Source organism: Ciconia boyciana, chromosome 13 (genome assembly GCF_034638445.1).
Source record: "Ciconia boyciana chromosome 13, ASM3463844v1, whole genome shotgun sequence".
NCBI classification, from domain to species: domain Eukaryota; kingdom Metazoa; phylum Chordata; class Aves; order Ciconiiformes; family Ciconiidae; genus Ciconia; species Ciconia boyciana.
The window spans coordinates 4,235,518-4,357,413 of record NC_132946.1 but is presented as its reverse complement, the minus strand read 5'-3'; the positions used below and the strand labels follow the sequence as shown (position 1 = coordinate 4,357,413).

Sequence of the window (121,896 nt, the reverse complement as noted above, 5' to 3'; positions counted from 1 at the left end):
TTGGATCCAAGAAATAAAACCCAAGAAGCACTTTGCAAGTCATCAGCTCCAGCATTTTAATATTTAATAGGTGATATCCAGCTCTGGCACACGCAATCAGGGCTGCACACCTCCTTGCAGGGCACGGAGCACAACCAGACTAACTACCTAAGACCCTTGTTCCTAGCTTGCCCAGGGAAATGCATAAATCCTCTGGTGAACAGATCCAGGGTGGAGGAAGAGGTTCTGCTTCCTGGAGAGAAGATTTTTCCCTTCAGATTAAGTTTATCTGTCACATCACCTCCCACTGCATCCGAGGAAGCAAAGCCCTGAACCCACCCAGGGTTATTTTGAAGTCAAACACACCAGAGGAAGGAGGAGGAAGCTGCCACCCCCACCTTGCATGGAGCAAAGCCCTAGAGATGCTCCAACGCCTGGGGACTGAAGGGTCCTAGCAGAACCTTCCCCAACCTATCACCACTACAACGATAGAGCCATGTCCGGCAGCTTGTTAGGAACCCACAGCACATAACATTTGAACAATACATCTGCTAGCAGAGCGGTACATGTAGCCACAGGGATGGACACAGGGGCCCAGAGCTCACTGCAAGCTGGACTTAAGAGCCCCATCAATTCTGTCCTCACCTTACTAGAGACCAAAGTTTGAGGGCTTGGAGAGAGGGAGGACTCCTCTCAGCAAGGGGCAGTGACACGCAATGGAAACCTGAAATACAGGTCCTCTCTGTTGAAGGGCAGCTCTAGGCAGAGCCAGATCAATGGGCTCCAGGCTAGTGGATAGCATCTGGGAAGCTGCAGTGGGAGGTGAATTAACTCCCATGGCAATAGCTGCCTCTGACACAGCCTAGCAGCCAAAGGACCAGCATTTGCTCCCATGTCCAGACCACCATACTTCCATGTGGCCTAGCACACACAGGGATGAGTGACCCACCTTCCCCAGCTGATTTCCTTCTCTCCTAGAAGCATCTCCTCTCACAGAGGTGGTTTCACCTGCAGAAGGATGAAACACCTCTTGAATAGATTTTCAGAGCTGCTTCAGCCACTCCAAGTCAAGCCTAGAAGTTTCAGCACAAGCACTGAGACCCAGTTGGATTTGATGGTAACACATTGCTCTCCAGCAGCTTAATGCAGTTAGCAAAGAGTTTCTGACTGTGCTTTCCTCCCAGAAAACACATCCAGGAGCTCCAATACATTTCTGCAGGGCCTTAAAACACTATGGAAGAGAGTCTATACTGTTTGCAGCTTATGAGAAAAAAAAAATCAAAGGCAAGAAGTACAAAGCCAGAAGTGCAATTTATTGACAAGTGTCAGAAGTAAAAAGACTCAGCATCTTTGCTCCTCTTGGTTTGGATGTCTGAGCTCTACCAAGACACCTCCACCCACCAGCTCAGAGCTGTGTAGTGCTTCATCTTCAGAAGTTGAAGTCTTGTTTTTCCACTGAGAAATCATATAGTCCATCTTGGCCAGTCCCAGGCTGCAGATCTGGATTTTCCTAGGAGGAAGTTGATAGTCACCAGTTAAAAGGTTCTGCATCTTAATAAGTCTTTGCATCAGAGTTTGCCTGAAGCTTTTTACAGCAGCTTACTGTTTTATTCTTGTTTTAAAAAAAATTCTGCTGCTGTAACAAGCTGTTAGGATTAGCTTGACTCTAACAGGACCCTTGGAGACCAGACCAGGTCCTCCTGTTCTTTACAGCACACGGAAGCTGCAGAGTCCCTGCATCTTACACACAAAGAGCAGCCAAGTCTACAGGCTCAGACACCAGAAGTAGAAGAAGAGTGGCTGGGGTGGCAGAACTCACTCAAATTAAATAGCCTGCTTGGAATAGCAACAAGCCAGGACTGCTTTGGAGAGATGTTCCCCTTGGCATCCAGCCCCTTGGGCAGGTGCCGCTGTGTAGGAGAGCTTCCTCCACACCCTCTCGCAGGGACATCCCACAGACCTTGTTCTGGGCAGAGGACTGGCACAGACATTTGCTCCCTGCTGCTGCAGTTCACATCCAGACTGAGCCTCAGCTCTGAGATCTGCTAAACTGCTAAGCCTCTTCCCTGACGTTTCCCCATCTGCAAGACTAAGGCTAGGACCAAGCATGGCATCTGTGACAGTCATGGGACTCTTGCAACTGCTAGCTGGTGTCCTATCCTCTTTTTCCATAAGTTCATTAGCATGAGAAGGGTCAAGTAATCCAAATGCAACCTGAGCACGGTTATCAGCTGAGTAGGAGGCTTCCATTCATAGTGACAAGCTAGCTCAGCTCCAAAGGAGGAAAATTCTCCACATTTGGTATTCATATCAGCAACTGCAGTAACTCCAGCTGATGCCAGTTTAAATTCCAGCAGCAAGATGCTATCAAGGCATCCATATCTGTTGTGCAACTCGGCTGACAACTCAGAGCTTTTACAGACCTTTAAAAGCAACTGGAAAAAGCTGCAAGGACTACTCTACTCATGTGGAGGCCTCTTCCAAAAAACCTATTTCAGCATCCTTAGAGTCTGTGCTTCATTCCAGTGTGCAATAGCTTCATATTTTCAGATGAGAAACAGCAAGAGCTCACATACCTCACCAGAAAAGTATTTCTCTATGATATTCAGTGCAGCTCGGTAGACCATGTTGTTGTCATGGGTTTGCAATGCTTCAATTTTCTCCAGACCATCAAGCTCTTCCACCAGCAGACACAACCTTTCTGTCTCTCCCAGCTTCTCAGCTGCCTGTGACATCAGATAACCGAGCAGGCAAACATGACCTTACTTCAGTAACAAGTCTGAGATGGTCTGTACTGCAAGACCCTGATGTACAAGTCAAATGACCACAGTCCTGCATTCACAGTCCCTACCCGATTTGTGTTTAGCAGAGATCCCAGGGACACAACTACCATGCATACAAAACATCAGTCCCTGCTGGGATTACTGCACAGTGGCTTGACCGCCAACCAAACAAGCTAGCCAAACTCAGTTACGTCTGACACTGAGAAGCGGGTGTGACCTGCCACACGCTATTTTGTTTGCAAAAGCCATTTCACTGGTTCAAAGGTGCTACAAGAAACAGGCTTTTGAGTCAGAGGTACATAGATATCAGCTGAAAAGCCCCCAGGACCACTTGATTTCTCTGCAGTTGCATTTCTGCAAGACTTCCAACCTCTGTCCAGCTTGGGGGTTAACATGTAGCCTCTTTTCCTTTCCAGAAGGAGACTAAAGTCACAGGACGTGAAGAGGACAACTTTGGGATCTTAATCTTGTCAAGCCCTTTGGACAACCCAAGAGTGTCCAAAAACAAGTTAGACAACGTGAAGTCTAACTCTTACTCCTGCAAGATCAGTAGCTGCTGGAGGAGGAGCTGTTCTAGCCACACAATGGCTCACACCTTGCTGCTCTCTTAGGAAAGGAATGCAAGAGATGGTAGATCTTACCAGGAAGAGATTTGAAATGGTATCCAGGATGACCAGGATAGTTTTGCTGTCTTTGGCCAAGAGCAGGTTGAGCAGAGGTTTGAGGACCCCAGAGTGGACGAGCTCCACCACTTGTTCCACAGTGCCTCCTGTCATGAAGTTGGCCACTACCCACACAGCCTCCTTCTGAGCTTTGAAGTCCCCCTGGAAGAGCAGCACAGTGAAGGCACTCCTAAGCTTTAGCATTCCTCCAAGATCAGCGTGAGGTGAGGCTAGCCATTCCCCTTGTATTCAGTTTGGACTGACCCACCTTCCCTAGCACTTTGAATGATGGGTGGACACCAAGCCATGCTTTCACACAGGTGTACTGACAAGTCTGAGTGCCCAGGCTGTTCCAAGGATCCCAAGGGCTTTGAAGGAGATTGCTCAGGTGGCTCTTGGGCACATGCCGAGTGCTTCACAAATGAGGCATCATGGACCTCACAAACCTCAGCACTGCTTCTGCAGAGCTGTACGTGCAACACTGCACCCATCCCTTACCTTATCGAGCAGCTCCACCAGAGGTGGCAATAAGCCACAGGTGATGAGTTGTTGGATCTGCTGGCAAGGCCCTGCTGCGATGTTACTGAGCATCCATGCAGCTTCCTTCTGTATAGTGGGCTTTGCATGTCGCAGGAGACAGGGCAGGACAGCCAAGACACCAGCATCGATAGCTGCCTGGGTCTGCTCATCGGTCCCCGTGACTATATTCCCAATGGCACGGAGAGCTGGAGTCTAGACAGAGATTAAGGAGACAAGGAGAATCCTTACCTCAAGGGATACATGCTAGAAAGTCCAGCAAGATCCCTCACTAAGTGCTTGATCCTTCAAATAAGGAAAGCATCATGGGTGATTACTGTTATATTTACAGACCTATCATCCTCGTATTTTGCTCTAAGCAGCTTTACAGTTTCTATCCAGTCTGCCAGCCACAGCAAGCTGGAACAGAGCAGTAGCTTGACAAACAAGCAATCAATACCGCAGTCTGAGGAGACAGCAGACAACACTAGCCACATATAGTAAGGAGACATGCCTTCCCTCTCCTCAGATGTTCCTATATGAAGGGACCAGAAGCTGGAGATTGCTGACTGTTTCCTACCATAATGATCAACTCCGGGCTGGCCATGAGTTCCGCTAGCCTTGGGAGAATCCCTGTGTCCACCACAATTTGGATGCGATCGTTGGAGCCATCAGTCAGATAGGAAATGGCCCAGCAGGAGTCAGAAATTACATCCCTGTCCTCATGTTTCACGAGGCAGATGAGGACTGGCAGCATCTTTTTCACTGCATCCAGGGGAGGGTAGGGGTTCTTGTTCCTACAGAGGTTTGATAGTGTCCATGTGATGTTCCTCAGGAACCCAACCTGAAACACAAGGGAGGTTTAAGATCCTCACTGCAGTAACAAATGAGGAAGAGGTAGCACCCTGTTTCTGGTCCTTACAGCTCAGAGATGTTATCCAGTAGCCAGAAGCAGCCTTCTTAAGGGCTGAGGCTTATTTGAAGAAGGGAGATGAAACAGGTAAGTGACTAAGACAGTAGATTCATACTCTCCCTCCCCAATATTAATTTCCAATAACTTCAGCTCTGATGGTGTGACAAGCTATGATGACTAACAAAGGTGCCAAACAGCTTATTTGCTGGGTCCTTGGACAGATTACAGACCATTCTTTGGACAAGATCAGGAATTTGTTTTGTTTTTTTTAAGTGTTAGCAGCTCATTGTTCTACAGTAGGGCACCTCAAGATTTGATTAAGTTCCATCATCCAGACAGTTCATCCCAGTAAGGATGCTTCCAGGGGAGCACTGGAGCTACATTCAAAGCATTGCAGCTACCAAGATGTGCGTATATATGAACTGGTGTTTTGTCATATTTGTTCCACAGGGCTCCCTAAGAGGCAAAAGTGAGCTGGGCTAGGAACAGAGCAGCCAGAAGAGTTTGTTTTTTTAAAAAACATCTTGCAATATAAACTCACAGAAGGCCTAGAGGGTATTTAAGAAAACACCAGCCTGAAAGGCCATAGTTATGCCTACAGAAAGCATACAGCTTCCACTACACCCAGGGGTGGGACACCTGGAGGCATCGGTACCACTGTTACAGCCCCTGAGAGCTCCTCAGTCCCCCTTATGCTTCTCCAAGAAGGTCATTCTCCCCCCAAGACTGAGAAAGCAGCAGGGCAGGCACCATTGCAGAAAGGCAGAGATAAGCCACAAATCCAACAGCTTAAAGCTACCCAAAAAGCAGCAGGAGGAAGCTTGAAGGGCAAGTTCAGCCCTTTCACATGCATGTGCAAATTTACCTTGCACCAGTTTCATCTTATTCCTAGCTTGTGATGGCCAAAGCTGGATAGGAAAGCTAAGACTAGAAGACATCACATTGACTTGAGGACTGTCTGCTTGGCACCCCCAGCTTTGTATACAGCTGACAGGCAGGGTCATTAAAAGCAGTTTAGGACGGTCTCAAACAAAAAGCTGTTTGTATAATTTAATAAGGCAGATGATAGACCACCATTCACCCATTACCCAAGTCATTAAGAGCTGTTAAGTCAAGAAAATGAAGGCTATTTACTGGAGTTACAGGTGACACCAGAGCCAGCAAGGGAGGAATCACATTGCAATTGATAAGGGCATCTCTGTATAGAGGACCATCACCTGTACAGATGAAAAAGGGTTGTTTATTGCATCTGCCCAAGTCACTAGACAGTCAACATCAAATAGCAATCAGACCTTCAGGCGTACACCAGGGCTGGGTGACTGGGCTCACTCATCAGCCACACACCATTAAGTATTTTCAGGTAGGGAGGATTTACAGAATCGTATAGGTTGGAAGAGACCTTTAAGATCGAGTCCAACTGTAAAGGACCAGTAGACTGGAGTGCCATCACAGCTAGTTTGCAGCAGGCTAACCAGACATGACCCATTCTGTTCTCCCTGCTGACAACACTAGTGGGTCAGACCATCCCAACAGGATGGAGTCTTGCACTTGGCTTTGGCCAAAATCCTCTTGCAGAACCAGCACAGGGTCTCAAAGCTGCCAGGCCACGTGAAGGGACTGAAGGGTTAAAGGTTTCAACAGGGGCAGCAGCCTGGAGACAAAGCTATCTTGAGGAACATCAATATTTTTAGCTCCCCAGCACTGGCTTGGGCAGTGACCATCTGCATGCCCCAGGCCTGGAGACCTCTGCTTACCTGCAATGTTGCCCAGTGCCCACACGGACTGCTCGCTGATGTGCATGTGCGGGGAGGACAGGAGGGAGACGAAGGCTGGGATGGCACCTCCCTCCACCACCGCCTTGGTGTGGTTAGAGGTGCCAGAGGCAATGTTAGTCAGTGCCCAGGCTGCTTCGAACTGCAGAGGAGCATTGTCAGCACGGGTCAGGAACTCAACCAGTCTGGGGATGATCCCCAGCTCGATGATCTGATTGATAGGGGGGTCCTTCTGCCTGGACAGCATTCTCCTGCAAGACAGGACACTGCACAGCCTGCCACGAGAAGCCCTATGTGGTGCCATGATAGATCATAACCCTGTGGCCATGTACAAGGTTGTGGCTTGCAAGGGAAGCAGCACCTGCAAGAGATGCTAGTTCAGCATCCCATGTCAGCAAATGCCCTAGGAGAGGAGTTGCCATAGAGAGGCTGCTGCAGAAGACCCATCTAAGATGATGCTGAATCAACAACAGGGTGTCTGTTAGAGTGCAATACTTCACACATCCTTTTGGGACCATGACAACATTATTCCGTGCTCCCCACCTTGTGGGAGTTTGAGACAGTGAAAAAAATAAATCAATATCTGCAATTTGTTCTCTTACAGCCAGCAAGCCTGCCTCTGCCACTCCCCAGCTCAGGGGCACTGGCCAGCCCCACACAGACCAGAGCTCACATTTTAAATGAGGTTCCACAGACTGCTTTTCCAGCTAAAAAAGCAGAATCACCAACTCCCCGCTGCCGTTTCCTGCCTCACACCAGCACAGAAGCACACGGAGCTGCCCAGGAGATGGGATCAGGGCATTGATCAAGTCAAAGAAATCCAGAAAGAGAAACACTTTCAGCCAGATCTGCTTCCCAGCCTGGTTCGTGAGTGCTGGCAGAGGGTAGCATGGAGGTGTGAACCCACAGCTCAGAGCTGCATTAGAGCTGCCACTGGTACCCCACCACAGCTCGGTGTCCTGTCAGGGCACCCTGGGCATGGGCAGGCAGAAAGCCAGCTCCATGCTGCACAGCAGATGAGGGAGCTAGTCGTGACTTGCCCCTTTAGGAAGGGTCTGCTCTGGCCAGCCTCCAGTTAACACCTGGGGAACAAAGCTTTTGATCTGCTCACCGCAAGCAGACATCCCCACAGCCATTGGGAATAGCACCGGTCCCCTGGCACATGGGCAGATCACTGATGTGGCAGCTTGAGCCAGCCAAGGAAGCATCAGCAGCAATGCAGCCTCTCCTGGACCCTCAGAAGACATCCCTGCTGCCAGCTGGGTGATGACAGCACCCTGTGATCCCTCCTACCCTGACCCTGGTGGGGACAGCCCTGCTCAGCAGCAACCCTTAGAGACAGGCTCTCCAGCCCTTGTCCTGCCCAAGCCTTTGGCACTTGGTTTCTTCCCATCCACTTCCTCAGCTGGTGGGATCCAATGTGGTCCCTGCCCCAGCACAGGCACAGTGGGGGGGGGGGCAGCTCCAGGAGCCTCAGCCAACCCCTGGGCTGGGTCCAGCCACACAGGTCCCTGCCACAGGACTGTGATGGAGCCAAGCAAGGCACACAGGGCACAAAACAGGCACCAGCTGAGGTTCTTCAGGGCAGTTTGGTTACCAGGCTCCTTCCCCCTTTGTCATGTCTTCAGAGAGCTCTTCAAACAGGAAGAAATGCCTTCTGCTGACATGACCCATCGCAGCTCCATCAGCCACCTCCCTCCCAGTGCAGAGCAGCCGGGCAGCATACCTGGTGGCCTGTGTAGCCTGCAGCTGCAGCTTAGTGTTGCTCCCATTCACAGCTTCAACGATTTCCTCCAAGGACAGCCGAATAATCTGTGTCACAGGGAATGATTCAGAGTCAAATGGCAAGCCAGGACTCCCTCCAGTTTAATCTCTGCAGTCAATCAGCTGTCTAGACCTGAGTCAGTCACCACTTCATATCTAAGCAATGTCTATGCTTTATGCAACGCAGTTTCGAGATGAGGCAGAGGAAGAGAATCCACAAAAGCCTTTGAGGCAACTAATCCTTATAATCAAGCATGGAAAGAATCACTGACACACCGTAATGGGCCTACAAGCTCAGTAATTACCTCTCGCTGTGCAAGGAGCCAGACAGGAGCTTTGCCAGCTCCCAGCAAGCTGGAGCACCAGCCAGTTCTACCTGCCATCGAGGGACACCACACAGGACATCATCTCCAGCCAAAATAACACAGAAAAAGGGCTAGGCAGTCTAAAACACTCCCCAACACAGGGCATGGTGATCAGGAGTGGCACTGGCTATTTAACCCAGGTCACCTGAACTGGACTTGGTAGCGGTCCAAGTCATAGATGATACCTACTGCACAAGCCATGTGCTGCAGCACTGATCCTGCCTGGGTGCAGAGCACCCAGCACTCACCTCATTTCTCTCTTCTCCCAGAGAGAGACTCTCATCCCTCAAACCAAATGAAATACTCCTGCGCTTCAGGATCTGCTCATCCTTCTTGGCCTTTCGCAGCTCGATGCTCACCTCCACTCTCTGCCTCCGCAGGGCCTGGAGGGGAGGAGAAGAACAGCACCCAATTCCCCAAGGAGCTCATCTCAGCTCTGTAACCCCCTGCCCCAAGTTTCCTAAGTGAGGAAGGCAGAGAGCCAGCATCTGTTCTCAGGCAGATCCTTGCTATGGCTTGCAGACTTATGTAGGAGATAGGACAGAATAAAGCCTCTCCCTTGGTGCCTCCCAAGGACACAGGCTGCTGGATGAACCAGCAACCAGTGCCTATTTTTAAAAGTTGATTTGCTAAACCTGAAAGGCAAACTCTCATCTCCTCTACTGGCTTAAAGCAAGCTGACAGATCCCATGGCCTGACATCCATGCCAGCCCCCTCTCTGCAGGGAGCTCAGCACGAGGGGCTGGACCATCTCCCTTCCCCAGCACCTTCACCAGTGCAGCTCAGTCACCCACCCAAAACTCATGTCCCCCCCAACTTGCCTGTGCCACCACACTCCTCACAGCCCAGCCAGCTCCACACTACATCTCAAAAGTAACTGAGCATCCCTGCTGGCAGAGCCATCCCACACCCCACCACTTTGCTACCCCATACAGGTAGATTTGGGGGCAATTGCCCTTCAGAAGCCTTTCCATCAGCTCCTGCCAACAGGCAAAGCCCCAGTGAGCTCTGCCATTGCCCGCAGGGGATGGCACAGGCGGGTACTTACAGCTGCGTCCTTGCCCTTGTTCTTGAACTTCCTCATCCGCTCACTGTGCTCGTTCACGACTGGCATCTTGGCAGGTTTGAGAGAGGTGCCAGCTGAAAGACTTCACGTGCTTTTGGGGTTCAGGACAGAGCAGGGTCAGGTCACAACTGCACAGCAACATCCACCTCCATCCACAGAGGTGTCTGGGACACCCCCCATACACACACTCCCACCAACAGCCCATTCCACACATTTTCTCCCCCATCTCCCCAGCAAGGGAGATGCTGGAGGTCCCCTGCCCTAAGCAGAGCTCAGTAGGCTCCTCACACACTGCAGCTGAGCCACCAAACTAAATGCAAGCACAAACCACCACTTAACACCAAGCTACAAAAATTACAGCTGCTGCTGCAATCCCTGAGGAAGCTGGACACACCACTTCTCATGGTTACAGTAATACCACCTTCCTCCGGTTCTGATCCCAGGGCTTTTAGGTTTAGTAGACACACAGCCCAAGCCTGGCACAGCCTCTTGCCTCCAAAAGCATCAGCTTAAGGTCTGATCTGAGGACAAGTAGCCACATCCAAGCCCACTTCCTTACCCCACCACACAGCCCAGCTTGGCTTCCTATGCTGAGGCCCCCCAGTAGGAAAGACACAAGGTCACATGCAGTAGCACGAAACAATGAAGTTCAACTAAGCAAAAAGTTCTCCTGGAAACCCAGCTACTAGCAAGGATTGCCAGGTGAAAAACATTAAATAGGGACAGGTAAAAATAATTTCTAAGCCTCTCCTAGTAAGAGCCACAGACATATACACAAATAAGACCAAGAGCAGGCCTTCAGACAGTTTTTGTCAGAAAAAGCAAGGCTTCCACCCAGCAGAAGCAGAGGTGTTTTCAGAGCAGCCAGACACCACCAAGGGCCTCCTAAAGCCAGGTTGTGCATAAACACACTCGGGTGCTGATCACACCCAGGCCATGCATCTTCACCTTCCTTCCGGGCTCACAGCCAACACCTGTGGCTCAGATCAGCCCCCAGGAGCTCCCCTTACTCCATCTTTCTAAGCTGAAGGGTTTGGGTGGGTTTTTTCCTCCTATCTCTCCCTATTTCCTGCCCCAGCAGGATGGTAACCCAGGCTGGATACCAGCAGCATCAGCTCTTTACCCCAGCACAGCAGCCAGCCACCAAGCTGCAGAGCTCCCCCAGCTCACAGAGGAGCCAGTCAGAGCCCACAGCCTTAAGCCCTACACTCAAACCTCAAGAACCACTTCAGCCTCCTTTCCTCTGTTTCCCCTCCAACAGGGGACCACAGTAACACCCCAAAAGGCCTCTTCTTTTTGGGGAGCTTCCTCCACCCCCATCTCAGCAGAGGTGCACCACAACCCACGTGCTGACACCAGCCAAGCAGGAGACCCAGCGCAGCCCCATGCTCATCATAGGGTGGAAGGGAACAACCAAACACCCAGCACTCCAAAGAAAGCCACTCACCTCAACTCTCTCTCATGCCCCATCACCCTCAGACTGCCTCTTTTATTGCCCCCACAGAGCCACGTACCCCCCCGGTTCCCCCCCATGATTGGCTTTTCCCAGGACAGCCTCCCATTATCTCCAGCTGCTCCCTCGCCATCGCTACCTGGATGCACCTGGATGAGGATGGGTGGTGATGCCTTCCCTCCTCAGCTGCCCTCCTGCCTGGCCCACCCCACCTACCCCTCCACGCCTCCTCCATAGATTTACGCTTTGCCCACTTTGGCTTTGTTTGCGGCCAAACCCTTCATGGGAGATGCCAGCCTGCACCTGTACAATGTCCCATAACGTGGGGGACACCCTGGGTGCTGCCTCCCCATGGCTGCACAGTGCAGGGGACGGGCAGGCGGGGGATGCCCCTTTTTTGTCCGGGTAGCTGGAAGGTCCTTGTGGGTGGTGATGCAGGCCAGGGGAGCAGCTGTCTTTGGATGGCGGGGACCAGGACCATGGAGCCAGGCGGTCGCTGAGGGGGATCGGCCAAGCGGAGGCTGCAAGGGGGATGAGACAGGATTAAGAAACCTGGAGCAGCAGCAGATGCTGAGCTGCTGGCTGGCGCAGGTGGGAGCCCAGCGGGGCTGTGGCAGGAGGTAACACGGAGAGAAACCCAGCAGGAAACTATTATTTCCATGAGTCCTTTAGATTTTGGCCAGGAGCTGCTGGGCAGCTCTTATCACGCTACATTATGTGCCTATCACAGCCTCCATCAGCTTTAGTCAAGAGATCATTTGCATTTACCGTGCCCTAACACCAGTTAAATGCCGATGCTCTGGCTGCTTGCACAGCTTGTCCTCCTGCCCATGCCACTGCTCTGGCCAACAGCATCCCTGCCCCCAAAATAACCACTCGCAGCAAGGCTTGGCTACAGTTTTGGGGACTCTGCAGTGCTGAAGGCATCCTGGTTTTGTCAAGCCCTCCAAGCCATTGCCCTTTTTAGCAGAGCCCCGTAAAACCCACTCCGTGCACCCCGTGTGTGCAGAGGTGCCAGCCTGGTCCAGCCGATGGGGAGAAGAGGAGCAGTGTTTGCTAAATAGGTAGGGAAAGCACCTATTAAAATATTTAATTAAAACCTGATTTTAAATCACTTGACATCTTTTTCTGTGAGGGAGATGGGGAGCACAGTAATTCAGAGCGGGTGCCTGGGCTCGCTGCAGGAAGGTGGGAGCAGCACCCACCGCCGGGGTCTGCACCCTCCGCACTCCAGGAGCACAGCCTGGGCCTTCGTACCCTGCCGGCCGTGTACACGGGAGCCATTACGAAATAAATTTTATGAGTTACAGGGAACAACTAGTTCCCTGTGTGGCTATTTCCAGCATGGAAATACCTATGGAAATACAGTATGCAATACCCAAGCTGCTTTAAGTCATGGATTCAAATCCCAGGGTCATACCAATTCTCCCTTTCAAGGCAAATGAAAGAAGCTGGACAAAGCTTTGTGCAGAAGGTGATGTGGGGGGTGTTGAGAGAAGACCTTCAGATAAATCTGGTTTTTGTGGGCATTAAAAAGCCAGTTGTGCTAATCCTCGATGCTGTATTTTTAAGCTTCAAGTGCCACTGGTTGCATTATCTTGTTTCTTGGCTGCTTGAGACGGGAAAATTACATTTCAATTGCTTTTTAATTCAACTTAATCTGGTGCAAAAGTTAGTGTGCACCCTCTAATTTTGTTTTCTGAGCGGTTTGTTTCAGCTAATTCCTAATCAGTCAACGCTAAATCAAAACAGGCCTGGCTCAAGCTGAAATAGATGAGTCCTCGCAACCTTTCCAAGCAATTTAATTAAATTGGCTTAAAATCACACCCCAAGATAAGTGGGGGCAGCCTCCTGCATAGGCCAGCCCCCAGCATTTGCTCCTCTGGCTGGAGAGCTCTCTCGCCCAAGGTGCTGCAGGATACGAACGTGCAACAAGGCTGCGATAAGTTTATCATTATCCTGGGCTGCTTTTTCCCTCTCTGCCCTTTCCATTCCCTCTCCACCTGCCAAGCGCAATCAGACCCATCCTGTTCACTCCTCTGTCACTGCCAGCGCAGGGAGGGAGAGGATGCAAAGAGAAAAACACATGCAAATCGATGAGCAGCCCCCCTCCCCGGCCTTCGCTTCAGTCACTGATGGCATAAGAGGTGGCACCGCCAAGCACTCGGCCCCACGAGCAGGCAGAGGATGAGCGGGGCTGATTTCAACCCGTGCTGAGGACACGGGCAGATCAATGTTTGCCCAATGGGAAAGGGAACAACCGCTGGAGGAACAAAAAGTTTCGGTTTTCAGCATAATAAGAAGGTATCACAGCTAATGGAGAGGAAAGGAGATAAAACCCTAAATCTACATGACAGTGTCCCCTGAGCTCAGCCTTGTGTGCTCAAGCTGAAAATCCACATCGTGACAGGTATGGAAAGCTGCGGTTCCAGTTTAGAGGTTTTCTTTGTGGCTACTCTCTCCCACCCTGCCGCCCTTCGCCCTGCGCTCCCACCGGAGCACTGCAGGTTGGTTGGACTGTGACTGGTGGCCAGTTTTAAGCCCTGAGATAAAAGCACTGATTTTTCCTCCCCTGTTTTTTTATGTTTCTTTGACAGGTTTACCCTCACTGCATGTGAAGAAAGGTACTGGTCAGGAAAGATGTCAGCGTGTGGCATCTCTGCAGCGGGGTTAGAGGAGGCAGGAACAGCCCGGGCTCCATCGCGGGAGGTTGCATGGCCACAGCAGCTGGTCTGAGCAATCCTTCTGTGAAAGGAGAAGCTCACCTGGCAGAGAGCGAGCAAAGGTAGGGATTCCTGCCAACCCCCTGAACGCCTGCTCCCAGACAGCATATTTTCTCCGTCAGCTCTAATGTAGTCCATTAAGTTAACATCAACAAATTAATTTTACTTATTAGTTACAGTTACACCAAGGAAATCTCTATGTGGGTTCCTGAACCAGCTGCCGAGGTAACTGCTGGTGGATGCGGGGCAATTCCCAAGTATGGCAGGGATGGAGCCTGGAAATTCCTCCTTTTTCGGTTGGGATGCATCCTCCTGGCGCACGGCCCCGGAGGGAGGCAGCGCGAACTCTGCAGCCCGCACCGGTTCCTCCTGGGGAGGCAGAGGCCAGGCAGCCAGTGACCTCCCCACCGCCAGCCACGAGATTCACTTCAGTCCTATTGTTTGTGCAGCAGCCGCGGGTTTGAGTCGAGATCAGAGCTGCATTGTGCCAGGCACTAAACAAGCACATAATAAGTGACAGCCCCCCTCCGTTACGGTCTATCTAATCAGGACATGCAGAAGGTGGGAGAAGGGATTTATTGTTATCCCTCTCTTACTGCTGAGGCCAGAGGCAAAGCCAAGCACTGCAGCTGGATTTTCCAAGGCTCAAGGTGCAGCTTGTTGTTTCCCCTAATTTAGTGTAGCGGCTTCAAAAAAGTGCTCCTGCTTTTTTCCCCCCTCCCCTGCTTTTCTCCCCCGGCTCCTCTGCAGCCAGGGAGCTGTGGGGATGCATCAGTTCAGACAGCTCATTCGAAGGGAAAGCAACCCACGAAAATAAAGAAATAAGTATGGTTTTCCATCAATTCAGTTGAAAGAGCTCCTGCTGTGGCCATGGGATCACTAGAGCTGGCAGACAAGGAGGAGAGGTGTCCCCGAGGGCGTGTGGCAGCACAACATCGCATCTTGCGTTGCCAGCAGCTACGGCAGGTCAGGGCAAACTGGTGCCCAGTCCAGTGCCAACTGGTCCCCAGTCCAGTGCCTTGTCCCTGCAGGCGGTACAGGAACGTACCAGGGCTCTGCAATGGGGTGGCACCAGGAGGAGGGAAACCTGTCTTAAAGGCAGTTTAATTTTCTCCCAAATACCTGGGAATTTGGCCCGTTAAAGTGGGTTTGATAAATAACAACTCTGCCACGGTCGCCTGCTGCACTGTGGGACATCCCCATTCCTGCGATCCTAGTTCAAGTTTGCTAGGAGTTTTTATTTGGTTGAGCAAATAGACGATTCATGCCTAACACTTGTATGAGGTTACATGGACCAGAAACCTTGTCCCTCCGTGTAGTGCTTTTCAAGGCAAAGTGTTCTTCAGTGCTTTTTTCCAGCCAAGAAACAGGATCACTCACTCAGAAATGTAGGTGCTGAAAAAAAAAAGAAAAACAAGTCATATTGATATTATACAGAAGAGCTCTCTCTTTATTGGTAAAGAGGCCTGGCAGAGCTGGTAATTCCCTGGGAATTAAGGAGAAGGGAATTGCTGTGCGGGAAGAGAGCTTGTAAAGTGGATAACACCGTGAAGTGTAACACCAACCGATTATCCCATCAGCTGGGCTGGAGTCGGTGGGAGCTCCCGCCGAGCTCGGTGGGCCCCGGGAAGGAGAAGAGGTAACGGCGGGAGCTGCGGGAGCCCTCTCCCCCTCGCCAAACGCAGCTGCTAACGTCCATTCGCAGACGGTGTAAGCGGATGCCCCAGAAAACCAGCACAGCCCTGGAGGGCCTGTAACTCCACACCAGGCTGAACATTAAGGAACTAATTTTAACTTCTAAGCAGCATCCTTTCTGCCAGCCGTGGAGGGATTAGAGTAACAGTTTTTGAAATTATTTAAAAATAACATCAGACTTAATCATAGCTATTTATTAAATCCATTATCCTCTGTCAGTTATGGGACACTGATTTATTCAGCTGCAGAAACTATAATCACCTATGGCCAAAAATCTTAACTTCTTCTTTTTTCCTAATGGGGCCCAATAATAATTACTCCTTTAGCTTCTGAATCTGTAACTCAAGGAACTGAAACAGACAAATCTACAGTGAATTTGGGAATGAGACACAACGGAGTGATGGAGAAACCTTGGAATTACTGAAAAAACACATTAATTTTGTATAAATCATGCATGACCTTGCTCCATGGCACCTAGCAGGAGAGAGGCTAAGGTGCTCTCTAAAGGAGTGGAGTAGCTTGTAAATCACGTAGGGAAGAGAAACCCCATGAAAACACCAGAAAATCCATATAAATCATGGGGTCTTGAGCCTCGGGATGCCACTTTGCTGTCAGGGAGTCCATGTGCAGCTTAATTAGACAAGGAGATGAGCTTTCCCGTTCTCCTGTGCCCACAGTGCTGCTCCTGTGGTTTCCTCGGTGGGGAGGGCTGCCAGATGTCTGCTCACCTTGCGCTGGCACCTCCGATTATCACAGCTGAGAACAGCATTTCAACAGAAATTAGCGTCTTTGTTTAAAATGTGTATTTAGGGGCCTTTGTTTGAAAGCCATGCTTAGGAAATGCTAAAAAGAGGATTCAACATGCGTATTCCACCAGATCCTAGGAGCTGAAGATAATTTTTGCTAAGCCCGGGGGTGATATTCGCCTCTGTTTCAACTGCTTCACATCTCATACACACACTGATTTGGTGATGAGCTTTCGGGGGCCCACCCCGTAATTACGTATCATTGTGCCATCTCCTTTCTGCCACGCCGCTGCTCTGAGGTCTGTCCTGGACGAGGCGGTGGGAGCAGCTCCCTCCGCACCAGCGCAGCCCCTGGGCAGCACCATCCAGCTGGTGTGATCCTCCAAGCAGATTAGTTTTACTGGGGCGGCTTGTATTTGGGGATTAGAGACGTCAAAATATGGACTCAAATTCTGCATGTCACTCTGAGCGGGCAGGTCATCGGTGTGGTCCATTTTTCCGAGGCTGAGGTACACAACTCCCTGGAAAAAAAGGCAACAATGGGAGGAGGAATGGCAGAGCCCCCTCCTGCCTGCTCTGTCTTGTCTTTTCTGCTCCTGAACGTTACAGGCAGAGTAGAGCGAACAGGAGGTGCCCACGGCAGGAACGGAGCGTTCCAGCAGGTGATCTCCCAAACACACTCGGTGAAGGCCCTGCAGAGCTGCTAATGAAGCTGCTGATTGCCCACGTTGAGACCATGGCAATCATAGCCCACGGTGAGGGGTAGGGCTGTGGTTTTACCGGTGTCCTCGCCCAGCACTGTGGATGGTGGGCCAGAGATGGGGTGGAAAACAGCCCCAGGACTGTGCTGGAAGGGATTGACCCAGGGACAGTCCCAGGACGGGGCTGGGATTCGGGGCCCTTTTGTGGGTTGGGGCTGGCCCAGTCCCACTGCTGGGGGCTGGAAGACATCCCTGTCCAGGATGAGGTTGTGGGTCCCGGTGATCTCTGGCTAAGCGTAAGGTGATCTCTGGCTAAACGTGGTGGTCCTTGGCAAGAACTAGACATAGAGCCTCGAGGCTGAAGGTTGGGGCTAGGGGAAGACTAAGTGATAGACCTGCTTCAGGTTTAGGGTGGGGTCTGAGGGTTTTGGCTATTCCCGACTTCTGTGTCAGATACGTTTGGAGAACGAAGGTAGGACAGACAGGAAGGGATGGGCAGGTGTGCTAGCTGTTAGTCCCCACTCCCTTCCAGATCTGGGCAGAGACCTGTTTTCTGACTGTTAACACTCCTGTGCTGTTGGCAGACGCAGCTAAACCCTGGTGGAACAGTTGGCTTAGCCCTCTGTACAGCTGGTCCACCTGGGGCAGAGACACTCAGCAGAGCTCTGAGTCGCTCCATCAGCTCAACTGGCCAAAGTCTATGCTATGGATTAAAAATTCCCAACCTTGCCAACAGTCTGTGTGGGGTCAATTTGACACCACATGCCAGAAGTTTCAGGGGATTTTTCCCCCTCTTTTTCCTTTACAAAAAAACCTTCAGAAGTTTTGGGGCTGTTTGTTTTGCCTCCACAATTCCTTGCATTAAAAGACTGCTATAGTTGGAAAGCTGCGCACTGAAAAGTTAGACACCAGAAAGACTTTAACTTTGCTTTCACGTGCATACACTTCCCCGTAGAGTTTTTGATCATATAACCGCACAGACTGTCTTCTGCAGGACCCATGACTCACTGAACACCTAGTGGGATTTGAAAGTACTTGGCATCTTCCCCATCAGACCCTCTGTGCCTCACAAGCAGCGATCTGCCCTTGTTTGGTTAGGGACTGGTTGTGTCTCTGTACAGCCAACACCCCTCCAGCCCTCACAGGAATACACTGATCCTCCCCAAGCAAGCAACAGACAACAGCTGAGAATGAGGATACAGCTTTCATTACAGAACCAGCATTATTTTTTAAATGACTAATAAATGCAAAACCATCTTGGGCCAGTCTCCTGGGCCAGATCTTTATATAACCCTGTGATCCTTCAGCAAGGCTTTCTGATCCGGATACCATTCCTTCCCTAACCACCAGAGATCAGTTTGCTGCTGCTGCTACTGAAATGCAACACTGAAAGGCAGCATCTGAACCGAGTTCCTCGTTATTCCAAGGCTTGTCACTGCAGCGCAAAGGCTGAGGCTCTACAGCGAGCCGTCGAAAGTGGTTTTGTATGCCCTGTTCCTCTCCCTGCCCTCCGTACATTTACAACCTCCTTCTTCAGAACTGGGAATGTCATTATGGACACCTGGGCTACTGTGTGTAGCCTGGGATCCCTGGCAGTGCTAAGACGGAGAGACCAGAGCCTTTCTTCCACATGGTCTGTATTATATGGGCTGATTTGCCCCTTCTCTGAAGACCATTTTCCAATCCGAAACAGTTATGCTCCCCATGCCTTCAGGCAGGAAAGCTGGACTCTTAGTGTCACTTTAAGATGATGAAGAAATCTGTGTCAGAGCAAGAAACTGAGCCCACACCAAGGCAAACATCCTGCTTAGCAGACAACTCCCTCCCCGTGATCCATTGCCTGCAGAGCTTGCTGTGCAGTGCTGTCAGTTCACGTCACTGCAGAACATGTCTCCTTCACTTTCTAAGAGAACGCTGAAAAACCTCCTTTACCAGATAATATAATCGTTGTAACGGGATGTGGCTGGATGAACTAGCTGCAGCCTAACCCAGGCTGTCACAGCAGGATTTACAGAGTGCGGTGATGTGCTGGAGAACAGCGTGGCCAGGGGTGGTACAGGACGGGGTCTATGCTATGGAAACTGCAATGACATTTCATTAAACTCGGCAAGAGGCATCCTAGCTACCCAGGAAGCAATTTGGCTGAGTTCTAGCCGTTGCTGATCTGTCCATAGGCTGAGTGAGCTTGTAGCTATTTAAGGTTTGCCATTTTGACCTGTATCACTTCATGGAGAGATCCGATTGCTCCCTTTGCAGCTCATTCCTCCTATGCGGTCAGAACAGACATTTATGCACGTTACTCATGAGTGAACAGGTTAGAACCCATTATTTATTTGACGCATTTCACGTCTTTCTCGAAGATGTTTGTCTGAGAACTGTTTACAATCTTCCTTCACAGATTCCAAGTTTGAAATAATTACCTAAAAAAGCCCAGAAAATATGACTTTCTCCGGATACATTCCTGAGAAGTTAATCACAATTCTCAATATTCAAGACTCAGGCTGGCCATGGTTTCTGTGGTATTATTCTGCTCCTGACGGGACATGCTGCGTTCTGAGAATCAGATTTTCAGGGTGAATAGTCAGTTACAAATTCAAGAGGTGGGTGTAACATGAACTCTCTAATTTTCAGCTCAAAGTGGCTGTTTATCTGAATCTCTCTGCTTGGAAACTCTATCCCAAGCGTCTTCACCCAAAACACCCACCATGGCAATACTTGCAGAGTAACCACATCCCAGACACTCCAGCTGAGTCAAATATAGCAGAGAAATACTTAAAGCTGATAATGAAGCAGTTGTCTTCTGGGGCAGTTCACATCCACTGAGCAACTGAAACAAGCAAGACAATGTAATGCAACAATAGTCTTTATCCTCTCTGCTTGTAGCAAACACACAGCATTTATTCATCATAAACATGGGGCCTAGAAATGATTTTAAAATGAAACTTTAATTCCATCACCAATGTGGCTGGCTCCTGCCAAGGATTCAGTCTGAGGTTTGTCTGCCAAAGATCAGCTCCCCTCACCGACAAAATCCGCCAGTCCACCTCGGCAAGAAGGGCACAGCCAAAGACGTGACTTTGAACAAAGGCTTCACTGGACGGTCTTTCTATTTCAGCCTCTTGTCCCTATACTCCAGCAGCTGAGTTCATAAAACACCCTATAAGGAAAGGAAAGACAAAGAGAAATTCCCAAGAAACAAAGCATTATCTGATCTCTCCTGAGGGACCAAAGCTTTCCCAATCAGGCTCCCAGCTCTACAGCCTGCTGAACTTACGGATAAGGAATGTGTTGTCTCTTCTAAAACGTAAGTGCTGGCTCAGGCCCTTTGGACAGCTATGAAAGAGCCTGGCCAGCCCTTGTAAACACACATCTTCCAGGATCATGGGTTTAGCCTGGTAGGTATTTGCTGGGAAGACGCGTGGGGTGGAGATCAGCAAGGACCTTATACCTCCATGGGGCAGAAACTGCAAGCAGAGGCAGAAAGAGAAAGGCACAGTGCCTGCAGGTGTACATGAAGACTGTCTGGATTTATATTCGCTGTGTTTTATAACTAGTAGACTTGAACTCACAAGTATTTTAACCATAAGTTTATTAAATTCCATGTGATTTTTGGGAAATGAAATTTCAGAATTTTAACTCACCCCCAATTGTTGGGATGGCCTTACCACTTCCTTGACCTATGGCTTTTGGGACTACATTTATGCCTACGCTTTTAAAAACATATATTGTCTCTGGGTACCTAGACAAGACACGTGAGGGCTGCCTTTAGAGAAGCTATGCACCAGTCACTCCTAATGACTTCAGACTGAAAGGCCAGAAGAAAATAGACTTTTTGTAGGTACTTTGTCTGCCAAAGACCAGACTGACAATGGGTGGACAACTCTGAAGATTTCAGTTGTCGTCATGCCGTGCCTCAGTTTCCCCAGCTGTAAAAGGATGGTGAGGCATAAAGAATTTAAAGTTCCTTAAAGGTCTGAGACCTGCACCCAAGGAACTGTTTGATGCACGTATGAACTATTTTCAGTCACATGCATTTATCTCCTGTAGGTGTTTTGTTTAACATTTCACTGATCTGTTTCAGAGACCATGCTAGTCCATGTATTTCAGGGAGGTGACAGATACAGTGTGGTCCTGAGCCTTCCGTGGAACGGGGCAACAGAATCAAGTCCCAAAAATACATTGCAAATATGGGCATCTAAAACCAGCAAGTCTACAGCTTTAACTATATAGATTGAGGGGGGAAATGATTGCTGAGCTGTTATAGTTCCTTATCTCTGCCTGATCAGAAGTGGAAATAGACAGGGGAAAGTTTCTCCTTCCTTCTTTATGGGTGAAATTCATTCCAGAGCAACAGACTGCAACTGATAACGTTACGCCAGGACCCTCCTGAGCCCTGAAACTGGTTTCCAAAGGTGCAGCACTGCTGCCTTGGAGTCCTTGCACACATATATTTTTAGACACCAAGGTTTTCAGGAGGATGGTGGGAAAAATGAGATCACCAGAAGGGCCGGCGCCGCCATCATCTCTAACCAGTGCCAAGCTATTCCGACTTCAGCCCAAGCAGTAGCCTCTAAAACCAGACCCTGCTGGCAAAGAGTCCCCCGCCCACCCCAGGGGCTTCTCCTGCTTACCCCAGACTCCTCTAACTCCTGTGCAGATGGCGTGACTCACAAGGCTGGTGTGAAGCATTGCTTGTGGCTGTCATCACAGGGGCTGCAGAGGTGGAAAGGAGAACAGCCCTTGGCCTGGGCAGTGTGTCCACACAGCAAAACAAAGCCGCAGCATAGCCCGTGTTCCCTTTAATCTAAGTAATGCATAGTAGTGATGAAATCAGCTTCGCCTCTGCAGGGAGCAACAAGTTGGGCAGGTATCGTAGGTCCCCAGGAGGCACGTCTTTAGGTAGCTGGCCACTGATGAAGACTACTCACCATCAGCAGTTTGACTGTTGCCTTGACAACTTTAAAGCTAGTTCAGATGTGTGGGTGGGGGAAGGAAGACTGCCTGGAGTGTGGCACATAGTCTGCTCCCAGCATGGAATAGGTCCCAAAAAATGCAAAGCCTTGGGACATGAGTCATGTCCTTGAAGTTCCCTGCTCCCTCCTGTGGAATGCCTTTGCCACAGGTATGGTCTCAGGTTGTGACAAGAGTGAAAAGCCCCAAGGGGCATGTGAAGTGGATGTGCCATGGACTCTCCTGGATGACCCTGGTGGTTTCTGATGGCTGAGAACAGGAGCTGATGAACCAGGTCCTCCCTTTCAGGTTCCTCTGAACCCCTTTTACAGCTGTGCCTGCATTTGTGCTATTTTGTGCACTGCTGTAGCCTTTCACGCTAAGAGAGTTTATGCCCATACTGCACAGGAGGCATCTGCACGGGAGCTGCCTTACCCCAGGGCGGGAGTGAGAAGCTCTGTGGTTGCTCTGACTTACAGCTACTTCATGGGTTTCTCTGGGAACCACAGAAAACCACCAGCACCCTCAGTACTCCCAAAATCCCACTGGCACCCCCCATCCAAGAACTGCCCTCACCAGAATTGTGCCTTGGGGTCTTACAGTGTTCAGGAACAAAAGATGGGAGAAAGGCCCTCCTTCTCAGCCATAGGCAGGGTTCCAGTGGCCCAGCACTGGACAAGGAGGAAGGCTGAAGAGAAAGTGGGAATATTCTCCCTATTTCTCCTCAGTTCATCTCTCACTTTCTTGCCCCTCTTAGGAACTACCACCCAGGTCTGGGATATTGACTTGCCTGTTCCTTCTGCTGCAGGTTCCTGTTGAACTGGAAGGTATTGTTGGTGTGAACAGGACAGCACCACAGGAAATTCCAGGCTTCTTCAATCTCTGCTTTCTCAGCAATGTGGGAAGCAATGTTCTCCTTCTCCTCTCCTTCTAGTTTCACCTTCTGCCTAGAAGAGAAGCCAAGATGTTTGCTGGTTGTAAGGAAGAGTGTGTGGATGATGCTGACCCCATGCAGTTCCTGGCTCCTCCTGAGGAAAAGAAAACTGAGGTCATGAACAAGCCCTGTGACATCAAGACATCCTGCTGGGTAAAGGATGAGAAAGGAGGTTTCCTTGCTGGGGAGATCCATTCTGAAAAGTCATGGTGAAGATTGTAATCAACCGGCTAAGCTCTGCTTTATGGGTACAACAGGAGAGCAGTAGCCTACTGCCCCCAGAGAGAGTGCAACTACGTCCGAGTCCAGACCTATTTTGCTCTGTGGGTCAGCCAATTTGTGGGACTCCTTTCCTGAGGCCACCAGCCAGGGGCAGTGGCAGCTAGAACAAGACTTGAAGTGGAAGCATGTCCAAGAGAGTGTCTTCCCACGTGATCCATGGAGACCTTTCTGGGATAACATCACCTTCTTCCTGTTCCCCAACACTGCAGACCATCATGGTGAAGAATGTCCAGCAGATGGATGGAATGGTGGATGATGAACCCGCCCAAGTTCAACCAGATCTATGATATGGCAAACATGACCTTCCTGAACAAGGCCAGCATCCTGGACAACCTATGTCAGCACTACACCCACATGAGGACCTATGATTTGAAAGGGCAGAGGGGAATAGCAAAGCAGCATGGGGTAATGGCAGGACAGGAACCGGTCCTGACTCAGAGGGCCAGCCTGTGCTGCTGTAAATTGGAGGTGTGTGTGTGACTTAAATCTTCCAATGTCAGCTCATGTCCAAGCCCCTTTTCCCTGCCTGTCTGTCACTTATTAAAAGCAAATGGCAAAGCACCAGGACATTTGAGTTCTCTGCTTTGCTCTGCCCTGTCTTCAAATGAATTCCCTGCATTTCTTTTTTCCCATTCATAAAACAGAGGGTGATATTGATCTGTGGCTGCAATGAATCTAGCCTCACACAGAGCTCTGGGGGCTTGCAGGTGGTCTGGAAACCGAAATAAGTAGCAGTGGGAGGAATAATCACAGTGTTTGCAGAGAGCATGGAGATTCTTGAGAGAACAGTACTGTAGAGCAGCCTCAGGGATCCTCGGCCAGGTGGGATTTCCCAGCACTTTATTTCCTGCCACCTGCAAAAACAAAACATAGTAAAACGTGTTTTATCTGGGTAAAACATTGTGAAGAGCAAGTTGTCCAAATAATAAAAGAGACATAAGCATCATTAATCAGGGAGGGAGACCTGGTCTTTTTTCTCATGATAGCAAAGAAGTATGTTGTTTGGCAGCAAATAGAAAGAAGCTCTCCATGCTAATGGCTGCTTCAGCATGCAGAGGCATTGCAGCTTCTAAGGCTGAGCGTAGTAGTTTTCTCTTCTCTTCTCTTTTCTCTTCTCTTCTCTTCTCTTCTCTTCTCTTCTCTTCTCTTCTCTTCTCTTCTCTTCTCTTCTCTTCTTCTCTTCTCTTCTCTTCTCTTCTCTTCTCTTCCCTTCCCTTCCCTTCCCTTCCCTTCCCTTCCCTTCCCTTCCCTTCCCTTCCCTTCCCTTCCCTTCCCTTCGCTTCTCTCTTCTCTTCTCTTCTCTTCTCTTCTCTTCTCTTCTCTTCTCTTCTCTTCTCTTCTCTTCTTCTCTTCTCTTCTTCTCTTCTCTCTTCTCTTCTCTTCTCTTCTCTTCTCTTCTCTTCTCTTCTCTTCTCTTCTCTTCTCTTCTCTTCTCTTCTCTTCTCTTCTCTTCTCTTCTCTTCTCTTCTCTTCTCTTCTCTTTTCTCTTCTCTTCTCTTCTCTTCTCTTCTCTTCTCTTCTCTTCTCTTCTCTCTTCTCTTCTCTTCTCTTCTCTTCTCTTCTCTTCTCTTCCTCTTCCTCTTCCTCTTCCTCTTCCTCTTCCTCTTCCTCTTCCTTTTTTTCCTCTCCCCTCTGACTCTACTATGGGGGTCAGTGAAACAATTCAGAATTTAAAGACATAAATAGCAGCTACATTTGGCCTTGCAGCAAAAATCCTGTTATTCTAGCCTTGTGGGATTCCTTCGGTGGCTTCCTATTTCTCCTTCCAGCTTCCTCACCACCAGAGCTCTGGATTGTCGTGTCCCAGCTTGTACCTCTGCGCCTGTTTCCTCCCCCACAACCTCTCCCCCCGAGGCTGTCCCTACCCTACACGCATTCCTAGCCTGTCTTATGCTGCCCTCTATCCTTGGAATAACCTTCCTCCTCCTACAAGCAATAAACCTCACTCCTCTTTCCTAGCTTTCTGCCTGCAGATCCCAGCGCTGCCCTACCATTCCCCTGTGGGTCTCTCGATCCTGACACATCCCAAAACTCTCTTCCGGAAGACTGAAGTACTAAGCACTGAAAACTGCATTACACTTCGCATTTGGTGTCACTTCTTGGAACTGGGGAGGTTAGCCAGACTCCTGCCTGCCCCAAATCCACAAGGCTGGACCTCTGTGGAGAGCCTTCGGTAGGGCTGAACCTGAAAAGGAATTACTGCTCACAGCAGTAATTCAGCTTTCTGTGGGAGCTGACTGACAGAAAATGTATTTAACAGGTTGCTTTGGACGGTGAGGAGTAGTTGTGCTCAAAGCCTAAGTCTTCAGTGTGGAGCATCCTGCTGATGCTGACTTTTATCTTCTTTTTGTAGGAATCCCTGGAAGATCAAATCACCCAGGTGAATCCTGTTCTGGAGACCCTTGATAATGCTGAAACTACGAGGAAGAACAATTCCTCCCGTTTTGTAAGTACCAGCCCTTCTTTGGATTTCACTGATAAGTCACTGGTAGGCCATACAAAGATGTTCCCTCAGATGAAAGAAAAACAAAAATTACTTTAAAATGCTTCCTCAAGCGCTACAGTTAGTTTATATTTACTAACATTTCACATGAAGCATTATTGGTTCCCATTTTCTTGAACTAAGTTCATCAGTCGATTTTGTTTTGACTTCATATTTTTATATGTCAAAAGAAAAAAAGAGTTTTGATCAACCCCAAATCAATGCCCTTTCAACTGTTTACTTCTGCAAAGATTCAAAATGACTTCATTTTTTGCAGATTACTTTTAATTTTGAAATTGTCAGTGAAAATGTAAAACATCGGGGTTTTCGACTGAAATCTCATTCCTGTGTTTCTGTGTGCTACATACTTCTGCCATATGCTGCAGAGAAAGGAGGATTTCTTTAAGCTCTAATACAGAATCCAAGAAGAAAGAGGTTTTTTATAGATCTGATCTTTGAAAAGATTAAATTTCCTCTCACTGACTTGCAAATTTGCTCCTACAGGCAATGCTGTCTGTCCCTGATGAACGCTCAGAACCTCTCAGCTACTTTGTTTTCCTACAGATATTGCAATCTTGATTAACAGACTCATCTTTTATTTTCTCATCTAGGGCAAATTTATCTGAATTCACTTTGGTAGCACAGGCAAGCTGGCTGGGGCTAACACTGAGAGCTGTAAGCACATAATTCTTTAAATTAATTTTGCTTTGGATTTTTTCCTGTGTTGAATGGACCCTGTTCTGATTACATCAGACACATGCAAATCTGAAATGAATTGTTAACTTGAGGGACCTGCACTGCTGTAAATGAAGCCAAAATCTGCCCCTATTTCCACAGTGAAGTTACATGCTTTAGGTGATGACAAATTTATTTCTTCTTTCTTTAGTTGCCTATGAGACTCTGTGTGAACACATAAAAGACACAATGCCTCCCCCAAAAGCTGTACCCTTTTCATTCTACAATTATATTGCAACCATTACTCACATTCATCAGCACAACACTATATTGTCTTGCAACCAAGACCCTAAAAATAGCTATCCAGGGAAGGTGCATTGTTCTTTGTTTGCACACGTGCATCCAAGACTAAATGAGAACCACAAATCCCAGCTCAAGGCAAAAAGACCCCACCATGTTTCCTGACTAAAGCCCTTTAGCATACAGAAAAAGGAGAGAGGAAACATATGGACCGGTTATTTTTTAATGTGGGATTGTCTCCATCCCTCCTACTTTCAACTCATCCCAGATTTGCATCACACCCAGAGACCATATGTTGGATTTGCCTCTCTGGACAGTGGGCCAAGGCAAGTTTCAGGTTGTTTACTGGCAGGTTGCAGCTTCTTCCAGCCTGGCCTGGAGAGCAAGGGCATGGACAGACCTTCACTGTGCAAGCAGCAGCACTGGCTCAAGGTCCTTCTGCACGCCCACTGGAGCTCTGCTGGCAGCAGGGATTGTATAAGGGTTCCCTGAAGTCACCTGGACTAACTAAAATTGACAATAAAGGTGGTTTGAGTCAACCCAAATTTGTCTGAAGAACTCACATGATGCCATTCACCAGCAGACCTATATGGACTGAAGACTTCAGCTGAGAGGCAAGGATAAAAAATGCCCAGCTAAGATTGCCAGCAAGGTCTGGTGATTTTGTACAGCTGAATGAATTGATACAGTGAGGTCTAGAGGAGGATTTTTTTGTGGAGACCAGAAGCCAAACTAAGCATGTTAGTGTCTGAGAGAAGGTATGGACAGAGTGATTACAAGGTACGAAACATCTTTTCCAGAGCTCTTCTCAGAAAGAAAGGGCAGTATAAGAACGCGTTTCACAGGTCAATCTTACAAACCATGCACTGGAAATTCAGAGACTGCTTAGAAGTAGGATGAGTTAGTCTGGAGATCTGTTCCTGAACACAGAACTGACATAACTGGACAAGTGGTGGCATCTTTTGCCTCCATTTCACTAGCTGCCAAAATAGGTGTACTAAAACTTGTGCCAGTGGGAATGCTGTGAAGCTTAAATGCATGCTCTGAGACCATCACTGAAGGATACTATGGTTCTTGCTGCACTTACAGGACTTCCAAAGGACACTGGTGAAATGCTGGTTTCACTGATATCAAAAGCAAAATTCTCACTGACATGACGTAGAGCCATGATTTTTCAGTCTCTGGCTGCTGCCTACACCTGGATGTGTTTCCCTCTGTGTTCCAGGTCTGGAGAAGTCACGTGTCATTTCCCAGGGAGTAGCTAAGAGATATTATAATATTTTCCATCAGATTCTCTCCAAGAAGAAACTTGAACTTACTGGTATGGCACTTTGTGTGTGTATTCACTCCCTTTAATGCACACATCCCTGCTCGATCCTCTGTTTCTAGAATAAGAAACCTATTCACCAGAACTGTACTTGGCTAGAGATTGAAATAGGTTCTCTGCAGTGAGGGTTTGTTACTAATTATCCAGGAAGAAGAGGATTGCAAGTGACTTTTCCTTAGGCAGGCCAGAGTGAGAAAAGAAAGCTGTCTTCCCTTATCTTGATCAATGCATGGTGAGGTCCCGCTTGATCTGGCAGGGCTGCCACTAAGGTAAAAATGATCATTTTCAAACTAACTGAAGTGTTGAGCTGCTGCATGTCAATTGCTTACGTCTCCTCAGGACAGGAAAGACAGCCAGGACAAGTTTTTCAATACTGTTGAAAAGGTCTGTGTGTTCAATCCCACTTACTTTGACGTGACTGCTATGTCAAAATCTCCTAGGTAGCCTAAGCAACTCATCCCACAAAAGGCTTTTTTCTGAAGTGATACACTCAAAACATGCTCAGGAATTGAAGCCTAGAAGAACCCTCAGTCTCCAGTCAAAAAGCTCACGTTATGCCTTGATTGTACTGATGGCGATTGGTGTAATCAGCTCTTGGTCTGTCTCTTGCTGCAGAAGCTGCTTCTTGTGCCCAATCCTAATCATTACCACTGGGTGCATCAAGGTGCGATCACAGCAGACAACACGGATGATGGGGAAGAGCCACTTCTCACTAATGTAATTCTGGAGAAACATCAGTGAAATTGAAAATACAGCAAACAGGATGCCTAGAGGAGGATTTTTTTGTGGAGACCAGAAGCCAAACTAAGCATGTTAGTGTCTGAGAGAAGGTATGGACAGAGTGATTACAAGGTACGAAACATCTTTTCCAGAGCTCTTCTCAGAAAGAAAGGGCAGTATAAGAACGCTTTTCACAGGTCAATCTTACAAACCATGCACTGGAAATTCAGAGACTGCTTAGAAGTAGGATGAGTTAGTCCCCCCAGCCTAAGTTTCCGCTAGGCATAAAATTCAGCTTCTTCAACCTGAGGATAAATAAGCTACTGGAAGAGCAGCTAGGAATAGCCTAAAGATTTGTTCAATTGTCTGTGAGCTGAAGCCTGAATGTAAAAGATCTGCTCCAGAGCAAATGAGCTTGATGTAGGAGTTTCTGGTTAACATTCAATGGCCTGAGGTTTGCAGGACTTCAAACAAGCTGGTTATAGGGTTTGTTTGAAGCCTGAAAACTGACAGATCTGAAAGCTGTGGCAGAGACCATGGGTTAAAACCTGCTCATCTCGCATACATATGTAATCTCAAGGAGCAGCTTTTGTAAGAGGAACACTTGACCCTTTGTCTGTTTTTGACACACATTTTCCTTTTTAATATAATTTTGAAGAGTATCTGTTACTGAAAAGAGCTTATTGGGAATGTCTGCTGGCTCCTGAGACTATTATTATAAGCAGGACTTGAGCTACAGAGAGATCAAACAGTCTCCAGCTGCTGAACTTACAGTGCCCCTTCTAGCAGCTGTTGGTATTCTACAGCTTCCAGGATTTGTACATTGCAAACAAACCTTTTGTACACAGCAGATATGATTTTCACAGCCACTAAGACAGGCAGTCCCAAATCATGGCTCACAAGTAACACATTGCAAGATTCTCTGGCATTCTCAGTCGTGCGCTCTCCCTTCTCCAGGCATGCTGTGAGAGCAAAGCACCACGTTCCCAGCAGAGCTACACTTCCTCCATACCTGTGCTAGCTGAGATATGGGATAATTGCTATAAAGGGATGTTGCTGCTCATGTCCTGCTGATTTTAAAAAGCATGGTGAAGAGTGGAATGAGCTGATACCCCAGATGATACGTTGCATTTTGCTCATGGTATCAGACACTTAGAACAACTGCTAGGTAGCACAAACCAGTATACGAAAGAAAAGCAGAGTGCTGGTTTAGAGCAACATGAAGCTACTCTGTCCCATGCTAGTCTGAGGGGACCTGGCTGGCCAAATTTCAATGGGCTGGAAAATTATTTTAGATGTTTAGCACTATGGGCGGTCTTCCAGCTTATGGTGCAGATTAAGAATTCCCTTGTGTGGGTCTGTGTCCCTTCTGCCAGGTGGCCTTTGATGTCCTGGGCTCCAGGCCAGAAGAGAGGATCTGTGTTTACAAGCTGACTAGGGGTATCATGCACTTGGGCACTATGAAGTTCAAGCAGAAGCCAAGAAAGGAGCAGGCAGAGGTGGACAACACAGAGGTAGGCTGAGATCTTAAGCTTGGTGACAGCAAACCAGGACAAAGCCAGCATGCTAAGAGCTCAGCCAATTCGTTAAGATCGAAAAAGCTGCTAAAACCAGTCTCTTGTTTCCAGGGCACATAAAGTGACCTTAAACAACACACCAATTTTTTTTTTTAAATTAACAGATGTGCTATTGAGAGTCAGAGCTGGCATTCACAGCTGCCACAGGGCAGCAGGCCTAGCCAGATGGCTGAGCTGTCAGCTAAGGACTTGATCCTTCTTTGTTGAACAGCCCTGCTTTGCAGGTGTTTTTGGAGCCATGGTGGAGCAAACAGGCACATACCTCCCAGAGCATATGGGAGCCCAGACACCTTGTTTGAGGTGTGTATTATTGCCTCTGCTCCATCCAGCAAGCTCTGCTGAATGGTGTGTGTGTGAATGGACAGAGCTGAGACCTGCTTCCCTTCTGTCCTTCCCAGTGGGTTCCCAGCAGGGCTGGAGAGCTTCCCTGCCCCTGAAAGCAGAGCCTGTAACCATTTTTCTGAGTATGCAGCAAGGGGATGGGGACAATGAGCGATTTTCTTCCTGTTACTCAGATTAACATGTTAATCTTCCCTCCAATAGTGGCTGACAAAGTTACTCAGCTCATGGGTCTGAAGTCTGGAGAGCTCCAGAGGGGGCATTGCCAGGCCCAGGGTGAAAGCAGGGAACAAGCTGGAGCAGAAAGGTGCCCTCTTAGCACTATAGTGCCAGAGCTAGGGATTTGGCCAGCGTGCGCATGTTCCCCAAGGCCACTGATAGCCATCAAAGGCTGCTGTTATAACAGCCATCTAGGCAAATCACCCAACTTCCTCAAGCCCAAGGGAGGCAAAGGCAAAGGGGAAGAAGCTCACTCTGAGCACCGCGGTGCATTACGTTGGCACAGTTAAGTGCAGACCAGTGCTGTTTCTGCCACACCCCTGTCTCTAACCCTGAGTAAGCCGAAACATGCACTTGGCGAGGTCAGACACGAGGCCAAGACATAGAGGCCAAGCTCTCTGCATGAATAGGTCACATCAAACTTCCATAGGTTTTAATATACAGCAACACTGGGGAAAGTACTTTGCTGGTGCAAATTAATGTGTCTCTGTTGCCTTGAAGTACTGCGACCAGAGATTGGCTCTGCTGCACAGAAATGTGCATCTCAGAAATCCTTTCCAGTAACAATTAATTGAAAACACTGATTGTGCAAATGTCTGACCAGTGACGCAACAGTTGAACATTTTAACGTACAAAGAACAGCAAGGCTGTTTCATGACTCTTCAACGTGTTGCCACTAGCCTTGATTAAAAATATAATCCTTATAGATATTCTGAAACAGAACAAAACCCCGGAAACTCAAGTGAAGGCTTGTTTCTAGTAACACAAAGCTGTAGGAAAGCTACCCAAAGGGCACATCAGCCAAAGGACTAAATTCATTTTTGCTTCTGTTGCTTACGTGTTGCTGGAAGAGCCAGAGTCCTGCAGTTCGCTGCAGCTTGTCTAGCCTTTCCTGGTGTATGTGACTTGCCTCTCTGCTGTGTTGTCAAGCAGCCATGCTAATGCTTAGCAGCGGGAACAGTATTTAAGCATATTATCAAACTCCACCAGTTATTCATATACTCCACTGCACAGACATACTGACAGAACATGATCAGAGCATGAATCACAGGCCCTTTGCTCTATCTTTTTTACAGCAACTATTTCCTTTCTTTGGTACCAAGCAGGTTTTTGAAAGTGACATTTCACTGTGCCAAAATACGTTCTGATTGTGCTTGGTTATACCCAGCTATAAGCCACATTGTCCCCTCCGACGGCGTATCAAAGTATGAGCCTAAAAGGTAAAAATATAATCTCTCTGCAGCATCCTTTCCTTCAGCAGTCCTGCAGAACCATTTATTCAGGGCTTTCCATGGTAAGGCCCCCCCACGAGTCCCGAGGCTCTAGGGAGTGCATTAATACTATTCCCAAACCAGCATTAACTCACTTCCTTTCCCTATACCCACAGATTATTTCTCCCTCTCTCTATGCAGGTTAACAATCAGAAATCTGCTTTCTCATGCACTGCTACTGGGCTATTCTCTCGCTGTATCTGAACTCGTCATGCCTTTTCTCCCTTGCTCCTTTCCAGGCGTGACACAGTATCACAGGGTGGCTACAGAAGAACGAGGATCCCCTGAATGAAGCAGTGGTGGGCTTGCTCCAGAAATCCAGCACGTCTCTGCTCTGGGTCCTCTTTAAAGAGGAGGAGGCTGCAGGTAGACTGAACATTATGCGGTATAATCAATACTGTCTGCTCAATGTGTCGGCAAGCAAATGTCCCCGGTTCTGGTGCCCAGTGCTTCCCCATCATTCTTTTGTAGAAAGGATTAAGCCTGTCATTGTAATACTCCCTTCATCCAGGTAACAGCCTGTGTCTGCCTCTGCATACTTCTCTTCCGTGCTGAAACACAATCTAGCTCTGTCCTTGAAAATTCTGCCCCTCCAGCACTAAGAGAGGCAGACGGTACACACCGTGTTCACTTTGCTCAGTGAAGGCACTACCAAGCACTGCTGCAGAAACATGCTTGCACAGATGGAAGCGTGAGTGCAATCCCAGCTTAATGACAGGCTACATAATCCCCTCCTGGCAGTCAGCGGCCTTCTGCTGCCCAGACAAATGTCAGGTTTCTATCAACCAGAAAAACTTGCTGCCTACTAGGATTGTCATCAGCCCAGCCCAGGACTCTGCAGTTGAAAGGTGAATGGGAAACAGTTTAGGAAGCTGCCTTTCGGATTTTGAGCTATCAAATAGACAGGGTTGGACCTTATTTCTACTTCCTGCATGTGCAACTCCATCTCAGCCTATGCTAGCCTGGTAAAGCAGCACTAGCGTAAGAGAGAGGAGACTGACTTACAGTGCAAAAAATTGTGTATGCCAACATATTGTGAATGCAGCTTCTCCTCTCTTCTTTTCCAGGGACGATGTTCACTTCTGGTTTTGAGGATTTCTCAGTAAACAGTAAACAATGAAAGAACAACCTCTAAACCAAAGCAGAATGCAAGTAAAATGATGCATATTTTTATTTGGTTAGTAGTTTATCCAGACAGCACTGAACTGCTAACTTAAGTCAGTTAAGACAGATTTATGTTGGAGGCTACCATATACTACTTCAGTGTGACTCCTTTTCAAGAGCATCTCTCGCATATTCTGTGCAATAATATTGATTTTAGCTGGTGGCAGCAAGAGGCAGGAAAGCGGGTCCTCTTTTGTGACTGCCTCCAACTCCTACAGGGTAAGCAATCATCCATGCCTTTGTATTTAAACTGCCATCAATGCCTTTGTATTCCAGCAGCAGCTCAGTCTCCCTAGTTTATCTTCAACCCTGCCCAAGGCTGGCTAATGCCATTACCCTGATTTTACCAATGCAGAACTAAAAGAGAGAAGGGTGGCATTCAGTTACAGAAACTTTGGCATCTAGTGTCATTGGTGTCATTTAAAATGCCCTTGGCTATCTGGGACATTCACAAGGGGCAAAAAGATACAACATGGTGCTTAGAAGAGACCTGTGCCCTGCTGGAGCAGTGGCTGGCGATACATGAATGCATCTAAAATGTCACTATGTTTAGGCAACTGAAACGCCTCTAAGAGACTTGTGGGGTCACACAGGAAGGATATGGCAGAGCAGAGAATTACGTCGCAGTCTCTTGAGATGCAGGCCAGCACCCCGAGGATGTGGTATACCTTTCTGAGGCTGGTGTCATAGTACTTACATTAGTTGTAATGAGTGCTAGAAACAGGACAAGAAAGGTCTAAAGAAGCCTGTTAGTATTTTGGCTTGAAAGTCACAAATGAAGAGGGGAAATACATTATGGGGAAAGTTTTGTGTTACTAATTCTGTGGTATCCAAAGCTGAATGCCAGCTGATACAGTTATGGACAAGTTCAAGCCAGTCCTTTCAGACATCCTTGTTTGCTTTTATTATGCACCGTGCTGCCATTTCACCCACTCTTGATCGCTGACAGCCATGCAAGAGTTTTCACGTAAGCCTAAATGAGGTTACTGTGTGCTGCCTGTCCTCTGTAGCATGCTTCTGTCTCTAGGGGCTGGTCCACCCAGCAAATAAAAGCCAATAGCTGTTATCAGTTCATGGAGCTACTCCTCTAGGCTTGGAGAGCCTGGAGAGCAGGATGGAGAGCAGGACTTTCATTGTTAACTCTTTGTATGACAGTAATCCCCGAAGGAGTAGTTACATAACACTATAAGCCAGAATCACGAAACAACATTTACCTGAAATTGGTTCAGGTTCACAACATGCCCAAGGCTGCTTCCACACATGTAAGCTTGTTCCCCTGGGCCACATAGGACCAGGCTCACTTCCTACCTTCTTGTCTGGGGTTTTGTTTGTTTGTTTGTTTCCAGCTGTGAAATGCAAATGACTTCATAAAACAGAAGGTTTTCTCTCTCCAGCCTTGGTAACTCCTGTTAGCTTTTTCACTCCATTCCTCTTTGTCTCGTTCCAGGAGCAGCTAAACTAGCTGATGACCGCTTTGCACAGCACATCCTCGCATTTCATCCACTGCATTGTTCCAAATGAATTCAAGCAGTCTGGTAGGTGTCTGCAGCACTGCAGAGCAACCCTCAGGCAAAGCCACACAGTGCCTTCAGCACAAGCTGTGGCTGGCTGAACAGCAGATCTTTATTCAGGAATGAAAGAAGTTGGGTCATCACTTCACAGACTACCTTGTACCCCTTCGAGGGAATGTTAGTCTGAGAGACGCTTCCAAGCGCCAGGGCTAGAGACAGGATGTTTAATAAACCTCTCATTTCGTGAGAGAAGCACAAAGAATTAGGAAATACACAACCTGGAACTAGACAAATTGGCACCATCATTTATTAGGCTGCATTGCCTCCTGCAACCCTTTTTTGCAGGATCAACCACGAAAACAGTGAGTTGCAGAGGGGAAGAGCAACATAATTTTTCACCTGTGATCTATAACAAAGTGGAAGGACAAGTAATGGAAAGCAGTGAACAGCAAACCAATCTGCTACGAACAGGCAGTTACTCATGTTGTTTGAATTCCAACACTATTACTGAATGCACATCTTCCACTTTCAGATGAGGGAGGTATGCATCCTGTGCAGTGATCTTGTCCGTGAGAAATCAGAGGGAGTAGGTATGAATGCCTACTTCTAACGCTTCTGCATCCCCCTCCAAGAACTCCCACTTTGCACAGACGGGTAGAAATGTCCACAAGCTTCCTTACCACTAGTATTTCAGCGCCATGCCTGTGGGGCTAGGAAGCTAAACCAGAGAAGATCTTAAGCAGTGATTAGCCTTTCTGCACTACCGCTAACTGTAGCTCTTATATCATTGTACCTGTCTTTCTCATTTTAGATACCAAAGCCTGAATCCCAGCATAATCCCTCCAGGGTTTGTGGACAATAAGAAGGCATCAGAGTTGCTGCTTGGCTCTACTGACCTGGGGGAGAAAGAGTACAGAATTGAATATAACAAGGTACTGTTTACTCCTACCAAATTGAGCTAAATAAATTGATGGCAGTTATGACTCAGCATGCCTTTGGTGTAGATATAGCTGCAGAGTTAAGAGTTTCTACAGCAACCCACTTCCTCACGCATATAATCTTCTCTCTTACACATGCTCCCCAAACTGACTTTTAATCAGACAGTACAGTTAATATAATGCAAATGAAGTGCACCTTAAGCTATGCGATAAATCTCACTTGCTCTTTACTATTCCTTAGTCAGGCAAAAATCCTACTAACTGATCATTTATCCAATTTAAGACTGGAAAGGAAAATGGAGAGAGACTGTTGTAGCTGTCTAATATTAGCAGCATGTATCATTAATTTTGCACATATGTTTTTGTCATAACATAATGAAAGTAGGTATTGTAACAGCCACACAAAAGGGAGCATTCTGTTCTTTGCGTGAACCTAAAATCTGCATTTCCCAACTTTTAGAATAATTACACAATATTCATCACTCCTCCAGCCTATTCTATCCTTAAATTTCAACTTATGGATGGAGGTTAAGGTGGGCCAGACACTGCCCCTGATCTTACTTTTAAAGACAACAGCCACAAGATTACTACTATCACTTTTTCATTGTCACTGAAACTACTTAGTGCGTTTCCTGGCACAGGAGAGCACAAGGTATAGTTAGGGTTCATCAAGGAAAAGACTTCCACTCCTGCTTTACCATATGCCACTTAGCTAGATCTTATGATGATCCTGATGTTATTTTTTATAGCTAGACACCTTGGGCACAGAAAAGGCTGAAGAACTCCAGGCAAATCCATGCTAAAGGTGAATGGAATCCAATTCCTAAATATTAGTCTTCCATTCCCATAACCTCCCCAAACTTTATCCTTTTTGTAAATGTAAGCAGAGAAGAGAGATCACAACGAGATAAATCGACATGTAAAGACCAAAGAAGTAAAATATCCTTATTTCTGAGTGCTAATACACAGCAAGTCCAGAGTTTCATAGTCCCAAAGGCTACCTAGAACTCCAGGTTCTAACAGTCTCCTGTCTTCCAACATATTTTTCTGTACTGGGATCCTGGCCACACTGGAAGACATGAGAGACGAACCTCTGGCAAAGATCATGACCATGCCGCAATGTCATGCTCATGGCTTCCTGATGAGGGTTGAGTACAAAAAGATGCTGTAAAGACACTATCCTTGGGGAAAAAACTAGTGAATCCAAGGCAGCGTTAGAAACCAAGCACTAATGTAATTCATTTACTAGGAAGAACCATGAAATGAAACTAGGACTTCCAAGTTCTACATCCCAGTACACAGCACAGCAATAAAGCTTTCTTGCTTTTTCCACATGGCTCCATGTAGCAGAACAACGTTGCAGCTAGACAGCTGGGTAGCTCCGTTACCTCCTGTGCGTCCACTCCAAAGATCAACAGCTGGAGGATCTCTGTAATGTGGAAGTGAGCCTTATCCCTGTCCAGAAACCCTAATGCACATGGTGATGCAGTGAGTCTCCTGGAACTCAACCACAATACATAGGTTTATGAGTCACAAGATTTTGGTTTCGATCTGTGCAGTTTTTCTGACACTGCCTATGGTATCTATGGCTGCAGGATACAGGAGAGGAAAGATGAGAGGCAAAACCCACCCTTTCAATTAGCTTCCAGTTCACTTGTATATTTTCAGCTGTATTTGTCTCTTCTAGTGCATAAAAACTTCAATTTCTACATCCACAGTAGCATTTTTTAAACAAATTCAATTCTGTTGTCCTTTTTCCTATGTCAGCAAAGTGCTATGACTCTTCTTGCATGCCAAAAAATTGTGGGGCATCGAGGCCTACTCCATTTGACTGAAACTGCATACTGACTCCAGCATTCTGTTGCATACAATTGAGCGTGAACACTTTGAGTCCCCCTACATACATTGCCTAGAAACAGAATTGTTTCTAAGCCACACATATTCTGTTTCTACAGGCTAGGCGTGATGGCAATTCAGAGGAATGTCCAGAAGTTTCTGCAGCTGCTTTTCTGGGGAGGGTGGAAATTGTACAGTAGGATGGGGAAAATACTCTGAGGTTGTCCTGTTCTGCAGAATTAAACGGTGGCAATTACAGGCACTGAGAACCTTGGGATGTCTGGGCAGGGAAGATAAGGGCTGGGAGAAAAAATAACAGCCATGTTCACTTAAGTAAAGACACTGAGAAAGCTAGTGACTTTCTTGTTCGTTGTTACTAGGGCAAGGGGCCTGAATGATTTATTTCCAGATCAATGCCAGAAAAGTTAGTAAATGGAGAAAGCCCTGAAACCTGAGTCTAAGCCTGCTACCTCCAGGGAGTGGAAAGAGAGTGTCTTAGAAATTCAAGACCTGGACTTCCCACTTCTAAAAACAGCATAGAGAGAAGTGGTGAGGTTATGAGCACGGGCATACAAGATTTCACTATTCATTAACATTTAAAAGCTGAAACAAAGCTGCTTGGTTCAATTCTCTTAAGCAGAACCACAGTGTCAGCATGAAGGAGCAGTTCCAGCTCAGACTCCCTTCACTTAGTCCCAGGATGGATAATTCAGTTGGTTTTCCTGTAAGAGAGGAAAGAAAGTGTTGACCAAGATACTCAAGCTCAAGTGAAACTGTGGTGGGTTGACCCAGCTGGACGCCAGGTGCACACCAAAGCCGCTCTGTCACTCCCCTCCTCAGCTGCACAGGGGAGAGAGAATATAACGAAAGGCTCGTGGGTCGAGATAAGGACAGGGAGAGATCATTCACCAGTTACCATCACAGGCAAAACAGACTCAACTTGGGGAAAAAATTAATTTATTACCAGTAGGTAATAAATCAGAGTAGGATAATGAGAAATAAAACCAAATCTTGAAAACACCTTCTCCCCACCCCTCCCTTCTTCTCAGGCTTAACTTTACTCCCGGTTTTCCCAGCCTCCTCCCCCACAGCGGCACAGGGGGACAGGGAATGGGGGTTGTGGTCAGTTCATCAGTTCATCACACATTGTCTCTGCTGCTCCTTCCTCCTCAGGGGTACTCCTCCTCACACTCTTCCCCCGCTCCAGTGTGGGGTCCCTCCCATGGGAGACAGTCCTCCATGAACTGCTCCAATGTGGGTCCCTTCCATGGGGCGCAGTCTTTCAGGAACAGACTGCGCCAGCGTGGGTCCCCTGCGGGGTCACAAGTCCTGCCAGCAAACCTGCTCCAGCGTGGGCTCCTCTCTCCATGGGTCCACAGGTCCTGCCAGGAGCCTGCTCCAGCATGGGCTTCCCACAGGGTCACAGCCTCCTTCAGGTGCATCCACCTGCTCCAGCGTGGGGTCCTCTATGGGCTGCAGGTGGATATATGCTCCACCGTGGATCTCCATGGGCTGCAGGGGGATAGCCTGCCTCACCATGGTCTTCACCACAGACTGCAGGGGAATCTCTGCTCCGCTGCCTGGAGCACCTCCTCCCCCTCCTTCTTCACTGACCTTGGTGTCTGCAGAGTTGTTTCTCTCACATATTCTCACTCCTCTCTCCGGCTGCAATTGCTGTTGCGCAGCAACTTTTTTCCCCTTCTTAAGCACATTATCACAGAGACGCTACCACCGTCGTTGATGGGCTCGGCCTTGGCCAGTGGCGGGTCAGTCTTGCAGCCAGCTGTCATTGGCTCTATCGGACATGGGGAAGCTTCTAACAGCTTCTCACAGAAGCCACCCCCATAGCCCCTCCACTACCATAACCTTGCTATGCAAACCCAATACAGAAACAAAACTATGTTAAAGCCAATTTTCCACATATAGGTGAAACAAGATCTGCCTTTTTGCCTGGGGACACACTTACCAACTCCAGTGCAAACCAAATGAACTTCCATAGCCTTAGAAAGAAAGAGCTTTCAAAGGGTTCTGGTCCCATTTGGACTGGTATGAATCTAGATCATTATAAGAATCATTCTGCATTTATATCAGTTCAGAATCTGGAATACAGTCCTGATTTCTATGCTGGCACACAGATCTGCTACTGTGCACCATAACAACCTTTTCAAGGAGTTATATTACTCACACTATAGATATGAAACCCTCTGCACTAAACAGGCATTTCAGGAAACACCAGGCCTCCCACCGGTATGCAAAAAATACTAGGATCTGATAAAAAGGACCACCTCAGGGCTTTCAGGAACCATTATAATAGAAAAGGCTTGTTTTGGGAACGTCATTGCTTGAACTCCTTACTTCCAGGTGAAGCCTTTGCTGAATGTGGCCCAACAGGAGAAGAAAATGTAACTGAAGGAATTGGAGCTGCAAAGCATCATGTCAAAGACTCAGGAGCTCACAAAACACGCAAAAGAGCAGAGCAGCAGACAGCCACCCTCAGCCCGGAGAAGAATGACCTCCAGATCCAACTGCAGGCTGAGCGTTATCAATGGTTAAAGGCTTAGTATTCTTTTAGGCAGGGCATCAGCTTTCTCAAATGACTCATAAGAGGCTCCTTTTCAGAATACAGAATGAATAAAGAGCATATGGGAATGATGCATGAGATTCACAGGCAGCCTGACTGTATCTTAAATAAAGTTAAGTCCTTTGAAAACAGAAGAGACTGAGAGGCCTCATGGCTAAAGCAAAGGAGCTGTGGTCACAAGTCCTGAGTTCTCTTCCTGGTCAACCACTGATGCTCAGCATGATCTACTGCAAGTCAGGGTGTCATCTTTTTAAAATGTAAACTCTTCTTTAAGGACCTCTCTGTGTATAAACAAACAGAGTTTTTGATGCCTCACTTTAAGAAGCTATGGCCTGAATCATGGAGATTCAGATCAACTATAACAACAGGTATGTTAAAGGAATCTCAACAGACTCTGCAGAAGAGGCAAAATCTCGCATTTCTTGCTAATGGCAGTTTGCTGCTATAAGAGGCAGGAGCTGTAGCAGCCTTTCATAGGATGAACATTGGATTCCCACCCCTTCATTAGGAACAAGAGAACTTGTTGGATGCTGATGAGTGCCTGGCCCAAATGATGAAATCAAAGATAGACCTACTGAGACAGATCCTGTATATGAAGGAGCTGACATGAGCGCCAGCAAGCAGATGCTGGAGGATTATCTCAGCAATTTGAAGTGTGACTTGGAAAGGCTGGAGACTACCTTGGCTAAAACTGAGAAGGAAAAGCAGGTATGAAGCATGACAGAGAGTTTTCTTTCTGCCTCATTCTTCAGGGAAATGAACCCTGGCAACCGTTACAGCTCCTCCAGGCAGAGCACCCTTTGGGATGCTCAGATTCACTCAGCTGATCCCCCCTCAGTTTCTTATATTGTCTTCCAGCATCTCATATAACCTGGGATGGATTTAATTCATTTCACCCTTCTACCTCTTAGTAATAGTCATTTCACAGCAATTTCTAGGGATCCCTCTATATAAAGACATCTGCATCTCCTCTACATTCTTTATTAATTATACCCACTCTTACATGGCAATGCTAGGAGGCCTCTACTTATAAAATGCCCCCCTCCACAGCCATGTAACTACTTTCTTCCTAGCCTTGGGGAATACTTCTCCCTCTCCCGCACCTGAACTGTTTTTTATTTAATGTAATTGGAGAAATTTTAAATCTGTACTGTAGCAGCCATGTGGCTGTCTGCTGCTTCTTCTGAAGTCAGTGTTAACATCCACAGGATGTTAAACTCACAGATGCCTCTTATGTCTCAGAATTTATTAACTGAATCTCAGATTCCTTCTAAAGAAATACAAGTTTCCAGTGACATTTTGTCCTGGTGCTGGTAACTGCTTGTGTGATCCACAAAACCTGCGTGATGTTCCCTTTCCTGTCTGCAGGCATTAGACCACAGAGTTCGAACTCTGACTTCAGATCTCTCTGCTCAGAATGACTCAGCCACTAAATTCCAAAAGGAGGAGAGGGCTTTGGAGGAAGTCCATCAGGCAGAAATAACCGTTCCATTTTTCTTTACTCTCTCCCATTCTCATTCTCCCAGTCTGGGAAAAGGAAAAAAAAACAAAAACGCACTGTCTGCTTGCTTAAATACTTCGAGACTACAGTTTGCTGCACAAACAGGAAGGGGGCCGTGTTTTTCTAGCTATTAACTCATGGCAGCACAGTGAAGTGTTGCCAATTTGTGCCACTGCCCAAAGGAGCTACGTGAATTGCTGAGGGCAAGTAGGATTCTTCTGTAAGAGTCAATGCTGGACTGAATTCCTGCGGGCCTATTGAAAATGCACCCACGAAGCACATACTGCTTTCAGGAAGCACCTCAGATGAAACTGTTCTTTGGGTTTTCAGTCTCTTGCCAGGGCAGTGTAGTTAGTTTCGCACACAACTCAGTTCACTAGTAGAAATTGGTAACTTGGTAGAAATTTTCCCTTCCTAGAAAATTGCAAGGTGAGGAGAACAAGGTGAACCACCTGACCAAGAACAGCTGCAAACCTACCACTCAGATGCATGAGGTGAGGTGCAGTTGCTATGGTCTGTATTTTAGATGGCCCTCTTTGGTCTATTTTTGACATCTTGGGCCCTTCTCATAAACACGTGTGTTACAAAGTTCTTTTTCACACTGATTCCACTTTTTTTCAGCTAGCTGGAGGACAAGTGGGAACAAGAAAAGAAGACCCATGGCAAGGTGGAAAAGGCTCATCATAAAGCAGAGAGTGACCTCAAAATGACAATTGCTAACCTCAATGAGATGAAATGAGCCAAACTTGGAAGAGGTTGTACAGAAGTAAGTGTCAATTGTAACAATTTCCCAGGGTACAGGATGCTACTGGCTGCGGTTGTGCTACATCATAGCTCTGACAGCACTACCTACACCTGAAAAGTCACTTGATCATAAAGTCACTGGGAAAATCCAGTCATACCCTGATCTCTTCAGTATTAACCTAATGACAAACAGAAGTACAGTTCAGTAGTTCAGGCAAGCAGAATCAGAAATACAGGATTTTGTTTCCTAAGTCTTTCTCCGACTCATTGTCTGATATTTGTAATTCATCTTCCACACTCACCCACATATAAAATGTGTGTAACCACCGGGAAGTTATGTGGCTTAAATGATTCATGTTTATGTAAGGCCTTATGATCCTCAGATAAAAACTGTTTTAAAAGTGCAAAATATTATCACAAATTAGAACTTTATTTTAGTGTCACTATTGACTACTTTAGTGATGGGTCTGCCAGCACTTCTCTGACAAACCTCCCCTTAGAAATTAACTTCCCAGAATACAAATTTCCAACTCTATATTATCCAAACCACTAATTTACCTAGTTAAAGAGCTAAGTAGCTAAGGCAATGTGTACAATCATCAATAAATACTGGCAAGCTTTGCTAATTCAAATTCTAGCACAGTCCTCCACAGGGAGTACAAGATATTTGTGCTTCTGAGCAAGGCCACTGGGACACTTAAGTGACAGAAGAAAAATCAGGTACTGGTGTTAGTCCTTCAGAGCTGCAAACCGATGACTCAGCTTCCTGGGGTTCTTGTTTCTTTACTTGCAGACTAGTTAATGATGGGGTAAGGAGGAGCTTCAACAAAGGAACAAGGAACTTAAGTGCCCTGCCAGTCCCACTAAGGAGACAGGACACTAGATCTCAACCCACTTTCAACAAAGATTAACCTGTTCACTACAGACCAGAAACACTTATTTGGCTTAACTCATTTGCTGTAATATCCTACCTTTTCTTACCCCACAGTAGCCTGCTTGCGCAGCTTTATCTTTTTGATAAGACTGATTTGGCATAAAAGATTAATACAGACCTTTTAAGCCTACCCTGTTAAAATGGATTTTGTAGCCCACCACCCTTTAAACCCTTAAATAACAGAACCAGCTGAGACTAGTATTTATTTGTCCCCAGGCAGATCTTCACTTTTCTTCTACAGCAGATTCTGACTACTTCTCTACAAGCTTGTGAAACCCCTCAGCTTGGAAACATTTGCCTTTTTAGCTTCCAGTGAATCAATAGTTCTGAGATCCAGCTTGTCTTGTATATTATCCACTCACTCTAAACTGCACTTTCTTTGAAGTCTGGGGAACCGTATGCTCACTGCAGATCTCCTGCCGTGCTGCTATGGCCAGAAGAAAGGTGATCTGCTGCAGGGACCTCCTCTTCTGCTTGCAGGCAGCCAGCAAAGACAGCTGATAGACCTTTTCATCCACATTAATGCCAAAGGCTCCTACAAGGCACTCACCCTCTCACTATGGAAGGAAAGGTGGTAAATAAAACCAGAAATGAGGCTCACAGGATGCACAGTGTTACCATTCTGAATTCAAATATTTCTTTCATCCAACATATCCAAGTGCCCAAATATTTAACTAAAAACTCAGCATTTCAACAAAAACATGACCCACATTACCTAGATTGTAGCTATTTCTACGAACAAGCCTCTGTTTCCCTCAAGTAACCAAATCAGCTTGATTATATTCTTGAAGGCCAAATTCCAACATGATACAGGAAGCTAACCACGCTGCAGGTAACATCAGTTGTCTACTGAGACACCTGGCCAGGTCTTTCCTGCTCTGTTGGCTCAGTATTCCCAGCTGTAGATCTCTCCCAGGAAAGAAAATCCAGTAGAGCTGACAAGCATATAGAGAAGGGAGTGAAGAAATTAAGATTCTTGTTTGTATTTCCACAAATTTCTCTCACATCTCTTGCTCATAGATACTGCTGTGCTTGTGTGCGCCCTCCAGGCCCGTATATTGAACAGTTGGAAGAAGACCTGGAAGCTGAGCATGCTATAAAAACACAGGTAACAGTATCTACGGAGGAAAAAACTCCTCAGAGGAGCGATTACACCTCTGAAAAGACCTGACGACATTAAACTACTAATTAAAAAAACAAAATTCCTCATGAAAGAGTAATAAGATGGACAACAATCCTGAACTCTAGTTTTAGCCTATGCAAACTCACTGTTATAAATTGCACATGCTACTCTTTTCATAGAAATCTCTGAAGCAGCCAGTTACTGATGAGGCAGTCCTCCATAGAGCAAGAGAGTAGCAGGTCGGGGAAAGTGGGCATTTCTCTGTCCTGTGCTTCAGCTATCAAATCACCCCATCCACTTTTTACAGTTCTGTGATGGATGGATCTACTTTAATAAATCTTACGTAAATTGCCAGGATGTGGTTGTTAAATATATAATCAGATTCATTAACAATGGAAAAGCCTGAAGATAATTTAGTTCCAAAAAGGATATATTTTAATAGAATGCTCTGAACACATTCTAATGACTAATACAAATTGATAGCATCAATAATAAGTAACATTTCCATTTCAATTCACTTTAGAAATGCTACCTAATTAATTCTCAACCATATCAGGAGATAGGTCAGTGTTGTTAGACACCTTGCACAGGTGGGAAAACAGAGGTAAAAGAACGTGTCCAGTGACACAAGAAGCAGCAATGTCTGTTAAAACAGAGCATGGCATTTGGGAATTCCTGTTCCCTCTCTGATTATGCCTCACACTTGCTACCATTGTTTCCAAAATGGTTGTGCTTCTAAGTACACACAGGCTCTTTGGCATGAAATAAGAATTTCTTTCCCTCTTTCCCACAAGGTGGAGAAACAAGGAAGATTGCCTGGAAGAAGCTTGTGTTGTAACAATTGCTCAGGTCAGACACCTTCCCTGCATCTGAGCATCTTGTCTCTTTCCTCAGAGAATGAGAAACGTCACTGGGACTCTCCAAAGGAGAAGCTTCTTCAGCAGCTTCTCTGAGCTCTTAAGCGGGCCATATCCTGCAGACCTTGCCCAACCTTCCCCTCACAGTGCAGACCTTGGAAGGGGTAAAGCACCAAGGCTCCATGAAATTCACTGTCCGCTTTGTTATTCCCACAGAGTTGGAGTGGAAGGTGATCAGAGATTCATTAGAAAGTTGCTAATTTCAGCACACAGTAAAAAAAGGAGGCAGGACCATTAGGTGTATTTTCTATTGTTTTGCAAGGAAAATACATGGCCTGCAGCCCGGAGAATTACTCTGAGCTTTAGCAAGGAGGCCTAGAGATGGTTAATCTTTCTGGAAGATACCAGCCACTGACCTTCTAATGGATAAATACCAAAGATGGGATCTGTCCCAAATAAAGAGACTATTAAAGCTAAATAAAAGGCTTCCAGAAGCCTTTCTTACAAAGCATCCCCGAGGGCCTTACTCAGACTCCAAGGCTGCCAGATCCCAGCTGACAACAGGTACTTGGCCCCTTCTCAGATCTAACAGAACTGCAAGTGGGAAGCTGGGCTGCTGAAGCTGCTCCTTGAGCTGGAGGAGGCAGCCCTGCAGAGCAAGGCCATGGGCTCTACCCTGTGCAGGAAGCACATGGTTGCCATGGCTGAGATGGCAGAGCTCATGGAGAATCCCCAGAGTGAAAGCAAAGCTGGAGACGGACAAACAGGTCATGAAAGCAGAGAGAGATGACCTCAGTGCAAGCATGGATTCTCTGCAGAAATCCAAGGTGAGAGGCCAGCAGGGAATTCCTCAACAAAGCACCAATGCAGTCACAGGTGCAGCCAGCAGCGCAAGGCAGAATTCAGCCCTACGCAGCGCAAGCTAACTGATACCAGAAAGCAGCTGTTTGCAGGTGGTGCTGAACACTGCCCGCCCCGGCTGATGGAGTGTGCATCCCCCTCGCTAAAGATCAGGACACTCTGCACTCCCCCTGGCTATTACAGTCATCCCATTATAATTACAACCAACTGGAATAAATTAAGTTTGCAAAAGAGGGAGGATATTTTGGCCCTTCAGGCCTTACTCAGCATCATATGACTGACTTCTCTCTTACAGCTGAACTCAGATGCTCATGTTCACAAGCTGGAAGATAACCTGTCTGAAGCCAATGCCCAGCTGGCTGAGGTGGAGAAGAGCCAAGCTGAAATTAATGCCATCAGGCTCCAAGGTAAATTCCTTGACAGCTTTGTGCAATGTTACCTCCCTCTGATCCTCCTCTTCCCCTACATTTCATCTAACTCTGGCAGCCCTGCCCTGTCTCCTCTAGCAAATCTGCCCAATCCTTCTAGCCTTCGCTTCTCTTTCTCTCCAGTCAGATGGAATTAGTTCCTCTCCTGCTTCTTTATGCACTTTTCCCATAGCCAAAAACAGCCAGCTGAGTCGGGAGCATGAGGAAGCTCAGAGCAGGCATAACCAGATTGTCCACATAAAGATTCTCTCACCTTGCAAGCAGATGACTTCAAGAGGCAGCTGGATGAAGAGTCAAAGGTACTGGGGACCACCAAGTGCCTACAGAAGTTGCTGCCGTCATGGGACATGCAGTGCCTGCTCTTTTGCATGCTGTCCACTTCAGATTAGCAAGTCTTTTGTGTTAGCTCTCACAAAGGAAAACTTTCTCATCCAAATTAATCTCTGGGCTTGTTACCAGCTGATCTTGGAGGCAGTGTGGGGGACATGAGCCTTGTATGGATATGAAAATAAGATACAGGCTCCCCCATGAGTCAGCAGCAAAGAGCAGAACACACACCTCTTGATTCTCAGTCCAGTGCTCATTCAGTGGATCGTACAGCAGTTTATTTGCATAGATCACACAAGTTTGGCTCAAAATATACCAATATTTCAGGTCTCTGACACGTGTCTTGGAAATTTCTGCTTATCTCCAAAGAGTAATTCTAGTGCTGCACCTGTATATCAAAAGCCTGGCAAGAATTCTCTCTGCGTTCAGAACAATCGCCAAATGGGTTTACTGTCATAATTCTTTTGAAACACTGTTTGAGAGAAAACAGTGATGATGACAAGCCAAATTCTGTTTTCAGTTGTATGAGCTCAATTCAATTCACTGCAGTACAGTAAAAAACAGGTATGGAGAACAGCAACTTGGCTCCTGACCAGCAATATATTTTGAAGCCTGAGATGTTTCTAGCTGGTCCAGAACTGAGTTGTTCAAGTGGAGCACTCCATCTCCAGGGAGTGAGGTCAGGGTATTCGTACTTCCAATAGGACAGACACATAGTAATGGCTGTGCACTACTGCTGTAGCGAGCCTGGCCAACACCAAGCATGATTTGGACCCAGTGAAAGAGTAGCTGGAGGAAGAGGAGGAGAGCAAAGCTGAACTGCAGTGCCTGGTCTCTAAACTCAATACTGAAGTCATAATCTGGAGGACTAATTAGAAGACTGACACCATTGAAAGAACCAAAGAGCTGGAAGAAACCAAGTGAGCACTCAGCTTTCAGGGAGTCTGGGATGGGACTTACGGCAGCCTCATTATTTAGTTTGGCTGCTGAGTCACAGCTTATAGATGTGATCTGTTAGTACTCAATTTGGTAAGACAGAGAGAAAGCAAAGGGCTCCAGCCAAGAGAAAGAAAATAATACTTGCAATAATAAACAGGGACTATTGAGACCTAACACTTGTACACTGACAACAGAAAACCAACACTGATCCTTTCTGATAAAGGCTTGAATTTGGATAGCCTTTCTTTATTCCAACAAGGACTTTACTCTTCCAGCAGCCCTACAAAAGCCACTAGCATTTCCTAAGAATAAAGCAAGCATCAAAACAGATTAAACCCCTTAGAATATGGTCCTTGAGAGCTGGTATTACAGGCTAGAAGTTGAGCCAATCTTTGTAGCAGTCTCTCTAAGAGAGCTAACAAAGGTGCTTTACATAAGAGCAACAAAAGTTAAGGCATCTGGAGGGTTTCACCGTGTGCCTGAACACGTTGAGACAAATGGAATAAGCTACTACGTCTCTGCATGACTTTGTACTGAGTCCCAGGGATATTCACAAGGGAGGGAGGCTACTTTGCTCTTAGACACTATCCCAGTCCTTGAGATACCTGAATGGAAGGTGGAAGTGTCTATCACCAGGTTACAATCCAGCAATAAGAGCTGAGCTGCAGCCCAATATGCCATATCCACCAGCGGAGGGGAAGAACCAGCCACTGGTTTTACAGTCCTTTTTCTGAGACTGCTGCCAGTATTTCACCTTTTCACTGGTGAAAATAGTGATGGTGCTCAAGATGAGGGCTGCTGACTCCTACTATTCATCGCTCCATGAACTACTTACTCATCAGGATATTCCTGCCCTCCCTCACTCAGGACAAAGTTGGCTGTGAGGCTGCAAGAAGCAGAGGAGGCAGCTGAATCAGTCCAAGCCTGGGTTGCCAACACAGAGAAAACTAAGCAGAGGCTTCAGAAAGAAGTGGAGGACCTCACTGTTGACCTTGAGAAGGCAAGAAATCCAGCCATTCAAGAGTGCATTCAGCACAATCCTGACCAGCAAGATCTAAGACCTGGTACTAGAAGCCCTGGGAGTCTTTCTGTTAACTCAGGTCAGCTTTGGACTGGTCCCTTATTTCTTACTATTTTAAGATCTCTTTATTAAACGTCAAGCAATCTGTATGGCCATGAGAAGCAAGGCTAAGATTTATCACATCAAGAGAAAACCCACATGAGAGCTGCAGCTAATTCCTAGGAGCACACAGCATGCTTCTGGCAAGCTCATTAGCTGACTTCCAGAAACAAGAGTACAGCTAAAGCAAAAGCCCTCCTTTACTGCAAGGCAAGGTATTCATCTTCTTTTTAAGGATAATGATATCCTGCTTTGAACTTTTCAGTGTTGCAGTACCAGTGGGTTGGCCACTGGTTATTAACTACCATACTCAAAGCAGTTCTAAACAACATGTAGTTTAAACACTAGCAACAAACGCTCCTTCATTAAATTAGTATTTCTACTCTTGCTAGTGTTAGTGTCTAAAAGCATGAATAGTAGTGCAACTGTGGGACATTTGAATAAACATGTTACTTAAAATAGGCACAAAGGCTGCTCCAAATCCACTGAAGTCCTTGGGTATCTGCCAATGACTGCAGTCGGCTTTAGAAGAGGTCTCGAGCCGAAAATCCCACATACAGCATTACATTACCGGGCTGAAAAAAATCTGTTTCACTATCACTTTAATGAAGCAGTTCTTTATTCTATGGTTCCTGTGGTGTGCTTGTCACCATGGTATCTGAACGCATGTGCGGATCATAAGGATATGTAGAATATTTGTGATTAAAAGCTCCTAGGAAAGAAAAATGTACCTTTATTCTTTCCCTTCATGACAAGCAGTTAAACACAGTCTAAAATAGTCTTGAATAACATCTTGTTTGTAACCGAATCGCCTTTGAAATAGAAAGAGGCGCAGTAATCAACCCAGGCAATTACTAACAGCACATCTGCACAAAGAATATCTGAAGTGGAAAACATTTGCTCCACAGCAGCATCATTATAACCGCAGGAGCAAGGAAGACTATCACACTGATGGGAACTGGGTGATCTTGTTAAATTCCTAATGGTGAGGAAAGAAAGCCTCGTAAACATTTTAATCATCCATTCAGAGTGACCAAGAGAAACTCTGCCAGTCATTAGAGTGGCTGCCAATTTAACTGTGACTAGCTGGCAGGACACGCAGAGAAGTGAAGTGTAAAGAAAACTTGTGTCCGGTGAATGCTTGGCTTTATCTTTCCAGGCCAATGCTGCTTGTGCTGCCCTGAACAAGAAGCAGAGAGCCTTTGATAAGATCCTGGCAGAATGGCAACAAAAAATGCAGAGAGCTGCAGGTGGAAGTGGATAGCTCCCAGAAGGAATGTACACAATTGAAAATTTTGAGCTTAAGACTGCCTATGAAGAATCCTTGGAGCACCTGGAATCTGTGGAAAAGGAGAACAAGGGCCCTTCAGGGTAAGTACTGGTTTGCTGTTAAAAAACTCTGCAAATCATAAGTCCCTTGATTCCTACTGAATGATCTCTTGTGGTGTCTTCCAGCACCAATTCGACTTTTCTTATTTCTAGCAGTGCTTTCACTCTCTGGGAACATACATCTGATGCATTTAAAGTCACAGGTTAGATTCTGCTCTTGGGATAGAGTCTGCACTCACACACATGCCACCTCTATCGGATCACCCAAGATTGTAACCAGCACCAGTGTACTGCTTCCTGGAAACTGACTCTGGGCATAACATTCAGGATCAAGGTCCTTTCTGAACCCTCAAAACGTGATCACAATAGCAGTTTGGTTGTACTCACTGTTATACTAGGAGGTCATCGCTCCAGGCTGGGCCACGTATCATCACTAGAGCTCCCCATAAAGGAATAATGGACTGGTTACAGCATTAGGCTTAAATAAGACACAGGCTGCAGTCCCAGTTCTAGCTACCAGCATTCTCTCCAATTCTGAGCAATTCACTTAGGGGACTATTAACAATGGCCAGCTTTACCCTGGGGAGATGTTCCCTTTAACCTCAGCAGGGAGGACTGGGTATCTCCAGGAATCAGTCCAGAGCAAGTCAGTAAAACTCCTGCTCAGTCTCTCTCTTGGCATCACTTCTCCCCCACTGGCTGTACAGGGAGACCAGCTGCCTTGGATTTTTTTATTTTTATTTTTTTTAAAACACTTCTGTAAATTGCAAAAATTGATCTCTTACAGGAGGCTGGAAGATGACACTGTAAATATTTAGAAGATGCTACAATCTGCTGCCCTTGCAGCCAACAGAAAACAGTGATGGACTCCCTGGCACAGACCCAGCGTTTTCTGGGCTATCTCCCCCAACCCTTTGCTCTGGCCTACTTCGGCTGGCAGAGAGCCCCATTCGGTTGTACAGAGACGATGTAGCATCCTTTTTTCATTTTGTAAGAGCAACCATCTGAAAGGGGGAGAGGGGAAGGCTGGATAAAAAATGGAAAAAATTTCTCTTGATTTAATAGGCTTCATTCTTCCACCTCCATGAACACATGCAGCGAACAGGGCTCATTCAGAAATCCAGGATAATATTTAGCAATGAAAGAAAAGGGCAGCTGATATAAAGTGACTGGAATCATTTCATGCCATTTCCATTCAAAGAATCTGTCTGGTGCACTTGGTAAAGTTCACAGTCCTGAAATAAACCTATCATATGAAATATCAGTTTTCTTCCCTAAAGGAAATTAAGGATCTAATCAATCAGCTGGGGAGTGGAGGGAAGAGCATTCATGAGCTGCAAAAGATAGAGACTGGAGATTGAGGAGGATGAACTGCAGGTGGCACTGGAGGAAGCAGAGTCTTCCCTGGAGGTACCAATGCTCCAGATGTGAGAGCCGCATGCCAGCCCAGTGGCTGCTGTCCACATTCTATCAGATGGATTTTGTATGTATAACCCCACAAAGGGCATTTGTTCATCCATCTGTTGCACCCTTGCAGGCTGAAGAAAGTAAACTGATTTGCATTCAGCTCAAAAGGGCTCAGGTTAAAGCTGACATTGACAGGAGAACATGAGAAGGAGGAATTTGAAACAACCAGGCACAGCAATGACATGACATTAAGCCACAGGGAAAGGCTGCACCATGGAGGTTTTAAGTTAGACACTAGGAAAGTTTTATAATAATTAAGGGGAATTACTCCTTGGACCAGATTGTCTGGAGCTTGTAGAGTCTCCATTATTGGAAGTTAAGTGCAGTCTGGTCACACGTTGTCTAGTGGGACTGGTTTAGCAGGAGGTGATCCAGATTTTAGGCAGTAGATTTTTAAGATGACCTCTTGAAAGCTCTCACAGCCCTATGTTTTAAAAGAAGGTATTCAAGAATGGCTTGGTGCAAAATCTTGGTATCTCAGTTTTAAACAGGTTTGAAAAGTTACTGTATTTTTATTCCTTGGTGGGCAATCATTTGATACAAAGGCTGGATCAGACTCAACATAACAGAATGCTGTACCATATGCTTCACTGGACTCCACAGAAGTAATCACCAGTGTGCAATTGAGTCTCTGCAGGCGAGTCTGGAGACTGAAGTAAAGGGCAGTGCTGAAGCTCTAAGGCTCAAGAAGATGGACACTGACCTGACCAGCATGGAAATGCAACTGGATCGTGCCAACAGGAACAACACTGAGCTTGTCAGGACACTGAATGAACTGCAACAGCACGTCAAGGTAAACTGGAGAGGGTGGAAGCAGCTCCCTGGGTGGAAAAGCATACCAGTTCTATTTTATAGCTTAAGCAACAAAGCAGTAAATTATGTACTCTTGTTTAGACAGACATCTTGAACAAATTGAGAATTTATATTCAAAAGCCCTAGTTCTCCCACTCATACCAATTTCAATCTGCAGTAGTTCCAACAAACCTTATACAAGAGAAGCATTACTATCAGCTTTTGTCAAACTAGAAACCCAAAGAACTATTCATATGTAATTAAAACAAAAAAGTCCTGCTTTTAAGAGAAGTTGTAATTGCTGTTTGAACAGGATAGCCAAGAAATGGACTAGAAACTAACAGAGATGTAAAACTAAGGAGCTTCCTTTGGCTCTTCATTTCTAAAATAAAACTAAGTAAGTAAATTAGTAAACGGCTAGTCTCTTTGTTGGAATAAAGTGATACAACTGCTGCCAAAAATCCAATTTTAGTAACTTAGAGAGTAACAACAAAGATTCTTTCTCTATATACACATGTATATATATACACACACTCAAACCTAACTTGTCCTCAGTTACATCAGTCTCAGTCAGAAGTCATTCTCTTAAAGTCAGCGTGGCTACAGTGATATAAGACAGGCATACATGACACTGGGATCCAGTGCTGGGGGGTTTTTTGTGGGGTTTGGTTTTGGTTTTTGCCTTTTTTTTTTTTTTAAATCTGGCATCACCTTAAAGAGCAGCTTTGCTGAGAGACCTCCTACATCTTTCAGCTTCCTCTCCCTTCATTATTTACATTAATCTTTCATCTGCTTTCAGGACCTTCGGATCCAAATGGATGAGGAAGCTCGCCAGCACGAGGAGGAGCTGCAGGAGCAGTACATGCTGCCTCAGCCCACTACAGACAGAGCTGGAAGAAGTGCAGACCGGCTTGGAGGGCAGCAAGCACTCTCACAAACTCCTGGAGCAGGCAGAGGTCACGGAGATGACATAATGGACTCAATGTCCACGTAGAGAAAGTAGAACTATTTATGCAACAGCTATCTTGTCAGAGAGTTTATGTGCATGTGGTTTAACATTAAATCTTAACTCTGGGTAAGAAGTGCAGGATTAGGCCAATGATGGATAAATATAACAGTGGTCTATAAGATTGGTCTGATAACTACAGAATATGAAGGGCTCAGTCTTTAGAGATATTATACTGATAGCAGGATTTAAAAAAACAACATCTTGGCCCAGCTTTGCTCCTAGCGAGGCCTATGAAAAGACGTTTAGCAAATTCAGTGGAAGAGTTAAGACAGTGCTGAGCACTTCTGAAAAACCCACCTTTAAAGGGACAGTGTAAAATTCTGCCTCCATTGAAACTATAGTTTTACTAGTTGTTTCCATGGTGCTGGGATTTCTTCCATAGACTGTAACCCACAGTGAGATCCATTTTAGTGAAATTTTAAGCATCCTTGAGTTACAGATTGTAGTATGAAATAACATACCTGCCATTTCATTTTGTGCACAGATTTAAGAAGCTACTTTAACATTCACCATTACAGTCTGCAGTTCTTTTCCATAAAGACCACACACACGCTAACGTTTCCAAGGAGAAGAGTATAACTTCTGGAAAGGACTGATAATACAAGAAGCATTTCTCAGCTGCAACTATGGGATATCAGTTATAAAAACTGCATCATAAATGTGGTTTTTACTCAAATAGGTTAAAAAATGCAACCAATACATTCATTTCCAATTGACTGATGATAAAAGGACACATTTTTAGCATATGAACTATCTCCATAGCAAATTTGAGTTTTAAAACTTATTTGTTATACAAAACCTACATAGCACAGAACTTGTGCAGCATTCTGGAACACAATGGCACATTTACTTGATGTTGTTTTGCTGAAGGGCAGCTTGTGTTGCTAGAATGCAGTTTTTCTATTAAAGCCTTTGTAGTTCTTCTTCCTTAGAGTGGGTTTTTTTTATTATTATTTTTACAGCAGCAGCAACAACAGTCCCTCAATGATTCATATCAGTAAACAGTAAGCACTGAATGAGCTGTGGGGCTCATTTTCCATGAGATAAAGACACATACATATAGTAAACTGTGGAGCAGAGACTATGTTTGTTGAGAATGCAATCAAATACAGTTTCAGTTGACTCTAAAGCCAGCTGCTGCTACTGCAGCGTAACTTTGAAATAAATAATATTGACATATAAACTCAAATCCATACACACAGAAATTCAGGAAAACAGACTCAGACTCAAGACCTTCATAAACAACAGGGTCTATTTCTGCCTCAGAGGTGTATCATCATTTTAGTTCTCATTTAGCGTGCAAGTAAATACATAGGTCCTAATGTTCTATAATGCAGATCCAGTGGGCATGAATCCCACTTGGCTTAACAGTGCACAATTTTATAGAGAAAAATGAAACTCTACAGAAAACTGTGATGCACAAATCATCTCTTTGAGAGCCAAATGGAAGAGCTGAGGAGATAAGACATTCTGGGTCTCTAAGATTTCTTTCTGCCCTCTAGAATCAATCTGCTTACTATTAAATGAAAGCTGGAGCCTGACCTTCAACACACTACTAATGAGCATGAGGAAATCATCAGCAAGTACTGAGCAGCTGATGAGAGCGGAAAGAAAGCTGCGGCTGATCTAAGTCATATCACCTCCCCACCTTTCTGCCCTTTACATTGGCAGCTGGAAACTTTAAGGTATATATTCCATTATTTCTCTCCAGTGCTGATTTGAAAGCACACTGTTAATAATACATGTCAGCACTTGCATTGCTTTTTATGATCCTGAAAAGCAGAATGCATGTTAGCTCACTGATTGCAGCCTGGCAAAATTAATCCACAAAAGAAGAAATCCACTTCCTCTCTGCCTCCCTGGCAATCTACATCACAGATGGCACCCTGAGGAATTCCTCCATTTCCTCTTGATTTATCCTTTCTTTCACTTATTACACAACTCCACTCATCACACCTATCAGGCCTCCAACAAAGAGTAGGCCGGCTTCCCTCTCTAGCTAGTCAATGGCATTCGTAATTGGCACAGAGGGGAGAAAAGTTGCCAGCACTGAACAGATTGCTCCTTTGGCACTGTGCTGACAACTGGCACTTCAGAAATATCACAGCTAGCTGTGGATTTAATGCACAGCATTTCCTCCCAGAGTGAGGCTGAGCCTTCTGCCACCTTTGTGCTTTCAGCTACTGCATGTTCAGACAGTATCTTCACCTTCCATCTACAGCACACTCTCGGCCACCGTCTTTCCATTGAAAGGTAGAAATCAAAGCCTGAAGTATCATTAGAACTAAAGCTATTGACTTAATAATAGGTGGGGATAATACCTTTGACTACTCCCATGGTATTGAGTGAGCATACCACCACCACCTGGTTTATGGTCCGATCTAGCGTTGCCCAAGTCAACTGGGATTACTTCCCTTGATTTCAGTGAACTGTGGATCCAGTCTTTACAAAGGCAGCCTATGATACACAGAAAAATTAAAGATATGGCAAAATTTCTCAGAAGATAACATACAGATATCGGGTCTACATATCCTGGCTTTCAATGTTCTGCATAAATAGCTGCGCTGTCAATCTGTTTCATACCTTCCTCACAGGCTTCCTGTGTGGCAAAAAGATCTGTGTCAGGAGCAGGATCATTGCAGGCACCTGGAAAAGATTAAGAAGGACTATTAAATTGCAATAAAAGACCTGTAAGTCAAGATGGAATAGGCTGAGCAGTTAGCCCTGAAAGGAGAAAAAGACCACCATCATGAAACTCCAGGGTAAGAAAAACATGTACAAATATATTAGAAACATAATTCCAACAGAGCAGCTATGAAACTCTTTACTGCACCTGAGCTTCCATATTCAGCACAAATACCTGAAAAGGAACGTTTTCATTTAACAGCCAACATGTCCCAAAGGGAATGCACTAATTTAAGGAAATCCAGACTAGGCAGAAAAGATGCATGTAGGGCACTCTCAGCTCACTGGAGCGCAAGAGAACGTCAGCGCTTTGCACCCTGTGCAGAACTCATCCATCAGAATCTTTATGGTGCTGGACTACAGCAGTAACAAGCCACTGGTATCAGCAGCTGATCTATACCCACGAAGGAGAATTTGCAAGGTGTACTGTCATCAGTGGCACAACTTGCCATTTATTTTTCAACTGCAACAAAACTCTAGAGCATGAGTAGCTTCAAATTCCTGGGGTAGATACCATCTTGACGACTAGAGGCTTGCCAATGTGACGCCCATCTACAAGAAGGGCCGGAAGGAGGATCCGGGGAACTACAGGCCTGTCAGCCTGACCTTGATACCGGGGAAGATTATGGAGCAGATCATCTTGAGTGTGCTCAACAGGCATGTGCAGGCCAACCAGGGGATCAGGCCCAGCCAGCATGGGTTCATGAAAGGCAGGTCCTGCTTAACCAACCTGATCTCCTTCTACAACCAGGTGACCTGCCTAGTGGATGAGGGAAAGGCTGTGAAGATTGTCTACCTGGACTTTAGTAAAGCCTTTGACACTGTCTCCCACAGCATTCTCCTAGAGAAGCTGGCGGCTCATGGCTTAGGCAGGTGTACTCTTTGCTGGGTTAAAAACTGGCTGGATAGCCAAGCCCAGAGAGTTGTGGTGAACAGAATTAAATCCACTTGGTGGCCAGTCACAAGTGGTGTTCCCCAGGGCTCAGTTTTGGGGCCAGTCTTGTTTAATATCTTTATCAATTATCTGGATGAGGGGACTGAGTACGCCCTCAGTAAGTTTGCAGACGACACCAAGTTGTGCGGGAGTGTTGATCTGCTTGAGGGTAGGAAGGCTCTGCAGAGGGACCTGGACAAGCTGGATCAATAGGCCAAGGCCAATTGTATAAGATTCAACAAGGCCAAGTGCTGGGTCCTGCACTTGGATCACAACAACCCCATGCAACGCTACAGGCTTGGGGAAGAGTGGCTGGAAAGCTGCCTGGCAGAAAAGGACCTGGGGGTGCTGGCTGACAGTTGACTGAACATGAGACAGCAGTGTGCCCAGGTGGCCAAGAAAGCCAACAGCATCCTGGCTTGTATCAGGAACAGTGTGGCCAGCAGGAGTAGGGAAGTGATTATGCCCTTGTACTCTTGCACTGGTGAGGCTGCACCTCAAATGCTGTGTTCAGTGTTGGGCCCCTCACTACAAGAGAGACATTGAGGTGCTGGAGCATGTCCAAAGAAGAGCAACAAAGCTGGGGAAGGGTCTGGAGCACAAGGCTGATGGGGAGCGGCTGAGGGAACTGGGATTGTTTAGTCTGGAGAAGTGGAGGCTGAGGGGAGGAGACCTTATCACTCTCTACAACCAGCTGAAAGGAGGTTGTAGTGAGGTAGGTGTTGGTCTCTTCTCCCAAGTAACTAGCAATAGGACGAGAGGAAATGGCCTCAAGTTGCATCAGGAGAGGTTTAGATTGGCTATTAGGAAAAATTTCTTTACCGAAAGGGTGGTCAAGCATTGGAACTGGCTGTCCAGAGAGGTGGTGGAGTCACCATCCCTGGAGGAGTTAAAAAAACATGTAGATGTGGCACTTCAGGACATGGCTTAGTAGGCATGGAGGTGTTGGGTTGACAGTTGGATCTTAGAGGTCTTTTCCAACCTTAATGATTCTATGATCTTCCTATTTCTTTTTCTGATCCTCATAATTCCACATCAGCACTTCAAATCCCTTCCATAATAATTTATCCTTCTGCTCCTTTCCAGATGAAGGAACTGGAAATAGAGTTAGACTCCAAACAGAAACACATGTGGAGACTGAAAATTCTGCACAAGAACAAAAGGCCTCTAAAGGAGCCAGTCTTCCACAAAACATGGCCACAAAACCCATCAGCACATGCAGGAGCAGCTGGAAAAGATACAGAACAAACTCTAAACCTACAAGAAGCAAATTGAGGAGGCTGTAGGTATTCCCTGCTCCAGCTCACTGTTTCATCACACAATTGTACCAGGGGCATTTTGGCTCTCCAAAACACATACTGCAGGAAGCACACATCCAGTTTCTACTGATAGCATCCCCAGACACGTGGCCCACTGTAGACTTGCATGCACCTATTGAGACAGTCACCCAAAAACATGCATCATTCTCTACAAAGGATTACTCTCCTCTCCCTTCTTTGCAGCCACTTCCTGTCCTCAAATACAGTCTCTAATAGGTGCATAAATATGAACACACAATTTAAAAAATACCTATTAACTACCATTCTTTAGGGTCATGACTGTACCCTTCACCTTGATGTCATTATGCAGAGATATCGGACATGTTCCAGGTCAGTTTTTTTCTAGTGCAAAGATTTCTCTTGTTAAATCAAACCCTTTCTGGTACAGGAACAGGAGGCTAGCCAGAGCCTGGCCAACTACAGGAAGACCATACATGAACTGGATGATGCAGAGGAGAGGGAGATGGGATGGCTGAATTGGCTCAAAACAAACTGCACACCAGGCATTGTGTCTCAGCAAGCAAAGGGCTCACTTTCTGGGGAGGTTATCCAAGTGCCTCAATCCTCTTCCTCTGTGTCAGCAGCTCAGGAATAGGCACCGAAGCTGGAGCTCACATGTTTGAACCCACCTGCCATGAATTTATTAGAGCAGAAAAGGGTGTGGGATGGAGATGAGGAAAACATAGGTGTGTTCTCAACACCAGCTGACTCATGCAGTTCCCTATGAAAGGGAACAGAGATATTCCACAAGTCTCTTTATGCACAGAGATAAATTCTGAAATGGCTAATGGTTAGTACCGATGTGTTTTCACTAATGGTAAAACAGAAAGGGGAAAAGAGCAGCATCTTTCTGCTTCTGAAAGGGATGCACATTAAGGGCTGAATCTTTTCTCAAGGGCACCAAAACTGTACAGCAAGGACCCATCTTCAGAAAAAGCCCACCTCATCCTGGCATGGTACTCCAGGACATTTCTGTACACTCCAGCAGTCTAGCAGGGAAGACAGGGACCAAAACTATTCACTTCCTACTCCCTCTCCTGCCTCCCTGGGGTAAAAACAAGGGGTTGCACATCATTGCTTATCAAATGTGCCTACACATTATAGCATTTCTACCTTCTTTCTTAGCAAGGTTTTGAAAGGTAAATAATATGCTACTGCAACACTGCTTCAATCTCCTCTTTTCTTCCAGAGTACTGTGTATTGTGCCAAGAGCTGCCCATTGAAAATTGCTATATAGTTGATTAAAACAACAGGTCTGAGATATCAAGAAGTGGCCTACATGGGGAAAAGACTAGGAGAGAGAAAAAGTGTGCAGCAATCTGCAGATAGCAGAATTATCTCTGTGTCAGACCCCAAAATCTGTAAATAATGCTTCACAAGTATACCTGGAATGATAGAAGACATCAAACACTACTTGAAAAGGAAATGTGCTAACAGAGGTTTGGGATTTTTCAAGTCAAGGATAGGAGGCATGTTTTGGGCCATCTCTTGCTAATAATTCCTCTCATCAATAGCCTTCATGTGTAGTCTTAATAAATCTGATTGTATGTGGAAAAACTTGAATTTGTTCACAGGAAGACAGCAGAACATAGCGTTTGGGGTTGCTGCTCAAACCTAAGATGCTAGACATAGCAGGGTGCTGCAACAGGAGGGTAGAGTAGCACAGACAGAGCAAATTCAGACAAGCTGGGAGGCAGAAACAGCTCCTGTGGCAGCACAGTGGGGTACAGTCTGCAGGACATGAGACTTTGTTGGCTGTGAGAGAATTACTCCAGAACTAGGAGGGCTTGATCCCTAGTGAATGCCTTGGACTAGCCAATGTTAGCAATGCCGACATACGATTTTCCTGCCATAATCTAAAAAAATGGTGATAAACACTGCTGCTGTTTCTTTTCTAGTGATCATTTGCTGTAGGAGTTAGGGTAAAACACTGCTGTCCTCCAAACACCCTGCTGCTGTTCACCAAGCCCTGCTTGGACAACTGGAACAAATGTATTTAGGTATACAACCTTTGAAAAGCAGGCTAACAGAGCACAGATGCTACCAGATGTCACACACTTTACACTCTGCTCTCAAGGTGGTCATTTAGAGCCTGAGCACGCAGGCTCCCACCTGCATCACCACAGATCTTCTCTGGCAGCAGGGGAAAAGCAGTCTGTATTACCTAGAAAGGCAGTATGCAAAAAGACTGCACAGTAAAAGTTTGGTCAAGCTGCACGCAGTGGGAGCAGTCTTCCTTCTTCCTCATTCTATATTATGACCATTGCACACATTACACAAAGTTAAAACAGGAGTCAGCAAGGCAGGCACAATATTAAGGAGCAAAAAAAGAGGACATTTGAATACATGGACTTTCCCTGCTTAAAAATCCCAGATTTGCAGTTATTTAGATCATCAGTGACTTTATCTGATCTTAAGGCAATGTTCTTGATAATTCAAGAATATTACTGATGAAACCCAATTGACAAATTACTGTGATAGGCAGTTCTAGAGAAGAAAGGAATACAACTAGGGGAAAAAATTACATTTGTTGCACCTTCCTTTTAAACATCAGGCACGATATGACACTGTGCTGGAAATTGCTACATTTTCAAATACTGGGGTGAACACCACATCTAGAATGCCTCTCAAGGCAAGTATTTTCATCTGCAATTACCTGTTTGTACATAGGTTTGCTTCCAAAAGACCTCTTTTTGACTAGCTACTACCCATATGAATGCATTGCTGTTTAAAACATAAAAACAACCTCAAAGAATGTCCCAGCTCAATTTTTTTTAATACATATCTTAAGGTCTGACTGCATCTAAACTATTTTCACTAAGATCAGTTCAGCCTTGCTTCTGAGGCCTTCATCTCAAAAACACTGGCATCCTTGCTGGATTAGCACAGCATAATTGTATCAGCAATACAGCAGGAACAAAAGTGGAAAATTCTCCGGAAAGCTTTGCTGGAGACAGGGCCTTAGCTTTTAATGCTTAAAAGCTCTGCAGAGTTCCTCATTTAGAAACTTTCACCCTATTTGGTGAAAATCATTTGTAAACATAAAACCATACTTAAACATAATTTCATTCCTGTTACACAATTTCACTCAGCCTAGTTGCATATCTTTAATCTGTGCAGCTGATCTAGTTTTATCATTAAGCCAATAAGGGCTGCAATGATTACATATCTCACAGTTACAGAACCATAGTAACACTGGTTTAGGAGACCATCAACTCTAGCCTCCTTCCCGAATGCAAGATCTTATATCGCGCTTTCACCATTCTGACAAATATTTGTCTGATCCATTCTTAAAAACCTCTCAGAGCAGTCCTACATCCTGCCAAGTCAGTCCAACACAGGGCTTGACTACTTCAAAGGAATCACTGAGAATTTTTTCACTGTAACCTAGATCTGCCTTGCTGTTATCTCAGCTTACGACTTCTCACCCTACCCAATGGGCATTAGAGAACAAATTGTTCCTTTCCTCACAGCAGCAGCCTTTTATCTGTTTGAAGACTTACCACATCTTTCCTCAGTTTTCTGTCCTCTCAACAGGCTAAGCAAAAGTCATGTGTTCAAAGACTTGGATCATTATTGCTACCTTTTTCTCCAAATACCTGTATTTCTCTTGTGTGGAGCCCACAACAGGACATACTCTTCTAGCACAGCTCAGCAGAGCAGGATTTCTGTGTCTGTCTTACTAGCATTTTCTTACTTATATGGACCTGCATGGTGTTTGCCTCTTCTGCAACAGCAAGATGTTATGGACTCCTATTCAGCTTATGACCCACGGCAGCCTCTCCATCCTTTCCTGCAGCACAGCCAGCTGCCCAATTCTTCTTAATCTTTTAATTCTGAAGTTGATTACATTGAAGTCTACAGCAGTGCACCTGCTACTGAACCACATCCTATTTTTTCCATAGAGCTCCCAGTTTGAATCCTAGTTCTATGACTGTGTTTATTCTGCCTTCAAACTTGATCTCATCTTCAGATGCAGTAATTACATTCTTTATTTCATCATGGATGAGTAATGGACCCAGGGTAATTCCTTGTACAAGCACTGATATTAAGTACATTTTTCCTCAACCAGTTTTGCAACTCCCTTAGAGCGGTATCATCTAGATTGGTTTCCCAGTTTATTATTAGAATATCCTGCAAGCCAGTGTCAGAAGCTCTACTAAAAATCAAGATATATGACATATACTGCTTCTCCCTTATCTGCAAGCCCTGTTATGCTGCCAGAAAAGGAAATTAGATTGGCTCAATTCATTCACAGCAAAGCCATACTGGCTACGATTCACCTTCTTGTTTCCTTCTAGATGCTTATAAATTGTTTATTTTCTCTCAGACTAGAAATGAAACTCACTACTCTATTGCTCCTCAGTATACCTGGGAGTCACTAATTCACCCCAGAATTGCTTTTTTTTTGCACTTAAGCTCACACAACTTCACAGGCAATGGAGTTTGAAGTTTTACAGGAGCCAACCCATGAGACTCCAAACAGCAACTCCTCAAGGGGATTAAGAGTGTGGCAAAGTACTGCAAATGCACTTCTTTCTATATTCCAGCCACCTAGGAGGGAAGGTCCTACAGCACCTGAATGACCTAAGATAGGATTGTTATCCCCTGCAGTGGAGAGTGCCTTCCTTCCATCCTTCAGCCTCCAAAAGGGAGGAAGGCCACAAACATTCCTTGCATGATAGCTCTCCAACTCTAAGTCAGCCTACACCAAAGAAGCCCAAATGATCTCCCTTCAACTCCTCACAACCTCCTTCCCAAGTCTGTGGCTGTCCTCTGGCACTGCCACCTGCAGCCATGCCAACCTCCACCTCAGGAGGCCTCACACAAACCAGCCCCTCCAGCAGCACCTTGGGCCTCCCCAAACCCAGAGGAGCTGCACTTAGCTCATGCCCCTTCCAAGAGAGGGGCAGCCATAGCCTCTTTCACCTCACAAGGCACCAGGGGTGACAAGAACCCCCTTCCCTGGCAGAACATAGAGCCTTCCCCTACCAGCCGCTGGCACATTTATCGTCTCCCACCCCTCTGTGAGGGGGGACGAACACCCCACTGCGCATGCGCACTCCCTACAGCGCGCACGCTCCCTCCGCCCCCGCCCGCCCGCCGCCTTTGTGTGAGGCGCGGGCACGGCGCGCGGCCCCCCAGCCCTCCCGCCGCGCAGGCGCAGAGCGGCTCCCCGGCGCGCCCCGGCTTCCTCCGCCCCTGCAGCGCGGCGGCGGCGCAGGCGCAGCCCGGGGGGGCGGCCGGCGGGCGGCGCGCAGGCGCAGAGCGCGTTTCCTGGCTCCCTTGTCAGTGCCGGCCCCCCCCCTCGGCCTCCGCCGCCGGCCGCTCCCTCTCTCGCCGCCCGGAGCGGAGTCGCGTTGACTGACCAGAGTCCGCGAGTCCCGCTCCGCTCCCGCCGCCTCAGGTGAGTCCCCGCGCCGGGGGCGTCTGTCCGCGGCGCCGCTGGGCCGGCCTGCCCCCGCCCCGAGAGGGATGGGGGGAGCCTGCAGGCCCGCCGGTGCTGAGGGGATGGCGGGGGGGAGTCACCTCAGCCCCGGCCTGCCCGGGGGTGGGGGGCCGTGCCCGGCCCTGTCGCTGCATGGGGGGGCTGGAGGCATCTTTCTGAGGGTGAGGTGATGGGGAGCCCTCAGCCCCTTCGCCCTGAAGGGACGGGGCTGCACGGGGGGATGGATGAGGCGGGGGAGGGAGCAGCCGGGCGGGCCTCGGCGGGGCAGCCCCTGCCTTGCCTCCTGTCCCTGCCTCACCGTGGCCTCCGCAGCAGCTCTGTGCACCTGTGTTATCAGCGTGGGGTAGGGCCGCAGCCCGCAATCCATCCCAAACCGGTCGGCTTTATAATGCTAATGGTGTCCTGTGTCAGTAGGCTTGCCTGCGAGGAGTCACCCTGTTGGGAAAGCTGCGCTGAGCGACTTGGAAGGGAATGACAGTAGTAGGAGGCAGTCCTTAATTATAGGCACTTCTCTTCCAGATGTTTGAGAGTGATGTAGGTGCTCTGAAAATAGGCAAGGATTAAAAAGAGAGTAAAGAAAAGAAAAAGAAAGTTCTTTTTCTCTCTCACACACACACGCTGTCTCCACTTCTGAATCTGCATCCTTGCTAGTTGCTTGTCCAGGGATGGCCTTACACCACATATTGAGAGATGACACCCCATTGAGAGATGACAACAGCTGAGTCCTGTACTTCCCAACCTTGATCTTTTCAGTCTATGTACTGAAAGAACTCCTTCTGTATAAAGGTGCAAGATTTCCTTTTTTTTCCTCCCTTTTTTAAAATTTTATTGAAACTTAAGGATAGTTACTTTGCATTTGAAAAAAAGGTTGGGATAGCTGCCTTGAGGACTTGGCTAACAAAGTTATCATAACAGTATCTTCCCTGCGTGAGATTCTGAGGCTGGCTGACAGGAAGGCAGTGAAGGGTTTACTACATATGAATTATATCAAGAATCATAGAGCCAGTTGCATTTTCTCTAGTGAAATGTGAGTTTGATTTCTGTCTGTGTATTAGTAAGGAATAAATATAACTGGAAGATGTCATTAAGATTTATCTTCACGAAGAAAATAGCACTGCAACTATCAGATGACAGAAATAGTAGTGCTTTTTGAGATTATCATCACTGTTGTTTTTTATGAGTTTGTTACCAAAGCAAAATGGAAAATAGTCGCTTGCTACAAGTTACGGTGCTCAAGAAACTCAGTCAATGGGAAGGAGTGGATCATATTGCTTATCTAGGTGTTATTTGGGAACAGCGTGTAGGTTAGTAAAAACCTCTAAACCAGAAGTTAGGATGGGACCGTATCATTTATACGTAGTGCCAATCTGTGGAGAAAATACCAGGGTTGTATTAGAAAGTGTTTCAAAATAGCTCCGTTCCTTGGGGAGGGGAGATTGAATATTTTTACATTTTATTTCGGAAAGAGTAGAAAAGGCTGAGCATTCCTTGTTGGTAGAACAGCTCTTCAACTTTTCCTGTATATGGAAATGTACTGCTACTGAATGTTGGCATGTACAAAAGCAAGATCGTGGAAAAAGCAATTTGCAGTCATGTTTTGCTTATATTAACACATGGAATCTCAAATCATGGCTGTCCAAGGTCAAAGGTAACGTGGATTATGTCAATGTTTTCACATTAATAAAAAAGTAATTAATTATTTTGCTTAGGACTGCATATATTTAATAGCTTCATTTGATTGGTACAATAAGATTATTAGAAGAACCATGAAAATAATGCTGGTTAAAATTATGAACTGGACTTAAAGCTCATATAGTTAAAAGTTATATGTGAAGTACATTTGAAATGTCACTGTAAGTCCTATTTCTTTAAAGTAGCAGTGCTTGATTTCTTAAAAAAAGAAAAAAGGAGAAAAGAAAAGAAAAAGGCTCTCCAGTTATTTGCATTGGTGAAGTACTGTATCGTCTCTGCTCCAAGATTCAGCACTTTCAGCATATTTCTTAAACTAGTGGTGCGATAGTAATTGCTAAGCTCCGTAAGAACATACTCATCTTTCATTCACCCCTGAGTTTCTGCTGGGCTGCCATTCATTTCCTGTTTGCTTCCAAATTCCTACCTTGTCTTGAAGTCTCCACCCTCTGCTAACATGGCCATACTTGGGTATGTTGTAATTTCAGGCTATAATGGGTGTGGATGTCTTGGAATGACATCACAGAGATATTTCTTTTTAGATGTATATGTAGGGGCCAAAAGACTTTGATCCATCAGCCAAGGATAAATTGCTATGAAAATTAGTGGAATATATGGAAGGAATTGACAAATCCAAGCTGTATGTATTGGACTATGCATGTTTTAATTATTACAGGTGACCTTGAGTTTTTACCATGTTATCTTCCATCCATTTATGCTGCCCTTGGTTAATACAGGACATAGAATACGATATGATATTTTAAACAACTTCGTATTTGCGGGTTGGTGCGCCTCCAATTGCAGATGTTCAGCACCGTCTCTTGTAGCAGTCATAAGTTAAAGAAAAAGCTAGGTATCTAGCTTTTTTTTAAACAAATTAAAATACTTACAAACTAGAATGATTCAGCTTGTTCTTTTAGTGTTTGAATCTCATGGGGGCAAAAGCCTAACTATAGAACAGTTTAGTGCTAGAATTAATTTTAAGAAATTAGTAATTAGTTAATTACTAATCCTAATAATTTTTCCCTAGGATACATATAAATGGTTTTATCAAATAATACATCAGCAGATTACAGTTACTTATCAATGTTCTGGACACACCAATTTAAGCTCCTGAAAAAGAAGAAGAAAAAGTTTTTATTGTAGTGCTGCATGTGAGCCTTGATACATGTCAGGATTTTGAATCGATTCACTCAGCTGTGTCCCTAGATTCTTTTTTTTTTTTCCCAAGTATTCCACTTCCATAGTAAAATTATTAGGTTTGTTAGATTTCCTAAGAACCTGCTCTCTCGCCTGTGAGGATACGCTAAGAAGCAAGCGTATATGGCTTTTGGGTCAATTGCAATCAGGTTCAGTAAGCAAGACACTTAAAATTCATCAGCCTACTGAAGATATCAGAGCGTATGGCAAAGGCAACTCTTAAGCAGCCTTAACATATTTACTGAGTAAGTTGTCATCTTCTGTAAGTAAATTGTAATACTGGACTGAAACAACCTTGGTAAATGTTGAAGGCTGATCTTGTTTTAGTAATTATCTAATTTTGAAGTGTTTTGTTTTCAATTTTACACCTTTCAGCTTTTTCAATTTTTACAACATAGGAATATCTTTAACTCGGAATGTCTCTACATCAGTTTTTACTAGAGCCAATCACCTGCCATGCATGGAACAGAGACCGTACTCGTAAGTAATATGTTAGTTTTAATTTTTAATTTTTTTTTCAATTGCTATTTTTTCTTTACTGTCAGTTTGTGACCTTGTAATGTTCTGGATCACGTTTAGGGAAGGTATGGTCAAATACATAGTGTTGCATGTTAAATATCCCACTTACGATCCAAAAAGCAAGCATCTTCTAAACCTGAACTTTTCTAAACCTATTACTGGAACTCTGGCATAGGAGCAAATCTAGTCTTATTAGTGTTCCAGAAACCTTCGCTTCTTGGTCTGCACCTTGTGAGAACGACCTGGCCCTTACCCTCTTTGACCCTCTATTTCCATACTGCAAACCAGCCCTTTCTTTTAATAGCCTATTTTTCTACTAGAATGTGGGTTGTCATGTTCAAACTGTATTGTCTTTCTGTGCAGTATACTCATGACCATGTTATGACCATAATTACTTGAGATTATCCAGGGATGTTGGCCCATTGTTTACAAAACCCATGTAATGCTCTGAAAATTGAGAATACAGGCTTTAGATTGGAAAGTCTTTCCAAGTAAAACATTTGTTATTAAAAAGCCTTCTGTACTATTGGATTGTTTTATTTCTTCTTCAAGAGATTGCCATTAGCCCTAATAATCATGAAGTCCACATCTACAAGAAGAGCGGAAACCAGTGGGTAAAGGCTCATGAGCTAAAGGAACACAATGGACACATTACAGGTAAGAGAATATTGTGCTGTGCCAGACATTAAGTTTGTCCGCCCCCTGTTTTCCCCAGTTGAGAATCTGAACAGGAAATCTGCAAGTGTTGAATAAATAGATCTTTTTATAGGTTGGCATTCCCACTTACCGAGAGCTTTGCAGCATTTTTCTGGACTGCATGCAATGAATGTTAGCAGGAAAAGCCCTATTTCATTTCCAGACATTTTGGTAGTGTAACTGAGCCTTTCTTTCTTATCTATTGCTTATTTTTCATCCATAATGACATAATGAGAATAAACTTCTAGTCTTCTGAAGTAATCTGGTTGTGTGTCAAACTCTCCTGGTGATACATGCCGCTCCCTTTCAAGCGCTAGTATTAAAACTTCATCAAGTATACAACTGTTACGTTGGTTTGTGGTTTCCAACAGCAATAAATATCCTTTTTTAGGGACTGTATAAACACTTGAAGTGGTCAGTCCTGGATTTATGACAGACCATCAGTGAGTGCATTTTACTGCAGGCCCAGAGTATCTGTAGCTCCACAATGAAAATGTAAGAAGAGCTGCCATGATGAGTCACAAAGTGTTATTTTTAAAATGTGATTGTCCTGTGGTAGTGTCTTATTACTATTTTTTTTCATGGTGATATTTTTATAAGGGCTTTATTCTCTAAGGAAATGAAAGTAATTAATACAAGCACTCGTTCAAAACAGCAATATCCTTTATTCTGTTCTCAGCTCACTGATGGGCAGAAGTATCTGCCCAACAGCGTTTTGCAGGGACTTTATTCAATTTATCTGATTCTTGCTGTCAAAGAGCACAACTGTACGTGTTCTTTTGTGAAGAGTCACTTGGGCTGAATTTACAAACGACATGCTGTTCCCCAAAGACATTTCTCTGCATTTTACTTGTACCTGTTAGTGTTAGAAGCCAAATATTCATGACTTGGGAAAAGAGCTCTCTCCACTTCCCTGCATAGCTTATACCTTTGGAATACTAAATGCTGTGGTTGTCGTAAAGAGTAGACTTAAACTGTGGTTAGACACAGGAGATAGACTGATCAAACCGCTTGTTGCCTCTAACAGGAGTGATTCAACTACTGCCACTCCAGCTTCTGATCACCAGGGACAAGGTCCCTTGTCTTGCCTTCTGTGTCTTGATTCAGAGGTTTGTGGTGAGCTGCTCCTGTTCACTTACAGGAAGAGCATTACTCACTCTTTTTGCTGGCTTTGTTTTTTGCTAAGCTAAAAAGCTGAACTTGCCATGGGTCAGAAGAACACTGGTGCTGGGGCAAGGGAGGTGGTGGGAAAGAGATGTAAAGAGAGGCAGGATGGTCCACCTTTCAAAGGCAGTGCTAGATTGACTCGCGTAACTATGGTTTCAGGCTACCAACCTCTTGAAAATTGAACTTTTCAAGCATAAGCCTATTTTGAAGTAGACCATGTATGAATAATATGGTAAAATTAGTACAAATTCTTTCCATAACTTTTATCCTTTTTTCAGTTTGTGTTCTCAAGGCATGTTTTGAATACAGAACACAGTTATGAAAAACCACTGAAATATAATTTTGTGGCGGGAGAGTTAAGGATTGCGCTCTGCATCTCAAAGAAGGATGCTGGAGAAAAGATTAAAAATAATGTTGCTGTAAGACTTTCCAGTTGAGAACATCCTTCATTGCACAGGAGGGGAAAGAAGCAATGGCAGGCTTATCAAAAGCTTCATTTTATTCTTTGAATTTGTTATTTTTGCTTGGTAAACGTTTCTTTCTCATGGCACAGCTTAAATAGGCATGGAGAAAATGTAAGGATTGTATCAGTACATAAAGATTGATAACTTCTAACCAAAAAACCCTGCTATCTAAACTTTTAGATCATGACTGTGGTCTGGCAGGAAGCAGACAACTATGTTAGAGATTTGTGCGTAGTTTTAGAATTGCTGGATTTCAGCTGTTGAAACGGGTCTCCTGCAGAAGTCAGTGGTTTGAAGGGTGCCAGCGGACAGGCTTTAGCCGGTCTGCAGAGCTCCGCCTGTTGGCCAGCCGTCAGAGCAGGCTTCCTTAGCGGGCAAATTCCCTGTGGAATCTGGAAATTCGGGATCTGCGATTTTGATGAAAGCTAGTGGGAGAAACTGATATCCCCAACAGTTTAAAATGATGCCTGGAGAATAAGTGAAGAAGGGGAATACTACTAATACGTAACAGTAATAACTATCTCTGTAGTAGAAGGCTGTGAGATTGTCTCTGTTTTGGCTTACTGTAAAGCAAACAGTAAAGGGAAAAGTTTATTAATGTGAACTCTGAATTGCAGGTATTGACTGGGCTCCCAAAAGTGATCGCATTGTAACTTGCGGTGCAGACCGTAATGCCTATGTCTGGAGTCAGAAAGACGGCGTGTGGAAACCAACCCTTGTGATCCTGAGAATTAATCGTGCAGCCACCTTTGTGAAATGGTCTCCCTTGGAGAATAAATTTGCTGTGGGAAGTGGAGCTCGGCTTATATCTGTGTGCTACTTCGAATCTGAAAATGACTGGTGAGCTGTTTGAGTTTAATTTCTATTTATACCCCTAAGGTCTGCCCAGGAAAGCTAAAGCCTGGAGTTTAATGGTGGTAACTAGGTTACTGTTTTCCCAATTCCTAAAATCTTCAGGAAATGTAGAGGGATAGGCCTCAAGTTCTTTCATGGACTTTTTACATCTTAGGGAAAAGGTTCCTTCTTTTACTTCTTTACTCTGGTGTAGCACCTAAAGGTCTTGGACTTAGCCTGTTTTCAGGTTGTACATGTTGGTGTGGATGTGTTCTGGCTGACTGCCATAAACATATGTTGCTTTTCTAAAAGTGCAAGAATTTCAGAGTAAAAATTTCTTTACCACAACTGTATGATTGAAAAAAGAGAAATGTTTCCCCCCTACACCTCCTTCCAGAATGAATGAAGAAACCTCGACTGGAGTCTTTCTTCCATATAGGGTATTTTGGGCCATTTCTTGTCATTAAAGAATTCACGTCTGTCACTTACCTTCAGGGTGGTCTATTAGAAGATGTTCAAGCTTGTCATCTACCTGTTCTATATTCTGTCATATATTCTTGTCACAGTTCTAGATTTCAGACAGGACTATCACAACTATTTCCACCATTAACATTTTTTTCTCTTTGGCATCTGAACTTAGTGCTTCTGATCTTTAATGGATCTACATTTGTAGCTGTACGTGTTGGAGCTACGTTTACCATACCTTCTGTGGGTGGAATCAGTATGTTGAGTATCTATTACTTTGGGTTACATAAACATGCATAAAAACACAGGTGTCTGTGCCTGCCGTTCTGTGTGCAGTCTTCCAGGTGGAGATGGTAAACAATGACACCATCTGCAAAATACATTTTAAAGACTGTTTTGGACTTTTATGCTTTCCAACATACTCAGTTCTTAACATTTTCTCTGCCTCACTTGTCTGCAGAAGAATCAAAACCCCATATGTTGAAGACAAATAATTTAGTGTGATCCTTAAAACTGCTTGTGCCTGTTGGAAGTAAATTCAAAGAAAAAGCACCATCATCCTGAAGGCCATCAAGTGAATAACAGATTTCATTACTATTTTGTAAATAGTTCACACAGACCAAATCTGCTGAGACGTATTTAGGCTGATATTGATGCATTCAACATCAGGACCACTTTTCACTGTACTTCAAATAATTGAGATGTATACACTAGTCATATCATTGTCAGTTCACCCATTTACTTGTTGCGGTTTATAGTTACTGTATTATTAAACAGTAGAGAAGTTGACGGGTAAGAGAGATGACTGTAAAACTCATTGGAAGGAGCTGGAGAGGAAGCATACTTAGTGATCTAAGAAAATAGTGCTGCTTAGCTCAATATCACTGTCAAAGCTGAGCTCTTGTTCATAGGATGGAAGGGACCAGGCAACTACTGTGCAAAATTCACATTAAGGAGTTCAGTCCAATGCATTATAAAAATGAGTTAGGGGAATAGGATTCTGGTGAAGAGATAATATATTTAACATGAATTTGTTTATAATCTTTAAAATTTTAATTAAGATAACCGTATAAAGTTCACAGACTGTACAAGGCAATATGAAAGATTTGGGCAGAATGTGAGTTTTATTGCAAAACTGATGTGTTTAGTCGTTGGCAAGGGGTGATCTTTTTGAGGAGTATTTCATGGGTTTGGGGGAGTCCGGTAAAATATTTTCATGTAAATTTTATCTCTCTCCATTTAGGTGGGTGAGCAAACACATTAAAAAGCCCATTCGTTCCACTGTTCTTAGCCTGGACTGGCACCCCAACAATGTTTTGCTGGCTGCTGGATCCTGTGACTTCAAGTGCAGGTGAGAGAAAATAAAGCATCTGTAAATCAATTTGGATTACTGGTTCAAGTTAGTAGCACGAGCATGTTGATCATGCATTTGCTATCAGAATAGAAGACAGCTCATTGCATGCTGTTGTAACCAAAATAAAATATCTAGCTTAAGAGACTTTGGCTTTGGTGCTACTGCATGCAGGCTTTGGACTACCAACATTTATCTGTTGAGGAATGTGCCTGAATTTAATGAACTGGTGGGTTTCTTTACTAGCAGTACACAGAGGTAGTACTACTATGCGTGCACTGAGTGCTGAGATCTAGTTGTTAGGCTGAAATTGGACTAGCAGGTGCTATCTATCTTGTAGAACACCAACACTGCTAATTAGAGTTTAAAACGCAGTATCCTAATGGTGCAGTTCCAAAATTCAGGGTAACTTGGCACTTCCAAAGGCTATATCTCCTCTTTTTCTTCCCTGAATCACTTGTTCTCTCCCCTTTGTGCTAGCCTTAATGTCCTTGCAGCTCTGTAGTGAGCAGGGTCAAGGCATTGATCCACCTGAAACTCAACGCAACAAAACACATTTTTGAAGAGCATTAAAAAAAAAAAAGGCTGGTAAAAACAGATTGGCCTGTGAGATGGATGACGTAGTCTTTCAAACCGATTGTGAAATTACACCATGAGGGATAGGTCCTGCAAGTTGCTCTGTGCTGAGTGATTGGGGTCACTGCAATGAAGTCTGCATGGGAACTGCAGAGTGGTTGGCTTTAATTCATATTTTACTTAATCACTTGTACCTTGAATAATAAGGAAAGCTTCTTTTCTTAAATTATTTATGTAATAGGGCAATTTTTAAGCTTCAAAGTGTGTACTAAAAATGACTAAGAAGGAGTGGGAGGGGGAAGTGGGACCGACTATTACCTTCCTTATTTCAGAATGAAACCCATGCATCTACATTCGATCCTTTGATACCTTTTTATGTAAGGAGAGATGTTAAATGGAAGCTGGGAAGAAGAGGAGAGTTGTCTCCCTTCCCTGCCTTATCTCCAGTTTTAATTAGATAAACTATACATGTTCACTTTCTTTCACAAAAAATGTGATGTAAAATGTACTCATTCATCTTCCAGAAGCAGCTGCTTTTCACATGTGGAAATTTTTTCCTGTGTGTTCATAAAGCATCTCGGGACTCTGACATTAGGTCAGCTGATCTCTCTCTCTCTCTCTCTCTCGATATATAGATATATATATCTCTCTCTGTCTGTTACTTTGGACTTCATCTACAGGCTTTGTTTGGTGCTTGTTATGTACATTGCATCCCTGATTACCTCCTCTTTCCTGTTCTGGTTGAGAAGTTAGACTTGAATTACTTTCTGTTCAGTATAGGTTTTGGGTTTTTTGGGGGTTGGTTTTTTTTTTTGGAAGAAAGTCAAGATGTGGTTCAGCTAATTTCCTAGGAGCGTTCTCTAGAAGACTTGCTTAGTCTTTTGTTTCCCATCAGAAAACTCATTGTGTCCTGCATCTTATTTCTCTGAAAAATGGTGTATATTTTGAAAAAAACAGACCTTGGTTTAAAACATTTGGGAAACTTTCTGCTCTTGCTTAACATTTTACTTTAGGATGAATAATTTAATAATTTTGCTCCTTTTATTATAGAAATCTCCATATAGGAACATTAAAGAAAGGAAAAGTAGTGGAGATTGGTACTGCATTTATGTTTCTATTTCTTCCCCAAAACCATGGAAGAATATTCTCTTTGGTAAATGAGGAATACAGATCTCTAGGATTCCAGTTCTAGGGAATGTTCAGTTACATATTAAAGATAATAAACATATCTGGGCCTGAAGTATGCATCTGTTCTGATAGGTGGTTCTGAAGAAAATTATGAAATGGATCTGCCAGAGCCACTGCCAACTAATAAGCAGCTAAGTGGGAGACATTTTGGAAAAAGAATGGAGGGCAGAAGAGGCTCCGAGTTGATAGGTATTCAGCAGAGTTTTTTTGGTGGCTGGCCTAGATGAGCTCCTCTTACATTTGTCTTTAGAAATATATATAGAGCGAACAGCACTGCATAGGTGTGAATTTTATATTCTTGCTGGAACAATGTTGCTGTCGGAATGAAGGTCATTTCCCAATGCTCTTTGAAGGCTGGGGCCTTCAAGCTGACATGATTTTGGTTTTAAAAGAGAGGGAGACTTTAGTAAGGGAAAATACTTTTTTTTTTAACTAACAGTTATCTTCAAGGTCTTTCATTACTTAGGAATGATTTTTCTTGTGTCAAAGGCTGTTGCTTTAAACATCTTGTCCTATTTCCATACATTAAGAGAACCATCCTTTTAGAAGTCTCTATAAAATTAAGTTTGTTGAAGGATTATCATTAGATTATATTTAAACTGATAGAGCCGAATATAAATTCATACTTAATTCTCTGAAAATCTGTGCCTAATATAGCTGCAGTTAAACCCTTCTTGTTCCAAATGATCAGCTTCATTTGAATAAGCTGAATATAGGTACCTTTTGAAGTGCATACCCCACACATGTAAAAGATTTAAAAAACAGGGAGGGGAGAGCAACATTTCCTTAAACTCACTATAAAATAATTCCTTTTTGTGTTTGACTGCAACCATGAATATTTGATCACGGTTTTTCATTTATACTGAAATGTTTCTCTGGTAGTAGTATGGCGTAGCTCGCTTGCTCCTCTTGTTCAATGGACTCTAATCCTATGTTTGTGACGTCCCAGTAACTTCCATGGTAACAGTCAAGAACACCATATTGTGGCATGTATGAATCATGCAGAAGGAATTTGATGAAAGGGGGAGGCTTTCTATTTAAACATATCTTGAAAATTGTAGTGCTGGGAAAAAAAAACTATAAAAACATTGTGGTGTTTCAGGTTTTCAAGGCATTCTTTCAGTAATGAGCCAGAATAAGGTGGCTCAGAGCCCCTTTGCTGGCATTTGAACATCAGTTTTCTTTCTTTGAAATCCTGCTAAAAAGTGAATGTTCTTAAAAAGTGGGTAATTTTGTAGGTGTTTGTATTAGCTTCTAATTATACAGTGCAATTCGTGGTTTTTCTCTAGCCAAAGAATTTACTCTGAGAGTTATTAGCACCGCAAAAGGATGAAAGGGAAATCTTAGCACAGTGGAAAATGCAATGACAATGTATGTTTTTGTGCCATCTTCTAGAAAAAAAGGAGAGAGATACAAGAACAGCATTTATGAGAAATCTGTATGCATTACACCCTTTGTACTATTGCTTTCTCCCTGGGTACTGAAGCTTCCCAGCCACCAGCGGCTTGTTGTTTAAAGATACCCTAGTATTTTATTTTGGTAGAATTAGAATGCATCTGTTTGCTTCCAATGTGAAATGTATATCAAGCTCCCAAGGTTTTTTTCTGTCTTTGTTCATGCTGAAATCTTTTATTTGCAGGGTGTTTTCTGCTTACATTAAGGAAGTGGATGAAAAACCAGCCAGTACACCATGGGGCTCCAAAATGCCTTTTGGGCAGCTGATGTCAGAATTTGGGGGTGCTGGAAGTGGCGGATGGGTGCATAGTGTCAGTTTTTCTGCCAGCGGTAACCGCCTAGCCTGGGTCAGTCATGATAGTACTGTGTCGGTTGCTGATGCCTCAAAAAATATGATGTAAGTATGCTCTTTCTGTTAGTTATTGGCTGTTTGACATAGAAGGAAGCAGTATGTGGAATGTTGTGCTTGCAACGAGAGCTGTGACTGCTGCTTCCACTTTTGACAATTTTACTGTAGATTCCAGAAGTCTCTTTGAGGCCTGTATAAATAAGGTAGATTATTAAAATTTTAGATTATATAATTTAAATTTCTTATAAGAATTCTTCAATGAGGGTATAGTCTATTTACTTGGGGGGGGGGGGGAACAGTGTTTGGGGGGAAAAAAAAAACCAACCAAAACCGTTCCACTCTAGTGATTGGGGAAACAATATTTCCTTGTAAATGGATTCAAGAGAATCCAGAAACATGCTCACTCCATAACTACTAAGACCCTATCCCCAACTAGGATCTAGAAAAAATAAGTTGTTCATTTCATGAAATGTTAATTCCAACCACTGTCCTTAAGACACTGCTGCTGCAAGATTTCAGCTTACACCTTCCAATCCAACAAAATATTTTATTAACAATTCCTCCTTCTGCTCCTCATCTTGATCTGAATAACTGTTCAGTGTCCATGGCTTTCTAACCAAGAAGGAAGAGATTCCCCATACATTTTGATAGCAGAGATCTCTGGTGGATCATCCAGGCATTGCTGTGCTTCATTTTGAATTATAGTTCTGATGGCTACAGCTGCACAAGTACCTGGCTGGGGATATTGTTAAGTATAAAGTGTTCTAGAATTCTTTTCTCATTTGTTATAAAATCACAAAAGTTGACGTAATTTAACCTACAGGCTTTTTCCTCCTGAAAAGATGGTGTCAAGCACTAAAATGTCAAGTGTTTTTTATATGCAAATGAAATTAACAGCTTCATCAATTTGAACCTTTTTGGGGAGTATTATTTTTAAACTCTTGCCACTGTTGACACACAGTACTAGATAACTTCAGCCTTTCCCCTGGAATACTTCATGTTTGTTATAGATCTTCCAGGACACTTTCATTAGGTTAAAACTTTTTATTACAAATTACAACTTTTTGGTGTCACCTCAGGACAACTGAGCTACACTGACTTCTTTTCCAATAATCCTCGTGTGGGAAGGGTCTCTATTTTTTTGTTGGAGCCAAAGATGAGAGGTTTCAATGAAGTCCTCTAACAAATGTTCTTGTGTTCAGGGTTTCGCAGCTGAAAACAGAGTTCCTCCCACTCCTGAGTGTGTCGTTTGTCTCTGAGAACAGTGTGGTGGCAGCTGTAAGTGTCTATTATTTTCTCCTTGTAGAGTGTTGTAGTGTTTTGGAGAGGGAGAAACACCATACATTACGAAGTTAGTAATAAGCAAGCTCTTCCATAGTGTCAGTCTTTGCATTTCTGCAATTAGCAGCAGCAGAAAAATGAAATGGTGATTATGTTGGTTATGTTTCCTGACATGCTTTCATGATGCTTTGTTGCAGGGCCATGACTGCTGCCCAATGCTCTTTAACTGTGATGACCGTGGCTTGCTGACCTTCGTTTCCAAACTAGACATTCCAAAACAGAGCATCCAGCGCAATATTTCCGCTATGGAACGCTTCCGAAACATGGATAAAAGAGCCACTACAGAAGATCGTAACACTACCCTGGAGACACTGCACCAAAACAGTATAACGTGAGTGTCTTGCTGCCAATGCCAGGGGAAGGAATGCTCTCCACATCACTTTGGTTTCCCAGGATGTACTGCAAACCTATGAGAGGTCACATTTGCCGTACCAGATGGGTTTAGCTGGTATCCTGTTTTCATTTTAGTCTTTCACTAACAGCAGTCTATTTCTGGGACTTATATGGAAGCTGGTGAAGTTAATCATTAACATGGCATGCATGCTACTGCTGTTTGCTTATGTTTAATGTGTTCTGTAACTTGAACACAGTTTATCTTATCAAATACGTAGATAGTTTACAAGAGGTTGGTAGCACTGTGCAAAATCTAGTCAGCAAAATTCAACTGAAACAGGAATTAACATACCAGCTTCCTATTTCGGATGTTATTTCCATGGGTATTTATTCATCAAAAGGATTGATTCAGGTTAATCGAGTAAAATATCCTTGCATTTAAAAAAGTATGAGAGCCCAGAGAATGCTGACATTTCTGAAGCAATTTGTCCTTATTCAAGGAAAATGTTTAGGCTACAGTCACCAAGCGATAAAAGAGCTTTCAGCATCCTTTTTCTTTTCTTATTTTTCTGAAGCATTATACCAAAAATCTAGCATAAGCTCTGCTATACTCATGTCTCCCTTTGAGAGAGTGGGAGTTGAATTCAGCCCAAATTTCACAGCTTTTTGGCTCTCTGGAATGGGTGTCTGTGTTACAGCTATCACTCTCTGTTTTCAGCCAAGTGTCTATTTATGAGATAGACAAACGAGATTGTCGTAAATTCTGCACCACCGGCATTGATGGAGCAATGACCATCTGGGATTTCAAGGTATGCTTTTACTACCATGTTTATGTGAACTGAGTGCGATGGTGGGGTTTTTTGATCTATAGCATCAACTTCTGGGGCTCCGCCCTAACGCGGGTTTTATTAGCAGTAGGAAATCCAGACTGGACTATTCAAGCCATTAGTGAACTCCGTGAGGAAGACAGATCCAAGACTCAGCATAAATGCTGATATACTTTGCTTACCAGATGGTGCTAATCCAGACTTAATTTTTTGATGGAATCACTTAATGTCCCTGTAGGAATCCCACTAATTCTTTCCTTCTCCAACCTCTACCTCAGCCACAATCAGCCTGGAAAGATCATTGGTACAACAAGGCCTGCTGCCCCTTCTTGCTCCCATCCCTTTGGAATCTGCTCACTGTCTTTCTGCAGAACATGGCCCTGCCCTCTCATAATTAACTTATCAAAGTAGTAAGAAGTTACCTCAAACAGTTAGAAAATACAGTAAGCACTGTACTGAAAACCCTAAAAGGATTTAATAACGCAAGTGCTTGCTTTGCTGAGGACCGGCCAACAGAGGTCTCTGCTGGCCTCCCCAGGCTGCTGAGAGCTGTGCGCTGCCTTTAAGAAAAGAATAGGTTGTCTGTATTCTATAGTGCCGGAAAGCTCTGGTGGGGACAGGAGCCAAATAAGAAATTGAGGCGATATATAAGCTGCTTTAACGCAGTTTCAGGGGAAGGGGGTGGAATCATTGGTCTATATATGCATGAGTTTGAAATGAATGACTGTAGTGGTCTCTGGTTCTTGAATATGAGTCTAATCTCAAGTATTCAGGGTTTTTACTCATTTTTCTTAGCATTTACACTGACTTATTTAACACAGGATACTGTAGCAGCTTGTGATTAAGATTTTTCTCTCTTTCAAGACCTTAGAGTCCTCTATTCAAGGTCTACGAATCATGTAAAAATGGATTTCCGTGATCTAGCAGGACAAACTGCTTGACAGAATGCAGCTCCCACATCTGCACAAACCCGAAAAGGGAGGAGGAAGGTGGAATATTTGGAAACACTGAGAAAATACAGCTTGGCAGATTTTCTTTTGAATCTAAATTTGGTGAATTGTGTTGGTTTCAAAATCAGCTGTGATTGTTCTTTTTTATTTGTTTTTGGTTGGTTGTTTCATTCCATTCTTTACCAAAGCTGCTCCTTAAGTAGTTTATTGCAGGAAGTTATGAATCACTAACTTAAAAGGGGAATTTTATGTAAATTGTCTGCTAGAAATAATAATAATAATAAAAAAAAAAGAAAAACTGATTTTTTGTTTTGATGCTCATTAGCAGTGATTAAAAAAGGGATATTAAGGGAATTAACTCTGAGAGAGAGAGTGGGAAAACCCTGCGCTGATATTTTATGGCCTTAAAACAGGAAAAGTTCATCTTAACTGAAAGTTTCTTAAAGTTGCCAGATGAAGACCTGGAGTTCTGATGATCTGGATGTGAAGATTCAGCTGGGCTTCTTTCAGGGAAATTGTTCCCTTGAGGTGATGTTTTTGGAGGATGAACGATTTTGTCCTACTACTCTTCATTCTGTCTGCCTAGCATTTAATCCAGTAATAACAGCAAATTAACCTGAATGTCTTTTTTTATCGTCCATTTAGTGGGTCATAGTTTTCCAAAGGCGAATGACCAGAATTATTTGTAGTTCCCTTTTAGGATTTGTATGAAGACCTCTCACAGTGCAGTGCCTCGGATATGGGGTGGAAGGCTGCATGTGGAAAGTGAGGCAAAAATCTGCTGAGCCAGATCTTAGGAGGACAAATTAAAAGCAAATCACTTTTTAAGTCCATGAAGCTACACAGGCCGGCATGTCGTGTTAGAGCCGAGTGCTCAGCCTATAAAATTGTGTGTTTATAATGACTGGTGGAGAAGCGAAGCACACTTACCAGAGGTATCAGCGTGGTCTGGCTTCTGTGCAGATCCTTTGTCTCCAGATGACTGTATCTTCTGAAGTTCAGTTCTGAGCCTCGGTAGCTCACGGAAGCATTTGTACGTAACTTATTTTATTCACGTGATCTAGTAACTCTTAACTGTATTGCTGCCTTGAGGCTTGAGATAGGCTGTGCTCTGGAGGGGATTATCTGGCTCACAACATCGCTTTACAAGGTTTAAGACTTTGTCATTTCTGTTGAAAATGCAGAAGTGGCTTAAAAAAACCCCAGAGACTAAATTTACCACTTCCTCTGGAACCAGAGTTGCTTCATACACTGCTCATTTCTCAGCTCTGAGCGACTGAAAAGGGAGGGTGGAAGATAAGCTCACAAAGCTGACAACGGCTGTTGTTCTGCTGCAAGTGAACTGTGTCCATCACAGAGCTGGATCATTTTCAGGTGCAATGTTGGTTACGTGCAGAGAATTGACTGTTTTTCCAGTTCCTTCTGGTTTTCTTGTGTTTCCCACCTTCCTCCCCTGGCAGTCATGCATGGCTTTGCAATTTCCTCTCCCTCCTAGGCATAAAATAATGACTGTTTAACCTCTACTGATCTTGCGGTCTAGCCACCTGATGTGTACGATGACTTGTGGTGGGGTCGGGGGCTTATCAGCAAGGATACAATGCTAATGGAGTTAAGTGTCTTCTGCATCAAAGTGACCCTGCCAGCCTTGGTGGATGAACTGAGGAGCACGGGTTTGGCTTTGTCCGTCTCCGTACGTACTATTAGATGCTTGTATCTCACAGACAGGAATGATTTTGTTTCTGAAGTCAGTTATTGAAAGTGTCTCAAAAGTATTAAAAAAAAAAAAAGGATTCTAAAATATGTGGTCCAAATAATATAAAAGGATGGAACAAATCTAATGAGAGAGTGGAGAAAATGGATCTCTAAATTTTTATGTCTTGTTCTTTTTCTGCGTGAAAGAGCTGGAGAAGGTAAAGTGAGCCCGTTTGCTCCAAAAAGCTGACAAACTGAGGTTTGATGAAACTGCTGTAGGTTACTGTCTTGAGAGAAATATGTATGCTAGAAGTCTGAGATTAAAAACAGATTGGAGATATTTATAATAGAAAAAGACTGAGCAAGGGCAATATAAACAACCATCACTCAAGGCGTAATTCAACTTAAAACTGCCCCACGTGCAGGGGCTGGGGAGAGCTCTGTGCCCTGTGCACCATCCGACGGTGGGGGACGGTGGCTCTCTGGATTTCCAGGCCATCGCTCGGCCGTGGGAGGACGTTCTGCTGCCATCCCACCTCCAGTGTCTGTGAGCCACGGTGAAGGTAGGTGGCTGTTTTGCCTCTACCGTTTCCTTGGTCGCCTCCCCCGCCTGTAACACTGTCCTTTGTGTGCAGCGTGGGTGAGAATTCACTGGCATATTTAGCTAACCGCAGCACCAGGCTTCTTAGCACGTGCTTGTATGTGCTCGGGTTAACGGTGCCTTTGAAAGCGATGTTCACAATAAAGGTCATGGTTCCAGTCTTAATTACAGGATAGCTGCTTGGCCGCATATGCTCGATGTTACATGCCAGTTAACAGATTGTCGGGGGCAAGAAATGGGGCTCTGCGCAAGAGCCTGTTCACTGGAGCCGGCCTGAAAAACTCCCTAGCCTCTAAATGAAAGGAAGCTGCAGAATCGCTGCCGCTTTTCACCCCCTCTGCCCCACCTCCAAAGAAAACCCCAGCACAAAACCCTTCTGGCGTCCCCAGCATCTGTGCAGTGGGGTAGTTCCTCTGCAGCCTTTCTGCGGAGGACCCCGGCATTACAAGACATGCCGCCGTGGATGCAGGAGGATCTTTCCACTTAAGAAAATGGAGGCAAAAGCAGGTAAAGGATTTAGCCAAACCTTGAGTCGGATCTGGCAAGAGACCCAGCAGGGCTGAGCCTTCGTCCCTGGCCTCCGGAGCACTGGCTTGTTCCCCCGTGGGCTCTGGAGTCAGGGAGAAACCCAAGCAGCGTTCAAAACCAGTGCATCCCCGGCGGAGGCAGCTCGCTGTGCTTGTTAGCGCAGGCTCGGAGAGGAGCCGCAGCAGGAGCAGCCTCAAGACCAGAAGCGATGAGGAAATGCGATGGCAGGCAAGGAACCGCTCTGCAGGCAGCGCGGGAGGTGATGCTTTCCTCTCCCTTCTCTTAATAACATACCCCGATTCCTACTGCAGAAGTTAAACTGACCCACTGTTCGTTCACATCCCAGCCTGGAAGGGATCTGATGTGAAGGGATGAGCAGAGAGATGGTCTCCTGCCCTGTGTCCTCCCATCCCACACGGGTGAGAGCTGCTTGTCTTGGAGCAGGGCTGGCCCAGGAGGCAGTGGTCGGACACCTGGAAAGCCTGAACTCTCCTGGTGAAGAGCAGAGGCAGAGCAGCTTGTAGCCAAAGGACGACTAGAGAAAATGTGCAGGCAGCAGGAAAAACTTTAAAAAGCCGCAGCTTTCAGCCATGTGGGAGCTGTTGTGGGAGCTGCGTCCCTCTTGGTGCGTTTAGGGCAGCAGCGATGCTGGGGGCGAGGCTGGGTGCTGCAATGGGCAAACTGCTGCTGGAGGATGGGGCAGCTCGCCGCTTCCCAGAGGGACTTTTCCCACTGTGGAGATTCGCTCCTGACCAGAGCCGCAGAGACCCACCAGCCTTCAGGGACATCTCGGGATCTCCACGCGTGTCTGCTGGGATCACGGCAACACGCGTGAAGGGAAACATGGCTAATGGACTTGAGGACCAAGGGAGAGATGAGCTGCCCGCTCAGTGCCACCCCGCAGAGCCTTTATCTACAGCTGACCCCTCACATGGGGATTAATTCTGCAGCTCAACAAATACGAGGTTATCGTGTCCGCATCCTGCAGCTGAGAAGCCCCGTCGGGGCCCTGCCTTCCCTGTATGAGACCCTGATGTGCTGCTGTCCCGCTTCTGCGACGTTACTCGGGGAGAGAAGGGGTGAGCGCATCCCTCCACGCGTGACTGCAGCCGGCTTGCAGCAGGGGAGCGCAAAGCTGAAGCCCATCTCTCCTTCCCAGCACTTCCAGCAGGAGCTGAGCTCCTGGGCGTTACTCTGCCCAGCTAGGAAAGGGATAAAAATCAGTTTCTCTGAAGCAGGAGGGAAGAAAATAGAGGGGTGCGTGGCTGGTAGGTGGGGGTTCATGCACACAGCCGTGACTGCAGCAAGCCCGGGCTCGGGTCCCACGGGGCTCAGTGGGACGCAGGAACCAGCAGCAGCTGCTGCTCAGGGCGGCTGGGTCCAGGCACCGCGGGGTCCTGCCGAGCTGCGAATCTCCCTGGCCGTGGGAGGCGATGCCGACACACGTCTCGCTCCGGGTGGGCTTCGACCGCAGATATTGCCTGCTGCGGGCCAGCACCGGCAGGCAGGGCCTCCCTGCTGCATCCGTCCCCCTGAAACGCATTGGGGACTGGGGGGTGAGCGCTGGGGACTGGGACGGGGCTCCTTCCCCTCCGCTCTCCTGGCCACGTCCTTCCCCGGTGCACTGGGGGCGAGTTGCCTGCATCCCGCCGAGCAGAGGGGGCTGCCGGGAGCATCCCGGGGCTGGTGGCTCATCCACGTGCGGTGATGGCGGAGAGGCCTGGCTCGCAGGCAGGCAGGCAGGCAGGGGCAGGGCGGCCGCCGAGCTGCTTTGCGCTCCCCCAACGCCCACGTAAGGAAGTGGTTGCATTTCTCGGAGAGGAAAAGGGAAGTCGGGCTGCCTCCACGGGGCAGTCAGCAGCTCCCGCCGCTCGCTCCGGGCTGCTGTTCGTGTCGACTGCCCAGAGTCCATGAACTAGCCCTGCCTGCCCTGCCTGCGCTGCCCAGCAAGGTAAGGAGCGAGGAGGCAGCTCTGCCGCCCCGGCGAGGAGCTGAGTCTGTCCCATGGGGGCTGTGGCCGTCACCTCTCCCGGTGCTCGCACCCTGCTCGAGGGGAGGTGGGGACCCCCTGGCCGGGGCTGCTTTGGGGTGCAAGGGGGGTGCAGGCAGCGCCTCGCCGCTCATGGGTTTTGCTGTCGCTGTGTTTCAGGCTTTTTTTTTTTCTTTCTCTCAGCTTTGGCAGCAAGTTTGAGTTTTATTCTCTTGCCGGGGGCCTGGCAGCTGCAGGGTGTTGGAAAGGGTCCCCTGTGGGGGTCCCACAGGGGTTGGTGCCAGCAGAGCCAGAGCTGCCTGCAATCTGTCCTCTCTGCCTTGGGCGTCAGCTGCCTCCAGCTTTACCCAGTGTGAGGAAGAGGAGGGTCAGAGCTGCCCTTCATCTGCCCTGGGGCAGTGATGTTCCCCCCGGGCCAGGCTGGCTCCTGGGGTACCCCACACCAACGTACGGGACTGAAGACGGGTGGCCCCGGCCTGGCTGGCGGGAGCATGGGGGGGGTGACACCCTGCGGCTGCCGCGGGGAGCAGAGGGGCTCCCTGGGGCCGGTGCCGGGGTCTCGGCAGTGCAGGAGGACCAGGCCACCACGGTGGCCGGGGAAAGCTTCATGGGGTCCTGCAGCTCCTAGGGGGACCATCACCGTATCCCTGTGCCGGTGGGTGCAAACCCACCTCCCGCTGCCCCGCCAGGCTCTGCAAAACCAAAAATACAGCTCCTCCGGTGCACGGCTTCCTCCCCGGGACCAGGAGGAGCCCCCAGTGCTCGGCTCCTGCCAAGGTTTGGTTATCTCCTCCAAGGATGTTTCCGAACTGCTCGGCGCCTAAGGCTGGCTGGGGAGATAACAGAGCTGCATCGGGTCCTAATCCCGCCCTGTCTGGCCATCTGAAAATGCCCCTTTTCCTCCCTCGAGAGCCTCCATGTCGAGCAGGGGGATAGCCACGGCCCCTCCGATGCTCTTCCCTGCTGAGAAAGGGGCTGCCGAGCTCCCCGCGGGTCACCCCAGGGCTCCCACCATGGGCAGGAGCACGGCTCAGCCCACGGGGCGTCAGCAGGGGCCTGGCCGTAAACCAGCTGCTGGGGAAATGAGACATAAACCGCTGCAAGGAGCGATCAGAGCTCGAACGGCCGAGCAGCCCTTGCTTCTCACCCAGCGCTCCTGCAGCAGCCGGAGGACGGCTTCCGCTCCCCAGCGCAGCGGCCGAGCCCGTCCCTTCGGGGGCTGGCATTAAACGGGTGAAGAGCAAACCCCTGGGGAGGAGGGTCCAGGCCTCTGAGCATCCAAACCACCTGGAAAAAAAAAAGCATCGCTGTTTTCTCAGCAAACATTGAAGGTGGAAAGCGCCACGGCATGCCCTGCCTCCCATCCCTCCTCCCCAGGAGCCATTTCAGCCGGGTCCCCGTTTCAGCCGGGTCCCCATTTCACACGCTTTCCTGCTCCTCATCTTTTGCAATGCCAACAGCAGCGTGCCTGCTTGCTGACGATTTTATTCGGCACTCATGGTGCAGCTCCGGCTGCAGGGCTCGGGGCAGAGGCACAGGGCGCCAGCGGCTTTGTACCCTCCCATGGGTCACCCCGTGCTGAAGCCCAGCAGGATCGGTGGGGCTGGGGTTGGGCAGCTGCCTGCTCAGCCATGCCCGCGTCCTTGGCCGGCGGGGACGGGGGCTTGGCCGTGGGGTGCGTGACAGCAGGGGTTGTGCCACGCATCGGCACTGGGATTTCTCCACGTGCGACAGGCAGGTGATGGAGCTCCATGGATTTTCTTTTCATCAGCCCGGGGACAGAGTTTTGCTAGGAGGGATTTTTTTTCCTTCCCGTGTACCGTTTTTAGCTGCCAAAGAAAACGGGCAGCGTTCAGGGAGTTCCCAAAATAGCCGAGAGGCAAGCTGTGAGTAATCCCCATCCGTCACGCCCTGGCGAGGTGTTTTCCTACATCCGTGCGTTACCTCGGCCGGATGGCCAAGGGGCTGCACCGCTGCTCCAAACCCTTCCCAGTCCCGTGGCACCCAGAGCGGGCTTGCAGGAAGCTGCTCGGTCCTGCGGCACCGGAGCGGTCGGTGGGCGCTGCCGGGAGCGGTGGGAGCTCAGCCAAGGGAAGGGATTAGTCACCGGCTCGCCGGGGCTGAGCGTACGTGGGATGGGATGGGATGGGATGGGATGGGATGGGATGGGATGGGATGGGATGGGATGGGATGGGGGTGCCTCCATGGGGCTTTGGCTCTTCCTAAATAAGAGGCGGGGAAGGAGCAAGCGGAGCTGGCCCTGTGGAGCTGGTGGGAGCAGGTGGAGGGAGGAGGTGCTGCCCATGGTGGGACCCCCGGGATGCGCATGGGGCTGGAGGGGCTGGCACCGGGGTCCCCGTGTGCCCACCAGGCTCCAGCCAGCTGGGGCAGGATGGCGGTGCCGTTTGGAAGTCCCTGGAAGTGGTCCCCGCTTCCCGTCTGGCTATGGGACACCCACGTGGCACCCAGCTATGGGGTGCCTGGCCATGCGGCACCCATCTGGTACCCAGCCATGGGACGCTCAGTGTAGGGTGCCCGGCCGTGGGGCAGCAGCGTGGGGAACATCTCCTCCAGCTCCACCTGGATCCTCCCTCACCCCCCCGAGCTGGACCTGCCAGGGCACCCTTCCCCCTTGCTTGGGCACGCTGTGAGCTTGGAAATCCTCGGGGAAACCCCTTCCCTGGCAGAGGGGGGATGTGGCTGATCCTGGCAGGAGGGAGCGCGCGGTGGGGCTGGGAGCGGGGGGGTCCTGCTGGGGGCTTGTCCCTGTGGCCAGAGCAGCATCTCCTGACGGCCACGGGGGACTTGCCCTGTCCCCAGCCCGCAAGCCATGGCCTACCACAGCTTCCTGCTGGAGCCCATCAGCTGCCACGCCTGGAACAAGGACCGGACCCGTAAGTACGGCCAGGGCACCCCATCCCAAAATCCCCAGGGACGGCCCCAAGCACCGACTGTCCCTGCGGAACATCCCCGTGGTGTGCGATGCGTCCCCAGATGGGGCAGAGCTGGGTCGGGCTGGGTTTGGGGAAGCAGATACTGCCACAGATTTTGGGGCTGGGGACAGATTTTGGGGCTGGGGACAGCACGTGTTCCCCCTGCATCCCCCTGGTCCCGCTGCCAGGACAGAGCCCAGTGTCCGGCCCTGAGGCACCACGGCAGCCGGTGCAGAGAGGGACGGACGAAGCACTGAGAGGAGAGCAGAGCAGAGCAGAGCCGGGTGATTCACGGCCGATGGCATTTCCCGGCCACGGCGCGGGGGATGTGGGAGAGAACAAAAAGGGCTTTCTCCGTTGCAGCCGGCATGCTGGGCAGGCAGGGCAGGATGGGGCTGGATGGGAGCTGAGAACCCGCAGCCATCCCATCCCATCCGGTCCCATCCCGTCCCATCCCATCCCATCCCATCCCATCCCATCCCATCCCACCCCATCCCATCCCATCCCATCCCACCAGCCCCACAGGACCACAAGCTGGGGAAGGGAGGACACTGGGCTGTCGGGTCTGGGGGAACTTCTCCCTTCCCCATAGGGACAGTTTGCAGGAGCAGGGCCAGCTTCTGGGCAGCATGGGGCGGAGGCTGGGGGGCTTGGTGGGACCCCGGCCATGCAGATGGGGCTCAGTGGGGTCCCACCGTGCCCCACCGAGCCTGGAGCACAGGAAGGCGCAGGTCGATGCTGGCTGGCCCCGCTCCCCCTGGCAGAGCCCACCACCCAGGGGAGGGCTTTGCCCCGGCTGCTCTCGCCCCGCAGAGATCGCCCTCTGCCCCAACAACCACGAGGTCCACATCTACCGCAAGGACGGGGCCAAGTGGAGCAAAGTCCATGAGCTGAAGGAGCACAACGGGCAGGTGACAGGTGAGTCCCAGCCGACGGAGGGGACGGGGACACAGCTCACAGGTGACCCTGCCCCAGAGCTGGTCCCAGAGCCACTCGGTGGCACCGGCAGCTTCTGGATGCGGGTTGTGCGGTGGGTAGAGGAGAGGGAGCAAGCTGTGTCTACGTCTCCTGGCTCTGATCCAGCATGTCGGAAGGCACCCAGGGATGTGAGGGATGTGAGGGATGGGATGGGATGGGATGGGATGGGATGGGATGGGAGGGAAGGGGAGGGGAGGGGAAGGGAAGGGAGGGGAGGGGATGGAAGGGAGGGAGGGAGGGAGGGAGGGATGGATGGATGGATGGATGGGAGAGATGGGTTGGGAGGGGAGGGAGGGAGGGGAGGGAGGGGAGGGGAGGGAGGGAAGGGAAGGGAGGGAGGGGATGGAAGGGAGGGATGGAGGGAGGGAGGGATGGATGGGAGAGATGGGATGGGATGGGAGGGGAGGGGAGGGGAGGGGAGGGAAAGGGAGGGGAGGGGAGGGGATGGAAGGGAGGGAGGGAGGGAGGGAGGGATGGATGGATGGATGGATGGGAGAGATGGGTTGGGATGGGATGGGATGGGATGGGATGGGATGGGATGGGATGGGATGGGTTGGGTTGGGATGGAATGGTTTGGGGTGGGAGGGATGGGAATGGATGGTGTGGGATGATTTGGGATGGATGTGGGAGTAGGGCAAAGAGGGGCTCCAGGGCAGAGACCAGCCAGAATGGCTCTGCCTTCAACTGATCTCCAGTCCCAAGTGACCCGTCCCCACGGCTCCCTGGGCCACCATCACCCCCCTCTGCCTTCCAGGCATCGACTGGGCCCCTGAGAGCAACCGGCTGGTGACGTGTGGGACTGACCGCAATGCCTACGTCTGGACCCTGAAGGGCAACGTCTGGAAACCCACCCTGGTCATCCTGCGGATCAACCGGGCCGCCCGCTGCGTCAAGTGGTCCCCCAAGGAGAACAAGTTTGCCGTGGGCAGCGGCTCCCGGCTCATCTCCATCTGCTACTTTGAGCAGGAGAATGACTGGTGAGGCTCAGCCATGGCCTCACTGGGCTTGTCCTGGGGGAGATGGAGGGGAGCTGGATGGGGAGCTGGATGGAGGAGAGGTAGGTGGGGAGACAGATGGATGGGGAGATGGACTGGGAGACAGGAGACCAGGAGAGTTGGAGGTGAGACAGGAGGAAATGGGGGAGACAGAGAGGAGCTGGAGGAGGAGGTGGAGGAGGACACATGGGGAGATGGAGGGAAGTTCTCCAAAACCCTGCTGCTGGGGATGGGACATGCTGTCCCCATGCCCTGGCTGCTGCTGCAGGCTGGTCACCCAGGGCAGTTCCTGGGGTGCTTGGAGCCCCGACCCCTGTCAGCCAGCCCTCCGAAAGCCCAGGGGGTTCCCGGGGGTGGTGGTGCTTCCCCACTGACGCCAACTGCTCTCCCCGCAGGTGGGTTTGCAAGCACATCAAGAAGCCCATCCGCTCGACGGTGCTCAGCCTCGACTGGCACCCCAACAACGTCCTCCTGGCCGCCGGCTCCTGCGACTTCAAGTGCCGGTGAGGAGCAGGGGAGGGTGGGCGACGGGAGGGGGGGGGCTGAGGTGGGGGACCCCCCAAGGATGGGTTGGGGTCCCACCCTGGTGCAGCACAGAGGTGTGTGGGGCAGCCCAGCGCCCGGGCTTGCCTGTGGGACAGGCTTCGCCCCTCCGGGAGCTGCTGCGAGCCGGGGACGGGGCGCAGGGGAGACTGGGGGGGCTGAGGGGTGCCCCGGGGACAACTCCAGCGTTACAGCTCCCGGCGGGGCACGGGAGGCAGCAGGGCACCCCACGGGCTCTGGCAGGGAAACTGAGGCACACAAGGGGGCAGGGATGGAGGCAGCTCCGGTGCTGTGTCCGGGGACACATGGCAGGGCTCTCTCCCCACCCCAGGATCTTCTCAGCCTACATCAAGGAGGTGGAGGAGCGGCCCAGCCCCACACCATGGGGCTCCAAGATGCCCTTTGGGGAGCTGATGTTCGAGTCGAGCAGCAGCTGCGGGTGGGTGCACAGCATCTGCTTCTCAGCCAGCGGCGCCCGCGTGGCCTGGGTGAGCCACGACAGCACCCTCTGCCTCGCCGATGCCAACAAGAAGATGGCGTAAGCAGGGCTGGGGAATGGAGGGGGCTCAGGGGGCTGGGGGCAGCCGTGCCGTGGGTGGCAGGGGGTTTTACTCCCAAAAATGACCCGGAGATGGAGGCATCTCGGTTGGGGTGGGGGTGAAGGGCCAAGCAGACCTGGCCGGAGGAGGCGATGTGTCCTCTCCTTGCGGTCTTGTGGCTTCCACCTGCGTCACGAGCTGTGCCAGTCTCAGTGCAGAGGGGCTGAAGCTCGGCTCCCTGCTAACACCCTGCCCTCCCTTGTAGCGTCGCCTCCCTGTGCACCGAGACCCTGCCCCTCCTGGCCGTCACCTTCATCACCGAAAACAGCCTGGTGGCCGCCGTGAGTCCGGGCTGGGGACACGGGGTGGGCGCCGTGCCGGCAGCCGGCCGGAGGGTGTTGAGCAGGGCTGCCTGGTTCCTCAGGGCCACGACTGCTACCCGATGCTGTTCACCTACGAGGAGAGCCAGGGCGCGCTGACCTTCGGGGGGAAGCTGGACCTCCCCAAGCAGAGCTCCCAGCGCGGCCTCACCGCCCGTGAGCGCTTCCAGAACCTGGACAAGAAGGCGAGCTCGGACACTGCCAACGCCACGCTGGACACCCTGCACAAGAACAGCATCAGGCACATACTGGGGGGACAAGTGGGTGGAGGGACAGGCTTGGCTGGGTCACCCCAGGGGCAGCTTGGGGGTTGCTGGCCCCCCGAGCATCCCTTCGCTGTGTTGCTGTCCGGTCCAGGAGCTGGGACAGCCCTGGAGTATTCCTGGGCATCCCTGGGCATCCCTGGGTATCCCTGGAGCATCCCTGGGTATCCCTGAGCATCCCTGGGTATCCCTGAGCATCCCTGCATGTGGGTGGGTGAGATGGAGGGGTCCAGTCCCGGGAACTGGGACAGACCTGGGCATCCCTGGAGCATCCCTGGGTATCCCTGGGCATCCCTGGGTATCCCTGAGCATCCCTGGGTATCCCTGGGCATCCCTGGAGCATCCCTGGGTATCCCTGAGCATCCCTGCATGTGGGTGGGGGAGATGGAGGTGTCCATCCCTGGGAGCTGGGACAGACCTGGGCATCCCTGGAGCATCCCTGGGCATCCCTGGGCATCCTTGGGCATCCCTGGAGCATCCCTGGGCATCCCTGGAGCATCCCTGCATATTCCTGAGCACCCCTGGGTATCCCTGGAGCATCCCTGGGTATCCCTGGGCATCCCTGGAGCATCCCTGGGTATCCCTGAGCATCCCTGCATGTGGGTGGGTGAGATGGAGGGGTCCAGTCCCGGGAACTGGGACAGACCTGGGCATCCCTGGAGCATCCCTGGGTATCCCTGAGCATCCCTGGGTATCCCTGGGCATCCCTGGGTATCCCTGAGCATCCCTGGGTATCCCTGGGCATCCCTGGAGCATCCCTGGGTATCCCTGAGCATCCCTGCATGTGGGTGGGGGAGATGGAGGGGTCCATCCCTGGGAGCTGGGACAGACCTGGGCATCCCTGGAGCATCCCTGGGCATCCCTGGGCATCCTTGGGCATCCCTGGAGCATCCCTGGGCATCCCTGGAGCATCCCTGCATATTCCTGAGCACCCCTGGGTATCCCTGGAGCATCCCTGGGTATCCCTGAGCATCCCTGCATGTGGATGGGGGAGATGGAGGGGTCCATCCCCGGGAGCTGGGACAGACCTGGGCATCCCTGGAGCATCCCTGGGCATCCCTGGGCATCCTTGGGCATCCCTGGGCATCCCTGGGCATCCCTGGGTATCCCTGAGCATCCCTGCATGTGGGTGGGGGAGATGGAGGGGACCAGCCCCGGGAGCTGGGACAGACCTGGGCATCCCTGGAGCATCCCTGGGTATCCCTGAGCATCCCTGGAGCATCCCTGCGTATTCCTGAGCATCCCTGGGTATCCCTGGGCATCCCTGGAGCATCCCTGGGTATCCCTGAGCATCCCTGCATGTGGGTGGGGGAGATGGAGGGGACCAGCCCCGGGAGCTGGGACAGACCTGGGCATCCCTGGAGCATCCCTGGGCATCCCTGGGCATCCCTGGAGCATCCCTGCACATGGGTGGGGGAGATGGAGGGGTCTGGCCCCACTCCCACCCACCAACTCCCGGGCAGCCCCAAGGGCTCGGCGGGGGCGTGGGGCTGACTCCCTGCCACCCCTTTGTGCCCTGCAGCCAGATCTCGGTGCTGGCGGGTGGGAAGGCCAACTGCTCGCAGTTCTGCACCACGGGGATGGACGGCGGCATGAGCATCTGGGACGTCAAGGTGAGGCGTCTCCACAGTGCCTCGGTCTCCCCAGGCTGGGAACACCCAGCGCTGAACCCTCATTAGCCACAGTTCTAATTGCAACCCCCCCCCCCCGCCCCGCTGCTGTGCACCTCTTTGCTGTGGTGGTGGGGCCCATACTGCCCACGGGGGTCCCACAGTCCTGGGTGGGACCTCCTTTAACCCAGGGCTGGGTGGGGGACACTCCTGGGTGGCACTTTCACAGCTCACCATCAGAGGGAGGGGGTTGACGCCAGCCTTGCGCAGGGATCCAGCACCCTCTCCTGGCTTCAGCTTTGCCCACACGGCTTGAAAAATGAGCCAAAAGCAGCCGAAGTTGGGATCTCCTCCTCGTGGGGACAGGTTGGCACCCCAGGGGACAGCTTCCCCCCCGCCTGTGCCCCCCTGTTAGCTCCCCAACCACCTCCAGTTGCCTTGGAAAGCAAAAAGCTGATGATGAACGACCTCCCGTTTTGTTTTAGAGCCTGGAGTCGGCACTGAAGGATCTCAAGATCAAATGAAGGAACCAGCCGGGAAGGACATCCCGGCTGCCAGCCTGCCCCTGCTCCGCTGCGCCTGCCTGCTTTCCCCCGCGAGCCCCCGTGCCACACGAGCCGGCCACGATGCCACCAGCACGCTTCCCCGGCTGCCAGCCAGCCCCGGCGGCTGCTCTCAGACAAAGAAAACAATTTTTTTTTTTTTACTATTTTTGTTACCATCCTACCCGATGCTGGTCATACATCGCTTAAAGAAATAAAAAAACAAAGTCAGGATTTTCCTGTATAAATCCAATGATTTTTTTTTTTGCCTTTTTTTTTTTTAAACAAGTCCAATGCGAACACGTGCGTGATTAGAGCACAGCATGGCCGCTGTGCTGCATCTCATCACGGGCGGTCACGTCCTTTCTGCCGCCAGCTCCAAGGATGAATTGGGACCGTGGGATAAGGGGAACATCACTCCCCCATTCCCGGCTTCAGCATGGTCTCAAACCAGGATTGGTATTAGAGGAAATGTAGGGGAGAGGATGGAGGTGGCAAGGGAGCACAGGTTTCCCATATTGCTCCCGGCACCGAGCTCCTCCTGGACACCGGTCAAGTCCCGTCAGCTGTGCAATCCCACGCCCGGGGAGCTGGCTTGGAAATCTTGGGCTGCCGAACCAATCCTGCCCCTTTCCAGCCCGTTATCGCAGGCTGTCACGCAATTTTGATCAGAGCACCTCCGACTTCAACCTTCCTCACCTCTAACTCGGGGTGCGAGCAGTCTCATCTCACGGCCACACTGGGAGGACAAAGCTGCTCCTAGGAGTGCCGAGGAGCCTTTGAAGAAGCTGTAAGAAAGTCGATAAATCTTTCTACGTTTCAGAGCAGGGTTTAATGGCACGTGGTAAGCAACGGGCAGGGTTACACATTTCATACAGGGTATGAAATCATGGTGAAGCGGTTGGTAAGGGCTTTGGCAAAGGCAGAAGAACCAGTACCTGGGCAGGTGTGTCAGGGCAGGCAAGACGCCCGGCCCCACCTCTGGCGTTGCCCTGTCTTGAACTGAACGTCTCTGCAAGGGAAATCCTATGTTTATCCCCAAAAGGAAAAGGAACCTGTTCAGCGTAACGTGGTTACTCCTCCCAGGATCAGACCTCGCTGTGACAGCTGGGGTTAAAGCCCATCCTGGTGGTGCCCCTCAAAGCAGACCTGTCCTTATGTTGACCATGGCCCAGGAGGGGAGTCCTCGCTGGCAGAGAGGGACAGTGACATTTGGGTTCTGGTCTAGATGTTAGAGATTTTCCTCCCCACTTCTACATGTGACCCACCCCACCCCATGTGAACAAGCCCATCTCTCCCCCCTCCACCTGTGGCTCCTGCCCTGCTCCATCCCAGGCATCAGCCCACTGCCTCCCACCACCCTGCACCTCCCTGCGCTCCAAGGACCACCCAAACTTTCTGCGTCAGTTCTGTCCCCACCGTATCGGTTCTTCCCTCTTGGAGCTGACAGCAAGGGCACCTCTCCTGATGCCACTCATCTCGCATAGCTCCCTGGAAGTCTTTCCTGTCTCAAATTATGCCCCGGGGTACAAAAGCACAGGCCGGGGGAACCGCTCTAGAGCTTACGCCTTTATCCACATGCAGAGATGACGCAGCATTCCTGTACCAAGAAAGCAAGCTCCCACCGGGGTTTGAGCAGGCAGCTCACAGTGACCTTCCCCGAAGTGCATCCCCCGTCACACCCTCACCACTGACAACCCGCAGCCAGGCAGGGACAGCAGCGTTACACAGAACAAATCGTATTTGTCATCCTGCATTGCTACAATCGCTACCTCTTTGCTAGCGACTCTGAGAGCTCCCGTCTCAGCTCTGGGGCTGAATCTCCTCCAGCCGTTGGTGAGCGAGCCTGGGAAGCGCTGGTGTCCCTGGCAGAGGCTGACAGCAGGACTCCCTGGACCGCCTGGGGCATGGCAGGTTAGAGCATCTCCTGCTCCAGCAGCCCTACACCGTGAAACAGGACAGCTGACAGGGGTGACAGTTCGGGGACTGGCCTTCTGACACAGTGACTAGGTTAGACAGCAGCCTGAGGGTAACTGTTTTCTCCACTGTGGTAATCAAATTGTGCAAGACGTCCATCAGAGACAGCAGGAAAAGCTTCGTGCCTTCGGGCTGCATCTGCTGATGGAGCTCCTGAACCTCGAGCCAAATCCCACGCCACAAACACCACAGAGAAACAGCAAAGCGGCAGACGCAGAAGTCACCACACCACCAGACTGCTACTGCACCTTGCATCTCGGCAGCAGCCTGTAGACTCGCGTTCATTTACACGCACACAAGACAAGGACAGAGCAGTTATGATAACTTACATTTTAATCAGCCAAATATACAAGGTCTGTTGTTTTTTAAGCTTTATCAAGTTTTTTTTTCCACCTGGGTCTGATACAATTAATGTTGTTGTTTGTTTTTTTCCTTTAATCAAAGGATGATGTGGTTAAAAACTGGCACTATCCCTAATAAGGAGAAGAAAAAAAAAAATGAAGAGGAGGGAAAAGGGGAGACTGGCTGCAAGAAAGGAGGGATGAAACTGGGAAGGAACGGCACTCCAGATGTCCATGAAGTCAGGCTCCCAGATGATACTGCAACACCCTGCAGCAAAATTTTACGGGCCATTTGCCCAAAGGGATTCCTCAGATACATTATCCTTTGGGCTTTCACTAGCAAGTCAAAGTTCCCCACCCCATGCCCCACCCCACAATGACCCCACGATCTATTTTCTTGCAATCTAATATTTGAAGCATCTCCCCTCCCGCACAGCTCCCTCCCGCCCTGTCCCCTGTCTATGAGTTCTTAATCCTAAAAACAGCAAAAACATTCAGTTTCCAGACTGTTACAGAGAATTGCTGTTCAGCACAGTTCTGCAACGAAGATAGCAGCTGCCCCTAACCCCAAATGGAAATCTGTGCCAGGATGAAGACAAACACATTGTCAGTGTCTCTTGGAGGTGAAGGTGACTTCGATGCCGCAGTACACCCTACGTGGCATCGATGGTATGCAACACGACAGAGTTCCTGGCAGGCACCAGGCACAGTTCCCTGGCGTTTCCTCCTCTTGCATGTCCTGTGCTTACTTGTTAAGGGATAGTGACTGCAGTCTTTTACCTGCCATGGCCGCTTCGTCTTTTGCTGGGGGAGGAAAAGAACAGAGGTTTCATCATTTCACAGAGCACATCAGGGACTGGTGGTGGCGTGACAGCCCCAGAGACCGAAATCCTGCTAGCCACGTACAGTGAGGTAACGGGAAAAAATGCGACCCTCCCTGCCAACCCCTGGTAGATCCCCTCCATAGGTAAGAGGAGCAGCCCCCCTTGCACGTTCCCTTCTGTCCTTGGCCTCTCTTCAGGCGCCCACAAATTACCCTGATACTGATGCACAAATTTCTTTGTGGAAGCCACTAGCAACACGTGTTCATCAGACTTCTGGTTCACACCTATCAGAGCTGAAGAGAAGGTCCAGGCAGGGGAGGAGTGCTGCAAATTCCCTGGGCAGTTTGGATCCCCAGCATGCAAAGCAGCTAAATCACACCCAGCCCGAGGAACTCGCTAAACCCCCGAGCTGGAGCAAGCATTGCTTGGGAGGCTGAAGACAGCATGGATATCAAGGGCAATTCCCTCCTCTCTTTCCCTGCTCCCTGTTCAGACGTCCTAGAGCTTTATAAAGCAAGAGCTTTACAAGAATGAAACAGCTGAACCTGGTTTTGATGAGAGAAGTTGTAATGACACTCAGCAACACCACGCAGTCTCAGGAGATGAGGGATTACCACATGCGATATGAGAAATCATGCCTCTTGGCAGTACAGCCATTGCAAGAAGTAAGAGGATATGATTAATTACTCTCTAACCTTTTCTTTCTTCTTCTTTCTTTCTGGCAGCTTCTTCCCTTTGCTTCCGAATGATGGCTAGTCGGGCGAGATCTGCCTTCGCTTGTTCTGTTTTGCCAGCTAGGTGCATTTTCATGTATCTTTCTTTTGCCTTCTGTTTCTCTATTTCCTCTCTGTTTGAGTGAAACACACCAGTCATCAGAGTATCCAAGTGAGCACGCAGGTACAGGCAGGGAGGGGGAGGCTTTCTGACTGGGAGGGCTGGTGAGGACAGCGATGCGTTGCCCTCAGAGACTGGGGGGGCCCTGTCACCAGTTCTCAAGTACAGGTTATATCTATTGCAGGGTTTGAACAGGGATGGCGAGAGAGATTATTTCTACTTTTGTTCAGCTAAATAAGGACACTGACACACAATGAGGTCAAATGAATTAGCCCCAGACTGCACAGCACCATGACATGTTTTCCTCAGCCTTACCCTCACAAAGGTGTACTTCTGCTGAAGCAGTCTATCCCAAATAAGCAAGCTTAAATCTTTCACTCTGAAACTCTCCATTGCTGAATGAAACTAGAAGATTAAACTTTGGTTCTCATCTTGTTCACCTGCTCAGACAAAAATTTTACCGTGACCCCTGGAATCTTGGAAACTGCCACCTGTCACTAGGGCACCTTCTGTAGCAAGATTAAAGCGGACCCCAAGGTGACCTCTGGTTAATGGATTTCAGTTAGGTCTCATTTTTGGCATAAAACTTCAGGAAAGGTATGGTCTACATCCGCTTCACAGCGACAAACTTCACTCTCTTTGTGCACCTGACCAAGCCGCCTGGCTCCAGGATGGCCACAGCTACTCCCAGAGGACAGACAACTCCTGTAAAGTTTGTAAGGAAAGATATTTTGAACCACAGTGAGTCCTGCCTGACAGTTTGCTGCTGTTCAGTGTCCGCTTTAGAGAGCGACACATTTAAAGGGCTTCCCTGAAACACCAACGCATACACAGCAGAGAAACATCTCCCCGCATTACGCTGCTGCCACCAGCAAGGATGAAATTCCAGGAATGCACTAGCTCCTGCCGAGGCAGCAGGAAAGACTCACCGCTCTCGTCGTGAGAGTTCCTTAGGTCCATCCAGGTCCAGCTGAGTTACTTTTTTGGTTGTCTGAATTACACGATTGGGATTCTCTATGTCTATCAACCCTTCCACTCCTTTGCGCTTTTGCTAAGGTTCAAGAACAAGAGGAAGGTTAAGAAGCTCCCTCATACCCAACACTGTGTTACAACAGAGCTCATCAAATACACTGCAGCACACCCCAAAAGCAGAATTAAAGATGTTTTCACTACCAGCCAACAAAACCATTTATGAACCAAGATTTATACTACCAGGCATCTTCAGCCTTTTTTGAAATATTCTTGCCTCATAGTTCCCTTATAAAAATACACAAGTTTTCATTCTGAGGACAAAATGCAATCAAGTAAGGGTTTTTTTGGCTTCTAAAAATAGTCCTTCCATAAAAAATTTACTATATGTAGCTCTCAAAGAGAACTTGGGGGTCACGAGTGTGCATCTCTCTCCTGCTCCAAGAATGTGGGTGGTGCAAATGCATTAAGTGCCCTGAGAATTACAATACCTGATAATCCTCGTCATCTTCATCACTCTCATCTGAATCTAAAGACTTCTTCTCCTTTTTGGGGTCGCCTGTTGCTCCTTCGCCTCCTTCTTCTTGCTCCTCTTCTTCCTACAAAATCACAGAAAGTTAGAGAAAATGTATGTCAATAAAAATCCCAAATCCAGCAGTGACTCTTAAATGAGATCATTTTGGAGGGATAAGAGACAGCTCTGAGAGCACTGGTGTTCCTGACGTGGCCCTTATGACACCAAAGGTGCCTGGCTGTTACAAAACAAGAGCTCGTTCTCAGCACATAAGTATGCATCACCTGCCCCAGCAGATCATCTCTAAACAACTCTGCTGTCCTCTCTGTGTAACAGGCCAGGAAAATGATTGTAAAAGACAGAACTAGCACTTTACTTTCCCCAAATGAAAGATCTCCAAGAAACATTTTGGCCCAGGTTTCCAGTGCGCAATATCTCAGGGACTGGAAACTACATGGGTGTAGTGTAGAGCTGGATCCCATCCTAGATCTAGATTAAAGAAAACTAGAGAAGAGCAAATTGACAACCATCAACCAGAACATTATTATCCAAGAAATTACAGCCTTTCTAGCACAGCTTTTACCAGAGGTCTCGGAAATAAATTGTAAATCCTTAGAAGATAAGGTTAGAAGAACCAACATGGGTGTGATTAGCTTGCTCTACCATCGCCAAATATCCCTCATCAGAGCAACTGGCAAAGTGGAGGAGCTATGGGCAGTAAGAGAAGTAATTATCTTAATTGGTTTTTTTTAAGCTCTCCCTAACGAAATAGCGTTAGATGTAACAATCACTATGTGAAATCCTTCTCAAAGGGCAGTTCTCTGGTTTGTTTTGAAACAAGACAGACATTTCAAGTGGGGTCCTGCTTGCTCTGTCCCATCTCCAGTTGGTATTTTTATTAACAACTCGGAAGTAGAGAACACTTATAAAGTTAGTGAATGACATCGCACTGGTAGGAGTTGGAATCATTTTGGAAAACAGGATCAGCCCCATAAGTGATTTCAGAATTTGGAAAGGTGGCATGAAACCAAGAAGGTGGAATCAGGAAACAAACCAAGAGGAGTTATACTTTGGAAGAAGAAATCCAACACGAAGTCAGAATATGTGGCTAAGCAGCAAACCACACAATCATCTTGAGTTACAGCTGGTCAAAACATTAGAAAGGAGTCAACAATACAGCTCATAACTGCTTGAAAGAGTAATTTTCTTCTGGGAGGTATTCATCAGTATTTCCTATATGGGGTATAATTATCCTACTGTAGTCAGTGCTGTGAGGCTTCAGCTGAAATAGTGTATTTGGGCCTAGGCGGCACTTTCAGAAAGTAACAAAAAAATAGCAGTGAGAGTGCCATCGTAGCTGTGGTAATTTGGGAATACAAGAGAGGAAGTACTGCAAAAAGTAGCCATGCCTTCTATAATACCAGTCAGGTAGTTGTGGAAGCGAGGGGAGCTGTTACAATCCTGTGTTGGGGCACGGAAACATGCCCAAAAAAGGACTCATGCCAGAAAACTCTGTCAGCTCTCCCTACAAGTCAGAGGCAAACAAGAAAATCGTGTGTAGAGGAAGAAGTCAAAGGAATTTGGTCTTTTCAACATAGAAGAGAAAGAGGGTAAATATAATAATTTCAATATACAATAAGATGTCAAGATGTGAGCCCTTTTCCTCCACAGCCAAGCTGCAGAGCACAGATAAAAATGAGCTGAGACTGGAATGATGAAACACAGGGGGAAAAGGTGTCTAGAGCTGCTGTGTAATCACCTTCCCTATCCTTTAACCTTCAAATTGTGAACTGGATGGTCTACCTGGCCTCACTTCTGTGAGGAACCAGACTGGATCACACCTTGCAGTTCTCCCCAGCCAGAGATATTCAGAGTTCATATTGTGATCACTGACAGAATGACCTGCAACACCTGACTAAGCTGCCATTTCTCATGAACTCCAAGTTCATGCTATACAAGCCAGAACTTATGACAGTAAGCACGTAACGTAGGCAAACACATACCCTTGCCTTTTGCTTTTCTGCTTGGAGCTGGGCATCAATCTCTTCAGGACTTGTGTACTGTCTTGCTCGGCCTTTGTGGCCTCCTTTTCTACCTGTACAAAAAAAAATAAAATTCACAAATGGTTTAGGGATAAGCTTCCAGAAAGGTCTACTCCTCCTGCAGCACTCTCTCTGGATTTTCAGTGCAGATAGGACAAACCAAAATAGCTCCTCTGATAGAATCTAAACAACAATGAAAAAAGGACACACTGAACTTGCCTGTCCTAGTGAAACACTCCAAGAATTCTGGGTAAGTTACACAGAGAATTGGCATTCTATTGATCCATAGAAAGATACTCGGAGAATCACTTCTTTCTTTCCCCTTGGGCAGGTTTTGGAGACAGCAGAACCGAGAGCAGCCAATCAGCTGTACAGTGTTTTCCAAACGACGCATGGGTCTGTCCTACGGAGGTACCCCCGTCCCTCAAACACCGCAGAGCCACGACACCATTTATCAGGCCACGAGCTTCCAAGTGCCCCCTCAGCTCTCAGTGACGCCACCCTTCCTTGCCCACGCATGCCTACGCTTGTGGCCTCTCTGATTCACTTCCCGGGCTGGCAAGGGGTGCTCAGTCCCACAGCCGCTCGCTGCGTTTCCTGCACGGGAGGAATCACAGCATGTTCCTGCAGCAGCTGCGGTTACAACCAACTCTCTGACAAGCTTGGCTCCTTAACCCCTCCCCTACGCTAAGGCTGTGCCAAGAGAAAATAGGAAGCTAATTGGACAAAAGCTTTGGGAATTACAATGAGAGCTGAAGAACTACTAAAAGGAGCCTCCATGTTTTACTGCTTTATAAGGAAAAATAAAAACAAGCTCTAGGAACCAGGAAGAGGAGGGAGTCAGCTTAGCTGGCTGGACTGCCTGGCTAAGATCTGCTCTCAAATTCAAAATTCTGGTGATTAATGAATTGCTGAAGCCATTAATGCTTCCTGCAAGTGACTGCTCTGTTTATTTTCCCACAGCTCAAAGAACTGCTGGAAAGCAAGCTGAATAGAGTCAGTCTCTAGCCTTGAGCTAGGGAGCTCAAGGTAGAACGGGTCCACGAGATTGGCAAAAAGCAAACAGCTCAGGCAAGGGAGCTCTCCACTACTGCAGGAGTCTTTGAAGTCCGACGGAAGGAGCAGGAAATCCTCGTGCTCTCTCTCACCCTCCCCGCTTCACCTGCCGAGGATAACGGAAACCTTACGGTGGCGGGGAGGGCTGAGAGGATCGTCCCTCCTTCCCTGGGACTGGGCAGGACGCACGGGAGAGACCTGTCACTACTGTACCGCTGTGCCACGGCCACACCTGGCTGCGCTGTGGGACTTGGAGGGACAGGGAGCACCAGTGCAGGCAGCCTCTGTGGGCTGTGAGCTTTAGAAATTCAGCGTTTTCTGACCAGTCCTCCTGGCTCAGCAAAGACAAACTCTCATACGTTTTAGCTCAGTAGAAGCTGAGCTGTGGAATAAATTATCTCAAATACCCCACTGTGAAGCCTTGCAGAGCCTCCCGAGATGTTTTTCTCACGTAAAATGGGGAAGCGCAGAGACCAGATTTCTGAACTCAGCTGTGGAAGCTTGTGGGCACTCAAACCACAAGTGCAACCAAAAGCTTTGCTGCACCCAAAGACCTGTGTTTTCTGTTTGTTTCCAACCATCCCATGTGGCAATACTGACACTCTCTGGGAATGAGATCTGCCACGGAGTGCTCTAGCCCAGGAGACATTACCTCACTGCCCGGCAAATGACATCACTCTAGATGGAACAACAGTAGTATCCCTGACACACTACATAACACCAAGAAAACCTAAATAAACTGAAACAATCCTGTGCTACAAGCTTAACCGATGCCAGGCAGCCTTCTTGTCCAGCTGGGCTCAGAATTTTACACTGGGCTCAGAACTGAAGAACACAAAAGCCTTATTACTGCAAATAAAAAGCAGTAATAAGGGAGAGAAAAGCAACTCAAGAGAAATTATCTTACGTTAAACGCCTAAAAAGAAGCAAACTGAAGAGTGAATCAATCTCATTTATATTTGAGCCTGCGCCCAGAGAAGTAAAGCCCCTTTGAGTGGGAGCAGCAGCGCCAGCAGCTCAGCAGCTGGAGGGACCGTGGTGAGCTCAGCACGGCGCAGGGACGGGGCTCTGCTCTTCGCAGGGAGATCAAACCGCGCGTCAGACAAGCGGAGTGCCGGTCCTGCACCTGCCACTGACCTACCGCATCACGCTGCACAACTCATGTCAGCTCTGTGCCTCAGTTTCCCCATCTGTAAAATAGGGATAATGATTCTTATCCTCCTCTGTGAAGCACTTTTAACATATAATCACCTGCAGATTTCACCTGCGGTAAAGACCACTGCTGCCTAAGGCAGGCACACGTTCAAATACATTTGTCTGCAGCTTTAAACAGAAAAATTAAGGAATTTAAAACAAAGAGAATGGAAGAATACTGGAGGAATCACTTATTCTTTTTGAACCAAGGTTATAAAAAAAAAGAACAAAACCATCAGAAATAATCCTGTAACAAAATTTGTTAATTGCAGGCTAAAATCCCCATTTTATATTAAATGGTGAGTACAAAAGTCCGCTCCATAATATAACAACTCCTACTGATGTTGGGGGGTAGGCGAGCAAAGATCCCTCTTTTCCCAAGAAGCAAAAGGTTTGAAACAAACATTTAAAACTATACAATGAAATACAGAGCAGGAAATCCTGAGTTATGGGGCACTTCAATAGGCAACCAGGGTTATAACCCACCACAGTTCTTTGCGTTCACAAAAAATACATGAAAGCTTCAGGCCTATCTACTAACATTGTCCAAACGAACACAAAATAAAAGTGCTTAAAGAAAATCTAAATAGGGAAGCAGATTTGGTACTAAAGCTTGGGAAATGCTGATGAAATAAACTGGAGCAAACTACAGAGAAGATGAATGACGAGGGCTGGTTTACATTAATGTATATGACTGGGGTTTCACCGACGCTGGCACAGGAGCCAATTATGCAGATGGTGCATCTGGAGAAGGTTCTGGGTGGATCTAGCTCAGCCCTGACAGCCTGTCAGTCCCTCATTACCTCTCCTTAATCACACAAGCAAGTCGGTACCCGCTCCGTAATACCCAGATGCGGAGCTGCCGGAGCCACATGAAAGGAGCCACGTTTGGAGTCCCTGAACCGAAGACCACCTCCGCATGCCCCCCCCCGCTGCCCCTCAGGGCCGGACCCTCTGCCCGGCCGCTCAGATTCCCCGCACCCAGCCCCGAAGGCCTCCACCATGGAACCACCGGGAGGGGAAGGCTGCCAGCCACCACACACCGCCTGCCTGCCCCCCCGGTGCCCCCCGGGATGGCCAGTGTAGCTGTAAATTCCCCTCCCCCGGCATCCCTGTGCCCCAAGCCCTGTCCCGGGGGAAGCGGCTGCAGTTTCCAGCCCAACGGGGAGCACATGGGGCCCAGCCCGCTCCCGGTCCCACGGTGGGGCCTGGCACCCCAAGGCCCGGACACCCCCAGGGGATGCTACGATCCCATGGCACTTGTTGGGGGGCACAGAATGGGAGCCCCAGCTCTGTGAGAAACGTGGAGAATCTGCCATGTCTTGGGGGGGGGTGGGGGACGGACGGGACGGGACACGACAGGGAGCGAGGCTCCCCCCGAAGCCCTCTACGAGCGGGCTAGGGGAAGAAACCGAGACCCCCCGCCCGAGGCCATCCACAGCCGGAGGGGGGGTGCGGCAAGGAGGCCTCCCTCCAAGACCCTCTGCAGCCGAGAAGGGGGAAAGGAGACCCCCCACCAAGCTCCCCAAGGCCGGGGAAAGGGGGGAAAGAGACCTCCCTTCAGACCCGAGAGCAGGGAACGAGACCTGCGCCCCCCCCCCCGCACCTCCCCAGCCGGGACGTGGGGGGGGAGGACGAGCCGTGCCCGCCCCGAGCCGCCACAGCCGGGGCCTCCCCGCACGCCCCTCCTCTCCTCCCGGGGCCTGAGGGGCCTACAGCCCCTCAGCCCCCTCCCACCGCCGCTGTTTCTCGCAGGGGCGAACCCCCCCGGCCCGGCCCCCACCTGCTTTCGGCATCGCGGCGGCGATGGCGGCTGCGGCAGCTGCAGCGAGGCCCCCCGGCCCCGAGCGGCGACCCGGAAGCGGAAGCCGCCCCACCCCCACGCGCGGCGCGCGGCCCTCGGTGCCCGCCCAGTCACCGTGGCCCGCGAGGCCCCCGCCGCGGGGCTGCCCTCGGCGCCGCCGCCCCTCCGGGTCACACCCCCCGCAGCGGAGAGCGGAGCCGCTTCTCCTCCCGGCGGGCCGCGCTCTCCGCCCTGCCCCGGCCGAGGCGGGGGCGCGCACGGCGGGGAGGGTTTCCTTCAGGCACCGCGGCGGGCAGCCCAGCGGGGCGGGGCCACGGCGCGGCCCGGGTGCGAGAGGCCCCGCGGGTGACGGCGGCGGCGGCGCGACGGCGGAGCGGAAGCTGCAGCCCTCGGCAGGTGAGCGGGGCCGTGGGCCGGGGCCTCCCCCCTCCGCCGCCAACACGGCCCGAGCCCCGGGGGCCGCACTGGGGCTGGCGGGGCCGGGCTGGGCTTCGCCCGGGTTTTTAGCTGAGGCTGGCGGAAGTCGTTGCTTCAGGGTAGCCCGGAGTGGGGGAGGGGCGGCCGTCGTCTCACTTTGCTGAGGAGAAAAAATGATTTCTTGTGGCGGGGCGGAGGCAGCGCTCACCCCAGAGGCCGCATTAGGCGAGGCTTTACCTCTTTCACGAGCTCCGTAAATCTTATTTTTATAATCGAAGAGGAAAACGGCAAAGGGGCACAGAAGTCTTAGGAGCAATATCTCTAACAACTGTTTTCCTTTCGTTTTTTCCAGTGGTTCTCAGGACTTTGAAGCACCCGCACGTTTGAGCACAGGCAAACCCTCGTTCCCCCACCTCTTGCCTTCCTCGTTTCCAAGGCAATGCCCAAAGTGAAGAGGAGCAGGAAGCCTCCCCCGGACGGCTGGGAGCTGATTGAGCCAACGCTGGATGAGCTGGATCAGAAGATGAGAGAAGGTAAGCGGCGGAGCTGGGTGTTCTCAGGGATGCGTCCCTGAAACAAGTTCATCCTTAGCTGCTTCAGGAAGCACAGCTTCCCCTGGAAATATAGATTGACCTCTTTTACGTCTCTGCCTCGCAGTGGTACTGCAGACTGAGACTGGGCCAGCACTGGTTGCTTTTCTCTGGGTGTACCCAGGTTACAGAGCTCAGAGGTTTGTTGTACAGCTTAGGGCACTCCATGGCCAAGCCCTGGCTGAAGCTCGCTCTTGTGCGGGGATGGGCAGTTCTTGTCTGTGCTGTTGCTCTGGTCCGACGAGCCAGGGCAGCCATGAAGTCACCTGCCATCCCAGTGTGGGTCACGTCATCCCCACTGTCTTTTCTTTTTCTGTTTTAATTTCCTAAAGGAGCTGTTCCAGGTCAGGTCCCTTTCATTTGAATCTTCTCACATTAAGCTCAGTCTTACCTCTGTAATATATTAAAGTTATGAACGTTCTTGGAACGGTTTATTGCAAAGTGACTCAGGAGATAAGTTGGCTGCCTGAAATGGTCAGCTGAAACCTGGTGTTTGTGTTCCCTCCCAGCGGAGACCGAGCCTCACGAAGGGAAGAGGAAAGTGGAATCCCTTTGGCCTATCTTCAGAATTCATCACCAGAAAACACGTTACATCTTTGATCTCTTCTATAAAAGAAAAGCCATCAGCAGAGGTGAGGAACGCAAATGCTTTACCCCGGGCAGGGGAAAACAGAACAGAGCAAGATGTCCGTCTGCAGATGCGCCTGCACTGGGGCACTGGTGGTAGGGATCGGGTTTCTGGGGAGGGAAGACAGAGGGAAGGCTGGCGGCTGCCTGGCTTTAACTGCTAGTCAGTACAGCTAGAGTAACTCCTGACAGTGATTCTTCTAATGCTTCCCGGGAGCTACTTGTGATGGGTGTCTGCTCCTCTACAGAGCTCTACGAATACTGCATCAAGGAAGGATACGCTGACAAAAACCTGATTGCAAAGTGGAAGAAACAGGGTTATGAGAACCTCTGCTGCCTGCGGTGTATCCAGACGCGGGACACCAACTTTGGAACCAACTGCATCTGCAGGGTCCCCAAAAGCAAGCTGGAAGTGGTAAGGGTTCTCAGCTTATTCCTCTACTTGTCTGGACCCTTGCAGTACCTGGTCTAACTCCTCCCAGGTCAGGGACAGCGGAAGAGGTAGTGCTGTTCTTTCGAGTAATTTCCTCTAGTTGTAACGTTTTCTGTCTTTGCTGGTAGAGCTGGTATTTAGTTGGTTCTAAAGTTACCGTCAGCTTTGGCACGCAGTCATTTAAAGTCATTAAAGCATGGGAAACAAGATGGTAGAAACCCTTCCCACACAGACCCATTCTCTGCCTTGAGGCCCGAGCCTGCTGGTCTGTCTGCTCACCGTAGCTTGGCTGAAATACCCTCCTCGTGTTTCTTTTCCAGGGGAGAATCATTGAATGCACTCACTGTGGCTGCAGAGGCTGTTCTGGGTGAGGCCTTTAGCCATAAGACTACTTTTTGAACTCTGAGGGATATCATCCTACACAATGGACTACTACTGCAATTCTAGCCACCTTCGGTGTGATTGGGTATTTCTGTATAGCAATTAAAACAGCAGCATATTCATCTGGACCATATATACAATGGTGGTTGTTCTGGAGTAGGTTTTTGTGTAGCCATTTATTTTAAAATAAAGTCTGCCTTCTTGAGAGAGTGGTGCGATCTTCTGGCAAAACATTTCTGTGCCCCTCTTCTCCTGTTGGATGTGTTTTGGTTGGTTGGTTTTAAGGTTGCTCTACATACTGTGAGGTGTTCTAAACGTGGGTTGTTTTTTAACCAGCTTTTTCCTCTTTCTCAAATAACTGAATTTAAAAGGCTGTGGGGAAGGGAAATAATAACAGTTCTCAAAACTCCAGTCGTGGTTTAAGCTCTCCCCTGATCTCATGTAGAAGCAGCTAAATTTCCCTGGAACTCTCTGCTAAGGTTTGTAACCTGGAATTAGCACGTAGATCCATTCAGGAATGCCAGCAGTCTATAGAGACTTACAGGTCACGCGTTAAGTGCCCAGATACACACAGAACACAGGAAAGAGACAAAACTAGCACTGAGCTACACCACTGTTAAATCTGATTTTGCTTCTCCCTTGTTTAAGCGCAGGGTTTGTTAAACTACCACCTATCTAATCTTCTGCAGTTCAAGGAAATTCCCTGAAAATGTATTTGCTTCTCTTTAAAACAAAGGACAAATATTTTATTATGTAGTTATCACAAGAACTGGGGTTCACAGAAATACAAAGCAGCTTTACTACAAGATGGTTTAAGGGAGCAAGTTCCACGTTCTTCCAGCACAAGGAAGATGCAGGACTTTGGCATCCTGCTCACTGCTACTTCTGCCCTGGCTGCTCCTGGACAGTCTCTTCCTTATTGTCATCTACTGCACGTTTCACTGTTCTGTATTTTTCCCAGGGGTGAGGGGTCTCCTCTCCTGCCATTACTTTTAACCACCGATAGTAGTAGCCGCGGAAACCATCAATTTTCTCCAGGTATGGGTTCTTTGACTTATACTGCGAACAGAAATCCAACAAAACAAGTTTCTATTAGAAGAGAGCTCACTTCAATACCAGCACGCAACAGCTACAAGCTGCTACTAAAGAAAATGGCTATGAAGTAACTGTCAGCCAGATCGGACAAAGCCAAAGGAAGAAGGCTTAGGCAGACATCTACGTTTCCCCTCCTTGTTGGTGTCCTTCGCGATGCCTTCACACTGACCGGTCGTGGCTACTTACCCTGTCAAATTTCGGAGGGTACTGTGCTGCGAACTCCAGCTGGCGTATGATGACTTCATTGGGAGGCACCTGGTTATTCCTCATGTCTCGCAGGATCTCTGTGAGGTAACTGTAATCCAGCTGCCTCACAGCGGCAGCAATGAGGGTGCTGTAGATATACTTGTTGGGAGTTACTCCAGACCTCTGGAAACAAAAAACGCTACAGTTAAACTCATTTATCTGCCAAGTAGCGCAGGACTTGTAGAAGGAAAGGGCATACAGGCACTTTTTACACAAGGAGCAAGGCTCTCGCTCTGGAACCTGTGTAGCAGCTTCTACAGTGCCAGCACACCCCTTCCCATGAGCCCTCTCCTATGCCAGCGCAGGTATAGGACAGACCACCTGAGCTGGCACCTACTCTAGAGTTGCATGTTTTTGGAGTGAGAACACAACCGCTCACCACAGAAACCTCAGCAGGTCTTTTTGGAAGCGTTAACGCTTCAGTTTGCCTCTTTCTGCAGCTTGAACCCCAAGCAGAAGAGTTTATTACCTTCAAATCTGAGAGTAACTGCAGTCCATCCTTCTCTTGGTGGCAAGCAATTGCCAAGTTACAAAATGTCTGGAGGTTAGGCGATAGTCCCCTCTTCACTAGAGCTGGCAGCACGCTCTGCAAGATACAAGCATTGACATCAGTTTCCAAAAAGTCTCACTGTAGCTTTCCAGATAGAGAGCTGAAGATGCTAGAACAGAATCCGTAACTACTTAGAAATTAACTTGAGTGCTGGTTTGTGGAAAACAGTGGGAGATTCCCAGTTTCTATTGCGGATAGAGAAACAGGTCTCACAACAAAACATAAGTAACACTGGAGGCCTGAGACAAGTAGGTGGTGACAGGGCTGGTTCTGAGTTTTTCCTCACCTTTGCTCCTTCTAGGTCTCCCTGTTTACTCTTCTTCCTTATTAAAGTGTTAAAGAAGGTCACATCTACTTTCACTTTATGCTCATCTAGGAGTGCCAGCAAAGAGGACTCCGAGGGGCTCTGGGGTTCCACCAGCTCAGCCAGCAACGTAAATGTTTTAATGTTCGGTTCTGCATTGTCCTCTTTCATTTTATTCAAGAAGCCCTCCACGTCCCCCATCAAAGCCAGTCTATCAGATGGTGTGGCCACTGTCCCCAAGGAAACCACGGCTGCGTCAGGCATCCTGGAATCCAGCAGGTTGGGCAGGTTGCCAAAACGCAGCTTCTGGCTTGGGCGTGGTTGTTCCTGCTCCATCTCGTTCTGGCCTCTCCTCATCAACGCTCCAGTCCTGCTGTGAGCTACGCTGGGGCTATCAAGAGCAGCTGGTTCTGTTTCAGCCCGATTCACGTCTTGATTTTGTTGCCGGATCAGTTCTTCAGGCTGTACCGAACTCTCCTGAAATAATTGCTTTTCCATAGCTTCCACATCTAGCTGGACAGCAGCTGCACTCTCTGATTCCTTCTTCTTCTGATTTTTCACCTTTTCCTTCTGCCTCCTGGGTGCAAGCCTTAGCTGAGATGAGTTGTCAGGGGTGGGTCTGAGCAAGAGTTCAGAAGCCACGACCGGATTGCCTATTCCACAGTCTCTTGCAGCACGCAGCATCAAATTGTAAGTGTGGCTGTTGGCCTTTATTCCAAGTTTAGTCATTTGTTTCCAAACCTGAAAAGGGGAAGATGAACACCAGATGTACGTGATGTTAAATAACAGGAGCATTTCTAGCAGATTGTAAGCGTATCTACCGTGCCCACTGTTACGGTATCTACTTGCAGAAAAGGAGCGAGTTTACAGCATGATGAGGTGAGATGCCACTGGACAGTGAACAGCCACCTTGAGCTACTAAAGTCCTGCGAGATCATCCAGAGTGGTTTACCAGCGTACAAGACCTCCTGATGGAGGTCTGGTTTATAGAACTTCTCCTAGGAGGAACTGAACTCCTCCTATTTCATCAGCTGTGAGCAATCTGCTGCCTTCCGTGCATTCAAGTGATGAGTTCCAATACAGAAGCCCTTTTTCCTCCCCACCTAGTATATGAAGACAAACCTGTAAGGCATATCGGAAGCCATTTTCACTGTCCTTTATGCAGCTCATGAGAAGGAAACTGAAGGTCTCGGCTGTGAGAACATGGCCCTTGTGCACAATTTCCTAAAAGAGCAGAGAGAGCATTAAACTTCCCAGTTACACAAACAGTCTGTCCCAGCTGGCTGCGAAGCTCAAATATGGCTGTTGTCTTCTGGGCAAACAGCAGCAACAAAGCATAGGGTGAACTCCCAGTGCTGCGAGCAGAACGATCGCTCCAAGAGAAGAGCAGCCCTGGAATGCCTGCATAGATCCTAGCTTCTCCCTGATGGGAGCTACAGGGAACTTGAGGGCAGGAACAGCAATCCTTTTAACTACTCCCAGACTGGCCCCTTCTGAGAAGAGCTGCTGTAAGAGCTTTAAAAGAAACTAGATATCAGTATATGGGTCTTCAAAATGAGGGATGGAGACAAACACAGCAGCTGTGAACCCCACAAAACACAACTGACCAGAGTTTTAAAGCCAACCTCTGTTTAAGGCTGTAGCTGCCTCTTTTTATGTACCTAAACTTAGTGTTTGGTATGTACCAAGATGATTTCATTGTACGAGACCAAGGATCAATTACATATAAACATGTGATCTGTAATTACCTCTGCTGGAAATGAAACAAAAAAGTCTGTGCAATATGGCAACTTCCAGGAGCTTTAACCAGAGCAGGCTACACTTGATAAGAGAAAAGTCACATATTTACCTTCAGTACGTCAAAGCACATCCTGAGATCCGAGCACAGGGCACAGACCTTCAGCAGCGCGTGGTACGTGATCAGGTTCAGCTCTTCATTTTTGCTCTTTAGCTGCTGCCGTAATTTGAGCGCGCTCTGCAGGCCTGAGTCTTTCCACGGCGATTCGGCACAGGCATTGAACAGGGCTGTGTAAGTGGCCTCAGTGGGCGTTAAGCCTCGTTTTTTCATCTAAGGGAAGAGAAGAAGAATTGGAACTGGCTTTTTAGGAAAGGATTTCTAGAATTTCATAACTTGTTTTTAAGAGTTCAGGCTAAGAAGGTGCAAACACTAACTCAAAGGCATTTCGGAGACAAAGCAACGTGACCAAATGCTTGGAACAGTTTTAGCTTAGAAAACCTGACGAAAGTTTGAGAGAACGTAAACCTACATCATTGTAGAGCCTGAATGCCTTCTTCACGTAGCCCACCCTGCCGCAGCCGCCAATTAGAACAGTGTAATTGCTTTCTTCTGGCTGCACACGCTCTTCCTTCAACATCTGCACCTCAAACAGCTCCAGAGCCTCCGCCAGCTACAGAAAAGAGGAAAATCCATGATGAGGCAGCAACAGAATCAATTACAATGGATATTGATCTACGCAGCTGCGGGCAGGTTGCGGTAGAAGTCTGACAGAGCACGGGATTCCTCACAAATTCTTATTTTACCTTTTTCCATAAAGATACTAAGCGAGAGGACGATACTGGGACATTGCGTCCTTCATGCGTGTTATTTAAAACCAAAGAAGAGAAGAGCTGGGAACAAACCTTGTCGTCCTTGATGAGGGCCTTGCACTTTAGGAAGTACCAGTACGGGGTGTTCTTAGGACCACGCCGAAGTTTTCTTTCCGGTTCTTCCTCTCCCTCTTCTTGAAGCTTTAAATTCTGAAAGTGTGATGTGGTTTTGTGATAATATTTTCGAGAAGAAAATTTATGAGACAGCGTCCCGAACTCCACACCTTCGCCTTCATCCTCATCCTCCTCCCCAACAGCCTCAGCGCAGCCGCCAGCATCGATCTCTCTCGCGTCGCTACCGGGCAGCCTGCGGAACGCCTGTGACGAGCTGAACGGCCTCCAGCCCGGCCGCGGCCCCTGGCCTGGGGGCCGGAGCAGGCGCGGCGCCTTCCCGGGCTGCTCGGAGCCGCTCTCGGGGGCTGCCCACCGGCACCGCGAGGCGAGCGGCCCTAGGGGGACGAGGAGCCGCACGGACCTCATGCTGTTCCCGCGGCCACCGGGAGGGCGCGTCCCCCGGGCCGGTGCGGGCCCGGCGCCCGTCCTCGCTCCGCTTCGCCTCAGCCGCGGCGCCTGCGCGGGCGGAAGGGGCGGGAGCGGCGCGCTCTGATTGGCGGGGGCGCGCGCGCTGCCCGCTGGGCGGCGGGGTCAGAGGTGACTCCCGGCATTCCGCGGGCGGGCGGCGCGGGGCGGCGAGGTGCTGCCGCCGCCGCCTCCCCTCTCCTCAGGCGCTGCCGGCGCGGAGCGGAGCGGGCCGGGCCGGGCCAGCCCGGGCCCGGCCGCCCGCTGCCACCACCGCCACCACCATACCCCCCCTTCCTTCCCGCTGCCGCCGCCCCCCAGCCGCCACCATGCAGGAGCTCATCGCCAGCGTGGACCACATCAAGTTCGACCTGGAGCTGGCCGTGGAGCAGCAGCTGGGGGCGCAGCCGCTGCCCTTCCCCGGCATGGACAGTGCGTGCGGGCAGCGGGCGCTGCGCGGCTCCCTCCTCCCCGGGGTGCTCGGGACCGGCTCTTGTCCCCTGTCCCCGGAGCCGCCCGCGGGGCTGGGGCCGTGTCGGGGCTCCCACCCGGGAGGAGCCCGGGTTTGGCTGGGGGGGGAGGGTGGGAGGCTTCCGGGGGTCTGGGCGCTTTGCTCAGGCCGTATCCCCTGACCCACCCCACTTCTGCTTTCCCTACGAGGTTTCTGTCTCAATCCAGATGTTTTTCTTTCCTGCTTAATGAAAGCTGTAGGGAGTACCCAGCCAGGCTGGAAAATGAAGGTTGAGACATTATCGTGAATAAACGTTGCTTTCCTGGACAGTACTTTGTTATTTTTTTTTCATTCCCTTTTGATAGATGAGGCATTTTGATGGCAGGGAGACTCCATCATTAGGTATATCCATGGCCTAGTCTCTAAACTTTTCCTTCGGTCTAGTATCTGACAGAGGTAGTCTCAGGAGACTCGTAGTTTGCTGAAATTTTCTGGCTGGGCTACTGAACTTGTGTTTTAATTTCGTTGAATGTTGTGATAGCTGTTGGTCAGGATCAGCAAGGGATAACACGCTAATCGTTGTTTCAGGCTCTTCTGATCAAAAAATATAAGACTGTTGCTGCCAGCACTGTAAATACGGCATTCACTGACACGATTGACTTAACAGCAGAGGAAAACCCAGTTGATAAAACCTAAATATCTGAAAACAAGCACCGAACCTCTGCAAATTCCCCTTGGTGTCCCCCAAGACGATATTTATGAGGGCCAGACTTGAACAAGGAACTTAGGTAGGAAAGTAAATTCCCCAAACTGAAACGCTGCTTTTCTTTTGGTGTTGAGGACCAGATTGTCTTTCTGGGGAAGGAAATATTTTAAAAGTTCACATGAAACTTTGTTAAAATTAATTATATTTCTTTGTTCTCTCCACAGAATCGGGCGCGGCTGTCTGTGAATTTTTTTTAAAGGCGGCATGTGGAAAAGGCAAGTAATATTTCCAGTACAATTATACTCATGGGGGTGGGGGGGGGAAATTAGATTTTCTAGCACTGTCTACAGTACTCTTGTCTTTTGTAAAGATTAGGGGATAACCTAGATAGAGGATAGAACTGAAGCATGTTGGAATAACTGCAGCAATTGTGAAATAATGGTATTTTTTTAAGAAGTTGGAAGGTGAATAAGCAAAGCTACTGGTAAAGGAAGGCTTGCACTTACCACACGCAGACCTTGCTGTGGATGTGCCTGTATTAGTTGCTGTGGTTCGTGGTTGCCAGGTTTAAGAGCTGGAGACTGCGTTGCTTAGCTCATTAGAGGGTAACAAAAGACTTGTCTGGAACTCCTTGCCACTAAAGGCTAAATTCATTTTAAAAAGTGATGCCTTCTGAGAACCCTCTTGCAGAGGGGAACGAAGTATTGCTGTTACCCTGTACCTTCTTGTGCGGCAGATTTTAATTGTTCTTTCTTTTCCTTCTCCTTGCCCCCGTCCTTCTGCAGGAGGCATGTGCCCGTTCCGACACATCAGCGGGGAAAAGACAGTTGTTTGCAAACACTGGCTACGAGGACTGTGCAAAAAGGGAGACCAGTGCGAGTTTCTGCACGAGTACGACATGACCAAGATGCCTGAGTGTTACTTCTACTCCAAATTTGGTAAGGGGCATTGTAGCTCCTACTTAGCATTCCTTGCTGGTGTGGGAGTCTGGTGAAGAGGATCCTGGTACATCCCTCTCATCCATCTTCAGAGCATTACAGTTCTTCTGCGTCTGATGATATTGTTAGATTGTACTTTTTCAGATCTGCTTAGTCCTTCACCTTATTATCCCCCTAAATTTGTGACGTGTTGTAGATGCCTTCTCTCTCAAGAGCTTGTCCCTTGGGGGAAGAGGGGGGAAGTTCAAGTTTTTACTGGGTTTTATGCCTTTTGTTCTGTTTTGGGTATGAGATGAGTAGGCTGAGCAGTTGGTCTTTGCATGACACTTATTTTGGGGAGTTGATGAGCAGCAGAGGGCATGGGGGTGCAAAACTTTTATGCACTTGCTTTCCAGCTCTGGAGATCTGGACATAATGAGGCAACTTGCTGTCAGAAACTTACAGTCTTGTAGGTTTCCTTGGATTGAGGTTAGTGCGCAATTTGTAGTTTCTCCACACTTCTGGTGCGCTAAATGTTTGGTTTTTGTTATCATGACTGCTCTTTCAAATTTAGTTTCCGCATTGTTTTTAAAAGCACACATAAATAATCCAGTCTGGTAGAACTTTACTCACTGGGGGTGAGTCCTTGGTGTTGTTCATCTAGGTTAAGGCAGGCAGTAAGACTGTTGTGCCTGAACTTATAAATGTTGGTAACAGCTTTGCGGGAACTACGTGATCCAGGTAAAGTTTTGGGAGTCATTTGATCTCGAACCTGCACAATAGACTAAGAAGTGTGTTTGCCTTTGGTACAGGGGAATGCAGTAACAAAGAATGTCCATTCTTGCACATTGACCCGGAGTCTAAGATCAAAGACTGTCCCTGGTATGACAGAGGCTTCTGTAAACATGGTATGTGTCGCACAGTTGCTGCTTCTGTGGCTATAAATCAAGGGTAGGGTGTTGCTGTTCTTTCTTTGCGTGATCTGCTTGTGTACCTGCTACTACTGAGTGCTGGGATACGTATATGTGGAACGTGAACTACTGAGCTTTGTGTTGCAGGTCCCCTCTGCAGACACCGACACACTCGAAGAGTCATTTGTGTGAATTACCTAGTAGGATTCTGTCCAGAGGGGCCTACCTGTAAATTCATGCAGTGAGTATGTTTCCAGGCTTGTCCTGTAATCCTGTGTTTCCTCTGTAATCTGGTATATGCCAAATGAGGGTGCTCCAGTGCTTCCCAATGGCTTTGGAGATTTGGCCAGCCTTTAGTTTGTTGTACCAATTTGAGGATATGGGGCAGGGCCTCTTCAGGGAGTTATCAGTAAGACTCTGGAGCGGTGATCACATGCCATCAGTGCAGTGGGATCACATGGGTTTATGTTCCAGAAGACTTCACAGGTAGAGGATACTAGATATACTACATACTGGATTGTTGTTTCTGTAGACATGATTGCTGAGCGTCAGAATGCAAAGAGAAGTGGGGAGGGGGAGGTCTGTTTCCTGTGAGCCAAATTTAATTGGCTGAATGCCCGTTTTGTTATTTGGAGTTATTTGACTGAGCTGATGGTAGAATGTTGGCCTATGGTTTGAGAATCAATTTTCTTGTTTCCATCTAAACCAGCCCTCGGTTTGAACTGCCAATGGGAACCACAGAGCAACCACCACTGCCTCAACCGACACAAACACAGCAAAAGGTACACAGTTCCCCTGCCTCCCCTACACACCCACCCTCGCAGCATTTCCCACAGTGCTTTAAAAGAGGGTATATTGTCTAGTGGTCAGAACTGGACACCTGGGCTCTTAGATCTGGCTTGCTGGAAAGCCTTGGAGAAATACTCACAGAATGAGGGAAACCCTTTCCTAGTTTACAACAGGGTGTGCTATTCTTTTGTAATTAAGAACTTGGAGACAAATCCTAATAAACGGCAAAGCACTGTCCCTTCTCTCTCCTCCTCCCAGCCCTCTAATGTCCACCATCTGATCACAACGGACTGCTGCTGCCTTCATCCTGGGACTGTGGTGTTTTGCTTTGTTCCGTTTCTCCCCTCGCCTTGGTTAACCTCAGTCATTAGTACTGTCCTCCAGCTCAGAGGCGAGCAGTGGCAGTTCTGTTGCTTGGGGCACTGCCTGGCAGGGAGGGTGCTATGCAAGAATTAAGCAGGGAGCAACCCCGGGTGCCATTATAGTGATGAAAGCCCTACAATGGCTCCAACTTTACATGGAGATCTAGTCACAGAACACTCCCACGTTACATAGAAGCACATCATACGTGGTTGTGCAGCAACTTGCCAGTTTTTGTAATCTGCGTGACATCTCTCAGTGATGGCAATGATATTTTAGCAGCCTAAACCTACTCTTTAAATTTGCTTTCCAGAGAAAAGCAGGATCTCTGGGCTTTGTAAGCCTCAGTGCTTGATTTCTTCTCTCTGGTGCTCCAGCTGGCAGAGCACCCACACACAGATTTGGAGGAAAATTGATCATTTGATATATGGGGTGCTCTTTTCCCTTCTTAACAAAATAACAACCGTCAAGGTCTTTATCCTTGGTGCACTTAATGAGTCAGAACTCTTCTCCTAACCAACAGAGGACACCCCAAGTCATCGGAGTCATGCAGTCTCAAAATAACAACACTGGGAACAGAGGACCCCGGCCATTGGAGCAGGTCACCTGCTACAAGGTAATTCAGAGGGGAGGGACGAGGAGGGAAAGCAGAGGGTACTAGATTTGAGAGGTACAGAGTGCATGTCACCTGGACTACATCATGCTGCTGTGCTGCTGGTTGCTTGTCACGGGCAAAGGAACAGACTGTTGTGATGAGGGGTGTTGGTCCTGCAGAAGGTTTTTTCACAGTGTGAACAGGTTCACGAAACGTGCGCTCTGCTCAACAGACATTGCGTTTTGCACGTGGATACAGCTGTGGGAATTAGCATTGAGTTCTGAGGCCTCTAGGTCGCTGGTTTGCCAGTTCCTGGACTTGCTGTGACAGTTAAGGCTGCTGTAGGACAGACTTTGCTTGTCTGCTAATAACCAGGAAGCCCTACCACAATGACAGTTAAAGGAGACTGATGAAGTGTACATTTCAAAATAAGAGCTAATATTAGTTTTGTGTCATGAGTTAATTTGCTTATACTTGGTGATTGTAGAAAGATTCTCTTCTCCCCTCTTAGCATGGAAGGTCCTTGCAAGTAACAGAAATTGAGTATGCAAAGACTGTTCAGTATTTCAGCTGTAAATGCGCCCCGTCGCTGTCAAGCCAAGGAATGAGCTCTTTACCTTGGTTGCTCATTGAGGAGCACCGGTACAACTTTGACACAATTGAGTTTCTGTCTCTGGTTATTTTTCCACAAAAGCCCCAACCCTAGCCACTAGAAAAGGGCAAAGAATCTTCCTGTCCCGTCGGCTTTGACAGTTACATCGTTGTACATGCCAACTTCTGTGCCTTAGGTGCTTGTTTGGGTAAAAATTACTGTGATTGGACAGGGATATTAAGTAGCTGAATCTATTTCACTGAAAACCTTTAACAGCTGCTTATTATTTTAGCTGGAAGTAAATTACATATCTGGAGAATGCTGTAGCATCAGATACGGGCACTTCTCTCTGGGCTTGAATAGCTTCAAGGTGCAAAGTCATGAATCTCTTGTTCGGATGCACTTTTCTCTGCCTAATTCAGGATAGCTGATCAGGAGAGTCCCCATGTGTCTCTGATGTAGTGCATATCAGATGGAGTGGTCTTGGAAGCCTCAAACACTGAAATTCTCCTTGTGTGTAACAGCCCTTTGCTGTTTGTAGTGGTGCGCTGAGAGCCTCTCTCCTTTGTAGTGCGTTACAATAACGTGGCGTCAGGTTGCTCCCAGCACAGAATCAGCTTTTGCTCCAAGGAGTAGAAATAGCCCATAAATCATGGCCCTTGTGACACCATGTTTCACTTCACCTGCTAAGTGCTGCATCTCGCATACGCGGAAGAGCTTCCAAATCGGAACAGTTGAAAGCTACCTTAATAAAGGCAGCTAGAGGAAAAAAGCTGTAACTGTGTAATAATTCCTCTCTCTCTTTCTCTTTTAGTGTGGTGAAAAAGGTCATTATGCCAACAGATGCACCAAAGGACATCTGGCCTTTCTCAGTGGACAGTGAAAGCAGAACGAAGAGTGCAAGGGAGCTATTAACACTGAGAAAAGGTTTCTGCCTAGCACTATGGCTTGAACTATTAATCAGGTTGTTTTTTAATGCCATTACAGAAAGAACTGGTCAGAGGCTGGCTGCTGCTAAGCAACATTTTTGTAATTGTCCACAACTTTTTTTTATGTTTTAACCTTTTTAAAATAGATTTTGGCCTCCGCCTATTTTCATTGAGCCCTACTGAAAGGTAGATCTAAAAGCCAATAGATATGCAAACCCCTCACCGGTGCAGCACTCTACGTAAACGCATCTTACGTCAGTGTTTCTTTAAAGTGTTTTCCTTCTACCACTTCTCTTTGGAGAACCTGCAGTGTTTCAGCCCTCCCTGTGGAAGCAGGAAGACTGACTGGGAAAACTAATACTTGAAATGCCTTCCCTTCAGTGAGGAAGCAGGGATTCTGCTGTCCTGTAGCTCTTAAAAAACAAAGTCATGTTTCCAGGTCCAGCCTGTTGTAGTTGGTAAGCTTGTCCTGGTGGCTGACTTAACGCATCACGTACATCAGGCTGTAAAACTCTCGTCCACTTGCTTTGTTTCTGTGCTTCTTGCTATACTGAAGGTTAGAAATTAATCTTCTGGGTGAGAACCGATCAAGGGGAGAATCAATTGGCATCTCTGTGGTTAGCCAAACAATGAGGAACAATGATTGTAGGAAAGCCGCATCTGTGCTCATTTTCCGTTTGCAAAAAGCAAGGAGGGAAATGAACACGGCTCAAAGGGTAGGAATAGAAGAGCCTTGCCTCAGCACCCCCGTCATCCAGCTCACACTGAGCAGGTATTTCCATAGCCTAGAGAAGACCAAGAAGTGGAGATGTATATTCTTATGGAACACTGCTTTTAAAAGTGGTAGAGCATTCTTCCGAGAGCAATTTTTGCAAGCCAAACCCCATTCATTTTGTGAGAAGACTATTTCAAAAGGGCCAATGATAAAATGTGAATTAAAAAAAAAAAATTGCACCTACAATATGAGCCTTATTGATTCTAACCCATCTCTCGTTTGCTGACTGCCTTTATACTTTGTTTTTATGGAAATGTACTGATGGAAAAAGCTGGCTGTGAATTTTTTTTTTTTTTAAGAACAAGGTAATATGACTAGATTAAGAGAAGTGACCAGAGCCTATGTTGGTTTGAATGACTGCAGTTATTTCACTGTGGAGAGTGGGAGTCAGTCAAAATAGAAGTTTCAAGTCTAAGTGACTATGGTATGACAGACCGTCAGATGCTTCTCATAACACGTTGTGCCCCCAGAGGCTGAACAGCGGCCAAACTACGAGATGCGTTATCTGTGTGTAAGTAGGCACGTGGAAAGGGAACTACAGCACTTTGGTGTCTGGCTACCTTCCCCGTCTAGTTCAGGAGTTTATGGTCTTCACTACCCGAAAAGATGTTTTCCAAAACGGAAAGCCTTCCTGTTAGCACTGAAGCTCTTGAGAGATTCTTCATAGCCCTTAAGAAGTGGTTTTCATTCTCCCTCCTATTTGGAGAAGGATACTGCAGTTCTACCTGCAGTGCCCAGCGGCAGTTTCAAGTGTCAGCAGGTAGCGTTGTGACAGGGGGATGCCCTTGCTTAGAGGGGTGCACGAGGAGGGTCATCGGCTGGGGCCAAACCCACAGGTGCTGCTTTAAGCTGCATTTATGCATGTAGTATCTCCTGTGACACTTCTCAACACTGCATTTAAGTCAAGTAGCAAAGTTTTCCTTTAGTTTAACTTCATGGACCTTTGTTATATTAAAGGTCTTTTAAGCTTAAAAGGTCTTTTAACCTTTTAAGGTTCAGAATAATCTTCCAGCTTCTTTTAGTAATGAAAGTAGGTGGAGTTTTGATAGAAATGGGTTATCAGAGGTAAGAAGCATTGCAATCCCAGTGACAGATTGAGAGTTGCAGACCTCTTTAAAGCTCAGCCGATCTCCTCTGAGGCAGCACTCTGCAGTGATGGAAAACTGCCCAAACACCTACAGTCTGTGGGTGACAGCCTGACTGAGAACCAGAAACGCGTGCCCACACCAACAAGCCTCTTAAAGCTCTTAAAACTTAAAGCTGTTCTTTCAGATCAAATTATATCCTTTCAGCTAGTTGCCCAACCTGTACATAATGGCCATTAAGAAGCAATCCAATGCTTTTTACTTTTATCAAACAGTTAAATAGGAATCAATTGTAATAGTTTTCCCAGTTCATAACGCAACCCAAGTAGCAAATGCTTTCCCAACCATCTCTGAACTTCTTGAGGGGTGAAACACTAAGAAGACAAACTCACTTGCACAGTACAATTAACAAGTTGGTTATGAGAGTGTCAGCTCAGTAAATGTAAAGTGTATGCACTTTATTATTGGTCATAATAGTACAGATTTTAATATGAATAGTTCTGATGTCTTCTGTCAGGATAACTGTTCCAGTAGCCAAGGCTGTTCAAGAGCTGCACCTTCATGCTTCAGTGGTACTTCCTGTGGCGGTCATGCTCTGTATCATTCAAAGAAAATCCAGTTAATTTTACTGAAGTCACAAGAAAAAAACCACCACACCTTAAGTTACAGGAAAGCAAGCACTCTTAAAAAAAATCTGAGCATGCAGTTTCTAAGTACTGTCAGGTCAGACAGGCAACAAGATCTGTGCTTTCTTCATGACCAAGAAAATATTTGCCATCTGATAACTTACTAAAAGCATTCAGGTTCTTTATAGCTAGAAGAAGTCTGCTTGCCCACAGTCTGGGATTCAAGCAGCAATGGTCAGCACAGTCTTTAATTTTATTTCTAAAAGCAGCAGCAGATTAATTGTTTTTATTGCCCCAAGCAATCTTCCAAGCTGCACTATGCACATTGAGTCTTTTACTTACTCAGGTGACTGTAGCTCCAGATGTAGCTGACAAGAACATAACCAGCAAGCACCATGCTGATACCACCGAGACCCCCTTTCTTGACATTGATGTATTTATTGTAGTATCTGTCGTGACCTGTGTAGGAGAAAAGTTTTCATAGCAGCCAGATGAGTTGCGTATTTTTCTGCGTCAGGAAGAAGCAGCCCAGTTTCATAGAACTTAAGGAAATTGTTTCTAATGAAACATCTGAGGGTCTCATAAGCAATTCTGAGAGAAGCGAACCTGTGTGTTAGTTAAGCAAGGTGAACTCAAGTTCATAGCATTAAGCCTTAAAAAAAAAAAAAAAAAAAAGGAAAAAAAGAGCTATTTATCATTTTTCCCTAAACATTATTGTGACTTTCATGAGCTCAAGCTGCTTTGCAAGTATCTAATTCTTTCATACTAGTGTATAT

General features: G+C 47.6%; 9 protein-coding genes and 2 long non-coding RNA genes across 27 annotated transcripts in view; 6 read left to right on the top strand and 5 right to left on the bottom strand.

The window, feature by feature from the left end:
* Window positions 1-1,282: 1,282 nt before the first annotated feature.
* Window positions 1,283-10,934, bottom strand: KPNA7 (karyopherin subunit alpha 7). 2 transcript variants are annotated; one of them, XM_072878335.1, is made up of 10 exons: window positions 9,803-10,929; window positions 9,003-9,137; window positions 8,352-8,437; window positions 6,608-6,876; window positions 5,988-6,070; window positions 4,521-4,784; window positions 3,923-4,156; window positions 3,404-3,586; window positions 2,556-2,705; window positions 1,283-1,489 (listed from the first exon to the last, which is right to left on the bottom strand). In XM_072878335.1, exons 1-10 carry the CDS (start codon window positions 9,866-9,868, stop codon window positions 1,409-1,411), a joined length of 1,551 nt encoding a protein of 516 aa, XP_072734436.1. In that variant the 5' UTR covers window positions 9,869-10,929; the 3' UTR covers window positions 1,283-1,408. The 2 variants fall into 2 exon arrangements, with proteins under 2 accessions (XP_072734436.1, XP_072734437.1); XM_072878336.1 differs by lacking the exon at window positions 2,556-2,705 and having other exon boundaries at window positions 9,803-10,934.
* An 8,501-nt stretch (window positions 10,935-19,435) lies between these two features.
* LOC140659224 (uncharacterized) lies at window positions 19,436-64,496 on the bottom strand. 10 transcript variants are annotated; one of them, XR_012045048.1, is made up of 7 exons: window positions 64,361-64,496; window positions 56,259-56,321; window positions 55,997-56,132; window positions 22,879-23,035; window positions 21,770-21,942; window positions 20,413-20,602; window positions 19,436-20,295 (listed from the first exon to the last, which is right to left on the bottom strand). It is a non-coding gene; the product is annotated as an uncharacterized lncRNA (long non-coding RNA). The 10 variants fall into 10 exon arrangements; XR_012045050.1 differs by lacking the exon at window positions 55,997-56,132 and having other exon boundaries at window positions 64,361-64,491; XR_012045052.1 differs by lacking the exons at window positions 55,997-56,132; window positions 56,259-56,321; window positions 64,361-64,496 and adding an exon at window positions 34,687-35,026.
* LOC140659225 (uncharacterized) lies at window positions 25,277-40,236 on the top strand. The gene is made up of 8 exons (XR_012045054.1): window positions 25,277-25,477; window positions 25,658-25,750; window positions 28,704-28,918; window positions 32,454-32,580; window positions 33,282-33,597; window positions 34,826-34,913; window positions 35,701-35,821; window positions 40,025-40,236. It is a non-coding gene; the product is annotated as an uncharacterized lncRNA (long non-coding RNA).
* On the top strand, window positions 44,228-54,578 carry MYH16 (myosin heavy chain 16). The gene is given in 18 exon segments (XM_072878359.1): window positions 44,228-44,255; window positions 44,473-44,531; window positions 45,526-45,633; window positions 45,996-46,132; window positions 46,134-46,230; window positions 46,560-46,675; window positions 47,754-47,939; window positions 48,826-48,958; window positions 50,238-50,309; window positions 50,311-50,362; window positions 50,365-50,453; window positions 51,673-51,752; window positions 51,754-51,817; window positions 51,945-52,012; window positions 52,014-52,043; window positions 52,478-52,667; window positions 53,466-53,533; window positions 53,535-54,578. Coding segments are annotated over 18 exon segments (1,683 nt in total). The 3' UTR covers window positions 53,641-54,578.
* Window positions 63,864-79,768, top strand: ARPC1A (actin related protein 2/3 complex subunit 1A). 3 transcript variants are annotated; one of them, XM_072878589.1, is made up of 10 exons: window positions 63,864-64,020; window positions 67,327-67,431; window positions 68,023-68,127; window positions 70,415-70,637; window positions 72,340-72,447; window positions 75,851-76,063; window positions 77,218-77,293; window positions 77,494-77,687; window positions 78,408-78,498; window positions 79,381-79,768. In XM_072878589.1, exons 2-10 carry the CDS (start codon window positions 67,368-67,370, stop codon window positions 79,417-79,419), a joined length of 1,113 nt encoding a protein of 370 aa, XP_072734690.1. In that variant the 5' UTR covers window positions 63,864-64,020; window positions 67,327-67,367; the 3' UTR covers window positions 79,420-79,768. The 3 variants fall into 3 exon arrangements, with proteins under 3 accessions (XP_072734690.1, XP_072734689.1, XP_072734691.1); XM_072878588.1 differs by having other exon boundaries at window positions 63,865-64,020; window positions 67,350-67,431; XM_072878590.1 differs by lacking the exon at window positions 63,864-64,020 and adding an exon at window positions 66,373-66,391 and having other exon boundaries at window positions 67,350-67,431.
* A 4,310-nt stretch (window positions 79,769-84,078) lies between these two features.
* On the top strand, window positions 84,079-93,294 carry ARPC1B (actin related protein 2/3 complex subunit 1B). 2 transcript variants are annotated; one of them, XM_072878395.1, is made up of 10 exons: window positions 84,079-84,238; window positions 87,098-87,171; window positions 88,024-88,128; window positions 88,943-89,165; window positions 89,579-89,686; window positions 90,058-90,264; window positions 90,531-90,606; window positions 90,690-90,886; window positions 92,431-92,521; window positions 93,004-93,294. In XM_072878395.1, the coding sequence occupies exons 2-10, from the start codon at window positions 87,108-87,110 to the stop codon at window positions 93,040-93,042; spliced, it is 1,110 nt and encodes a 369-aa protein (XP_072734496.1). In that variant the 5' UTR covers window positions 84,079-84,238; window positions 87,098-87,107; the 3' UTR covers window positions 93,043-93,294. The 2 variants fall into 2 exon arrangements, with proteins under 2 accessions (XP_072734496.1, XP_072734497.1); XM_072878396.1 differs by lacking the exon at window positions 84,079-84,238 and adding an exon at window positions 86,233-86,403.
* Window positions 93,295-95,792: 2,498 nt separating this feature from the next.
* PDAP1 (PDGFA associated protein 1) lies at window positions 95,793-104,723 on the bottom strand. 2 transcript variants are annotated; one of them, XM_072878398.1, is made up of 7 exons: window positions 104,595-104,723; window positions 100,523-100,614; window positions 98,497-98,604; window positions 97,966-98,087; window positions 97,684-97,741; window positions 96,898-97,049; window positions 95,793-96,182 (listed from the first exon to the last, which is right to left on the bottom strand). In XM_072878398.1, the coding sequence occupies exons 1-7, from the start codon at window positions 104,605-104,607 to the stop codon at window positions 96,155-96,157; spliced, it is 573 nt and encodes a 190-aa protein (XP_072734499.1). In that variant the 5' UTR covers window positions 104,608-104,723; the 3' UTR covers window positions 95,793-96,154. The 2 variants fall into 2 exon arrangements, with proteins under 2 accessions (XP_072734499.1, XP_072734500.1); XM_072878399.1 differs by lacking the exon at window positions 97,684-97,741 and having other exon boundaries at window positions 95,801-96,182.
* Window positions 104,724-104,827: 104 nt separating this feature from the next.
* On the top strand, window positions 104,828-107,268 carry BUD31 (BUD31 homolog). 2 transcript variants are annotated; one of them, XM_072878400.1, is made up of 5 exons: window positions 104,828-105,011; window positions 105,385-105,565; window positions 106,132-106,254; window positions 106,498-106,664; window positions 107,003-107,268. In XM_072878400.1, the coding sequence occupies exons 2-5, from the start codon at window positions 105,472-105,474 to the stop codon at window positions 107,051-107,053; spliced, it is 435 nt and encodes a 144-aa protein (XP_072734501.1). In that variant the 5' UTR covers window positions 104,828-105,011; window positions 105,385-105,471; the 3' UTR covers window positions 107,054-107,268. The 2 variants fall into 2 exon arrangements, with proteins under 2 accessions (XP_072734501.1, XP_072734502.1); XM_072878401.1 differs by lacking the exon at window positions 104,828-105,011 and adding an exon at window positions 105,262-105,285.
* Window positions 107,269-107,777: 509 nt separating this feature from the next.
* PTCD1 (pentatricopeptide repeat domain 1) lies at window positions 107,778-112,459 on the bottom strand. 2 transcript variants are annotated; one of them, XM_072878394.1, is made up of 9 exons: window positions 112,090-112,222; window positions 111,899-112,015; window positions 111,526-111,666; window positions 111,108-111,326; window positions 110,381-110,482; window positions 109,241-109,999; window positions 108,874-108,990; window positions 108,345-108,527; window positions 107,778-108,122 (listed from the first exon to the last, which is right to left on the bottom strand). In XM_072878394.1, exons 1-9 carry the CDS (start codon window positions 112,141-112,143, stop codon window positions 107,943-107,945), a joined length of 1,872 nt encoding a protein of 623 aa, XP_072734495.1. In that variant the 5' UTR covers window positions 112,144-112,222; the 3' UTR covers window positions 107,778-107,942. The 2 variants fall into 2 exon arrangements, with proteins under 2 accessions (XP_072734495.1, XP_072734494.1); XM_072878393.1 differs by having other exon boundaries at window positions 111,899-112,459.
* A 56-nt stretch (window positions 112,460-112,515) lies between these two features.
* CPSF4 (cleavage and polyadenylation specific factor 4) lies at window positions 112,516-118,781 on the top strand. The gene is made up of 8 exons (XM_072878397.1): window positions 112,516-112,816; window positions 113,766-113,816; window positions 114,327-114,479; window positions 115,271-115,366; window positions 115,517-115,610; window positions 116,079-116,151; window positions 117,042-117,134; window positions 118,520-118,781. The coding sequence occupies exons 1-8, from the start codon at window positions 112,714-112,716 to the stop codon at window positions 118,586-118,588; spliced, it is 732 nt and encodes a 243-aa protein (XP_072734498.1). The 5' UTR covers window positions 112,516-112,713; the 3' UTR covers window positions 118,589-118,781.
* A 2,150-nt stretch (window positions 118,782-120,931) lies between these two features.
* The window catches only part of ATP5MF (ATP synthase membrane subunit f), a 1,799-nt gene continuing 834 nt past the window's right edge, over window positions 120,932-121,896 (bottom strand). The window contains exons 3-4 of the mRNA XM_072878402.1: window positions 121,463-121,579; window positions 120,932-121,089 (exon numbers count right to left, since the gene is read on the bottom strand). Coding sequence (XP_072734503.1) covers window positions 121,061-121,089; window positions 121,463-121,579 — 146 coding nt within the window. The 3' untranslated portion in view covers window positions 120,932-121,060. The remainder of the gene's footprint in view (window positions 121,090-121,462; window positions 121,580-121,896) is intronic.

Coding starts and splice junctions, on each gene's coding strand:
- KPNA7 (XM_072878335.1), bottom strand. CDS start 9,868: ATGCCAGTCGTGAACGAGCACAGTGAGCGGATGAGGAAGTTCAAGAAC. Junction 6,071..6,607: donor GGCACTGGGCAACATTGCAG/GTAAGCAGAGGT, acceptor TCATCTGTACAG/GTGATGGTCCTCTATACAGA. Junction 4,157..4,520: donor GCCCGGAGTTGATCATTATG/GTAGGAAACAGT, acceptor ATCTCTGTCTAG/ACTCCAGCTCTCCGTGCCAT.
- ARPC1A (XM_072878589.1), top strand. CDS start 67,368: ATGTCTCTACATCAGTTTTTACTAGAGCCAATCACCTGCCATGCATGG. Junction 77,294..77,493: donor AGAACAGTGTGGTGGCAGCT/GTAAGTGTCTAT, acceptor GCTTTGTTGCAG/GGCCATGACTGCTGCCCAAT. Junction 77,688..78,407: donor CTGCACCAAAACAGTATAAC/GTGAGTGTCTTG, acceptor CTCTGTTTTCAG/CCAAGTGTCTATTTATGAGA.
- ARPC1B (XM_072878395.1), top strand. CDS start 87,108: ATGGCCTACCACAGCTTCCTGCTGGAGCCCATCAGCTGCCACGCCTGG. Junction 87,172..88,023: donor CTGGAACAAGGACCGGACCC/GTAAGTACGGCC, acceptor CTCGCCCCGCAG/AGATCGCCCTCTGCCCCAAC. Junction 89,166..89,578: donor TTTGAGCAGGAGAATGACTG/GTGAGGCTCAGC, acceptor CTCTCCCCGCAG/GTGGGTTTGCAAGCACATCA.
- PDAP1 (XM_072878398.1), bottom strand. Junction 98,605..100,522: donor CAGAAAAGCAAAAGGCAAGG/GTATGTGTTTGC, acceptor GTGATTTTGTAG/GAAGAAGAGGAGCAAGAAGA. Junction 96,183..96,897: donor GAAAGAAGAAGAAAGAAAAG/GTTAGAGAGTAA, acceptor TTCCTCCCCCAG/CAAAAGACGAAGCGGCCATG.
- BUD31 (XM_072878400.1), top strand. CDS start 105,472: ATGCCCAAAGTGAAGAGGAGCAGGAAGCCTCCCCCGGACGGCTGGGAG. Junction 105,566..106,131: donor GGATCAGAAGATGAGAGAAG/GTAAGCGGCGGA, acceptor GTTCCCTCCCAG/CGGAGACCGAGCCTCACGAA. Junction 106,665..107,002: donor CCAAAAGCAAGCTGGAAGTG/GTAAGGGTTCTC, acceptor TTTCTTTTCCAG/GGGAGAATCATTGAATGCAC.
- PTCD1 (XM_072878393.1), bottom strand. CDS start 112,345: ATGAGGTCCGTGCGGCTCCTCGTCCCCCTAGGGCCGCTCGCCTCGCGG. Junction 110,000..110,380: donor GCTTCCGATATGCCTTACAG/GTTTGTCTTCAT, acceptor TCCCCTTTTCAG/GTTTGGAAACAAATGACTAA. Junction 108,991..109,240: donor GAGACCTAGAAGGAGCAAAG/GTGAGGAAAAAC, acceptor TGTATCTTGCAG/AGCGTGCTGCCAGCTCTAGT.
- CPSF4 (XM_072878397.1), top strand. CDS start 112,714: ATGCAGGAGCTCATCGCCAGCGTGGACCACATCAAGTTCGACCTGGAG. Junction 115,611..116,078: donor CCTACCTGTAAATTCATGCA/GTGAGTATGTTT, acceptor CATCTAAACCAG/CCCTCGGTTTGAACTGCCAA. Junction 117,135..118,519: donor AGCAGGTCACCTGCTACAAG/GTAATTCAGAGG, acceptor TTTCTCTTTTAG/TGTGGTGAAAAAGGTCATTA.